General features: G+C 47.7%; 1 protein-coding gene across 3 annotated transcripts; it reads right to left on the minus strand.

Annotated features, from left to right (window-relative positions):
* Positions 1–1682: 1682 nt before the first annotated feature.
* Positions 1683–105216, minus strand: SPRED2 (sprouty related EVH1 domain containing 2). Of its 3 annotated transcripts, none has more exons than XM_084799277.1 (6): positions 104361–105216; positions 29500–29677; positions 20784–20952; positions 16837–16901; positions 7690–7827; positions 1683–4750 (listed from the first exon to the last, which is right to left on the minus strand). In XM_084799277.1, exons 1-6 carry the CDS (start codon positions 104384–104386, stop codon positions 4088–4090), a joined length of 1239 nt encoding a protein of 412 aa, XP_084655403.1. In that variant the 5' UTR covers positions 104387–105216; the 3' UTR covers positions 1683–4087. The 3 variants fall into 3 exon arrangements, with proteins under 3 accessions (XP_084655403.1, XP_084655404.1, XP_084655405.1); XM_084799278.1 differs by lacking the exon at positions 104361–105216 and adding an exon at positions 48290–48437; XM_084799279.1 differs by lacking the exon at positions 104361–105216 and adding an exon at positions 30467–30823.
* Between the last annotated feature and the right edge of the window lie 38963 nt (positions 105217–144179).

The raw sequence follows: 144179 nt of genomic DNA on the forward strand, positions 1-144179 counted from the left end.
GTGTTTTGCTTACAAGTCTGTGTGAAGGTGCCAGATCCCCTGGAATTACAGACATTGTGAGCTGCCATACTCTGGGAACTGAACCTGGTCCTCTGGAAGAGTAGTCAGCGAGATCTCAATCTCTGAGACATCTCTCTAACCCCACAAAAAGAAGTCTCTTTTTTTTTTTTTCTCTTTTTTCCCCTCAAGACAAGGTTTCTCTGTGTAGCCCTGGCTGTCCTGGACTCTCTTTGTAGACCAGGCTGGCCTCGAACTCACAGAGATCTGCCTGCCTCTGCCTCTGAGTGCTGGGACTAACGGCGTGCGCCACCACGACCTGCTAAAGATGGGATCTTCTGTAGCCCAGGCTGGCCTCAAATGACCTTAAATTTCTGGTCCTCCAGCCTCTGCCTCCTGAATGCAGAGATTACAGCAACCATTACATTTTGTGTGCAGAGACGCCAGCATGCCCAACAAAGGATCATTTATTCCCACCACTCACCTGACACCCCCTCCCCTTGCGCCATCCCTGTCAGACTCCCAGTAAGCCTTACACTAATACGCAAAGTGACAGTAGCTCTCTGACTAAGGATAAGGGCATGAGCTGAAGGCCATGAATGGTCATTAACTGCATTTTCCATTCACCACGAGGAAAGTCTACTAGGCAGCTGTCGAGCATGTTTTTCAAAACTTAGATATGTGTTTGAGCACTTGAGTCTCACTATGGCAGCACACACTGGCAGCTGTCTTCCTTGAATTATCAAACTTACTTTACTCATTTAAAAAAATATATATTTATATTTAATATGTATATATTAAAAATATATATTTTTAAAATTAAACAAAATAGGTTTCATTCTATGTAGTGGGATCTCAAACTGGCCAGCCTTGAATTCACAGAGATCCATTTACCTCTGCCTCCCAAATATTGGGATTAAAGATGGGTGCCACCATGCCTGGCACATATGTTATTAAGGTGTTCTGTTTTTGTTTTTTGTTGTTGGGTTCCCCCCCCCTTTGGTTTTCCGAGACAGGGTTTCTCTGTGTAGCCTTGGTTGTCCTCGACTTGCTTTGTACACCAGGCTGGCCTTGAACGTAGGTCTACGGAGAAGCCTCTCTGTAACCCTCAGAAGATCTATTATATTTTCCTCTGGAGACTGCCACTGTAGCTTTCTGGATCCAAAAGATCCATTTGGTTAGATTTAGATTTTTTTTCCCCCTGAGACAGGGTTTCTCTGTGTAGCCTTGGCTGTCCTGGACTTGCTTTGTAGATCAGGCTGACTTCAAACTCATAGTGATCCGCCTGCCTCTGGTGGGATTAAAGGAGTGCGCCACCACACAGGGCCAAAAGATGACCATGGGTGGTCATCTCCTGAGAAGGTGTCCCATCCACACTCCTTCCACCCCATACCCATCCCATACCCATCTGGCTGGGCTTCAGCAGGGATGAACGCCAACAGCTAGGAGGAAGTACCACCTCCATCTGAGGAAGACAGGATAGGAGGGAACGCTGTTCTCTCTGCGGGGGCTGGGGCTGGTAAGGGGAGGGGGGGGGACACGCGGATATCCCCCGTGAATGTGATGTAACCATAGGTGGGAAGGGCCTCACAGAAACAGACACACACCTCATGTTCTCCTTCACAAGAGACCCCATCTCATCCGGTGTGGGGACCCCAGCCAGACAAACACCTCAAAGCCAACAGTTTCATAGGATTGTTTATATTTACATGGTACATTTTAAAGCAACGGCTACATTGGTCATACATATTAGAAACCATAAAAAAAGTTAAGAACTAAAATGTACATCATACACTTGTATATATATATTTTTTTTACAGAGGTAAAAAGGCGTATTATAAAAAAATCAATACAACAGGGGTTTTAGTATACAGGTGAATGAATTATGCTTCAGGCACTTTAATTTGTTAATGTGAGCGAACAGCTTTGGGGTGAGAGAGTCAGGGAAGCTGCTGCGCAGGAAACCTTCTGGTTAGGTTTTTGTTACCGTGGATATAAAAATAAAATCTGAATAATTTCTCTCAAATGATTGACGTCAGTATGGCAAAGCTGACTGGGAAAATACTACACACCGTTCGGCTGCAGTGTGGCCATTTAGACGTATTTACATAAATGTCCCCATGGCTGTCTTTGTGCCCTTTCCCGCTGCCTTCACAAACCAAAAATGACACGCGGAGTGAGGTCCACTAGCATAACTCTTAGGTGGGATGGAATTGGGGGGGGGGCGGGGGGTGGAGGAGGAGGAACAAACAACAGAGGCAACCTACGCCAAGTGACTGGGAAGTGTTCTTACTGAAATAAATAGGGGCACCTGAACTGAGGTCTGAGGAAACACGGGTTAGTGTTGTGCTTCTTGGAGAGGTGAAAGGGCCTGAGGAGAGAGGTCCCTCAGGCTTGGGGGTCAGACAGTCTCTCGACAGCACTGGAGGCTGGCTGGAGGCAGTTTAGAGAGTCTCCTGGCACGGAGACCCCCCCCCACCCCCACCCATCAACAATGATGGCAGAGGCAGCCCCAACCAGTCACCCCAACAAAGGGAAACATCTACCGACGGGTGCATGAACACGCTGATTATCTACAACAGGCTGGCAGGCGAGCAGCAAGCGCTGCCATGAAGCGAAAGCGCAGGGCTAGCATTTTCCCAGTATGATTGACAGACTGGGAAGAGTCCCTTTCCCTGCAGACTGATGTCCTGTGTGCGGGGAAGGAGACGTGGAAGAACACTGGGTGGAGACGAGCCTGTCCCCTATGGTCCCCAGGAAGTTTTGATTGTACTTTGCCAGGTATAGGTAACCACTTTTTCGTCTTTAGTTAAGATTTGGTTATTCCTTGCAACGTTATCTTAAAAAAGTCGTTTCTACTCCCGCCCACCCCACCCCCAACGAATCACAAGCCTTTTTACATGGCTCGGTGACAGGCAGAATCAGTTGGTGACCTACCCTTATCTGTGCACTCCAAGTGGCAAGTGTGGGTGTGGAGTGGCAGGAGAAAAGACACTAAGGCTTCAGAAGGGTTTTTTTTAATATGGCCTTTTTTCCCGCCCCAAGTATAAATGTAGACTTGAGCCCCAAAGTAAAATAAAAACATAAGCCTAAAACAAAATGCAAGCCACTACTCTATTTAAAACGTCCCCTGAATAATACAAAATAGTTGCAGGGGGCGAGGAACATCTACGGTTTTATTCACCACAACTTTAGTGTTTTTCAATGGGAATGTTTCCCCAGAACACTGCTTTGTGTTTGAGTAAATCTATTTGGTTTGCAAAATAATGAGTAAAATTTATCTCACTGACGTTATTCTGATATTGCTAGGATTTCAGAAGTGGCAACACAGTTCTAAAAGATCCTATTTTAGGGGTAAACTGGGAAGGCTCGTACAAACCCAAATCCCCTTGCTAGCCCTGGTCCAGGAGGATGCAAAGCAATTGGAGGAATTTTTCCTGATTCTCACAAGTTGATCTGAAGTTAAGGCTCAATACTCAAGTCATTTTAAAGGTGACTGTTTTGGGGGAGGGAGATCTTCACGGGACCACAGCTGATGTGGGAGATTGGGCTCTAGGGCTTAAAGCACTATTGTTTTGTGGTACAATCCAGCTCACCTCTTCGAGTAACAACATGCTGCTTAAGGTAGAGTTCCATCATTCGGTCACATGTCTGAGGAACCTGTGCTAGTAAGCAACAGGCAAACCCAGCAGGGAGCTCTGGCGCTTGTAGGGGGAAAAAAAAAAACAACTACAAACCCCTCGAATCCAGCAGTAGAAACTGGAAAGGTGGGGGAGGGGCAGGAAATCAACACGTGGATAAAACAGCATGGTTACAGGCTGGTAAAATACGCGGAAGGCTCCTCAGAACACTGCTGGAATACGGGTATGTGGGTATGTGACTGACACGGGGGGGGGGGGGGGGGGGAGGTGCGGCGCAGCGCGGCAGCTTCCCCAGATTTGGAATGATGTCGCAAGGGACCAGGGAGCCTGGCCTCACCCTTTGGAGTCGGAAGGGAGCTGAAGGGGGGGGGGGGGAAGAAGACGGGGAGTATACAAGAGACAATTTCTCTGTGGCTGTGGATGGAGAAGGGGAAAGGAGGGAAACTGAGTCACGCGGCGGCTTTGTGCTTCCCACCGCAGCATCTGCACATCACTCCGCAGTGGTGGCAGGCCCGGAGGGGCAGATAACAGCACATACAAGGAGCCAAGAAAGACAAGGCAATAAGCGCCATCCACCGGAGGCAAAACTTCTCGTCGCTAGTGTCGCACGAGCACGGATCCGTGTAGTCGCCCTCCGGGTCCGACATGCAGTGATACAGCATGCTATCCGCACACCACATACAGCTCACGCGACGGATGCAAGTTCTCACAGCATCGGGAGCATCCTGGCAGTGACCTCTATGGTTTTCTTCGTGGTTGAATATGTCCCTGCAGTACACACACCGGGAGCGCTCCCCTTCCTCCTTGCGCCGCCGGGACTTGCCCCTGGGAGGCTGCGTCTTGATCACACTGCCACTGCCGCGGCTTTTGGGATCCTCGCCGAAGCCAAAATCTGAGGAATCCATATATGGATAGTTGTAGTCATGTTTCGGGATCTCTCCCTTGGCGAAGCGCACGTAGGAGTCTGTATCCTCTGTGTCCAGATATTTGCCGCGCACTGGCGCGTGCCGGTAATCCTCGTAGCCCGTCATCCAGATCTTCTCTCGCGGATTGATGCGCACAATTTCTTCATCCTCCGGAAAAGTGACCTGGGGGTAGGATCTCGGCATCCGCTGTCCAGGGAGAAACCAGACATTGTTATAGCCCGCGGGTAGCACTGACCCGGCTGCCTAAGATCTGCTGGCCTTTCCTTCAAGGCATTCTGACAAGAAGCGGAAACCCTTTTACGGGCAAGTTCCAGATGCTTTTCACATTGTGAGCGAAACCCGGCAGTTTTGCTGTTGTTGTTGGAGTGACCACATACATAAAATGGTCTGCCCACCACGGTTTTGGGCTCAGCTGGTAAATTCTTACCCAGCAAGTAAAGAGCCCGGAGTCAATTAGTCCCGCGGATCCCAGAAAGTAGGCACGGAAATCGAACCTCATAAACCAGACGCAGAGTCCGAATCCCAAAAGTGTGGAGGCCACGCCTGTAATCCCAGCATTTGGGTGGTGGTGGCAGGAGATCATTACATTTTAGGTCATCTGTTGCTACATTGTGCGTTCTCTGGCAGCCTGGCCTACAGAAGACCCCCATCTCAAAAAGGAGTACAGTTTGGAAAGTCCGACACTTCCACACACACAGGAAAAATAGGTTCTACCTCACTTCCAATTCCTCACATCCTGTGTCCCTCAGGTCAGTTGCACCCAGGTTCTGTGCTGATCTGATCTCTAACAGGGGACAACAATTCTTACATTTTCATATAGTGGGCACTCATCTGTACAAATGGCAGCTGCGGGCTGGAGAGGGGGCTCAGAGGTTAAGACTGCTCTTCGAGAGGTCCTAAGTTCAATTCCCAGCAACCACATGGGGCTCACAACCATCTGTAATTTGATATGATGCCTGCAGGCGTGCATGTAGGTAGAGCACTGTATACATAATAAATAATTCCATTGGAGGGGGAACCCCACAAATGGCAGCTGCTTGCTTATTTAGAGACAGGACCTCACTGTGTAGCCGGGCTGTCCTGGAACTCACAGAGATCCTCCTGTCTCTGCCTCTTGAGTGCTGCAATTAAATGGTGTGTGCCACCATGCCTGGAGATTTCTTTCTTTTCTGAAAAAAACATTTTTTTTTCATGGGTTTATGTGCCGAAATGTATATGTGTGCACTCCTGTGTGAGGTGCCCCCAGGAGGACCGAAGAGGGCCTTGGACACTCTGGATCTGCAGTTAAGTATGTGTGAACCATCCTCTACGGGCCATGGGTGTTAGGAAGTAAACTTGGGTCCTTTGTAAGAGAGGTAGGCTCCTATCTACTGAGCCATTTATCTGCTCAGATCTCACCGATGTCTGAAAACAAAGATCAGAGTCAAGTGTGGTGGCATGGCTTCGAGCCTAGCACTTGGGAGGCGGAGGCAGAGGACGGCAGATCTCTGAATTCCAGGACAGCCGGGGTTTTATACAGTGAGACCCCGTCTCAGTTTATTTACTTCGTGGGTATGTGTTCCATAGGCCAAAGAACTGTTCTATGGAGTTGGTTCTCTCCTTTCACCTTTGCGCGGGTTCTTGGGGAATCAAACTCTAGTCTTTAGGTTTTATTACTCAGCAAGTGCCTTTGTCATAAAAGCCACCTCACTGGCCCTTTAAGAAATAGAGCATACAGCCAGGCATTGTGGCACACACGCCTTTAATCCCAGCATTTGGGAGGCAGAGGCAATCGGATTGCTGTGAGTTTGAGGGCAACCTGGTCTACAAAGCGAGTCCAGGACAGCCAAGACTACACAGAGACACTCTGTCTCGAACCCCTCCCCCCAAAAAAAGAGCGCATACATGGCTCATTAGTTGTATCTGGTTGAAAAGATAAACACACAGATGTGAGAAAGGTAAGGTTCCAGATACTAATCAGATTTGAATTCTATGAGCATCCTTGATGGTGAATCTCAAAGGCCAACTTGAAGAGAACCATGAGATAGCCCTGTAAGGAGTAATCTTAAATTAACTGGGATTGGTAGATACACCATGCCCACTGTGGGCGACACCATTCCCTGGGCTGTATAAAAAGGCGAAGGTGAGCCGACCACAAGCATTCTTGCAGGCTGTGGATACAATGTTGACATTACGCTCCCACTGTTGTAACTTGCTCCACTGTGATGGGCTACAACCTCCTGTCTCCCTCTCCCCCTACCCTCTCTAAGGTATCACACAGCAATAACCTCCCAAGTACTGGGATTACAGGCCTGTGCCATCACACCTGGCTTAAAAATGTTACGACAGGGTCTTCTCACTTTTAGCCCAGGCTGGCCTGGAACTCACAATGGACCTCAAGCTAGCTTACACCTCAGCTTCCCAAATTCAGGATTACAGGCATGTGCCACTATGGCCATCTTAAAAAAAAAAAAGACATTTTAATGTCAAAATATGAGGAAGCACATTGTAAAACTATCTTAAAACAGCAACAAGGACAAAACAAAGTCACCCTGCCTGGTGCTTGCTTCTTTTCCTTTCAAGTCAGCTTGGTGGAGGCCCTATAACCCACAGAGGCACCAGATTCAGGCTCATGATTTGGAAACCTGCCCCACAAAACAGCCACTCAGTAAATACTTGTTGGATTATTGATTTCAGGCTTGCAGCTACGTCCCCCTGAGCAGGACTGGGCTTGCAGCCCGCATGCCAGGGCGCAAGCCAAAAGTGCAGCATTCTTTAGCTTTGACTGGGGCCCTGTGCTTCCCACAGCCAGGGGGCCCCTTTGGAGGGAGGAACACAGAGGGAAGCCTAGCAGAATTTCTGCCTAGGACCTCCTTCCTCCAGGCACATCACAGTCAGTTCTATCATGTCCTCATCTGTAAACTGGGGCCCCTGCACATACCCTGCCTCATGGGGTGATTTGCATTAAACCAGGCAGAGCGTATACAGGGAGAGGCAAGGTGCTGTGTGAGGCTACGCTTTGCCAGCGGTTCCACCGTGAGCGAGAGGACAGCTGGGAGACAGAAGGGGCTTGGGGCTGGGGAGAAGGGAGAAGGCTGGTGCAGAGCTGTTGTCATGTTTCCAGAGGGATGAAGCTTCCTGCTCACCTGGTCGGGGTGGTAATGGTCCATGGGGTATGGGTCAAGGGTATAAATCCTCCGGTGCTCACAGGACGTGGGGGAGGAGATTGTCCTTGTATGCTGCTCCCTCTTCTGAGAGGAATTAGAAGAACTGTCTGTGGCTGTCTGTTTGGAGAGAAGCAAGGAACTGTTCAGTAACAAAACAAAACAAAACAAGGCCTGCCAGATGGCTCAGCAGGTAAAAGTGCTTTGACCACTGGATTTCACTTCCTAGAACCTACGGCTCGAGAAACGACTCCCAAACGCTGTCCTCTGATCTCGTTTGCCATGGCATACACGAGCAAGCATAAAATGCGCACACATGTGCACGCGCACACACGCACGCACGCGTGTACACACACACACACACACACAAATGAATAAATAAGTAAAATAAGCAATTATGAAACACGCAAGCTCTAACATGCACCATCCAAACGCCATCTGTTTCCTGGCCTGTGGCATCTTCCTGGACCTTTCAGTCCCTGTTATTTATTTATTTAATTTTATTTTATTTTTCGAGACAGGGTTTCTCTGTGTAACTCATGGTAAAACCATAATGTAAAAATGCATTTTGTCCTACTTCAAAAGTTCCACCGTCCATATCGCTCTCAGGACTACGGTCTTCCAAGCTTTTACTGGAATGGCTCATTAAGCTTTGCTCATAGCATTCAACCACGTGTGTAGTCCAAAGTCTTCCATTCCTCCAAAACACAACATGGTTTCCTACTGCCGTGACAAAATACCGTGACCAATGTAACTGACAAAAGCGGCCACAGATTTCCTTTCACCACGGCTCTAGAGGAAGATACTGGGTGTCACCACCTAACTTTTTTGGATTTGCTGCTATGGCTATGACTACACAGACCTTCAGCTTACACGCGTGACCTACAGTTTGCCCTACCACCTGCCTGGATAGTCAGTCGCTCTTTTATCACATTTGTCTTACTAATATTTCATATAACTTGTTAACACCACAGACAATATTAAAATACAAATTTAAGATAAAGATTAAGCTACTCAAAACAAAAATGAACAGTAACAAGAAATTCTTGGGAAAACACCAAATACTCCCCTTTTATTACAGAGGGGAAGACTTTAACAATTAAAAAAACCTAAGACGTGCTGGGCGGTGCTGGCGCACACCTTTAATCCCAGCACTTGGGAGGCAGAGGCAGGCAGATCTCTGTGAGTTTGAGGCCAGCCTGCTCTACAGAACAAGTTCCAGGACAGCTAGACTTATACAGAGAAACTCTGTCTTGAAACAAAACAAAACAAAGCTGGAGATGGCTCAGTGGATAAGAACATAGTTGGCTCTTCCAGAGGTCCTGAGTTCAATTCCCAGCAACCACCTGGTGCCCTCTTCTGGCCTGCAGGTGCACATGCAGATAGAGCACTCATACACACACACACACATAAAAAAAAAAAACCTGAAAAAAAAAAAACTAACAACAACAACAACAACAAAAACACCCTCAGCCGGGCGTGGTGGTGCACGCCTTTAATCCCAGCACTCGGGAGGCAGAGGCAGGTGGATTGCTGTGAGTTCGAGGCCAGCCTGGTCTACAAAGCGAGTCCAGGACAGCCAAGGCTACACAGAGAAACCCTGTCTCGAAAAACCAAAAAACCCTCAAGACATTCAAGACCAAAAAGAAACACAATTTATAAACAACTTACAAATACTCAAAAGCCCAGACAAACAAAATTTGGCTTTAATGCCTGGGGTGAATGGGAGGGGCCCAAGAAGTCATACCGGGCAACTGCCGTGAATAGCCAGAAAGTCCCAACATGCTTGCAAAAACCCCAGGATGTTACAGGTTCACCTGCAAGGCATGAGGATGGACGAAGTTCTCTAGTCTGGGGAAAACACAGCCAGAAACCAGTTCTGCTGGGGGGGTGGGGGTGGGGAAGAGGTCACATTTCCCGTGTGCAGCTGCTGGCATGACTAAGTGCCCATAAGGGGGATTTGTTAGATTGCGTCACACACTGTGGGCTGGGTAGTGCAGCAGTAGCTGTCTGTACCATATGGTGCTGGCAAGTGTAGAAGTGAGGTATACTTCACAGTAGTCCCTATTGGATGAAGTGTGTCACTTGGGGTGGGGTTTGAGGTTTCAGAAGCCCAAGCCAGGCCCAGTATCTATCTCTCTTCCTGCTGCCTGCCAGTCCAGCACTACAGAACTTTCAGCTCCTCCTCCAGCACCACCACCATGCTTCCTGCCGTGACAATAACAGACTAAACCTCTGAACCTGTAAGCCAGCCCCAATTAAATGTTTTTTTTTCTTTCTTTTTTTCTGTTTAAGAGCTGCTGTGGTTGTTTGCGTGCAGGTGATTCTGCTGGCTTGCCCTCAGGGGCCTAGCAATTACTTATGTCGTCACCTGCTGCCTCCAGGTGCTCCAGGTGTGTGCTGGATCAAAGGACTTGCCAGCCACCCCTGCTCTTTCTGTGCCTGCATTCCCCCCTCCCCCCCCATCCAGGCACCCCTTTTCTTTACCTCTCTGACCCCCCTCTCTCTGCCCTCAGGGCTTGCTCACTGTCTCTACCCCTTCTCCACGGCCTCTTTCCCTTCATAAACCTTATACCACATCGGTTGCATGGCGCAACTCCACAGGAGTATACCTTGGCATGGGCCCCCTCACCGCATCACTTTATTTTGTAACAGTGGACATGGTGTCTCTTCACAGCAACAAAACCCTATATAGTGGATTCTCTGATTGCATGCATTCTACATTTACGGATTTAATCAACTGCATTAAAAAAAAAAAAGTATCAAAGCCCAGTGTGGTGATATATATGTATCTTAATTCTAGCATTCAGGACACAGAGGCAGGCGTATCTCTGAGCTATCAAAGCCAGGCAGGGCTACATAATGAAACCTTGTCCCAACAAAAAAACAAAACAGAAAAACAATGCCTATGTTAATTACGTACAGATACATCTTTCTTGCCACAATTCCCTAAACCATAGTTTAACAAGTATTTATAAAGTATTTACACTGTACTAACTATTACAAGTAATCCAGAGATGCATCAAAACGTACTCACAGATGTGTCCGGGTCACACGGGCAGGAAATATTATGCTATTTCACTAAGGGACAAGAGTACATGGTTCTGAAGCCGGGCGTGGTGGCGCACGCCTTTAATCCCAGCACTCGGGAGGCAGAGGCGGGCGGATCGCTGTGAGTTCGAGGTCAGCCTGGTCTACAAAGGGAGTCCAGGACAGCCAAGGATACACAGAGAAACCCTGTCTCGAAAAACCAAAAGAGTACATGGTTCTGAATTCATGTTGTCAGGGCCTTGTGGATATGTGATGGTACTGTGCAGCAGTGACAGTCACCAAAGACACCCAGGGCTGCAGCAGCACACTCTCTGGGCTGAACAACTCCAACTTCTGTAAACCCAGAGGTGGGGGAGGGGCAGGGAGGAGAGGCACCTGGCGACTGAAACTCAGGTGATCTGTCTCTTCTATTCCCTTAAGCCTTCCTTTCCCTCACACTTGTCCCTCCTTCCTGGAAAAGTGAAGGTTATCTTTCACAGCACTCGCAAGCTGAGAGAGCCCCTGCTTTCCACTCTCCCCACCCTATTTTCAAGAAGAGTTGAAAACAAGTCACCCGTGTCTTAACGGGCCAAAAGCTCTCAACAGGAATTTGCAAGGTTTTGCTAAGATGGCGTCAGTCCCTCTCCTTACGAACAACCCACCCACCTCTTCTTAGCTGGCTCCAAACCCCTTTGCCTCTGAGGGCCGAGCTGCAAGGGTCCAGGAGGCAGTGGAGTGGAGGACAAACAGTTAAAGTGTTGCTAGCCCAAGCTTACATGAGCTTCCTCAAGACCGGCCAGGTGCCACAGTGCAGCAATGCCGTCAGCAGAGCCGGCTGAGCACAAGTGTCTCAGCTCTGAAGCTGAAAGAAGAGACGCCCACTAAAGGGACAGGAAGGATAGGGACAGGAAGTCCCTATCACTAAAGGATAGCCTCTCTGTTGTGAGCAAGCGAGCGCCCCGCCAGGGAGCTATTGTCTTACATTCTTTAGATGGCTCAGTATGTGAAGGTGCTTGCTGCCACAGTTGGATTCCTGGAACGAACCCACATGGTGGAGAAACGGACTCCTGCAAGTTACTGTCTCTGAGCCCCCCCCTCCCCCAAATCTACAAGCATGCGAGCGCACATGCATGTGCGTGCACACACAGAGTCAAAAAAAAAAAAAAACAATCCAAGAATTAGAACAAACAACAAAAACTCATAGACTCGGCAGCAGCTAGTCAGGAATTTTGGTGGGGTCTCTGACAGGAAAGACACGGATAAGCACAGGCCTGGAGAATCGAACAGCCGGGACAGGCTTACGAGGAGTGGGGGCAGGGACAGCAGATGACAATGTTAGCAAACGACAACTATGTGCGCAGGCTGGTGTCCCCTCGTAGGAAGACAGCCTGGTTTGTCATCTGGAGAAGTGAACAGGACAGACTGGCTCCAAGGATAACCCTGACAGTTGGGAAGGTGCTGGAGCAAAGACGGCCGAGGCTCTGTGAGCCCGCAAGTCCACACGACCACTTCACAGGGCAGCTCGGTGGGCGTCCCTTTGTCTAGGACTGTTTCACGTTTATCTGTCTGCTTCTCATGACTACAACAGAACACCAGAGGCCGGTTGACTTTAGTGAGCACTCCTTAACTCATAGCTCTAGAGGCTCAAAATCATAGTGCTGGCACTGGTGAGGGCCCCTTCCTGCAAGGATTATAATGGTGGGAATACGTGAGAGGTCACATGGCAGAGCGGCAGGTGGACAGGCTAGGAGGGAAACAGGCTAAGAACCCCTCCCCCTTTTTTGAGATAGGGTTTCTCTGTGTAGCCTTGGCTGTCCCGGAACTCAATTCTGTAGACCAGGCTGTCCTTGAACTCAAAGTGATCTGCCTGCCTCTGCCTTCCTGAGTGCTGGGATTACAGGCCTGCACCATTGGGCCCGGCTAAGAACTCTTGAAAACCAACCAGGGTCTCACAGGAACAGCATTAATCTCTTCTGCAGGCAGAGTCCTCAGTGACCCAACCCTGCCTACCAGGCCCCATTTCTGGAAGGTTCCGCCAACTCTCAACACTGCCACACTGGGGACTAAGCTGCCAACAGGTGAAACCTCGGGAGACAGACTGGTGTCCCCAGTGCGCCAGCTCAGCAACGCGTGTGCCCTTGAGCACACACACAGTGCCCACAGCATTCTGTGTCCCCTAAGTCCCAAAGACCCACCTCTCTGGGTCCAGAGTCAGAAAAGATGCACGCTTGATTTCTCTGAGGGTTTCCCAAAGGCATGCCCCTCAAAACAGTCATAATTCTCAAGAATCAGAAAAAGGAGTGCTTAGCAGTATTTATAACCTTTCTGATAAGACATCCAATTTGTCATCTGGGGGAAAAAAATCAGAACCCTGCATCCACTCACTCAGGCAGTGGCGGGTTGCTTATTTCTTGGTTCATACTTCAGACTCCTTCACTGTCTTGGGACGGAATGTCTAGCTACAGCAAGCTCGCCAGTAAATGGGAACCTGGCACATCAGCCCCCTTCCACTCCCCACCCCAGCTCCCCACAATCAACAGCCTCAGAATAAAGATGGGCCTTTCCTGGGGAAGGGAGGTGCCGTTACAAACAGGCCTATGTTTGTAAACAGGCAAGTGACCCAATATACCAGGTCTGCACGGAACGCAATCTGTTAAGGGCATCTCAGCATCAGCCTTTCCCTAGAGCAGCCAGCAGTGTGGATCCCCTGCGGCTCAAAGGACAAAAAACACCCAGGTGGGTTCTGGCATCTATCACCTCTTCCCTTCTCTCCCTCCTTAGTCTATAAATCACTTCTGGCAGGTAGCTGGGAAGCAGCTGCGAATTACGATTTTGCTGCAGAGCACAGGAAACCACCTTTAACCTCCCTGCTGTTGTCTGTCTCCCCAAACGTGACAGAAGAACAGATGTAAGCAACGCGCCAACTGTTGAGGGGATCTGCTCGCAGCACCAGAGGAAGCCTGTGCAGAGCTACAGCTACCAGCCGCTCCGAGGAAGGATGGCTGAGTTCACTTCCTGACCGTCCCGCCACTCAATGCTTCATTGGTGCTCGGACCACGATGCTCCACAGCTCACACTCCTGCCTCGGCCTTTGTACCCAGAGCTCCCTAGACAGGATGGATCCCTTCCCAAAATCCTGTGCAAATGTCAGTCAAGTGCTATTCAGCCACCTCTCAGTGTGAGGTGTTTCTTGTCCTGTGTGTAGGCTTCTTATGGGGTCACACTCATTTCTGCAAGCCCTGCCATTGGCCCTGTGATCACTGGCGCCTTGGCTTATATACTGGATAGATAGCCCCATGGCTACAAACTATAAATGCAGAGAAACAAGTTTAACTAATTATCTTCAATATCTCTATCTATATATTTCTATATATCTATATATATGTTTTCCAAGACAGGGTCTCTCTGTGTAGCCTTGGCTCTCCTGGATTCACTTTTGTAGACCAGGCTGGCCTCGAACTCACAGCGATCCGCCTGCCTCTGCCTCCCGAGTGCTGGGATTAAAGGCATGCACCGCCATGCCTGGCTACCCTCAATATTTTAAAATGTGAAATTAAAACAAACCAACAAAAACTAGCTTGCAAAAGGCAGTCTTGGGGGCAACTAGGTAATTATTAAGGAGATATTGGACCCGTCATTATGTAGACGAGACCTTATTTATTTATTTATTTATTTTTGAGACAGGGTTTCTCTGTGTAGCCTTGGCTGTCCTGGACTCCCTTTGTAGACCAGGCTGGCTTCGAACTCACAGCGATCCGCCTGCCTCTGCCTCCCAAGTGCTGGGACTAAAGGCGTGCGCCACCACGCCCGGCGAGGCCTTATATTTAAACACTGTCATTCAACTTTATTTCCTGTTTTATTTTAGGTTTACAAACAAAACTGAGTTAAAGGTATTGAGATTCCCTGTACAGTCTTTGCTTTACACCATGCAGCCTCTCTTACTAGCAGCATTGCTCACCAGACTGTTATTTGTCAAAATAACCTGGTCTACAGTGAGAGTTACAGGCCAGCCTGGTCTACAGTGACAGCCAGTTTTACTTCTACATAGTAAAACCTTTCTCAAACCGAAAGGAAACAAAACAGAACCTCAACTACGAAGTCAGTGAACCCACACCAGCAGGTCAGCCCCCAGATCTCAACTTTCCTTATGGCCAGGGTAGGTGTTAAACATTCTGTGGGTTTGGACAGACGTACAGTGACATATGTCTATAGCGGAGCATAGACTGGCTACCCTAAAATTCACTCTGCTAATGCTCTTTATTATATTTTTTTAAGGGCATGGATGATAACAAAGTTAGGAAATGGGCTGGAGGGACGGCTCAGTGGGCAAGCGTGCCTGCTGCTCTCCCAGAGGATGTAAGTTCTGTGCCCAGTGTCCACATCAGGTGGCTAACAACCATCTAACGACAGCTCCAGGGGACAGGATTCCCCTCTTCTGGCATCCACGGGTGCCCAAAGACAGGCAGTGTCCTCACACGTGCACACAGACAAACATATATACATAAAAATCTACCAAGTAATAAAAAAAGAACATGGGAGCATTTATATTGAACTGGATCAGTTAAAAAAAAAAAAGTCTCTGTATGCATACAAGTCCATGAGCAGTAATGTGTGTGTTGTAAGACACATTGGCACTTTGATGGTAAATGCTCATGGTTGGTCTGTGAGATGACGGTCTGTCAGTGAAATGCTTGCTGTGCAAGCCTAGAGACCCAGGCTCAGTCCCTCAGACCCCACATAAAGGTAGCGGGAGAGAAGAGAACAGCGCACTGTGGCACCTGTGTGTCTACACACACACATATCATGCACAGAAACAAAAGCTTAAAGGTAATATATTGATTATCTATAAGTATGTAGATTAGGCTAGCCCCTGCCTGGGCCTGTGAGGCGCTCTCTTCGATAAAGTTAATGACATGGGACGATCCATCCACCCTATATGTGGGAGCATCATTCCCTGGCGGGGGCCCTGGACCTAATAAAAGGATGAAGTGTAGCCGAGCAGCAGCTTTCCCGACAACCACCCCTCCCCCCTCCATCTCAAGCCCCCGCTACGGCGACTTCCCCATCATGATGGCCTGTAATGGTCTGTGACCAAGCATAAACCGTGAGCCGGCCAGAAGAACCCTTTCTTCCTCAAGTCACGTTCGCTAGGGCACTTCACTTCTGCAGAGTCACAGGAAAAGAACTAACAGGCACAGATCCAGCCAGGTGTGCCAGCGTGATCCAACTGCTGAATCTAGGTGCAGTATTTAAGTAGTCCCTATGCCATTCTTTAAATTTTTCATTAATTAAAAAAAAAAAAAAAAATCCCCAACAGGAAACGAAGTAAGACAACACCCAGAAAGTACAACATGAGGATTAGCTTTCAAGTTCCACTGCTGTGTATGCCTGCTGGGTCACAACAGTGCCTTTCTCTCTGTGGGTCAAGATGCTGGGCCTCCAGATGTGCCCACTGGCTGCTCCAAGCAAAGCGGATGAGCAAGCAACTGCTCCTTAACGGATTCTTCAGAAGCAACGGATTTCCGTGGAGAAGGAAGCAGAGAATCATTTTTGTCCCCGGTTACATCCCATTAACCGAAGTGGTGTCCAGACACTAAGGCCGTTCCCCCTATCCTGACATCAGACCTTTCATGTCACTTGTGGACTCACTTGCTTGGGCTTTGTGGGCATAATGAATGTGGTGTGTGTGTATGTGTATGTGTGTGTGCGTGTGCGTGTGCGTCTCCCCGTCCCCATGTGTCCTTCTGGCTTCCCTTTCAGTGTGTTTGCAGAGCATTGCAATGAGGGTCGCCAGCTGTCCTGGTCTGCCTGGGACTATCCTGGGCAAACCAGAGCAGCCGCCCTGCCTCAGATGTGCCAGGAGCCCTTAGGGCGTGGACTTCGATGGTCTGGGATCGTGAACACTGCTGGGCTGCACAGTGGGCAGAATCACTGCAAGTACGCGCAGGGGGGGTCGAGACCAGACCATGAAAAGCTGGGACGGCGGAGTTTTCTATGACGGCAGCCACACAGCCATTGCAAATGGCACACTGCCAAGTGTCCTTAACGGCCGAGCTCTCTGACACCTAATATGAGAGCCAGAGGACGAAGGGAACTTACTGTAAAAACGTCATCGTCTCCAAGTTCGGCTTCGTTATGGATAGTGGAAGATGAGGTTGTTGAGCCTAAAAAGACAAGAATGTAACGAAATCAACCAAGTTGTCGATAACTGACTTCCATCACTTATGAAGCGTTGAATATGGTGGCAGGCCCCCCTCCCCCACCTCTTTCCTTCAGTGCCGAGGACTGAACTCGGGACCTCTGCGTGCTAGGCGGGTACTCTACCCCAGAGCCACAGCCATAGCCTTTAAAAACACATCTTATCTTTTCCCCTTTCTTCGTTTTGGTAGTGCTAGAGGGATTGACCCTGGGCCTCAGAGGCACCACAGACACTCGACCACTGAACTACTGTTCAGCGTATTATAATAAAACTACATCCCATTCCTTCAGCTCACTGACCACAGACAGCATATGATCACATGGGGAATTAGCGCTTTAACTGATGCTCCCTGAACCTTGCCTGCCGTGGTACCCATGATTCTAACATGTGCACGAGAGGTTGGAGAAGAAACACCGTGGAGGAGGTGAGGAGAGCCTGCTCGCTCCTCTGCTCGCTCACATCAGGCCCAGGCACCCAGTGATCTCAAGGTGCCAGCAGATTGGGGAAACCCAGCCTAGGAGAAGCCGGACTCTGTTTCTGGGATCTTTTTACCTACTGATGAGGAGGAAGTCCTGACCAACTAGCTCACCCCAGTTCTGACACTGCATTCTCCCTGGGAGCCGTGTTGTAAGCAGACACTACCAGAGGCCCAGAGGCCTGGCTTCGCTTTCCTAGGCCAAAAGTAAGGTTTCTGCTAGAAAATCCAGCTAATTCCATCATGAAGTGACCTGGTGGTTCAAGGTCAACTTTCTTGTTTACCTCTTTTATCCAGTCTGCAAATCAGTGCAGCCACCTCTTTCTCCCCCGACTAAGAGGAGCCAGTGATGTGGTGGTTAATTCAATAGCTACCTAAAGAGAAACTGTGTTTGTTTGTTTGTTTTTTGGAGACAGGGTTTCTCTGTGTAGCCCTGGCCGTCCTGGACTGACTTTATAGACCAGGCTGGCCTCGAACTCAGAGATCCTCATGCTCCTACCTCCCTTAGTGCCGGGATTACAAGTGTGCACCACTGCGCCTGGCTGAGAAACTTAAGTCTTTATAAAAACATATAAAATTATGTGTGTGTGAGCCTGTGCATGTGTGTGTAGACAGAGGGAGAGAGAGAGACAGCGCGTGAAAGCGTGCGCATGAGAACAAGAACACCGTGGCATTCGTGTGGTTAGAGGCCAACTCACGCCAACTAGTCCTTTCCTTCCACCCTGTGGGTCCCAGGACTCAAACTCAGGTGTGGCCAGGCTTGGTGGCAAGCTCCTTTACCCATAGACCTATCCCTCTCTAGCTCAAATCTCATTTCTTAAGTAAATGAAACAACTCTGGAGAGCCTTTCTTCCAATTCTGACTTTCGTGTTACCAAGCTTCAGGGTCCTGAGCAAGCGCCTCCCCCGCCCCCCAACCCCCAATACTGATTTGTAAGTGAATTGTGCAGAAGTAAAGAATTTGAATGTTTATGGCCTACAGCTCTTCCAGGCTGAGGTGATGGCGCAAGGCCTGCACAGAGCCTGAGCCCCAGGCGCAAGCCGCCCCTTTGATTTTGAGTGAATAAGCTGCACAGTCCCTAACAGGTAAAGACAGACTGAATTTCCTTCTCACGACATCAGTGTTTCACCGACCTCTTTTCTTAAGACTTATTGCTTTTGTTTTTGTTTTTTTTAAGAGTATGGAGTGTTTTGCCTACATCTATGTTTGTGTACTGTGTTTCTGGGGTCTCTAGAAGCCAGAAGAGGACACCCTGAAAATGGAGTTACACATGGTCCTGAACAACCATGTGGGTGCTGGGAATCTAACCCAGGTACCCTGGAAAAACAACATGTGCTTTTAACCACTGAGCCATCTCTCCAGGCCCGTTTCACTATTTTCTAATCACCATTAGAAATCAGTAAGTAATAAGCTGGAGGGATGGGGGGGGGGGTGGCACACGTTTTCAATCCCAGCACTTGGGAGGCAGAGACAAGTGGATCGCTGTGAGTTCGAGGCCAGCCTGGTCTACAAAGCAAGTACAGAACAGTCAAGGCTACCCAGAGAAACTCTGTCTAAAAAAAAAAAAAAAAAAAAATCAGTAACAAGATCAGGTGTGGCAGTGCACATATTTAATCGTAGCACTCAGGGAGACAGAGGCAGGCTATGAGTTCAAGGCCAGCCTGGTCTACAAAGAATCCATGATAGCCAACCTACACAGAACTTTGTCTCCAAAAAAAAAAAAAAAAAAAAAAACCAAAGAAATCAGTAGTAAAGTGTTTTCTCTCTTAGACAGGTGGATCTCTGTGTACTTGAGGGCAGCCTAGTCTACAGAGCCAGTCCAGGACACCCAGAACTACAAGAGAAGCCCTGTTTCAAAAACAAAACAAAAACAAAAACAAAGAAATAAAACAACAAGGACAAACAAAACAAAAAAACAAAAAAACTTCTAATTTACTTTCCTTAATTCTTGTTTTATTTATTATTAGCACGTTTGTGAGTGAGTAGCACAGCGCTTGCACGTGGAGACCAGAGGACAAGTTACGGAGCTCTTCTCTCTTTCTCCAGCTCTCAGGCTCACACATGAAGTGTTTCAGGCAGGTGAGCCATCTTGGGGGGTGGGGGTATGTGTCACACTTTACACTTTTCTTTTTGGTTTTTTGAGACAAGGTCTGTCTATGTAGTCCTGACTCCTAGCTTTCTTGGAGCTTATTATTTAAAATAGACTGGCCTCAAACTCACACGGCTCCTCCTGTCTCTGCATACTAAGTGCTGGGATTAAAGATGTGGGTCACAAACACCAAGCACTTTATACACTTTATTTTTATTTTTTATTTTTTGGTTCTTCCAGACAAGGTTTCTCTGTGGAGCCTTGGTTGTCCTCAACTCCGTTTGTAGACCAGGCTGGCCTCGAACTCATGAAGATCCACCTGCCTCCTGAGTGCTGAGTGCTGGGATTAAAGGTGTGTACCACCACACCCAGTTTACACTTTAAATAAATTATTCTTGTTGTGTATAGTTCCAGCTTGTTAACCTATGTATTCAAATCACATATATGGCTTAATTTCTTTTAAAATTAAAACTATGTGCACGTGTATGTGTGTGTGTGTGTGTGTGTATGGGTGCTTTGCATATAAATCTGTGTACCACATGTGTGCAGTTCCTATGGAGGCCAGAAGAGGGCGTTGGATCCCTTGGAACTTAGGTTGCTGGTGCTGACTGGCCAACCTTTAGGTGCTGGGAGTGCTGGAAGCCTAACCTGGGTCCTTTGCAAGAGTTGCCTTGACTCTAAGCCACTGAGCCATCTATCCAGTTCTGGTAATGTTCTTTTTATTCATTATTATGTGTATAGTGCTCTGCCTGCATTTATACCTGCAGACCAGAAGAGGGCATCAGATCACATTACCGATGGTTGTGCACTACCTTGTGGTTGCTGGGAACTGAACTCAGAACCTCTGCGAGAGCAGGCAATGCTCTTAACCTCTGAGCCATCTCTCCAGCCCCTGGCTAACATTCTTCTAGTGGAGCCTTTTATGTTACAGACTAGCTGCTTACATGAAATACATCATCTCAAAAAACAGCCACAGCCCTTGTGTTCCATGGTCAGCCTAGGTGAAATGTATGAAACCCACCCACATAGAAACCAGAGCTGCCTGCTTGTTTGCTCCCAGCACGTTCTCAGCCAGCGAGGCCGCTCACTCTGAACCCCTCACTGTTCCCCATGTGCTGCCTCCAACTGCTCACCTGGATGCTCTGAGAGTTCTGGGGTCTTAATGACCTAATGGTCCCAAACCCTCCTACAAACAAGCTATAGGCACAAGATGGCGGACTGTTGGAATGAAAAACCTGCAACATTCCACAGTCCCACTAAGGGTGCAGTGACAAATCCAGTACCTTCTATAAGGTCTTCAATGGCTTTTCTCACGCCCCTGTCAAAGGCTCGTGCATCCGCAGGGCTTTGGAAAGTAAGACCGAACTTCCTATTGTCAACCTTCCAATGGTGAAACGTCGGATTGGCTTTGGTGTAGACCAAGTCCTTTCTGACATAGCATTCCAATACCACCTAAGGATTGAAACACAGGCTGGTTACTTGTGGGACGGCCGTAACAGTACTGTTGTTAGTCCAATCGAGAACCATCACTGATGGCAACTGGCCCAGGCCTTCATGTGTGTGGGCCTCTCCACCTCGAAGAAACAGCGGATTCCCACCTACCATCTCTCTCTGCTGCTTCCTGCACGTGTGCTCTACCTAAGCCCACTGTCCTGGCTGCCTTCCTGCCTTGTGCTCCCTTCCCTCCTGCCCCCAGTGTTGGGGACTTCTGTACCGATGGCTCTTAACTTTCCTCCTGGTCCCAGTGCGTGTCTCCCCACGTCAGGGAATTCAACAAGCTGGGTGTGAATTAATTCCTCCTAGCGTCTTCCTATCTGACAAGGCCAACCCATGTCTACTCATTCTCTCTGGCTCAAAACTTCTGTGGTTGTCTGACTCCTGTTTCTCTGTCCCCTGCACCACTGGGCACCGAGTCCATGTCCCCGTGCCTTCCACTGTGTTCAGCTGCTGCAGCTCTGCCCCCGGCGGTGTCATCACCAACTGTGCATCAGGGTGATGAGCACAATCTCCATGCTCCTAACAACTGAGTCTAAGAAATGGCTCTTGATGTTTGTATCAAACCTAGTGCTGCTTACCTAGGATGGGAACACCACCAAGGGTTATCGGCCAGAACAAGAGTGTGCTCTGAAAACACTCAACAGCATCGCATTCGCTCCCCAGCACGTCTCAAGTTGTGGACTTGCTACATTCACAAGTCCTCAGTCCCTGACTTAATATTCTCTAGTAGTTTCTTATGTATTACACTCTTGGTCTCACATTTAGATGGCAAGATGCATCCTAATGGAACTCTCTTGCTGATAGACACCAGAGTTTAGTTCATATCACAGCAGAGGAGCTTTGCAATCCACAACATCATGTTCTCATTAATAACAATCCTGAGCTATACCTTTTTTTTTTTTTTGGTTTTGTGACACAGGGTCTCTCTGTGTTAGCCTTGGCTGTCCTGGACTTGCTTTGTAGACCAGGTTGGTCTCGAATTCACAGAGTCTCTGCTCCCCGAGCGCTGGGATTAAAGGCTTGTGCCACCATGCCCAGCCCTCCCGAGCTATACTTATTCCTATAGCTTTATTACAAATTCCAAAGTGGTTCTGCTGCGTGTTCATAGCCTTGATCTTAGTTTTGCAAAGCTCTGTCATTACTGCAATGTGAACTTGTGAATGTGGGCTAAGAGAAGGGCAGGAGTAAAGGCTTCCCTAAAGTAGGGTAAATCTAAACGAAAGAATAGTGTACATTTCAAGAATGTATCAAAGCAAAAGAAATAAAGTATAGGCTGGAGAGATGGCTCAGTGGTTAAGAGCACTGCCTGCTCTTCCAAAGGACCCAGGTTCAATTCCCGGCAACCACATGGCCGCTCACAACTATCTGTAACTCCAAGATCTGACACTCTCACACCAATGGACATAAATTACAATTAAATAAAATATTTAAAAATTTAAAAAAAAAAGAAAGAAAGAAGGTATTGCCTACTAAACGCTCTCTGAATTAATAACAGAATCCAAAGTGGCACATGAGAGCAGTACTGAGGGTTAATTCTAGAGCACAGCATCGAAAGAGGGTGGCGGCCCCTTGAAATCCTCCTCATGATTAAGTTAAACTATCATGGCCATTCTCCCCGAAGCATGGCATGAGGACTGAATGTCAGCCAGCCTCACTCCAAAGTGGGTAAGTCTAATCAATCAAGGCTTGAACTAACAAATGCCCCCCATTTTAGAACCCAGACACTTCAATCCGAAGTCTCAAGTTATTATCATTATCATTTACATTACTATTATTATTACTATTATTTATTTATTTATTTTGCCAAAACAAAGAGACTCAGTTTTCCCATACTTCTAGAATGAAAAAAAAAAAAAAGTCTTTGGTTATCACTATTTAACTCTCGCTCCCCTCCCCCCCTTATCTCTGGTTGCCCGGGCTGGCTTTGAACTCTCCATGTAGTTGAGCTAGGGATGGAAGCCATGGTTCTGTGCATGCTAGGTGAGCGCCCTGCCCGCTGCGCCCCAGCTTTGTTCCTCTCCCACTGCTTACCCAGTTTCCCACACTTGTTTCCCACTGCCACGGTGGGCACAGCCCTAGCTTCTTGTGACTTTTTTTTTTTTTTTGACATATACACAGAAGTTTGTGCTTCAGTGTAGCCATTCCTATAAATCCCTTTTGCAACTTGTCTTTTGTTTTTCTTAAAATTATGTCTTGAGAGACAAGTGTGTGTGTGTGTGGGGGGGGGGGGCTCTGGAGAGATGGTTGGTTCAGCTGTTAAGAATAACTGTGGCTCTTTTTTTTTTTTTTGGGTTTTTCCAGACAGGGTTTCTCTGTGTAGCCCTGGCTATCCTGGACCTGCTTTGTAGACCAGGCTGGCCTCGAACTCAAAGCGATCCACCTGCCTCTGCCTCCCGAGTGCTGGGATTACAGGCGTGTGCCGCCACCACCTGGCTATAAAACTGTGGCTCTTGCAGAGGACCCAAGTTCAGTTCCCAGCACTCACATGACGGCTCACAGCCATCTGTGACTCCAGTTCTAGAGGATCTGACATCTTCTTCTAACCTCCACGGGCACCAGGCACACATGTACATGGGCACAAAGAAAAGAAAATAAATATTTTTTAAAAAATCATGTCTTACGGAGTGAGTGAGGGGTGTGTGTGTGTCTGTGTGTCTATGCAGCTCAGTGGAAAGGAATATACTTAATATGCCTAAGACTCTGTGTTTGATTTCTAGGACAAAAAAAAAAAAAAAAAAGAGAGGAAAAACCAAACAACCCAAATGTTTTAGAGACAGGAGGCTCAATGGCTGTGTGATGTTCCTCTGTACAGATGTGAACTTATCCAACCATGGTCCTTACAAATGGCCCCTTTCACAGACAACGCCATCATCCATAGTGTGATACATAAGTGGCTCCCCTGGTTTGGTCTGTGGGCCTCTGAGAGACTCCCCAAAGTCCCAGCCCCTTTCTTGGAGTCTGAAATGAGAGGGCATCAGAGTAGCATGCTTGCCACCTTCACTGTGTGGACATTTCTGCGGTAAGGGAGGAGGTGTTAACAGCCATGCAGCACACCATGGATGATATGGCAGCCTGGTGGCTCCGTGCCACGTAAAGCCATCACCAGGCCACAAAGCGGGGTTCATATACTCAGGAATTCCTGTGGCATGACGGGAGGTACACACAACTGTGTTCTCCCCTCGGCTTCTGTACGTTCAACCTTCTGTGACACGCTGCTTTGGGAACAGCGATAGATAAAGCCTGGCTCGCACAGATGCACAGCTGGGTACACGCTGGTGCCGCCAAGTCTTCCCTCTTCTGACCAGGGGAACAGATGACCCTGTCTCATCCGTGAGCCGAGCTCCCTCACAGGCAGAACTTTTCCTTTCCCTTCTCCTCCCCTCCTTTTTGGGCTAGGTTTCTCATGTAGCCCAGGATGGCCTCAGATTCCCCAGCTGAGGCTGGCCTCCCTGACTCCATGTCTCAAGCGAAGGGATTTTACAGGTATAGATAGCTCTCTCTGTGAGTTATCATTTTTATTAAAAGATCAACCAATAGACCAAGGATGGTTAGTTGGGTATTTGGCAGAGATTTTTTTTTTTTAATGAGCAAACTGAGCTTGCCACCTCAGAGAAAATAACTACAGCCTCCCACCCCTAATAATAAGATTTGAACTTCTAAGTTAAAAAAAAAGTCAGAATTTTGGACAGATTGCCAATAACTAAGCCTTGTTTTGAATTTTATTATTTTACTTCATATGTATATGGGTGTTTTGTCTGCACGTATGTCTGTGTACCACATGTCGGATCCTCTGGGACTGGAGTTATGTGGTGATGAACTGCCATATGGGTTTTGGGAATTGAACCCAGTCCTCTTATGCATTGTGGCATGTGTGACTGCATTTTGTGTGTGTGTGTGTGTGTGTGTGTGTGTGTGTGTGTGTGTGTGTGTGTGTCTGTGTGTGTGTGTACACACTACTAAAGAATCAGACAGGCAGACATGTCTATGGAGCGGGTGTGGCAGGGCATGGCTGTAATCCAGCACTGGCTGTGGTGTATGCACCACATGTTCAAGGCCAGTAAAGGCTACATAAGGAGACCTTGTCTCAAAGAAGAAAAAGGCTGGGGGTGTAACTCAATCCCTGCGCCTTTCTACTTACAAAGAATATAAAACTAAAAAAGTGCTTTTTTTTTTTTTAAATACTGTAGGATAAAATGTGTCGCCATCCGGAAGGCCAGCCTAACCCCAGAAAACCCCATGTTCTCCAGGCAACCAATTCATGATGCTACGGAATCAGGGATGAGTAAGGTATTCACTAGAGGTGAACGATTAAACAGCAGGTTTTTGTGGAAGAGAGCATTTAAAAAAAGTGTGGGCTGGGGATGTGGCTTAGTTTGCAGGATGCCTTCCTATCACCCAACGAGCCCTGGGTCCCCAATATCAAATAAACCGGGCACAGTGACACAAGCTTGTCATCTTGGGAGATGGAGGCAGGAGGATCAGAAGTTCAAGGCCACCCTCACCTAAGCGTTCAGGCTAGCCTGGACTACCTGAGTGCCTGTCTTCAAAAACCAAGCCCATTAAAAAAAAAAAAAAGCGCTACTAGTTGAGTTGATTCCTTCAGTCTAGGAAGAGTATCTACAATTATAAGAAAAGAAGGCCGGGTATGGTGGCATAGACCTGTAATCCCAACAGTTTTTTCCTAATCCCAGTAACTGGGAGGTAGAGGAAGGGATTAGACTTGATCATATAACGACCTTCAGGCTAGCCAGGGCCGCAACGTTTTAGTTTACATATAATTTCCCGGGACAACGTGATTTTCTCCGTTGCCCTAAATGTTTGACTAACTACTTCTGAATGGGTGTCTGCAGGAGCGACATCAGCTTAAACAGGCTCTAATACGTAACTAAAACAAACACACACACGTTAAAACACACACACACACACATACACACACACACACACACACACACACACACCACGTGCTGACTTCCAGAACCTTGTTACTGTGGAACAACTTCAGGCCCCAGCTGAGGCACGGGGGAACTCAATCCAAAGCTGAGCTCGAAAATCACCTCGTGACCACCCCCCCCCCAACACCTCTTAACGGGGCCTCTCTCAACAACCCACCTTCAGGGCTCTTACAGGGGCTCGCTGCCTTGCAGAAGCTGGAAGATCAAAGAGATGCCACTGTATCTGCAAACGGGGGGTGGGAGTAGGGGCAGGAATCAGGACTTCCTGGCGTGAGGCATGAAGACTCGAGGGTAGAAAGACAGAGCACAAGCAGGTGTGTGTGTGTGTGTGTGTGTGTGTGTGTGTGTGTGTGTGTGAGAGAGAGAGAGAGAGAGAGAGACACAAGTACCACGGAAAGTGCAGAGTGGCACACATAAAGCAATCTGGAGGTGGGGCATAAGGAACACCTGGGAGATGGGACGGCATCATCCTGTTCCTCAGAAACAGAGGCCGGTCCACAACACCACGGGAGGCGGACATAGACAAAAGTGCTCCGTGCTGGCTGCCACTCAGGAAGCAGTGCACGGCGTTAGAATGTGGAGACAATGTCCTCCTCTTTCAGACGTGGCATGAATAGGACAGATGTTTTTCGTCTCGGGTCCTTGGACAAAAAGGTAAAGATGTGTGCTTACTATGTACAAGTCACTGGGAAGACTCAAGCTCAGAAATGCAGTTTTAAAAGGAAGGGGCTGGGGCAGACAGTCTCAACAGCTAGTTTAAAACTGGGCGTGGTAGCACATGCCTATAATCGCAGCATTTGGGAGGAGCAGACGGGAGAATCAGGAGTTCAAGGCTCTCCCTGGCTACAAAGCCAGTTTGGGCTACAGGAGAGACCAGCTCAAAAAGCCCGAAATGGGGGACTATTCTAGGTTGACATAATCTACAACAAACCAGAGGAACACCAGGAAAAACAGCTCTCAGTGTTCAGGACTCTTCACGTAAAGATGATCTGCTAGCTCAGACTATAAACGGGGGGATGCAAGCGAAAGCATTTCTACTGAAATGCTATAGAATAAGAGAACCAGTGAAAGGGGGAAAAGGCAAGAAACAAATTATGAAAATACACTAAATATGGCAGGCAAAGAGGAACACCGCTATAACACCAGGACAGCACACATGCAAAGAGGAAAGTGCCAGCAGGAAAATATGCAAAGGGCACTGGCAGATAATTCGGCCACAATGAAAAGAATTAAAACACTTATTTTGTGTGTGTCCGAGCATGGGGGTGTGGGGGACGTGTGCTATGAAACACACATGGAGGTCAGAGAACAATTTTTAAGAATCTGTTCTCTCCTACTGTGTGGGTCCCGGGGACTGAACTCAGGCCGTTAGGCTTGGCTGCCTGTGCTCTTATGCACTGGGCCATTTGGCTGGCTGACTAACCAGTTAATGATTTTTTTTTTTAAACAAGCAGGAAACCACATGAGGCCATTGGTAAGTAATCGAAAGAGATCACTGTTATTCTATCAAATTAGCAGACATTTAAGACATATGACCTCCAATTTTTAAAAGAAAACCTCACACTCTAGTAGCACCTCTATACACTGAAGCTTGTGAAAATCAGGCTATTTTCTAAAAACACAAAATGTGAAAAACACAGTTAAATGTGCCTTCAGAATACTACAGTGGCAAAGGGGGGCGGGGGGAGCACTAAGGAGATGGTCTAACAGCAGAATGTGTCACTAGTGTGAGCACCATGGAAAAGTTAGGGAGACACAATGTTCTTTACAAACTGATAAAAGGCTGGTGAAAATGAAAACACGCACAGCTGTGCAGCGTGACTCTGCTTCAGCGCTGTGGTCTGTGTAATGCTCCATCAGTATGGTCCCCAAGACCAAGAAATGTTTCCGTGAGCGACAGACACCTAACCAAAGGCCTAACCCTGTGCTTAGCTGGGGGTACACCCCAGGAACGTGGTAGTTACTTCACCCTCCCAAATTAATTAATTAAATAACGGGGGGGGGGGGAGGGGGCGCATTGTTGAGAAAGGGTCTCACTACAACAGTCCTAACTGGTCTGGAGTTTGCTGTGTAAATCGGGCTGGCCTTGAACTTACAGAGATCTGCCTGCCTCAGCCTCCCATTCCAGATGCTGGTATGAGAGGTGTGCACCACCATACCTGGCCACTTTATTTTCTTTATAGCATGGTCACACTGCCTGTTCTACGAGAAATTTTACAAGTGAACCAAGTGTGAAGTGGCATTTCAGTCGCTCTATCTGTGATAGTTACAAACTATTCTGTCTTATGTATTTGGTAATTTTCTTCAATCATAAGAAGTGGTTGGGGTGGGGGGCAGGGAAGAAGAGCTTTTCTACACTCTGCACACACAGAAACCTGTCCAGGGTCTCAAACAGAACATCAACACAGTGTGGAGCCACCTGCACTTTCCCTGGGAGATCCTATGCAATCCATCACATTTGCAGTGACCGTTGATTTCTGCATATATACTTCCAAATACACTGGAAAGTAAACTGTGTTTAGTAAATCAACGTCGAGGAGACTTAGGACTGGGGGGCGCGTAGCATTCGACAGAGAAAGTGCTTGATCTAGCTTTGAAAGGCCCTGGGTCCAACCCTAAGCAAGAGAGTAGGGAGGAAGGAGAGAGAGACCAACTTGGACTGGAGGGCGTGGCTCAGGGTTGAGGTGCATGCTTAGTACGTATGAGGTCCTAGGTACGCCTGGAAGAAGAATAAACTGGATTGGACAGTTATCTTCCTCCCTATCAGAACCTGTGACGTAACTGGCCACCCAAGTTCCCCGTCGAGGCTACATGGTGTCCTGGCTCTTGGTGTAAGAAATCATTTTCCCACTTATTTGTCTATAAGCATGCACAATTACTCATAGAGGTGTCACGCTACTGGTTTAGGTTTCGTTGTCGTTGTCATTCTCTTTTTACCAAAGACATTTCGCTAATTATTTATGAAATAAGAGCTGTATGTGTTTGTGTTGTGTATGTTTACTTTTTTTGGTGTGGAAACCCGAGGAGGACATCGGGTACTCTGCTTTACCACTCTTCATCTTATTCCTCCTAGATGGGGTGTCACACAGAACTTGGAGCTCCAAGGCTGCGTCGGCAAGCCCCGGTGATCCGCCAGCCTCCCTCTCAGCACTGGGGTTAAAAGGCCTCCTGCATGGCCACCATGTTTTATGTGGGTACTGGGATCCTAATCCAGGCTGTCATGTTTGCACAGCAAACACTCATAGACTCTGGGGCCATCTCCCCAGCCCCTAGCTCTGGTATCTTTCTGACAAAGATGTATTTAGAAGGAACCAATGTAAGGTGCTACTCTCTCAAATACCCGTGACAGTGGCATACCTTGATTAATCAAAGATGGACCCAAGATATGCAAAATACCCTTGTCCGCAGGCACTCTCGATGGTATGTGGCTAAGAGACTGTACCGGAAAGGGAAGGCTATATTGAAAATATCCAACGGAAGAGGGCTGTAGCTTATGAACGGAAACCAGTCATTGCTATTTTCAACTCCCAGGATGTGTGTCAGTCATTACCAGTTTGTCTTTCTGTCGTTCACCATGGATGAGAAAGCCGCTCCGTCCATTGCCTTCAGGGTGCATGACCTTACACACGCCAACGCGACTGATCCCGCCTCCTTCCTGTGGGAACCATCCCCCGCTGGAGTCATCTCTGGTCATAACCACAGCCTTGACACGCACAATATAGCTGTCACTAAAAAGACAACAAGAAGGAACGTGACGATGGTCCTAGTAGCTGAAGAAGAGCAGGCTTCCCAGGGCCAGGCAGCCGCCAGCCAACACTTCCCTTGATTTGTCTGCAGAAACACGCGTGACAAGAACCCAGAATGGGAGGCCACCCTGACAGGAGAATACAACATGCAATGCAATTTAAAAGCCCACCTTAGAAGAGATACCCACTAGCTAACACATTCTTACTTGCGAGCCTTTGAAGATACACAGGGCATTAATAGCCCCCCAGCTTCTGGGTGTTAAGTATTAACCAAATGAATAAGCCAATCTCGGGGATTTGACATCTGGATTCAAAAGTCAAGCCTATTAACTTAAAAGGATTGTTACGACCTGAGCCCTTTAAACTTAAGTTTACAACAAATGACCAAGCTTTAACATTTTATGAAGCTAAGGATCCTATTTAGCAAACAACATAATAATCCACTTCTAAATCACAAAGTCCCCATGCACCACTTACGGAAGTAGGAAAAGACTTCAACTCTACTCTACACACCTGTGGCCTCTGCTTATGATTTCCCCCTTTTCAGGCTAAATGTACAGTTTTTTGCCCTAAGCTATCATGCACCGTTGCCCAAAATCCCTTTTCCTCCAAGGACCAACTTTAGCTTCTTTTCATTTTTTTTGTTGGCTCAAGGGGGAAATTAAATTTTCACTTGATGTTTTCTTTCTTTGCATATAGTTCATTTTTTCCCCTCTTAAAACACATATTCCCACCTTCTGGACTATGTCAGGCAGGAGGGCTGTGTCTCACCTCAGCACTCAGGGACAGGCTCCACAATCTCTAAGAGACATTCTGTCCCCTGCATGTCTGCCCACCTCACCCATACTAAAGAAGCCAGCGTCGTCACCCAGACTTTGTGATCTGCTCCTGTGATGTCATTGCCTCCCCACACTTAGGCGATGTCTTGTCTTCACAAAAGTCCCTTTTGCTTTCTGCACCTAGACTCGGTGGAAGGGACACATGTGGCCACTCCTGCAGCCAAACGCATCTCTGCCATGGACCATCGAAGCAGGATACCTGCTTGTCTTCAGTCCCTCCTTTTATTCTAGAGTCAAGGTCTGACCCTGTAGCCTGGCTTGGCCTTGAGCTTGAGATCCTTCTACCTCAGTCTCAGAGTGATGACATCACAGGTGTGCGTCACTAAACCACTCCCTACCTGCCTACAGTTTTCTTCAACTCTGGGTTCCACACCCACCCCTCAACCCCATGAAGATGGTCCCAGTCAGGCAAATCGTCCCATCCCTCTGCATATATCCTATTTACGTCACCAACGAATGCCCCTGAGGTATTTTTCTGATAACCTCTTCATCTTGGTTTCTGGGACTCTTTCTCTTCCAATGTCTTTGTACCCAACCACAGCTATCCAAGCCCAGGCCACCAAGTCAGCCCATGAGTGTCCCACCGATACGGGCACTACCTCCAAACCTCACGTTTTCCTTCTTCTTCTAGATAGGCTCACGAAGCCTAGGTTGCTCTGAAACTCAATCCGTAGATGAGGCCGAATCTCCTGACTCCACATCCTCCTCCGTTCTGGTGTTACAGACGGGTATGAGCAATGACCAGCATAGAATTGCAAGCACCCCACTCTCCAACCATCACTTCCTGCCTTCACAGTTCCCCCCTCCAGGCTCCAGCATTCACCTTTCCACTAGGGCCAGGAGTCTACTGCTGACTGCCTCCTCCTGCCCTGCCCTGCCCTCCTCTGTACCCAACTCTCCACTTCCACACAGGCGGCTGCATTCAGTCAAAGGGACACCACGTCGCACCGTGCTCACAGCACTTACTCTGAGCCGCAGCCACTGACCAATGGGTCCAACGGGCCATTCTGCTACATTTGCCCTCTACCCAAGATGACTTAGCCTCCCGCCTCTGCGGTGATGCACGTCTTTTAGTCTCACTGAGAAAACCAACACCGCCAGCCGAGACCTGTCACCGTCTATCACTCCTGCCTACAGCCTCTCCTGTCCCACTGGCTGAACCACTCTCCGTTCCTCCACCTCAGCAATGCTCTAGGCCAACAATGGCCGTCTTCACATTTCTATCCGGCCTCCTACCTACCGAGACCCAGACCAATGACAACCGTGGATGATGGAATGCCTCTGTTAAGGTGTCTCAGCCACCTCAAGCAACACACGTCAGGTGGAAGTCTTTCAAATCTCCTCACACTGCTGGCTTTGTTACCTATTTGCCCACCAGGATAAAAGTCAGTGAGGGTGGGGACTTTGCCACTTTTGTTCACCACTGCTTCCCCGCCTAGGCCACCAATAAATAGGTTGTAGGATCAATGGACTGAAAATCGTAATATGAATAGGTTTCTTAAAAATTGAAACTAACAAAGTCTCTGTATGAATACTCATTTGCTTACAAACCACAATAGCCTAAACTGCGATGTGATTATAGATTTTTGCAAAGAGCAGCACTGGGAATTGAATATAAAGCTCTGTACATGCCAGGCAACTGCTCAGCTACTGAGCTGTATCCCACTCCGTTTTGCTTAACTACATTTGTTTATGTGTGTGCAAGGGTGTGTGCAAGGGTGTGTGTGTGTGTGTGTGTGTGTGTGTGTGTGTGAAGGTCAGAACCAGCTATGGGAGCTGGTGGTTCTCTCCTTCCACCTAGTGGGTCCTGGGAATTAAACTCAGGTCAGGCTTGGTGGCAAGCACTTTCACCCTCTCTACTGTCTCAATGACCCATCCAGTTCTTTGTATATTATTTTTATTTTGAGGCAGGGTCTTACTAGGTTGCCTAAGCACACAAACTTGCCCAGGCAATCCAGCTGCACAGAGTAACAACAGCTAGGACCCTCCCAATTGGCTGGGATCGCAGGCCTGAGTTCTAACAGCTGGGACTTCCTTTTCATTAATAGGTAAGCTTACTGAGGTGTCGCAGGCTACATGGTGAAGATCACACTTGTGCCTCTACCCCTAGAGCCTGCTCACCTCGAGACTTAATGAGCCCGGTCTGCGGGAACCTAGAGGTTAAGAACGCTGGGTGTGGGCTGCTAAGATGGCGCAGCAAGTAGACTTGTCGCCAAAGCTGGCAACCTGAGTTCCATTTCTGGCATCCACGTGATGAAGGAAGAGAGTGGTTTCCCTCAAGTTGTTTTGGTTCCCACACATGTGCCGTGACACATGGCCCGAACAAATGTAGTAGTAGTAGTGACAACAACAGCAACAAACCTACTGGTTGCCATGTGTTTAGGTTACATGTATGTAAGCAATTCTGGAGCATTCCCCACATTTTCCCCTCATATGACGTTAGTTCTAGAAACAATAAAAATTCCTAGGATTTGTGATTTTATGGCACACACTACACTTTGTCAAACACTGTATATATAAGGGCATTAGGAGCTCAGTGCCACAGGCAATGGCTGAGGTAGGCATTGAGGCTCTCCACACTTTGGTCAAAGCATACTTTTACTTTCTGATGTTTCAGTTGTGCCTCCTTCATTTGAGGGGGATTAAGCAGATCTGAAAAAGGGAGAGCTATATTAAGTGTGTCAGTGCCATAAGCTAATTCCATATAAGTACACATTTATTAAAGATTAAAACAAAACAAAACACCTTAATTCCAGCACTTGGGAGGCAGAGGCAGGCAGATTGCGGTTGAGTTCGAGGTCAGCCTGATCTATAGAGTGAGTCTGGAACAGCCAAGGCTACACAGAGAGACCCTGTCTTGAAAAACCAAAAACATGGGCCAGGCGTGGTGGCGCACGCCTTTAATCCCAGCACTTGGGAGGCAGAGGCAGGCGGATCGCTGTGAGTTTGAGGCCAGCCTGGTCTACAAAGCGAGTCCAGGACAGCCAAGGCTACACAGAGAGACCCTGTCTCGAAAAACCAAAAAAAATAAAAAAAAAGAAAAGAAAAACCAAAAACAAAACCAACCAAACAACCCCACAAACAAACAAACAAACAAACAAAAAATCCGAAACAAAACAAAAAAAACCCCCTTTCTCCCAGGCTACAAGAGCTTTGACTGTGTGGCCTTAGTACTTTAAGGCCTCGATCCTCCCAACTTGATTACTCCTAACCAGTGCCTTCCCCAGGCACAGATTTCCTTCACAGGAGGGGATGTAGGGGTTTAAAACCAGACATGGGCATGCATGATGTCGTCTGGGTATCCAGCTGTGTGGCTACGAGCCAACCACTTCCTATCTGTGACCCACTGAAGTTCTTCAAGCACGCCACACACTGCCCGGCGTCACACACTGCCCGGCGCAGAACTAGCAAATGGTGTAGAGGAAAACTCCCCGCCCCGTCTCCTTCCCTGAGTTGTATAACTAAACATCTGCAGGTATAGGAGTTATCTAGGAAAAGGAAGCCCAAGGACAGGCTCATTTAAAAAGTTTCTACACCTACACACGGGCACTACTGGTAGCTGGTATGCCTTTGAAACATTTCTAATCATCCTACCTCTATCCAACAAAACAAAACAAAACAACACCCCCCTCGCCCGCCCCACCCCACCCCAGCCCCAGCCCAAAGCTGGCCGGCAGTTATTGCAGCATACACAGAAACAGACCGGTAAACTTTGGATGTGGCCCCAACATCAACTCAATGAAGCCCATGTAAGAATGAACCCAACAGCCAGTGTCATTTCCAGCATGCTAGGCTGCCACTACTTGAGCCAAGCTGGATGGACTGACTTGGGGGGGGGGCTTTCCTTTTAAATGTGGTGTCCTTAAGGAAAAGCTTTATGGTCTCAGCATGTTGACTAATTTGTCCCATCATCACTCAAAAGGCATGTAAGCTCCTATAGCAGGATCCAAACGCACAGAAAGCAATTTCAAAATTCCTGTGACTTTTTTTTTTTTTTTAAATTCAGACTCAAAGCAGGCCACATCACAGAAGTAAACAAAGGCGATGCAGGAAGCAGGAAGCAGGAAGCTCCTTGTCCTGTGGAGGATGTGCTCCTGGCCAGGCTGGCTAGGACCGGCCCACCTCCTCAGTTGCTGAGGACTTTTCTTTGCAAACAGAAGACAGGGTCTACCTGTGATGAAGGCATGTGTCAAGAGCCACAGTGGCTCGAGAAGCTGTGGTTCACTGCTTTGGCTGGAAGACAGGTTTTCATCGCAAAGTTGCGTCTGTAAACCTCCTGCCCTCTGAAGAATATGCGCGCAGAGTGAGTGTGGGCCTCGCCAGCTGCCAGGCACCTGAGGGGACAGCATTGGAGTCCGGCCTCAGCAGCAGTCAGGGTCATAAAACCCAGGATGGATGGCGCTGCAGGCAACACCTGCAGAGGGAAGGGTGCCGCCTGCCATCTGTGACCCTCTGCTCCCCACCCTCCCCCCCCCTTTTCCTTAAGGGATGGAGCCAATTTCATACCACCATAAATCCGTTCCCAACACACCCCACGGCAGGCCAGCCCTGATGGGATCACACAGCTCCTGTATCTATCTTGCTAAACCATTAGGTTCACTTCCTTCTAGCCTCCTCCCCACTCCGCCAGACCTAGAGAGGGATTAGCCAGCCCCTCCTGCCAACTGCCAGACGCTTCCTGAGCCAAAACACCAAGCAGCTTCTCTTGGAGCCAGGCACACTCCCTTTGCCCCCACAGGTTTATAAAGGCACTTAGATTTCACCAAATTGCCCATACATGTGCGCGTTTATGATGTATGCCCAGTGAGTTCTGTAAAATTAATTAAGATGCTGTGGCAAAGTCAAATATGTTGAGTAGGAGACATACTGGTCATAGACCACTGATGTTGCTTTCCGAAGTGTTTGTCCTAAGTGTTACTTACTTAAGATTTCACAAAAGATGGATGCCCTGGTTTAAAGGTAAATCATATATTCTGAACTCAACGGGTTTTCTGCATGGCAGTTACAGAGTATTCTGGTCTGCACAAGCTATGCAAGGGAGAATGTCTGCTCTGCCTGTCTAAATGTATAGGAAATAGGGCTTCTAGGTTAATTACTTACAAGGACACTACTTGCCTGGTTAGTTAGCTCATTATGGAAAACAGTGTGAAGAAAAACCTTCGGGTGGACAGAAGATTTAGTTGCAGAGATGTCATTTCTGGCATGGGGCAAGTCTGAAAGGGCAGTCAGTCTCCCAGAAAAGTGGGCTAAAATCACCTCAGAAAAAGGCTTGCCCGCAGATATTTCTGATCATTGGAGCTGACTACAAAATGAAACAAGAGTCACCTATGAAAGTGCCCTTCCCTAGTATCTGGGAGTAAAAGATCTGTGCCTTTGAACTGGCCCAGTCTTTTGGCTAGAACTGGGTGCCACTGCACAGAGCCATTCTGAGAAAAAGCAGGCTCCATGCCCACATCACCATGTCCCTTCGTCTCTAAACCACTCACGGCAGCAGTGCCACGCAGAGCTTTTGACTCGCCATCCCAGGGATTCCAACACAGCGTTGACCATTTTTAATTGCAGTATCTATTCAGGAATTTTTTTTTTAATTGTACGAGGTAAGTTTTCAGACATGGAACCCACAAACATAAAATGGTATCTAAAAACTGTGCCAAGACTTTCACGCAGGCGATTAGGCCAAGAGGTATCACTTACGTTGTAAGAACCCCAGCCCTTCTCGGGTGCAGGTAAGAGTTCCATCCTTTGCTCAGAATTGGCCAAGAATCTATGAATCTAAACCACAGAAAGCACTTAATAAAAGCCGGGCATGGTGGTGCATGCCTGTAATCCCAGCACTTTGGGAGGCAGAGGGCAGGCGGATCTCTGTGAGTTCGAGGCCAGCCTGGTCTACAAAGCAAGTCCAGGACAGCCAAGGCTACACAGAGAAACCCTGTCTCAAAACAAAAGAAAACATAATGAAACTCCATTGTAGCCTTGAACCAATAACCTAGAAACAGTGACCTATGTGTTCGATTTACACTTGGAGGGTGAGGTCAGTGTATGGCGATCTTGACACACAAGCATACACACTTGCAGAGACAAACAGGCAGTGTAAGCTTCCTTGGAGCACGTGGGCAGCGTCCTGCATGTGCAGCACTCGCCAGTGCAGCACTGGAGCTTCCCTCCCCTCCAGTATCCAGGATGGACAGCACAACCGATATCTGAGTAAACGGAATTGGGTAGTCAAACTCAACTATGAATCCTTCCTAGCAAGTCAAAGTTCGTTAGAGCATCAGGCTGGACTGTCCAGGCTTTTTATTACTATTTGTCCAGGCGGATGATGATGATGATGATGATGATGATGATGATGATGATGATGATTTTCCGAGACGGGATTCCTCTGTGTAGCCCTGGCTGTCCTGGATTCTATTTGTAGACCAGGCTGGCCTCGAACTCACAGAGATCCACTTGTCTCTGCTTCCCTGAGTGCTGGAATTATAGGCATGTGCCACCATGCCTGACTCTACTGAAATTCTAATAGGAAACCATTTTTAAAAGGAGCTGCAAACTCCTGTCTTACAGACTAGCAATCCTGATGAGAAACTAGATGCCTACCACAGTGCTGCTGGGCACACTCACACGGCTGTACTGTGCAGTATATCACAATTTGCCGTAAATACGTTTTTCCAATTTGACCTTACACCTTCAGGGCACAGCGAAGCCACAGCTTGAAGGGCACTGCATGTACCTGCAAGTGTACCACTAACCAGTGTGGTCTTTCCCTTATCTCTCTACTGCTGCGTGCTGTGGCTGGAAGTGAATCCAGGGATTTTACAGAGACTGAAGAGGCCCGGGGGGAAAGTTGGCAACCAGGGACCTCAGGTAAGTGCTAAGTCAGGCTCCTAACAGCCCTTAGTCAGGGCGCCAGTTCACAGGCATCACACATGGAAAGTGTGTGCTGCTGTGAACTCACACTCGGTGCTCTCTCATGAACTGCTAGCCTGGGTTCCTTTGCAGCAGTTTACAGTGTTGTGTTGGTTACTTAACTCCACTGTACTGCACTTAACATGAGTGTTTTTTTCCTTTTTGGTTTTTCAAGGCAGGGTTTCTCTCTATAGCTTTGGTTGTCCTCCACTCCCTTTGTAGACCAGGCTGGCCTTGAACTCACGGCGATCTGCCTGCCTCAGCCTCCTGAGTGCTGGGACTATAGGCGTGTGCCACCACGCCCGGCTCTTAACACGAATGTTGAATGTATCTGCTGTACCTTGGTCTGCCATGCTGTCGCAAACTGTAGCACACCCTGGCCAGAAGAAAACAACGGTGAAAAACCTGGTCTGGAGGGGAAGGGCTACCAAACCTACACCTTCACTGGGCAATCGGTGGTGGTGCACACCTTTAATCCCAGCACACAGGAGGCAGAGGCAGGCAGGATACTCTCAAACCAGCCTGGTTTATAAAAGTAGTTCCAGGACAGCCAGGACTACACAGAGAAACCCTGCGTTGATGGGAAATGAAAAGGATTTGGCACCTGGAAAATTCGGGTAACGTTAGAAGCGTTGCCTATGGCAGGTGACTTACAATGCTCTTGGGTGTCTGTGGCTTTCCTGAGCACCCTCTGGATGTTAAGTTATCAGGGAGGAAAAACCCTGATTGAGTGATTTTTTACGATTTCCTTGTTTCTACTGCTTTATTTTAGAAGGCCTGGTGCTTTCCTGAATACGCTGTACACGCGGCTACCAGGGCAGGGAGGCCCTTCTCCTGAAAATCTAAAGAGACTCTTTGCTTTAATAATCTTCACAGCTGAAAGTTTATCTTTCTACCCTGGGGCCCCAGGAAGCAGAGACCCTGGGCATATAGGCCTCTTCACCCCTAAGTGGCCCTGGACAGGCAAGGGTGAACCCCTGTCCTGTAACAGCCACACATCTCAGCTGAGGACAGCACCTGTAATTATTGAGTTTGAAAACACTGGCCTGGGATGCCCTCGAGTCCATCAGAGTCAAAAGGACCTGCAAACCACAATTAAAAAAGAAAAAAAGAAAAGAAAAAAGAAAACATAATTCAATGGAAATCAAAAATTTAAAAAAAAAAAGGGAGGGGGTAATTCTTTTTAGAAACTGAGTAGTAATTAATTCTCCATCCCACCCAAGGTGGGACTTACAGGTCTGAGACAAAGTCACCCAGCATGGTGCTCTACCCCTCCCCCAAATGGGTTGCCCAGGCCACTGGCCAGTTCCTCTAGGACCACAAACACGACCTGTGTCTGCAGTGCCTGCCATGATGTTAAATCCACAGCATCATTATACAACCTTTAAAAAATGTTAACACAGGTGTTTTTGGGAAATGGCAGAAACACTTCATTCTAATAGTTTGTTAATATTCGATACACCGAATTAGAAGGAGGCCAGACTTTTTGTCCAGAAACCACTAGAACATAACAACTTTGACATTGGCAGTTTTGGAAATAAGATTTTATTTAAGTTAAAAAAAAAAAAAAGATGCGTCTAATTCTTACAGACTAAGTATGTGCCCTACCGGGCTGTGTTTCAGAAAGACTACATGAAAACAGTAAGGACAAGACAGCTGTGAGAGGTTAAAGGGTCAAAGCTGAACTGAGGTTTCGGGCTCAGCCTTTGTCTCTGTGCTCCGCCCAGCCTGGGGTCAGCGGTCAGCAGCCTTCAATTATCCAAGATCTAAGAGATTTCCATCTTAAGATAAACAAACTGACCAGCCCTGAGAAAACTCTCTCTTCCTTTTTTACCTCAAATCCCTCATGCTCCCAGGCTTCCCCTCACTCTTGCCCAAACCGTACTGGTGGTCCTGTTTAAACCTCAAGGCCAGTTAATAGAGACGCTGAATCACGGAATGGGATGGACTCCCACATTAAAAGTAAGCCAGCAATTACACACACACACACACACACACACACACACACACACACACACACACACACACACACACGAGCTGGAGAGATGGCTTGGTGGTTGAGAGTGTCATCCGTTCTTCCAGAGCTCCTGAGTTCAGTTCCCAGCACCCACATGGTGGGCCATAACCATGTATGATGAGATTCGGTGCCCTCTTCTGGTGTGAATATAATTTATATATGTAACAAATAAATAATCTTAAAAAAAAAAAAAAAGCACAGATGGCATAGGGAGTTGCTTACAGTTAATAGTCTTGGCCAAGGGCTGCAAACCCATGGCCTCTGAACTTTGGCGTCTCCTTCTCTACTTTGATTTTTATTGGGTGAAAGCAAAGGAAGCAGAGTATCAGCAAAAAGCCATCGACAGTGGCTGATGAGTGTGAAATTCAGGTCTCCACATTGTCAACAGTGCCCTGAAAAGTCTGGCTACTTCCGTCCAGTAAGCCGGTGAATTTCTTTTTCCTGCTACCCTGCCCCTCTCCCACGGTCAAAAGGTCAGGAAATTACTTTACCAAATTCAAAACCTACAAAATCTGTTTACAGGCCAGTCCTTCTTAAGATCTGCTCCAAACAAAAAGGTGATAATTTAGCCCACAGGAAGGAAAGAGAGGCAGGGCCCACAAGCCGCAGTCAGGGTTTTTACGAGCCTCACTTTATATTCTAGACAGATCCACCCATGGGGTGTCCTTTTGGGTGGCAAGAGTTAGTGATTCATTTATGTCCTTTTCACCCAGGGTTCTGTCACCTCCTTTACTAGGGAAGAAAAGATAAGCAACAAATGAAACTTGATCAAGGTATCTGCTCTTGGGAAAGGGGGTGGGGTGGAAGGAAGGGGGTGGGGGATGGGAGTGCCTCCACTCCCCAGCAGACACTGGCTAGGAGGCAGCCCAGAGGCAGCTAGCTCTCTAGTCATGTGGCTGAAGAGACATTAAGCAAGTTGGTTACATGTTCCTTTTAAGCTAGAAAGGACGGGATGGGGGTGGGGCATCTGAGTAGCACCCCTCACTCAGGTGGGGGGGGGGGGAGGGGGGCATCTGAGTAGCATCCCTCACATCGGTGGAAAGGGACTGTTTAATGTTACTGACCCTGGGGGACAGATGGGGGGGGGTCCCCACCGCTGCCCACACTGTTTACACACAGAGGGCTCCATGCTGTGGGGAAGAGCCATCGGATTGCTGCTGTTAGGATTGTTAAGATTTATTGGCGTAGGTAACAGCTGTGAAGGAATTTTTAGTGAAGAGGACTTGCTAACAGTTTAACTCCAGGGCAGCAGCAGCTGGAGGGTGGGGCAGGCCCATCCTGGCCAGTTCTCCTGAACAGAGGTCATTCCACTTGGGATTTACGAGTATAACTAGACCGATCCTGTAACACACCCCCCTCCTCACAACTGGGTGTGATGCTCTAACTCTACTCCTGAGCCACAGCCTTCACATATGCAAGACAGAGGGCAGAAGCCAAAGGGCTCTTGAGGTCTCTTTTTCAACTTCTGGAATTAAAAAAAAAAATTAGCAAACACAAGCCACTGAACATCCTGAAGAAGCAGAAAACTTTGACTAGTACTAAATGCAGCAGAGTACCTTTAACAGAAAAAGACCAGACACCACCAAGACCCATGACCACAGCAAAGGCTCAGCCCCTCTACTCCATCAGTCACTATTTAGTTTATAAAATTCCCAGAGCAAGGAAGTCTTAAAAGAGGAAGAAAAATGGGCCTGGAAATGTAGCCCAGTAGACAAGTGTTTGCCTAGAATGTACAAAGCCTGAGTTCAATCCCCAGTGTATGTATGCACATGTGTGTACACACACGCACGAGCGCACATGAACACACACACACACACACACAGAGCATGAAAACTGGTTTAGAAATAAATATGCGCACTGATGAAAGCATGTAATGGGAGTCAGAGATAGGAAGTTCTTTTTTATTTATTTTTATTTTATGCGCATGAGTGTTTTGCCTGTATGTACGCCTGTGTCAGAGTGTCATATGTTGGAGTTACAGACAGTTGTGAGCTGAGCTACCATGCTTGCAGGTACTGGGAATTGAACTTGGGTCCTATGGGAAAGCAGTCAGTACTCTTAACCACTGAGCCATCTCTCTAGCAATGGTGCCGTTCTAGATAGAGAGGCTGAGCTCTCACACTACCGTCCTAGCAGTTCCCATTTTTTTGTTTGTTTAGATGTTTTGTTTTTGTTTTGAAACAGGGTTTCTCTGTGTAGCCTTGGCTGTCCTGAAACTCTTTATAGACCAGGCTGGCCTTGAACTCACAGAGATCTGCCTGCCTCTGCCACCTCAAGGGTTGTGATTACAGGAGTGCACCACTGGGCCCGGCTCACTCTTCCGTTTTTAAAAAAAGATTAAAATTGTTATTTAAACTTAAATATGAGCTGGACGTGATGGTGCATTCCTTTAATCCCAACACTCAGGAGGCAGAGGCAGGCAGATCTCGCTGAAGTTTGAGGCCACCTACAAAGAGAGTTCTAGAACAGCCACAGCTGTCACACAGAGATACCCTGTCCCAGAAAAACCAAAACCAAAACCGAAACCAATTATTTATGGATGTATGTGAAGGAATGTTTGGCAGTCAGGACAGCCTGAGTCAGCTCTTCCCCTTCTATCATGTGGACTCCAGGAATGAGAAACTTGGGTCATCAGGCCTGGCAGCCGGTCCTTGTAGACAGCCATCTCTCTGGCCTTCATCCTGGCTCTCTGGGACATCACAATTCCTAAGGCACCACAAGTAAGCCACCTGTCTCCAGTGGTTTCCTCCAGTGGTAAGTCTACAAGGAAGTTCTGTAAACTGAAAAGACCAGATTAAACGCAACACCATGTTACGAAGGCACATCCTGTATGGCTGCATACAGTCAGCGTTAGCAGCTGGGTGCGGTGCCGGGGGGTGGGGGGGTGGGGGGTGGGGGGGTGGGGGGGTGGGTGGGTGGGTGGGGGTGGGGGGGTGCACACACGCCTGTAATCCCAGCACTGGGGAGGCAGAGGCAGAGGCAGGCAGATCGCTGTGAGTTCGAGGCCAGCCTGGTCTACAAAGTGAGCCCAGAACAGCCAAGACTACACAGAGAGACCCTATCTCCAAAAACAAAACAAAACAAAACAAAACAAAACAAAACAAAACAAAACAAAAAACTATTTCAAACACATTTTCATTTCAGTATTCACAAGAAGCCAACAGGTGACAATAATCTAAGTGTCTGTTTATTCCGTCCAGAATACACACAATGGATTATTATTCAGTCTTTATAAAGAAGGAATCAACATGGGCTGAACTTTTGAGAAAGCTAAGCAAAATAATCCAGCCAAGGAAAGGAAAACGATGGGTTGTGGCGGTGGCAGCGGTGCACGCCTTTAATCCCAGCACTCAGGAGGCAGAGGCAGGACCTCTGAGTTTGAGGCCAGCCTGGTGTACAGAGTGAGCTCCAGGACAGCCAGGTCTACACAGAGAAACCCTGTCTCCAAAAAAAAAAAAAAAAAGACAAACCACTACTCTATTCACTCTATATTGTTATCTAGAAGCCATGGAAACAGAAAGTATAACAGTGGTTGCCCTGGGATGGGAGGGAGGCGGAGGGAAAGCTAAGCGCCACACGTGAGGTTTCAGTTTTACAAAGTGAAAGTAGCCTAGAGCCTTAGAATGCACGTAGTCACTGTCCCTGCCTGCGCTGTACACTAAAAAGCACGGTAAACTGTAAGCACGGGGCGGAGAAGCATGTGCGTGTATGGGGGAGGGTTGTTCAGGTCACAGTGCAGATGTGGATATCAAAGGGCAATGCCCACTGGCTGGTTCGCTCTCCACTGTGGGTCCGCAGGAGCTGAGGCAAAGTGCCTTTACTTGCTGAGCCATCTCATTGGCCCCGAATTTTGGTTTTTGTCAAAAATGAAACGAAGGTACCTTGAGAAGTGAGGGAGCCACTTGACTTGAGTTCAGAAAGTGTGGGTTGCACTGAGGCTTGTTCCCAAAGTCTGTAAGGAGTGAACATCACCAGTGACAAAGGAGACAACCAGCGCATGCGCAGAACCCTCTCCAGGAGCTACTTACAAGGCTGTGGACCCCAAGGCTACCCTTTGCAAGCAAGGAGGGTCACACACAACTTGAACTTGTCAAGTATTGGCCTTACTGACAGAAAAATGGCTTTTCTTATATAAAATCATCTCAAACATCAGATGCCTTAAACAGAACACTGTGCCCCCACTGTGAGCACTACAACTTCTAAGCTCAGAGACAACAGCATTCTTAATTTTCTTTTTTTTTTTTTAACTTATTTTTATTTTATGGATGTGTGAGAGCACCTGCATGTATGCACCACATGTGTGCCTAGTGTCTAGGGAGAGGGCCGGATCCCAGAGAGCTGGAGTTACAGAAGGTTGTGAGTCCCCGAGGGGGTGCTGGGAACCGAACCTGGGTCATCTGCAAGAGCTGCCAGTGCTCTAAACCACTGTGCCACCTCCCCAGCCTTGACAACAGCGTTCTTAACGAACACGTAACAGTGTACAATACAATCAACAGCTGGGCGTGGTGGCGCACTCCTTTAATCCCAGGACTCGGGAGGCAGAGGCAGGTGGATCGACCTGAGTTCGAGGCCAGCCAGGACAGCCAAGGCTACACAGAGAAACCCTGTCTCAAAAAACCAATAAATAAATAAATAAATAAATAAATAAATAAATAAACAAATAATCAATCAACAGACACCACCACCCCCAGGACATTTTTATGACCAGACCCTTTTTATGTCATCTGATCTCAGTTTTTTAAAGGTTACTAAAAGCAATTATAGGAGTTTTCTAACGCTTCTATTTTTTTTCCCCCATGGGAGTTAGCCATGTTTTTAATATTACTCGGGGGGGGGGGGGGGGGGATAGGGATGGGGACGGGGGAAGACTGGCTTGATTTTTCTTTGGAACGAGTTCCTGCCAGATTTTGCACACTGCAGCTCTTTGGCGCTGTGGTGAGAAGGCACACACACATGCCCACCCACAGACGCTAACTCTGCTCATCGCCCTCCCCAAGCAGCCTCCATGACACACGCTGTCTGTGCTCATCTAACGGAATGCAGGAGCCCCCAGTCCAGCACAGCACCCCTGGGGCCAGAGCAAGGCAGGAAACTGAGGGAGCAAGTGTTTAAAAGGAGAGGGGAAGAGATGGAGGGAGAGGAGAGAGGGGAAAAGGGAGGGGGAGGGTGGGAGCGGGAAGGGGGGGTCCATTCTTTACAACTGCGTGATTTAACTGTGAGCGGAAACTGAAGCTAGCGTCCTGCTGAAGTTCCCCATGCCACTCTCAGAAGAGGTGGCAAGAGGTTCCACTTAATAATCCAAGCCAAGAGCTCCTTCACAGAGAGCGGAGGAAGCACTGGCACTTACAACTCAACTGGAAACGTGCGAGGTTCCCAACACTGTCCCACGCTCACCCCAAGACAATCTAGTTGTTAAAGGGACAAACTGCTAGCAAACTTAAACCTGAAAGAAAGCCCAGGAAAAAGAATAGGCCACAGTGGCTAGGTAAGAGTGGGCATGCGGCCCATTTGCGCTTTCCTCAGGGCGGGGCTTGTGTCTTCAGGAATCCACGCCACCCCCGTGCTGTGCTTGCCTCCGGCTTCTCTGAGCTACACAGAAAACTGACGATTTCCAAATAACGGCACAGATTTGCCTACAAGTGTGTGCGCAGGGCACACGCTCCAGAAGCGGGACATGTGTGCCACAACATAGGCAATGCATAGGTAAAAAGCCTCTGGTGGGAGCCAGGCATGTTCTCAGCATACATACATACATGTGACCAGCAAGGGAGCAGACTGCAGACTCCAGAAACAGGGCCCTGTAAAGCACGTGAGTATTTTTAAATGTTGGCAGCTGGTCTATAGTGATTTTAAATTAGCTTGTTTTTATGAAATAGTTACTGAATTCATATAGCCGTTAAGTGTGAATATAACTTTAATAGATCCTAAGAGGAGGGGAGTCTCCCAACCAGCCAAGACTGGGAAGCTGACTGTCCAGCTAAGATACCTTGGGCACTATGACATCTTAGAATAAATGCTCTCTCCCTGACTGCCACCTCCGAAGAAACAGAGTGGGAAAAGAACATCTTTTGTCCACAGTTACATCGCTTGACTTGGCTTATAAAACAGGGCCACCACCTGGTGGTGGTAGCGGCAGCGCACACCTTTAATCCCAGCACTTGGGAGGCAGAGGCAGGTGGATCACTGTGAGTTCGAGGCCAGTCTGGTCTACACAGAGAGTTCCAGGCAACCAAGGCTACACAGAGAAACCCTGTCTCGAAAAACAACAAAACAAAAAACAGGGCCACCAAAACCACCATCAAGTGGCTCTTGGAGTGGAACATTCTTTCAGCGACCAGAGTTAGGACTCGGCTGAGCCAGGGTGCCAAGTGCTTACACACGTAACTGCCCAGCACACGCCTGTTAACACGAGTGACAAGTTCAGTCAGTATCCACTGGCTACTTCTCACCTGAAGTCTGAGACCTCTGGTAGCAGCTGTAGCTCTCTCAGGCCATGGCCACGCTGGGCCGATGGCTCAGTGCTCAGCAGAGATGGTACCTCAGGCAGCAGCAGCCACACACAGCAGAAATCTGGAAGAACTGGACAGCACCTGGGCTTGTCCCAGTGAGACAAAGAAGGGAAAACCAGGACATTTCCATAGAAAATGCCAACAAGTCAAGAGATTTAAAGGAAGTGCTTGAACTCATTTTTTTCAGCCTAGAGGATGTGTGTGTATGTGTGTGTGTGTGTGTGTGTGTGTGTGTGTGTGTGAGAGAGAGAGAGAGAGAGAGAGAGAGAGAGAGAGAGAGAGAGAATGTGACATAATTGAACCTTATGTTTCCATGAACTCAGAGAAGATGAGCCATCCTTCTGTCAAGATAGAAAAAAAACCCAATTCTGTTATTATTAATCATTATAGTTAATTATAGCAAGACTTGACTCCCAAGTCTCATTAGGTAGCTTTGACTGGCCTAGAACTTGGCCACGCAGACCAGGCAGACCTTGGACTCCCAGAGATCTGCCTGCCTCTGCCTATCTTGTTTTTCAAGAGAGATAGAGTTCTTATACTGTAGCCCAGGCTGGCCTGGGTTTTATAATACTCCTCCTAGCTCAGCCCCCTGAATGCTGAAATTACAGGCAAGGGCCACTGTGCTGGACGAGCTTTTGACAAAGTACACCCCAAATTGAGTATGGCTTTCACCAACACTCTGGGGGACCTCATTTACTCTAACGGTACCAAAAATACGAATTCTAGCCAAATTAACAAGTTTAAAGCAGCTCTTCTGGCTTCGAAACAAAATCTCAATGAGAAGGAGAAGGGCTCCCATTTTGAATCCGAAATACTTTTAATATCAGCAAGTGCTATTATTGAATGTGTACTATATATACATAAACGCACATATGCACACAAAAATAAGCACTACAGATGTGGGCAGGGAAATTTTTAGCCAGACCCCCACATATTCCAAACACTATTCTTCCTCATTATCGTCTTTGACCATAATTAGCAAGTTACGGCATAACAGGTGGCTTTCATTTATAGAATGTAAAATTAATGAAATTTAAAGGCAGTCTGTCTTGAAAAACAAGCTGGCTATTCTGAAAAAAAGATAAAGAAAGAAAGAAAGAAAGAAAGAGGAAGGAAGGAAGGAAGGAAGGAAGAGAAAAAAGAGCACACTTTAATCTGCAAACCAATCTACAAACAGAACATACCAATAAACTCCTTCCAAAATTTCTGAATGTGCTGAAACAAATAAATGAAATGTATTTACCAAGAGCTTAAAATTCACAGACCTCAAGAAAACAAGGCATTACTATGGGTTCCACAACAAAGCCTGCCTCGCTCTCCAGCTTGCTAACTCCAGATCTTTTTGATGCTCTCCAAGTGACAGGAGGATTTACACAGCAGAGGGGAGCGTGCTGCCGATGCCTCCTCTTAGGCAAATGCATGGGCAGCAGGATTACAGGTCCTGACCCAACCAGCATGGACAGAGCGGCCAGCAAGGCAGACACAGAACAGATAGATATAAACTAAGCACAGCACGTGTCCCAAACAAGTAGGACTTAAAAAGTGTCCTTAAAAAATACGAGGAGACACCGAACAGTCTGTCAACACACACAGGAATGTTTAATATACTCAAATAAACAAGGCATGTGCCTTCACTAGCCGGGCATTGTTTAAATTTAGTGAGTGAAGAAAGAGAGAGGGTCAGACAAGCAGCCACAGTCTCCCAATTCTATGGGATGACCCTTCAGGTCATGTGGAAGCTATAATTAAATGTGGCTACCAAATCCCCGCCCCTTCCTCTCTCTTCTACCTTGGAAAAGTTAATGCACCGACTTCAGTTCGAGCAAACTGTGATCTGCAAAAATAAACATAGCCACCTAGGAGGGGAATAAAGCTTCCTTGCAGTCGGGGGTGGGGTGGGGTGGGGGAATCCGATACTAAGAGATATTCATAATTGAACTGTTAACACCAGATAATACCCTTCAAATGCCCCCTCTGCTTATTCATTGTTTCAACACTCTAAGCTACTGGTCTAGAAGGGTGGTTGGTCCCTGCAAGCTGTTCCGAAGCAGCATCTTTAAAACTTATTAATATAAAACGACGAGTTAAAGCCATTTGGAGCTGAATCTCTAAGGAGATTCAGAAAGGGCGAATAGAAACTCTATGTCCGCCGGAAGATCGGTGGCTATCTATTTCTGCGTGTGAGTGAACACACCGACACGCACCCCCACAGGCTCTTGAGAATCATTCTTCTCCCTGAAGACCGTGTTACAGGCAAATGGGGAAAGGTTAAACACGGAAGGAGGACGGGGAGAAACTACAGCCCCAGGACACGGTCGGCACATACCTGCCCGGAGATGCCATTTCCTCTACATCCTGGAGTCCAGGGGCTGGCTCTTAGCATCGTCGCTACTATAAAGCTTCCGATAAAAATGGATCCTCTCTCTGACCTGAGAACCAGCTGGCTGCTGGAGAAGTACTTTCCCCCATATATGATTCAGTCTCCTTGACAAATATACTGCATTGTACCGGATGAGTCATCGGAGGGTTAGAGTCCGCATTTTATAGGCCTGTTGTGTCATTACCCACATTCAACATCCTGCTTCTCCAAAGTGGAAACTGGGAGCCTGACAGCTGACAGATGCTTTTTCAATTAAAATATTGTTTTTTTTTAAAAAAAAAAATTCCTGTAAGTCACAATGATCAATCATTGACAAAATTCTGAAATGCACACTGAAGCTGAGTTCATACACGGCTCAGTACCTGAGAATTCGGTCTGTAGACCCACAAGTGTGAGCTGTTCATCGTCCTGCCAAACCAAGAAACAGCCACTTTGCTCAGATCAAGAACCAAGAAGGACCTGTCCCTCAGAAGCTTTTGGTTGAGCCAGGCTAGCCTCAGGAAGGACCCTGCTGACTTCCTGCATTGTCTCTGTAACAAGCTGCCACTCGCTAGCTACTCAGTCCAGGCTGACTTCAGCCTCGCCATCCTCCTGCCTCAGCTTCCCTAAATGCTAGTTTTGCAGGTGCTCGTGGCCCCGTCCAGCTTGATTCAATTACAGGAATTATAAGACACGTACACCTAAAAATAGTTTTGGAGGTGGGCATAGCAACATACTCTAGTGCTCCTCCAGCCCTCGGGGAGCTGATGCAAGGGCTTGAGGCCCGGGCTGTACCCTGAGACCTTCCTTTTCTCAAAAGTAAGTAAGTAAATAATACTATGGGGGAGCTGGGGATGTGCCTCTGTTGGGGGTACTTGCACAGATAGCATGCACAAGCCCTGGGGTTCGGTTCCCCACACTGCACAAACCTGGGTGTGGTGGCACACTCCTCAGCACTTGGAGGGTAGAGACCGAGTATGGGGGGGGAGTCCAAGGTGACCCTCAGCTGCATAGAGAGCTTGAGGTCAGCCTGGGATACATGAGACCTTGTCTCAGAAATTAAAATTACTGAAGTATGTTAGGGGTGACACGAAACGATACATGAGATTTGTTATAAATATTTTCAGTCATCGCGCCCCCCCCCAATCAGTAGTGCAAAGCTGAAGAACCACTACCCACCACAAAACCTGGATTAAACTACTGTATCTGATAGCTTTCTCTCTTTTGAGTTATCCTTGAAAGTTTGCACGGAATGTTTACACACTTCCCCCGCCCCCCCCCCCCAAGTCCCTAGGATGCAATGTGAACCAGAACAAGGCACATTTTTACTCGGGCAGGAAGCTTCCATGCATGTGAATGGACGGGGGTGGGGTGTGGGGAGGTGGGGGGGCGTTAAAAGGGGGGACTGGGAGGGACGACGGCAGGGTGTGGGGAGGTGGGGGGGCATTAAAAGGGGGGACTGGGAGGGACGACGGCAGGGTGGGGGAGGACATCTGCAGCCTGACACTCGGTGGGTGTGGGAGTTGAAGCTGAGTAAGTCCTCCAGCTGGTGACCCACATGTCCTTAGGGCACTGTGAAGGCTCCATCGATGCCTGGAATGAATGCCGGGTACTGCCCCCTCTTCCTCAGGCTGGCTGATGAGAGCTGGCTTGTGCTCTGAAGCCTTGGTTCATGAGCTCAGTGTTAGCGCCACCGTGAAGGAGAAGCGCCCACTCCCAGCTCCCTTGTACGGCTTTGGCAATGTTCCCTGAGAACTTATGTAAGTTACATCCTTGTCCCTTATACCAACAAAGCCCTATGTAAGGTGGCAGTTGCTGGCTCAACTTACTTCACACTCCAATCATCTGGAGAACGGGGCTTTGATCTCATAGCCGAGGGGCGGGGGGGGGGGGGATCCAATGGTTCTGTTTAGCAGGCAAGTAAAGCCACCAAATCTCCATGTGGATGCACTATGAAAATAGGACAAGCCAACTCCAGGAACAGAGGTCCCACTAAGGTCGAGATCCTCTGCAGTGTCCCTCCCTCAGGCCCTGAAACTGACAGCCACCTCAGCCAATCGTCAACTCCCAAGTTTCAAAAGCTGTTGTCTAATGGACTGTAAACTGGCCACAACCAGGTAGGCCAGCCCCATGGCATGTCAAGTCTCACTAACCCAGGATGTCTTGGATGGAGTGTGGGACCAAAACGAGGACTCCTAAGGACAGCAAACTGGACAGCAAGTCACTCCATCACAACTCTGGACTTTATATACACTGGCCCTAATGCAACAGGGAGTCACACGGAGGTGAGAGATACCTCTTTAGCATAAGGAGTCTCTATTAGGCATTAAAGAAAAAGAAACCTACAGCTCATTAGAGTGTTTTATAAGTTAGAAGCTAGGAATGCAGCTTGGCTAGAAGAGTGCCTGCCTAGCATACACAGAGCCCAGCAATGTGTAAACTAAATCCAGCAACACATCTATAATCCCAGCACTGGAGAAGTGGGAGGCACAAAGATCAGCAGTTCAAGATCATCCTTGGTTACATAGTAAGGCTGAGGCTAGCCTGGGCTACATAAGACACTGGACCTTAAAAAAGAAAGAAGAGAGAGAGACTTTTGTAAGTCAGAATTCACTAATTAAAAATACAAAAATAGGGGTAGGATCTACTGCACATTTGAGGATCTTAGTTCAGCACCTAGAATCCATGTTAAAAAGCCAGGTGTGGTGGCACATGGTGGCACATATCTTTAATCCCAGCACTCGGGAGGTAGAGGCAGGAGAATCTCTGAGTTTGAGGCTAGCCCGGTCTACAAAGCGAGTTCCAGGACAGCCAGGATTGTTACACAAAAAAACCCTGTCTCAAAAAACCACACACACCCTCTGTCTCTGTCTCTAAACAAACCTAACAGTAAATATATGTATCCACAGAGAGAAAGAATTAGCTTGAGTAAAATGTAACTTTTTTTCTCTTTCCCTCTAAGACAAGGTTCCTCTGTGTAGCCCTGGCTGTCCTGGAACTCACTCTGTAGACCAGGTTGGCCTTGAACTCACAGAGATCCGCCTGCTTCTGTCTCCCTGAGTACTGGGATTAAAGGTTTGTGACACTGAGCCCAGCCAATTCAGTGTGTGTGTGTGTGTGTGTGTGTGTGTGTGTGTGTGTGTGTGTGTGTATGTGTGTGTGTGTATGGATGTAAACACCTGTTGCCTGCAGAGGAAGGTGTTGGAGCCTCGAACACTGGAGCTATGTGAGCTACTACGTGAGGATTAGGCACCAACCCTCTGTCTTCTGCAAGAGCCACAAGTGCTCTTAACTGTGGAGCCGTCTCTCCAGATCCCAGTTTCTACAAAAAGAAAAGCCACCCAAACTTTGTTTGGGCCATCTTTAATGGGTATTTCTGCTGGAGGAATGTTCTTGCTAACCACCACCATTAGTCAGGAGTCAACTCTGAACGTGCAATTATGCAGTCTCACTGGAGCATTTAGAGTGGCCTCTGGTCCTATCTAAGACAGCTGAGAGTCCCAAACCTGGGAGGAGGAAGAGAAGGAGGAAGAGGAGGAGGAGGAGGAGGAGGAGGAGGAAGAGGAGGAGGAAGAGGAGGAGGAGGAGGAGGATGGGCTGGCAGCTGCGGTGGTCTAGATGAGAAATGCTCTCTACTCGCCTGGTTCTTTTGAAAATTTGGTTCCTAGTTGAGGCTGCTGCTTGGGGACATTATAAAAAAGGGAAGTGTGATGTCAACTTCCAGCTCTGGATGCCTGTTGCCATGCCTACCTTGCCATGATGGGCTAACCCTGGAACCAAAGGCCAAAACCAACTCTCGTGTACTACCAGAATCCTTGAGAAGTCCAGGCCAGTGCTGGTGTTTCTAACGAGAGCGGACTGGCCCAACAGTGGCCATTCTAAGGTGCAGGTGTTCTCTCTGCTTTCAGAGTACTAGATCTGAAACCATGGAAGTCAGTTGGGGTGTTTCTGGACTCTGGGCCCCTTGACAAGCTCATTTTCTAGCATGGGCAGCAAGAAGGCAAACAAGCCAAGAGAAACGCAGCAAACTGGCCCCCACCCCCTGGTTTCTTATACTTTTGGAATAGACCTGTTTGGTTGGTTGGTTGGTTTTTGTTTTGTTTTGTTTTTGTTTTTTGTTTTTTGAGACAGGGTTTTTCTTTATAGTTTTGGCTGTCCTGGAACTCACACTGTGGACCAGACTGGCCTTGGAACTAGTCTGTAGAACTTTGTAGCCCAGATCTGTCTGCCTCTTACTCCCCAGTGCTAGGATTAAAGGTGTGTGCTAACACCATCTGTTTTTTTTTTTTTTTAAAGATATGTGGCTGAGTGTTGAACCTGCATGTGTGTCTATGTACCACGTGCGTGCAGTGCCAGGAGGCCATAGAGGGTGCTGCCTCCCTTGGGACTGGAGTTACAGGTGGTTGTGAGCCGCTGTGTTGGCGCTAGGGACTTAAGCTGGGTCATTTGCAAGGGCTCTAAGCTGCTGAGCCGTCTCTCCAGCCTCACACAGACTCAGTTTAAGGTTCTTGCCATTTCTGAATTTGTCAAGTTTTTTTTTTCTTCCTTTTAAGCAGTTATACGCATTCTGTTGTTAAAAGCCAAATGCAAGCCAATGTCAAGATCCAAAAGCTATCATGGACAGCAATGCCCTGTAAGTGACACTCTGTAAGAACAAAATAAACTTGGAACCCAGGTGCCTTGGCTCAAAATCAAGGCTTACTTTGTCTTCTCTAAGCCTTGGTTTCCTTACTGTAAGATAAGCGTATACTATGGATAACCAAAAGTCCATCCTTTTTTGGATAAAACGTTATGTTTACTTAAGCATCATTCCTAGCTGAGTGTGGTGGCATAGCTGTAATCCCAAGACTCTGGAGACTGAGGCAGGATTATCAGGAGTTTAAGGTCACCCTTGGCTCACTCAAGTGTGAGGTCAGCCTGGGTTACATGAGACCCTGCCTCAAAAAAGGGGGAGTGGGCTGGGAGAATAAACAAACCCAAAACTAAATAAAAATCAAACCTTATTTTCATCTCGAGTATGAAAAAAACCAAACTCCATAAAGTGTTTTATTCTGTAGTTCACAAATATATAAAACAGCATTTTGCTGAGTGTATATATTTATTAAAGGAAAGAGCCACATAGGAAAAAAATTACTTTCGAGGGAGGGGGGTGGCAGGGCTAGGCACAGTTGGCAATAAACTATTGTAGCAGTTACTGCACACTGAAACCACAGTGCTTCGTTATCTGTGTAAAATGTTATAGGAGCCAAGCCAGGCGTATTTACCTCAGTTAGGGGACAAATAGAGATCAGGAAACAAAAATCGGCTCCTCTTGCCAAAATATGTAGCAGCTGAAGAATTCCTGACTTCAAAACTGTTGGGAATAGGCTAAGTGTGTCCACTACCATTAAGGCTTAGCATAGGGTCTGGACATAGAGAGAAAATGTTCTTAGTTCACATATACAGCAGTGATGAGGATGCTCGCAGAGTGTATGAATTCCACTCTCAGGGGTGGGGAAACTGGAGCCATCACACTCAACTGAAAAAAAAAATGTATGTATATGTATGTATGTACCATATTCCAGAGGTGCAAAGCCAGACGTAAGCAGCTATGCCAGAAGTGATCCTCTTAGCTAAGACTTTAGTCTGATGACTCCTGGTGAGCAGCAGTGTGTGTGTGTCTGTGTGTGTGTCTGTGTGTGTGTGTGTGTGTGTGTGTGTCTGTGTGTGTGTATTTTTTTTCTCTGTAAGACTGCCTGTCAGCAAAAATTAAAAAAAAAAAAAATGCTGGGCAGTGGTGTTGCCAGCACCCAGGAAGCAGAGGCAGGTGGATCTCTGAATTTGAGGATAGCTTGGTCTGCAGGGTGAGCTCCAGGACAACCAGGGCAATATACAAAGAAGCCATTGGTCCCTTATTGCTAAACATTCCAATTTGGAACCAAATAATCAAATGTTATTTCTGGTCCTCTACACCTCATGAGCCAGGACCCGTAGTGTATAACGGGAAGAGCCTACTCTGCCTTACAGTAGGATTGCTCCTGCACCCTGACCTGACTGCTCAGAGAAAGTCCCCTTCCCACTGCAGGGCTTAGTCCACCAGCTATATAGTGTGCAAGGCCACAGCCATGCCTCCTTTCCCCAAGCACATCTGTGCGCTATGTAGAAACCACACAGGATCCCTGGAACATGAAGCCAAGAGGTGAAAAGATGATCAGAAAGGAGCCCTCAAGGAAACTGAGCAAACAGAAATGAACGATGCTTTCTAGGAGGCCGAGTGGCCATGTGTAGCATTAATAAAGCCGCCCGTGGCCATAGGAAGTTAGGGCCGTACAACGCTGTTGCCGCCAGCAAAAAAGGGGCCTCGTAAAGGAGACGGGTGCCAAGCCAGGGAAATGAAAAGCAGGCCTCAAGTGAAGGCCCCGAGACATCCCTGCATCCAATCGTGATGCACATTTTCTTTGGCAGGAAAACTTGTTTATTTGGGGGGGAGGATGACTCCACACAATAACGGATAGTGCAGGTGAAAGGGACCCCTGGGACCAGGCTCTGGGAGGGAAAACCTGAACAGAAGCCATTCTCCTGCCTTCACTTGTGTTCCCTTGAAAACAAAGACTTGGCCAGCTGCTAGGGCACAGAAGAAGCCTGGGGTGAGTGAGGAAAGCTGTGTCTCTGGTGGACACATGCTGCTTTCCCGGCACTTAGCAACATCTTTGGAAAGTCAATCCAGCCAGGATAGCCCAGGGGGTAGGGGGTGGGGGTGGGGGGTGGGGGGTTGGAGGGGTTGGGGCAGGGATGACAGCTAGAGAGGGTATAGACTTCCTGAGAGGTAAGTTTAGTATCCTGTGGTGCTGACCTATGTCTAACCGGTTCTCTGGGGTTAATCACTGCAAGAGCCTGGCTTAGCCACCACCAGAAAGCCTACGCTCACCAGATGTACAGAGACTATTGTCCCGAACAGCCGTTCTGTTTCCTTTCGTGAGACCCTAGGATGTGAAGAAGACCTTTTCGGGAGGCAGCCCAGAAAGGCAAAGGGAACCCACACTTAGCCCATGTCCACTCTGTGAGGTGATAGATAGCATCTTGCTCATCAATTCTGTTTCTGGTCAGTATGGAGCAGACATGGGCTGGCGCTGGTGCATCGATGCCCTCTACAGGGTCTGTGGCACAGCACAGTATACAGACCGGCCCTGAGGGGCGGGGGAGAAGTAAAACGAATACCAAAAGCTCGGGACAAGTCACTCTGGAAAACCACAGGGGAGCCAAGGGAGAACCAATTTCCCCCCTTTAAAGCTAGGACAGGCATATGGAGGGCCATACAGGGCCAAGCACGAATCCCTGGGGACCTGGGCTAACGAAAACCAAACCTGTATCTAGGGCTAGAATGTCAAGTTAAGGGGATGGGGCAGGCTCACAGCCTGGAAAGGCATATATAAAAGTACCGAGGGGATGAGTGTCCCCATGTATGTGGTAGCTGATCTCAAACCACACTGATCACGGATGCCATTCCGATCAGACCAGCTCACTCTGTGCTTTCACTTCCCCAGAGCGCGGGAGTCTAGGAAGAGGGCTGCAATACAAGTCTAGGAACAGGGCTGGCAAAATGGCTCACTGAGTAAAGGGGCTTGTTGCCAAGTCTTATGACCTGAGTTTGAGCCTCAGGACTCACCAAGTGGAAGCAGAGAAGTTTTCCTCTGGCTCCCACACATGTTCCCCCCTTTAAAAGGATGGCATGCACACTTCTATCCTGGCACAGGGGCGGCAGAGGCAGGCAGATCTCTGAATTTGAGGCCAGCCTGGTCTATAGAGCAAGCTCCAGGCCAGCCAGGGCTACGAGGTGACAGCCTGTCTCAAAACATTTTTTTTTTAAAATCTGTGCCGTGCCCCCCCCCCATCCCCACACCTCCCAACCCTTGAGATCGTTCAGCATAAAACTTGGTATCTAAGACTCAGGCAGTTTCGTAAGAGAATGAACCTGCCATCAGGAAAGCCATCTTTGTCAAATGACTAGTTAGATATTTGGTCAATCTCTCCTGGGAACTCTCGGCCATGCTCCTTAATAATTTATCGGTGTAAACAACACAAAACTCATGGGATTGGAAAGCCTGCAAGCTTGTCCTATGCGCTGCAAGTCGCCACGGTGGGGCTTTGTCACTGGTTGTACGTGACATGGGTATAGGCGAGGGAGGGGACACCCGTGAAGTGTTGGGGGGCAGAGATGAAGCATGTGAGAGCGGAGATGGGCAGAGCACAAACCTGAGAGGTGTGTTCCAACTTGACACTAGGTGGTGCACCCCAGCAAGCCCCAGCGTAGGGAGGGCTCTCCAATTTGAAGACAGCCTGAGTTCCTAGGGGAGCCTGATTCAAAAACAGGTTGGTGTGATGTGCTAGTCCAGGCCTTTTTGTTCCAGTACTCAAGAGGCAGAGGCAAATGGACGGCATCTCTGCGTTCAAACCCCACCCCTTTAAGAACCAAAACAAGTGGCTGACAAGATGGCTCACGGCAGGTCAAGGCCCCTGCCATCAAGTTGGACCACCCGATTTTGATCTTTGGGACCCACGTGGTAGAAGAAGAGAAAGCAACTCCTTGTAAGTTCTCTTCTGTCCTCCACACATGGCCACCCTCACTCCCTACCTATAAATAAGCAACAAACAAACAGAAACACACAACCAAGGAAACTTGTTGAGGCTGAAGCTCACGGGTAGATGGCGGGGGTAGGGGTGGGGGGGGGGGTGAGGGGGGGGAAGAGGGAGCATGTGTGAGGTTCTGTGGATTCCCAGCACAAGCAAGAAGGGTAAGGTAAGTGAGGAGGGAGGAACGGAGCTCGCTCAATGTGGTAGTCAAGATGGGTGCCTGTCAGGGGCCTCACACACAACTAACTAACTTGCAGATTCAACACACAAAGAGAGCATGAGAACGAGAGGCGAGGAGAAGGTAGTCACCGGCCGGCGTCTTGCCACACCGGATAATGTGGCAAGCTCACCTTCCACCACGGGGGCCCTAAATGTCAGCCTGCTACTTCATCTGCGCTCCATCACTGGCTGTCCCAGCACCACAGGGAGTGCGACCGCGTATTCAGCTGCTGCGGCTAGGCTTCAAGAGCCGCCACCGACAGGGCGATTTTTCACCCTGTGTATAAACTCTGTACAAAAAGGGCTGATGTGCCCGGCATGGTGGCGCAATGCCTTTTTAATCCCAGCACTCAGGAGGCAGAGGCAGGCGGAGTGAGTTTGAGGCCAGCCTGGTCTACACAGAGAAACCTTGTCTCGAAAAACAAAAAAACAAACAAGAAAAAAGAAAAAGAAAAAGAAAAAGAAAAAGAAAAACAAACAAAGGCTGATGCTGCTGGGAGAGTAAGCCTCTCTCACCTGATCAGCACGAACTCAGAAGCTACCCACTGCGGCACTTACTCAAGGGCTGAAGGCAGAGAGGCGGTTCACCCACTCTCTTCGCTTAGCTGCCATTTACAAAAGACAGCTCTCGAGTTTTCACTAACATAAACGCCAAGTACTAAGCAATAACAGAGGGAGGACCGGCAGCAACCGTGGGCTCCACTGACTCAGGCTAAGACTCAGGCGCTGGAGCATGAATGAACGCACCACAAAAAGTGTTTTGTGCTTGACTGAATCTGCCTTTCAGAACACTTCTGAGCAAGGTTTCCACTCCCAGATGTCCTTTGTTGCCCCGAAATCCTCTCTGCCTTTCTTTCTCTGAGGAGGGAGGAAGGCTTCCTCGGGGTTTCATTTGTTTGTGTCCTGTGAGCTCTGCTGCTAAGAATGAACCCAGAGGGACAAGTCTCAACATTTGAACATTCCAAGCTACCAGGGTGGGACCCATTTTGCTGCCACTCAGAAGCTGGAAGCAAACACACACACACACACACACACACACACACACACACACACACACACACACACACTATCAACTCGGTGGACCGGACGCCAACAGATAAGCCGCCAGACAGTCGGCGGGCAAAGGGAGCCCTCTGCAACAGCAGTTAACCACACTGCGGGGCTCAGCTCTGTGGCCTCCCTGTTGCAGAGGGTTAATCTCCAGATGCCGTTGCCTCAGTTTGTGTTTCAGGGTGAGGAAGGGAAAAGCCCGAGGGCTTCCAAACAGAATGAGTATTTATCCTCTGTGGCCGGGCAAGGCACTATGGGAGGAATAGGAGTCACATTCCATTGGTTAATCCCAGCCCTGCTGGGGTCACAGTGGAGCAGATTCTGGGGTGTTTTAGCAAGCAGTGGTCAGAACTTATAACACACATTGAACTGGGACAGAATAAAACCACCAATTTATCTGACAACCTAAACACAGATGGATTCTTTTAGCTGATTGCTCTCTGATTCATAAGTCAAAGTGTGACAGGCGGGTTCTACCGCAGCATCCTTTCTCCCACCCGTCAAGACCCTAGGAGCCATCTTTAAGTTTTTGGGTGGGCAGGGATGTAGCTTACTTCAGGTGGAAAGCATCTGATCAGCAAGCAAGGAGCTCTGGGAATGGTCGTCCCCAGCAGGGCATCAACCCAGCTGTGGCGGCAGGGGCCTGTGGTCCCAGCCCTTGAAGTAGAAGTGGGAGGGCTTACGAAAACACCACCTCCCCCAAAACAGCATCCTTTTCTAAGTCTTTGAACCTTGACTTTAAAAAGTTGATTATTTTATGTGTCATGAGTTGTTTTGCTTGCATGCGTATCTATGCGCCATGTGAGTGTATAGAGCGGAGGTCGGAAGAGGTCATTTGATCTCCTGGAACTGGAGTTAACTGATGGCTGTGACCCACGACGTGTGCACTGGGGATTGAACCTGCATCCTCTGGAAGAGCAGCCAATGCGCTTAACCACTGAGCCATCTCTCCAACCCTTGAACCTTGATTTTTTTTTTTAAACCTCTCTGATCTTTCTATACCGGAACACCAACAACCCAGTCATTTTTTTCACACATGCACATACTATATGACTATAAGGATAATACCATGATTTCGCTTAGTGATCACTTATTTTTTGTGGCGCTGGAGACATGAGACCCAGGGCCTTTGCAGGTTGAAGGTAAGCGCTCCATCAGTGACCCCCCAGTCCCATGTTATCAAGGAGCATTTGAGTTTTCCCATCCCCTTTTTGCAAGATCCATCATGAGGTGAGTAACATTAGGGATGTCTTTAAATATCAAGCTGTATGCTTCCTGCTGCTAACCACCTGGCTGCGACACAGAACGAACGGGAAGAGAGAAAAACCACCGCAGCTGCAAATCCATCCTCACCCAAGCTCTGGGCTAGAAACTGTCAGAGACACTCAACAGAACTTGGAGGAAGGACTGGGAGTTCGGTCACAGGGTGCCTGGGTCTCCATCCCTGGCTTCACCTGACAAACCCGCCTCACCCCACCTCGCCCTGACCCTTATTCAATCTGGAGTTATCCCGGCATCTGCCACTTGAAAAAGTTCTGTCTGGATGTGCTGGGGACACAGACCAGTTATCTGAGCACTTGATAGGGAACTTTAGGAGTCTAGGTTACACATGCAGACCCTGTACAACAACAACAATGGAACAAATAAACCTTACGAAGAAAGACACTGTAAGGAGCCTGGAGCTGTCCGTCAGTGGGTCATCATGCCATAGTTTCTCTATGCCCCAAAATGGGGAAACTAAGAAATCCGTGAGAATTTAAGGGGACACACAGGCAGACAGAGTGTATCTGGCATATCAGGTGTCAGCTAACCTTTATAATGACAACTCTATATGATGCCATGTGGTGTATCCCAGTGAAATCAAAATTAGAGTTGTAGCAGGCAGTACTAGGCCATGCTGGCCTTGAGCTTTTTTCTGCTTCTCCTGTCTCCTAAGTACTGAGACTACAGGATTATGCTTTTATGCCTGATTTATGGAGTGTTGGGGGTCGGAGGAACCTAGGGCTTCCTGCGTGTTAGGCAGGCACTCTACCTTCAAGGTACATACATATGCTGAATTGAAAGTGAGTCTTTCCTCTGGCATCCTTATGGGATCTGGAACTTACCAGAAGCACCTGCCTTCAGGCAGAAGCACTGCCTTTCCTCTAGAATGTCGGTTCTCAACTTGTGGGTTCTGGGCATTTTGGGGGTGTGTGTCTAATGACCCTTTCACAGATATCAAAAATCAGATCTGCTGCATAGCAGATATTTACATGACGATTTGTAACAGTAGCGAAATTACAGTTATGAAGCTACAGTGAAAATAATGTTATGGTCAGGGGGTTACCACAACATGAAGAACTTTATGAAAGGCTCTCAGTGTTAGGAAGGTTGAGAACCACTGCTCTAGAAGCTAGCAAGGACCCTCCAGAAGGGCTCAGGTAGGCAGGAGACCTGCATCAATTGGGCCAGGTGCCAGACACCTCTTTCCAGATGTGCACACCCACCGTCGCTTGTGTGTACACCATTACAGTCTTTACCCCAGGGTCAAAGTCAAATGACTGAAACAAGGTGTGTGTGTGTGTGTGTGTGTGTGTGTGTGTGTGTGTGTGTGTGTGTGTGTGTGTGTTGTGAGGCAATTTTAGGCCAACTGACATGTTATTTGTCTCCTTAAGCATAGTGATACAGTTTTACTTGGGGTCACTATCTCTTAGCGATACACAGGAAGTATTTACGCATGAAATATCTGGGCATCACTTTAAAATGGTTACCCACTCCCAAGACCACATATTCATCACATAGGCCCACTGGGGTGAACTTCCCTGGATGACCCAAAGATGACAGCGGCATTAGTCACGACACTACAGAAGTCAACTAGGTATGTAACAGCACCAGCACCAGACTTTTCTCCCATCAACAAAGGCATTGCTTCTTTATTTTGGCTGCACGTGGGGGCAGCACGTGAGGTTTCTGCTGTTCTTTTAGGTGGTATGTAGTTTGGGGTGCAGCCTGGCTCCCAGCCTTTTCAAAGCTCCTGGGTAATTCTGATGTACTGCAAGGTTTAGGAATTAGTGCTGTGAGAACCTGCCAGGGTTTCAGGAAGCGGTGGCTGGTGTAAGGACACTTGGGGTTGCACAGTGGCCTTCCTGAGGCTGGGGTCCCAGGGCTGAGACCTGGGCTGGCTCCCCTGAATTATTGATGCCGTGAGGAATGACTAGAGCTTGCTACAAACTAGGGAGTTGGTGGACTGATTAAAAGCCAGAAGCCAGACTTGCTTTACACACATATGCCATGGCCCCACACCCCGCTTGCCTATACGGACATTACGTGTCAATGTGAGTCTGGTGCAGGGACAGATAAGGTCCTGTTTTAACTGGCTGAAGGGCTGTAAACACCCAATTTGCTACGGCAGCCTTAGAGCTTGCCTTATCCACGTGGAACAGAGCCAGCAATCCCCTCGGTCAAGCAAGCTTCACATCACAAGGGACCCTGAGTTTCTGTAGGTGACATATTTTGAGGGATAGCTGTGAGCCTCTGCCCACTTTCTTGTGGTTAAGTCTAGCGCCGTCAAGCTGGGCGTGGTGGCGCCCACCTTTAAACCATGTCCAGCTTTTTTGTTTGTTTGTTTGATTTTTAATTCTTTAAAAAGAGATTCTCTAGGATAATGGGCACGGAGTGTGCTCCCAGATTCCCCAACTTTAAGACCTAGGTAACACTGCTTTCTTTTATACTCCCCTTAAAGAGTTCCAAAAGGGCTCTGAAAGTATTTCCAGCAAATGCCTTTAAGATCCTAGTGGGGGCCGGGTGTGGTGGCACACGCCTTTAATCCCAGCACTCCGGAGGCAGAGGAAGGTGGGTTGCTGTGAGTTCAAGGCCAGCTTGGTCTACAAAGTGAGTCCAGGACAGCCAAGGCTACACAGAGAAACCCTGTCTCAAAAAACCAAAAACAAAAAACAAACAAAAAGGTCCTAGTGGGAATGAAGTCTGCCCAGATGAGAGCCCAACGCTGAACGATAACTCTAGTTTTTATTTTAGTTTATTTTACTTTTGGTTTTCAAGACAAGGTTTCTCTGTGTAGCCTTGGATGTCCTGGATTTCCTTTGTAGACCAGGCTGGCCTTGAACTCAGACAGATCGACCTGCCTCTGCCTCCTGAATGCTGGGATTAAAGGTGTGCGCCACCATGCCTGGCTGAATGATAACTCTCAAGCACAAAGGTCCAGGTCCAGGTCCATAGGCGCAGGAGCATGCTCTGACTGTGTTTCCTTTAAACAGAAACACATTCGAACTATAATGCAACATTTTATCACTGTGACTCACGGTAAGAGCATCATTATGAAGGCCAGCTGTCACTTACCTGATATGCCTAATATACTCTGTCCGCCTGTGTCCCCTTTAATTCTCACCGATTTCTTAGTTTCCCCCATTCTGAGGGATGGAGAACCTGGCACTCAGAGAATAGGATGCCAAGCTAAAGAGAAGTAGAAGCTTTGACTCCAGGCGAGCAGCTGTAGGGCACCCCAGAACTCACATCACCCCTTTCCAGACAGCCCTGAGCCATGACGAGCCAGGCACGGTGGCGCATACTTGTGATCACTTGGAGGGCAGAGGCGGAGGGACTGCTATGAGTTCGAGGCCAGCCTAAACCACATACTGAGACTGTCTCAAAAAACAAAAAACTCAAAACAAAACAAAAGGCAAATAAAAATAGCAACTTTTTCCGAAAAGGCATAACAGAAAGAACTGTCTGCCCTCAGCCCTGATGGTGCGGGGGCCCCGAAGCTAATCATATTCCAGTCTGCACCCCCAGCAGACACCTTGACACAAAACAAATGGTGGTACAAACCAAATGAGGCCCAATTCACCCCAGGGCAACCCATTTGGTCCTCCTCAGCTACTGGTAGGTGCTCCATCTACAAACAGGGAAATAGTAGCTGCTACCTGGGTGTCTTGGGAGTTTGTTCTGTTAATTAACTTTGCACAGAGCTTGTGTACACCAAGCATTCAGCATATGCCTACTCCCGTGTAAATTGTTTTTTTTTTTAACGGTTCAATATAAAACAGAAAACAGAGTAGACCAAAAAAAAATGCAATGAGTCCAGGGCTACCGTACTATTGGCTGTCCAATTACACACATCCTTCCGGGGCCCTCTGGGCCAACATGGAACTTTTCACCGAGGCTGGGAATTATCTGGGACTTTAGTCAGCAAGCAGGACTTCCCCTTGGCCCTAAAATGCAAGCAGACCAAGGGGAAGAGCCGAGTGAGTGTGCTGCTGGACTTCCCAAAGCAGGAGTTTCCCAGGCTTCACATCCACCTTGTGTTTTCCCAGTGCACACTCACCCTCGAGAACCCACTCCAAAGGCTGCACGCACGCACGCGCACACACACATGCACACGCCGGCTTTTGCAAGCACGACACCACAGGCACAGGAGACAGGACACGGGATGGGATGGGAGACAGCACCACAGGATGGGACGGAACACCGACCACACACGACCTCCTCTGCCACACCGTCTCCAGAGTTCAGCAGAACACTCAGTTTCTGACACAAGCTGCCAACAGTGAAAGGATTAAAGGCGACCAGCCACTGGAGTCTGACCTGGGGGCAGGAGAGCAGGAAGTGTGCTGCATCTGAAAAAAAAGGGCTTCCAGGAAGGAGGCTGACTAAGAAAAAACCCGAACAAATAAAAAACCGAACAAATAACAAACAACACAAAACCGTGTGTGTGTGTGTGTGTGTGTGTGTGTGTGTGTGTGTGTGTATGTGTGTGTGTGTGTGTGTGTGTGTGTGTGTGTGTACACACACATGCGTTAAGTTATTAACTGTCTGCCTACAGGAATCACTATCCGTACCACTGCCCTAAGGAAGTCTAGGGTTAGAGCTGGGCCACCACCCAGCTAGGCTGACAGGGAAAAAGCCTAAGACTGCTTGTGAACACACCACAGAACATTAACAGTACAGAAATGGAACTCAAGCCACACACACAATTTGAATTTTTTCCATAGGCTTGACATAACTCAATACATCTAAAATAACCTTGTTGCCACAAGTAATCAAGATAAAGCAATTACTAATGAGATACTTGGCACTTTTTTGTAATAAGGCCTCAAAATCCAATATGGTTTCTGTACTGGCTCCACCTGTCAGCCCACTCTGGCTTGTTTTAAGGCCTCAGAACCCAAATGACCAGTGGTTACAGTACTGGACAGTGGTCTGGGGACAGTCACTCCCAGTGGTGACCCTGGATCTCTAGGCAGGAGGAGGTGGTGCCATGTGGAGGCGGCATTTGAAAAATGTAGCAGCCCAGCTCCACTTAAGAAGGCCTCAATAAAAGGCAGCTGGCCTCCTTCCAAGTTCTACGGTGGCACCAGCTGCCACCTACACAGCCAGGTCACCTTAGCCTCTGTAACTCAGTCAAGGAAGCGTACACTTTAAAGTACTCACTGGCGTGCCAGTTTGGGATTTCTAAGTAGAAAGAGTGGGGGGGGGGGACTCCCAGGGCCTACGAGCTAAAAACCTCCACACCTACTAAACCCAGCTTGGTTATTTGTCCCCCAGCCCTAAACTTGACCAAACTGTGGCTTTCTTTCCACGCTGCAGCCCTTCTAGCTTCCTGTCTGTGAAGGCAGATGCCCTGCTCACAGCCCAGAGCCCCTGGTAGTCCGACAAGATCTTGGAAAAGCAGAGCTGTTTCAGCTGGTATTGTCCTGTGGTATTCATGGGGGCTGGAACCTTTCTCCCATTGGGTCCTTTGAAGTCACTGCTTTCCTATCTCTGGAATTCTGGCCCCAAAGAAGCCACCTTTAACCTGGGAGGTGGTGGGCAGAACATGTTCATCAAAACACTAAACGGGCTGGAAAGAATGGCTTCTCAGGCAAGGGCACGCACCATCAAGCTTGATCTCCAGGATCCACACGGTGGAAGGAAAGAACCAACTTCTCACTTTACCTTTGACCTCTATACACATGCATATAACACGCACACACACTCACATGCACACCACCCCTCACAGCAAACAAACAAACAAACAAACACACTACAAGCACTGAAGCTACCTGGGTCTCATCTGGCCTAGCATTGAGCCTTCATTTTTATCCCTGGTAGTCTCAACTGAAAACTTCTCAAAGGCTGACACACCAGGATGGAAAAATTTCCCTTATCATCTGGAGAAAATAATTTCGGGCTGAGCTGATAAACATGTACAGGAAACACTTCTATAGAGGTCTTGATCCACTGAAGATTAATACCCACGGAACAGGAGACCAGCAGCCTCAAACTCCAGAGGAAATAGGCAAGTTATAAAAACAGGAAGAGCAGGAAGTTTATTTTTGGATGAATATTTGTTCTAGTGACGCTCTTGATGCTGACAAAAACCTTGATCTGCAGGTCATCCGCTGCAGCTGAGCAGCTGCTCTCTGGGTTTCTACAAAGCGGCCCCTCCTAAGATTTCAGAGGCTTTTTGGAAAGGGCTTCGCCCCACTCCTGCACATCTGCCTCACTGCCACTGGCTCAGGTCTCCTTTCTCTGGGAACCCCGTGTAGACCCATGGGATCTCTAGCTCAGCCAGAACCTCGCCCACCCCACCCCACCCCTAGTGGCTCCATCAGACCTGTCAATGAATTGCTACGGCTGGTTTTCGCCCAGTGTTGCAGTGTGACATCCTCAGCTGCCCTCAGTAGACTGACAGCCCCTAGTCCCACTGGGTCTTCTATCCATCCCTTTCCATCATAAACCTTCGCTGCTTCCCCCACCATGCCGGTGGAATAAAGACAAATCGTGCCAGAAGTCAGCACAGTCACGCCCGACCACCGGACACTACTCACCTTGACCTACAGAGCCAGCTATGTGATTTGCAAAGCCTAAGGCAAAAGTGAGGCACGGGTCACAAAGGAAGAAGCGCTTACCTCGCATGCGCAAGGATCAGAGTTTGAGGCCCGTCTCAAAACGGTAAGAATTCTAAGACCACGAAAGAGCATTAAACCAGGTGCAAGGCTGACCGCGTTAGCACAGGGTACACCTGGACCCTCCCCGGAGCCTCCCACCTCATTAGACCGAGAGTCCCACTCTCGGGCTCTCTAAGCTACTGCTTGGCCATTTCTGTGCCCTCTCCTCCGCCTGCCAGAAAAGGACCAGGCACATAGTAGGCTTGTTGTGATTCCTGCTGAGTGGTCGGGAGGAATTCTGCTCTCCATTTCTCACACTTGTAGAGTCTCCTGTAACCCTGGCAGGTAACCCATGAAAGGGAAAATCTGAATCGACCTGACATTTTCCTTTTACTTAGGAAGAAAGGCCTCGTCCCCTGGAGCAGTGGAGATCTTGAAAGGAAACTCCTCCCATCAGCCACTAGGATGAAGCCAGTTGCCAGACTGCCCTGCTGACTCTGGTAGCAGCTTCATAGGTGGCCAGGACAGCTCGGTGGGGCGGAGGGAAGGGGATGAGCAGTCAGCACTGCGCTCTGCCCTTCCTTCTCTGTGACAGCCTGCTGACCCCAAGGGGAACAGCTTGAGTTAATGATGGATTTCCTTGCCTCAGCCATTAAAAGCAGGACAAGTGCCTGCAAACGTCAGTAAACTCTCATCTTCTTGGCAATGGGGGGAGCTTTGCTGGGAAAATGCCTGTTCAGAGCAGAGGCGGTGAGGGAGGAGGCAGGGAGCCCAGGTGAGCATCATCCCCCCCCCCCCCTTAAATGCAGACATCTGCCTCACTAGCACCATCAGTCTACAGGTGTAGCTTGAACTCTATGCACTGGCTGGCCTTGAACTTGAAGTGAGCTTTCTGCTTTCCAAGTACCAGGACTACAGGTGTGGTCCCCACACATGACTTGCCTCATTATTTGAGAGAAAGAAAAACACTGGAGGTTCCAAACAGCTTCCGAACTATGCGGGCAAAGTTGATTTTTCCAGCAATTCACGGAATACGGATGGTGCCCATGTCAGATGGTGAGGGGCAGTATTATATATCTGAAAGCAGGGTGCCCCTTCGTCTTCACCATGCCGACGTCAACAGGCGCCCTGCCACAGAACAGCAGCTGACACTGAAGGAGTCAAGACAGTGACTAGGCCAGAGGCAGTGATTTTCTCCGTCTTCTCTCAAGGCACGTGTGCATTCCACACTTGTCTATCTGCTTCCACCCTGACTTCAGAGTCTCCCGTTCAAAATCAAGCCATCAAGAGCCACGCTGCTAAGCTAGCAAGCTGGTACTGGTCAATGTCGCTCAACTTTATTCTTGTCACATGGCTCCCATTTCACAGAAGGGAAAGCAGGGGCCTTGCCTGGCCTGTCACCTGGAGGAGACGGGTTTCTGGCTCCAGCCCACGGCTTTGGAGTGTTTTCTCCTCGGCAGAGATGGCCATTGCTCTACGGCCTGGAGCAGTGCCTGCCAGAGGCACTGCGTTTCCATGGAGCGGTGGCTCACGCCTGCAGTCCCAGCACTCCGGAGGCGGAAGCAGAAGCAGGTGGATCTAGTAGCCAGCCTAGTCTACAAAGGGAGTCCAGGACAGGTGGGGCTCTGTGTAACAGAGAAACCCTGTCTCCAAAACAAAAGAAAACAAAACAAAACAAAACAAAAAAACCCAAAGAATTGCAAGGCCAGAGGCTCCATTGCTGGCTTTTGCACAACATAAAGGTAGACCCACCCAGTTCCCAGTTTGCAAAATGCAGAGCTTTGAGAGGTTAAACACGTTCAGTTTTAGGGCCTTGAAAGTGAAAAACAGCACGAAAAATTTAAAACATGTCATAAATGCTTCTAAGTGGATTCTGAAACTGACAGAATCTCATGGAGGGCTTAGGCGACTGTGTACATATTAAATTGAGAAGAGGAAAACACTGCAGTACTTGGTTAAAACAAATTCAGAAATATCTAAATACGTATGTATTTCCCGTCTAGATGTAAGCTATCAAACTAAAAATGACTATACAGACATATGCTTCCCCCATACCAAAAAGCAAGTATCTAGGCACCATTAGCCATGACTCACCCGTGAGGCTCGTGCCTCGTAGGTAATGCATTACAGCTGCTAAGATCCAACCGAGCGTTTCAATCACTTTAAAGCTTACGAAACTCAATCTGAGGCCTCGGGGTAGAGATTGCGTGTCTCCCATTAGCGGCAGGGCCAAAGACATTATCGTTGTCCAACAGATGACGGTGAGGCAATGCCACCCTGTGGGCTGGGCTACTTCACCTAGCCTACTGCCTGGCTCCCAGCTTCTTTCTACTCAGTCCTGGGCCCTGTAAAATAAATGGCCAAGGTCCACAGGCTTACAGCCCCATGTCTGGTGACTCCTTGGGCCTCCAAGAGTACAGAAGGGAGGCCACAAACCACGTCTGCTCTATTTGGGCTTTCGTGAAGAAGGCAGATGGTGGTCCCTAAACTGAAAGGCTTATTAGCAGGGCTGTTATAACTTTTGGTCTTCTCTGAACACTATACCAGTATAGAAGTGAAAGCCAATTTTCTCTAGTGCGCACGCACCTCCCCCCCCCAACAAACTCCCACTGGACCCATTGAACATCTTTTAGACACAGAAAGCAAGAATCACCGCCTGAGTATACGGTCCCTTTCTAGACAGTCCTATGCTGGAATCTGGCAGTGTTTCTCAGTCTACCCCATCCCCAGTGCTCCCTGGCTTAGGGGGGTAAATTGCCCTCCTGCCCAGTCACACGGGCCACCAATTTAGCCAACATCTATCTATAGGCAAAGCACAGCACCAGCCACACCATTCAGCGGGTTCAGCAGACGGGGTGAGGGGATTCATTCTGCACTTTGCTGGGCTAGTGGAAGGCGCAGCGGACACCATAGCTCTGGGTCTCCAGGTTCGCCAGCTTGTCCACACAGCATAGAGACAGTCCTCTGCCCCTGGCTCTGCCCTAGTTAAGGGGATTTACCTGGCCAGACCCCAGAATAATCTTGCTGTTCCCAACCCAGTATAAAGATGCAGTACAGCATCCCTACTCTTTCCTCTTTCTCCACTTCCTTCCCCTCCCTCTCTCCTCCCCCACCCTCCAAAACAACCCTATAGCTGCCTTAATTCTTGTGGTTTTTTCCTTTTTTTGTTGTTGTTTTTTGCCCCCCAAAACAGGGCCTCTTTATGAAGTGTACAATGGTGTGCGAGAGAGAGAGAGAGAGAGAGAGAGAGAGAGAGAGAGAGCGCGAGCGCGCGCATTTGGCATATTTTGAGAGGAATGTAGATTTTTCTGGACTTTAGAAGAGGGTCCCAACTTTGGCTTTGCTTTAAATGGAACAGCATCCACAACAAAGTACCCATGAGTCAGTCCTGTCAGATACGGATACCTAAGGGAAAAAAACGGGGGCGTGGGGGGCCAGGGGGCGGGGGGGGGGGGGGGGACGACAAGACGGCTGGGCACTGCCTCTGGGCCTGTCAGCCTGAGCCCAATCTCCTGACATCCACATACACTCTGTGGCGTGTGGCGGCCTGCTCTCTGCCTTGCCCCACCCCATGCATTTAAAAAAAAATTTTTTTTTTAAAAAGTTGATTCCAGGCCTTCACCTCCCCACTAAGGAATGCAGTGCCCTCCCATTGTTTCATTAATGTGAAAAAAACAGGCAGTTAACCAGACTCTGGCACTGTCCCCAGCAAGGTACAAGTCCAGACAGTCGCTGATGGTATTTCTTCCTGATACAAAAATGAAATTGCTCTAACTTGAACCAGGGAGATCTTTGCCACACAAGGATTTTGAAGAAACTAGCAAATCTGCAGTGAGAGTAAAACTTTATTTTACGACACTTTTAAATCCTGTTAGACAAACCAAGTTTGTTAAAGAAATGATGGGTCAAGAGACAGGCCACAAATGTATGGCCCAATGATACAACGTTTGGTTAGCATTCCCGGTGTGTGTGTGTGTGTGTGTGTGTGTGTGTCTGTCTGTCTGGATCAGAGTCTCAGGACAGCTAAAATCAAATGAAAAGGAAAGCAACCAGACAATCAATCAAACAGGTAAGCAAAAGGAGTAAGCCCGGTGGGATACCCCTAATAACAAAACTGAAAGGCCTAGAAATGTCAGTCCAAACAGCCAGTACTCGGCCCCAGCATGCATGAGGCCCTGGGGGGGGGGGGGGTGGTGTTTGGGGGAATTAATTAATTAATTAATTTTTGGTCAAAAAAGAAAACTCAAACCTCAGTATACCCCAAAATCAGAAACTTTTTGAGCACTGATAGGATGCCACAAGTGGGATGTTCTAAAAAAATAAAATTATCATTGTTGCTGTTTGTTTGAGAATGGATACAGGTTGATCACAAACTTTTTTTTTTAAACATTTGAAATTTTGTTTGTGTGTATGTCACAGTGCATGTGTTGAGGTCCAGAAGTCACTGGTGGGGTCTAGCCCTCAGCTTATTTTTTATTTGTTCGTTTGTTTTTGTTGTTTTTTTGAGACAGGGTTTCTCTGTGTAGCCTTGGCTATCCTAGACTTGCTTTGTAGGCCAGGCTGGCCTCGAACTCCTATCAGTCTGCCTGCCTCTGCCTCCCGAGTGCTGGGATTAAAGGCATGGGCCACCACGCTTGGCTTCAGCTGACTATTTTAGACAGGGTCTCACATAGCACAGACAGGCTTGAACTTGCTATGTAACAATTCCTATGTAACTAAAGATGATCTTGATTTTCAGATCCTCCTGCCTCCATCTCTCAAGTGTTGTGAGTTGGACCATGACATCAGGTTTATGCAATCCCAGAGATCAAAACTAGGGCCTCGTACATTCTATCAAACATTCTGTCAAACAAATTATATGCTTAGCCTCACCTCTCTACATCTACAATTTTAAGCCGATGACAAGCAAACCATTTCTGGGATGGGATCAGCAGCTGCTGCAGGGGATGAAACATAGCTACACTCTGTTGCCTGGAGCAGCCTGAGGACCTCTTTTTAAAAAAAATTTTAATTGCTGGGTGTTGGTGGCGGCGGCGGCGGCGGCGGCGGCGGACGCCTTTAATCCCAGCACTCAGATCACTGTGAGTTCGAGGCCAGCCTGGTCTACAAAGCGAGTCCAGGACAGCCAAGGTTATACAGAGAAACTTTGTCTTGGAAAAAAAAAATTTTTTTTAATTTAGTTTTTAAAATTATTTTTCTTTTTTACATATACATTTATATTATCACACTATTACACATATATACAATAAACTACCTACAGCAAGAAGAACCATAAATCAGGAATTACATAAACATTACATTCATAGTGTTTTGGCTATCTGTATTTGGCAACCTTGACGAAAATTCTGAATGTAAATCCCTATCTATCATGTTTCATCTCCATCAACTTAAAACATCTATCTAGACCTAAAAACATCTTAACCCCCAAACAACTAGGCTTAATTGTAAAACTAAACTATCTGGTCTTCAATCCCATCAGAGACTTGAGAAGGAATAAAATTAGGTAAGGTCTTCAAAAACCTCAGAGACCTACAGAATGTGGCATTTAAAGATTCTTTGACAATAAGCCAGGTTAACTCCTGGCAACACCCAGCCTACCTCAAAGAAGACGATGATCATCAACGAGCCTCCTTATGGAGGTGGCTTCAAATGTGTCAAAGCAGCACTGGGCACAATGTCCTCGTTTCAGCCACAGACAGAAATCTACCTAAAAATGGGCAAGCTTGGATGCAGACAGAGTCGACGGCCAAACTCTGTCAAGACAGGGTCAGCAAGTCCTCAACAGTTCCTGCCTCCCAAATATGTCTGTCAGATATATTGGGCCAGAAAGCTAAAGATGATGCTCCAACGTTAGAGATTTTTAGGTGGCTGTTCAGGCAGCAAACTGCCATTTTCTTATTTTGGAAGCTGCTAACCTGCACTTCCTGTCTACTCAGGTTGCGGACTTCTATGCATCCCGAGGTACCATGAACGTCTTACCCTTCTGCCTCCAACTCCTGAGTGCTGGTGTTACAGGTGCGCACCAGCATGCCTGCTTACCGTAGGAAAGTATCTTGCATACGTCAGCCTTCAGGCTACGTGCCTATCATGTATTTGAAACAACGTAATTCTGGGTTTAGATTTGGGTGCCATCCCCAAGACCACATTATATATGTTGAAAAACTTTCCCAAACCGTAAGCATTTCCGGTCACAAGCATCTGTGGTAACAGGGATTTATTGTGGAGATCTTGGGTAAGCAAAGCTGAGGGTAGATTACCAGCTTCCTGTCACCATGCTTGGATTCCTCCCCGCCCCTAAGGTCTTCCATCTAGAAGCCTCATGCAAGAATGCAAGATTACAAACCTACAGAAACGTCTGGTGGTCTGGACAGAAGAGCTTCAGGGAGAATGATTCACCGTTCTCAGTAAAATAAAGGAAAAGGCGAAAGGCTTCCAGAAACAGCAAAGGCTCCACCTGGACCCCGCCACAAGCCCATGTTACAAAGCTAGAATTATATAACCAGAGACAGGGTAGCTGTGCAGCCAGCCACAAGGTCCTCCTGTCAAGGCCAAAGCTCTTCCTAGCCAGCACACAATGGAGTGAGTGGAGCAGCAGTGAACACAGCCCCGTCGGCTCTGTGGCCTGGCCCTGGCCCTAACGACACAGCCGTTCACAAAGATGACCAGAACCAAATGTTGGGGCTCTGTAAAGATGTAAGTGGTGCTCAACAGATCCAGACCGCCTGAGTTCAAATCCATCCTCTGCCATGAGCTGTGTGATCCCGAACCAATAGCTCAGTCCTTTTATGATTCTGCAAATGAGGTGCCTCCCAGGCTTACTTCTGTGAGCTGATCAAGCCAAAGGCAGCGCGGGCCTTCTGTGGGCACGACTTAACATTCTGCACAGGTCTCCTCTATTCTCTCTAAAAGAAAGCATTAATTTTATTATGACAAAAGTTAGCATCATCCCAACTAGAGCTGGTCACTTCCGGTAGCTTGGCCCTTTTTGCTAAGTGCCACAATCTCATCTCAAGTGTGCGTACTGTACACAAGCATGTAAACACATGCATGCGTGTGCACACGCCCACCCACCCACTCTCTAACACCACACTCTGATGACAGAGGCCACCGCTAATACCATAGTCCTACATAGTTACTACAGACATCTTTGGGGGGGGGGCATGTGGTTCGACAGTTTCTCTGTGTTAGCCTTGGCTGTCCTAGACTCCCTTTGTAGACCAGGCTGGCCTCGAACTCACAGTGACCCGCCTGCCTCTGCCTCCCGAGTGCTGGGATTAAAGGCGAGCGCCACCACGTCCTGCTTGCTATACACATCTTAGGTAAAATGCGGATCCTGTATCTTCTTTTCACCCAGTATTGTATTTCTGCGTCATTACCAATTCCCTGTGGAGCTGGAGATGACTCAGCTGTTAAGGACACATACTGCTCTTGGAAAGGGCCCAAGTTTGATTCCTAGCACCCAGTTCCAGCGGCTCACAGCAACTGTTAGCTCCAGCTCCAGGGGATCCAATGCTGTCCTCTAACCTCTGTTCAGAATACGCATAGGCATTAACCCACAGAGACTTACAGATGACTAAAACTTTAAACACAATCCTTAAAAACACACACCCCAGCAGGTCGAGGTGACACACACCTTCAATCTCACGACTCAGAAGGCAGCACGTGGATCTCTGCATGTTCAAGGCCAGCCTGGGCTACCTAGTAAGTCATACATAGGTCAGCCAGGGCTACAGAGTGAGACCTCGTCTAAAACAAAAAAAGCAAAACACAACACCACAGCGCAGTACACCACAGCAGTTCCTTGGGGGTATACTGAGTATCCTACTAGGCTCTTATCAACAGTTTCCCCCTCACAAAAATTTAAACACCGCTGCTCAAAAATGTGTTTTCATCCGATTTTATCTTTACGTTTCTAGAAGAATTTCTTGTGATAAAGAAGTGGGAAGGAGCCGGGCGTGGTGGCACCTGCCTTTAATCCCAGCACTCGGGAGGCAGAGGCAGGCGGATCGCTGTGAGTTCGAGGCCAGCCTGGTCTACAAAGCGAGTCCAGGACAGCCAAGGCTACACAGAGAAACCCTGTCTCAAAAAACCAAACAAACAAAAAAAGAAGTGGGAAGGAGTACAAACAACAAAAGTGCCCCCCCTCCCGAAAGAGAACGCTCAATTCTACTTCCAACAACTGTGCATGAAAAATATTTCTTACCCAAGCTAGAATCATGTCACAGTATTTTTCCATTTGACAGTAAATTGAAAAAAAAATAATAACAACAACAACAACAACAACAACAACAAAACACTGCTATGTTTCATTTACATTCATTTTATAATTTGCGGGTCAGCTATTTTGTTTTTCTCTTTTAATCAGTTAGTCTGCTACTAAAAATAATTAATTAATTAATTAAAAAGATTGTGAGGGCCTGGAAGAAAGCGCAGCAGGTAAAGCCACTAGCCACACAAGCCAAACAACCCAACGTCTATTTCTGGAACTCGCTCTATAAAGCCAGGTGCAGTCGTGTACATCCGTAATCCTAGCCCTTTCCCTGTGAGATGGGAGGTAGAGATGAGACTTGCCTGCAGCCTGGGAGCTTGCAGACCAGCTAGCCTGAAGGACCCAGCACAGCACAGGGCAGCACCAGGAAAAAACAAGAGAGATCTTGCCTTGACAAGGTGGAGAGAGCAAGAACTCGCTCCTCAGTCAGAGGTGTCCTCCCAGTTCCACACGCACACCGCAGACTCCGCGCCTGCGCTCACAGCACGCAAACAAAACACAGAAGAGGAACTGTTGGTTTTTTTTTTATTAGTTGTCAAATGTCTCTTTTGTTATTAACTCTTTATGCATCGTACCTGAAATGCACCTATTCTTTGCACATTATTTTAAGTTCCTCTGTAATGTTGTACAAAGCTAAGCTTGGAGACTCAGTGATTCCCCTGTCAGCAACCCCCCCACCCCCGATATTTTTACGTGAGGACAATTCTGCTTCCTTCCAAGCTGAGTCAAAATATCCACCCTGTAAGTGGGAAAAGGAGGGGGGGGGAGGGTCTCCATTAGAAGGAAGTCCTGAGCTCACAGTACAATGGACTGTGTTGAAATCAGGAAAACTGTCTTCAGTTAAATCCCTGGGACACAGACTGGAGGTGGGTGGGCGCGAGACCTTCTCCGGGGAATGGAGCCACTCATTAAAAAGCTGTGCCCGACAGCCAGGGACAGTCTCAAGTTCTCCTCCTCCCAAGTGTCGCTTAGTAGATTTCTGGGCACTGAGTGGAGAGGAAGAGGAATGTGAGCTTACGCCAGCTCAGAGCAGGGAGGAGCCACGCCTGGCCATTCAGACCTCTCTGAGTTGGACTCCAGCGGCAGCAGGCAAGATGCCCCAAGTTCAAACGGGATCCTTCCCTGACTCCTTCTCAAAAGGCAAAGATCACAGAACTAGTAATTTTTCTTACAGAGTGTGGACTAGAAACAAAGTAGCACATTACAAAAGCCACCTTTAAGTTAAAGGTATTTTACATTTATACAGTTGTGTTTTGTGTATGTGGAGGTCGGGGACAACTTGCAGGGATCTTTCCTGCCTTCCACCTTTCTCTGAGGTCCTCCTCTCAGGTCATCGGGGCCTTCATCAGCTGACCCACCTCACCAGCCCTCAAGCACGTTTAGAACCCTTGCCACAGAGAAATGCTACCATGGAAAACTGCCAAGTAAGCCAACCCTTTACTTCTTTTCTCCCCAAATCCCAAGCTGAAAGGCGCAATTTTACCCAATACCTATTTGCTGACCAATCACTCAACCTTTTGATTAGTAGTTATCAGAAAGAGGCTTTACTGGTGCCACCCAGTCTACCGTTCCCTTTTTCAAGCATTTTTTAGAATATACCAAATATCCTCTCCCAATAGGGGAAGATGCAAATAAAGCCTCGTCATTTGCGAGCAGGAGACAGGAGGGTCCTGGGCGGCTTTCTTTTTGAAAGGATGTCTCAAACCATGCCCTCAAAGGCACCTGGTCTGCATACTGTGTTAAATGTCTGTGTGACTGGCACTGGAGTTGGTTTAGTTACACCAGCATCTCCCCAAACATGATCTGACAGGTGGCCTTGCGGGGCAATGGGACAATCCCAACTGCATGATATTAATCTTAGTGACCGCTGCCGCACATGCGCACATCACTGACGGTCGCATGATATGGAGCTCAGGGCCACGTTCTTTCTAAAGCTTTCCTTCATCTAGTCATGCCTCTTGTCTCCTACTGGCCCACTCATTTTTTGAGCCTGTGTACCTTATCACTAAGACAGGGATGAAATTATTCAAGTAGAAAAAAAAATGTGAGAAGTGTTTGAGGACAAGCAACAAACGGTGGAAGTTGTGAGAAAACTGATCAACAAACAACCAGGAAGGGACTGGAAAGATGGCTCAAGGGTCAAGAACACTGGCTGCTCTTGCAGAGGACCCAGGCTCCATCCCCAGCACCCACAGGATGGCTCACAACCATCTGTACCTCCAGTTCCAGACAACTCAATACTCTCATCTAGCTGCCACTGTGGGAACACTCCATGCACATGGTACACAGGCACACATGTAGGCAAAACACCCACCCATAGGAATTAAAAATAAATACCCAGCTGGGCGTGGTGGCACACGCCTGTAATCCCAGCACTCGGGAGGCAGAGGCAGGTGAATCACTGTGAGTTCAAAGGCCAGCCTGGTCTACAAATCGAGTCCGGGACAGCCAAGGCTACACAGAGAAACCCTGTCTCAAAAAAAAAAAAAAAAAAAAAAAAAAAAAAAAAAAAAAAAAAAAAAAAACCAGCCAAACGAATTTTTTAAAAATTATTTATTTTTGTGTATGAGTGTTCTATTTGAATGTACACCTGCCTCCCCAAAGAGGGCATCAGATCACTTTATAGAGGGTTGTGAACCATCAGGTGGTTGCTGGAAATTGAACTCAGGACCTCTGGAAGAGCAGACAACGCTCTTAACCACAGAGCCATCTCTTCAGCCCCCAAGCCAATTTTTTAATTTAAAAAAAAAATCAATAAATAAGGCTGCTTCCAGGGAAAAAAAAGCCTTTCCTGTGACTTATGTACTTAAAGATGAGACATGGCGCTCATAGGAACATTTCTTAGTTTTGCTTCTGTTTTTCCTAAAGTGCACCGAATGCTAGCCACGGGGATTAATCCCAGTGCTTGGGAGGCTCTAGCAGGTTTGAGGCTAGCCTGGACTACACAGTAAGACCCTGTCTCAAAATACCAAAAAAATATATAAATAAATAAATAAAATAAAAATGCAGCAGCAAATGATTAAAACTCTCATTTCCCCTTAGGCAGCCTCTGCTAGAAACTGACCAGCAAGAGCAAACAGAGCTCTGTAGCCAAACAATTGCTCAGAGGAGGGTGCAGGTGCGGCAGGCTTTCGGCTTCCCTCAAGGCTTGCGGGTGCTCTGCAGGGGGCCGCCGCCTGACGGAAAGCTAGGGGCAGTTATGAATGGACCACAATAAGGCTTAATGGCCCTTCCCTTTCATAGCGGGCCTCAATTAAACGCAAAAGCTGAGAACTGCTTCTGGGCTCCTTCAGTAGGGAAGCACCGACTTTTCTTCTCAAGCCGGCTTCTCACTCAATCAACCTTCTCGTAGCCCCTTGGGGAAGTTAAAGACCTCCCCCTCCCCACTGCCAGCCCTGGCCTCAGAGAGCAGCGCTTGAAGACCTCCCCCACTGCTCTGTCTGCCTTCTTTCTGCCCTGAGATCATCCCTAGAGGCCCCAGCAGATCTTCTCCCACTGACACAGAGAGACTCAAAGATGCTCGACAGAGTGAGCTGGATGAATTCAGGCACCAGCTAAAAGCAGGAAGAAAAAGAAGAACTTTAAAAACACAGGCTGCATTTTCACAATACCTTGCTTCTGCTCCGTCCTTTTCTCGGGAGACTCTTGTACAGTGATGGGCTTTGATACTGTCTTTCGGATAGGGTACTGTGTAGTCTGGCGAGCTTCAAACTCACTCAACCACACAGGCAAAGCTTGCCTTGACCTCCTATTCCTGCCTCCACTTCCCTAGAGCCACCACGTCTGCTTTATGCAGTGCTGTTAGCCAAACTCGCTGCTTTATGGATACTAGGCAAGAAATTAAGCCACACCCTGAGCCAAAACCACGGTGACGATCGACTGTGTCCTGAAATCGGGAGAATGGGAGACTGTACAGGCTGAGGCTGGTTGGCCCCAGTAACAAAGTTAAAGTGTACAGGGATGTCCAGGGGTTCCAGTAACTTCTCTCCATCATCGCTCTGCTCCTTCAAGTACTCAGGTCATGTACTCCTACCCGGCTGTCCCCCTGCGGTGAGTCAGCGTGCTCTCCAAATGTCAACTGTTGGGCATTTAATTCCCAAATTCTCTCGTGCTAGTGTATCTGAAGGTAGCGACTAGATGTGGTGCTGTGGGAAAGGGGCCCCAGGCTGCATGCGAGATTTATAAGAGCAGGAGAGACCTGAGCTAGCAATCCTGTCTTGACGTGCGGTGCTCTGCACTGACTTGCAGCAAGTAAAAAAACATCCTTCCCAGACTCGGCCACCCAATCCTGAACCTTTCGGCCTTCAGACCTATGAATAACAAACCTTTATTCTTTGATCAGAGCGAAGAAAAAAAAAAGGGGGGGAGCCCCAAACACCCTGGTGAGACCTCTTATCACTCTATCCAGCCCTGAGTCAGAGTGACCTGGAATGCCCCGCATCTTTGCTCCAGCCACCACATACACTTTTCTCTCTAGAGTTGAACCCAGCACTGATCGCTCAAGTCCTCGCCCTCCCTTTGAGCAGAACACCCCAGCCTCACCCTTCGCTTGGGTAGAGGATAGACACCAGCATCCTACAGCGTGGAGATTGGTAGCCTCTACCATCAGACTCTCCCAGCCTTCTCAGCTGCACCCCAAACGTCTCTCTCAGCCCTCCCTCCCTCCTCCTCCTTCGCTATCTCTCAGGAGTTCCCCACTGGCCTTTGACCTCAACTTCATCTCATACAGCAACACTCAGCTCACTTCTAACAAGTCCTTTATCCTCCCTCACCGGGCACTGACTTCCATTAGCAGGTAGAGTGAGTCTACAGCAACTACTTCACAGGCTGTTGGGGGGGGGGAAGGTGGGGGGGGAAGGCGGAGTAGAGGTTAGGGTGCCAGGCTCTGGGGCAGTGTCTGGCACATAGTGATGAACTCAGATGTTTTTACAGGTACAGCTGGAAGCCCTGCTGTGGCCATGTCACACCCCAATAAAAACTCTCAATGGCTTCCTGAAGTTTCAGAGTTAATTAGCTCAGTGCTCAGGGTCGTTTTCCCCATTTGTCCCAACCCACACCCCCCCCCAAACTTTATCTCTTCAAATTATTCCTTTCCCTTTCAAGTAACCATTTGCTCTGGGGGGTGGGGGTAGGGGGAGGGGTGGAGCCCACTCTAGCTTAGAGGCTAAAACCCTGAGATGTGAAGTCAGATTGCCTTGGGGGTCAAAATGTTCCAGAACTTAGTTGTTTTTTTTTTTCCTCCTCAAGGGGGGGGGGTAAGAGTTACTAAGAGGATTAATTAAAATGGGATGACGTGAGTGGGTCCTCAGGCAACTAATTGGTACACGCTAAACACTCAGTGCGAATTGCTCCCCTGCCAGCCCAGAGGTTCTGAGCTTTCCAACACCTGGGTCTATAGCCAATGCCCAGAGCACCCCTCTCTGTTCGCCTAACCCTGCTGTCCTTTAAGGTGAAGGAAGGAGGTGCCCCTTTATCCACACCATGCCTGAAGATACTCTTGCCCCCGACACCCCCCCACCCCCAACCCTGCTTCCCCTCGGTGCATTTCAGTGTTTTCACTCCAAACAAGGAGCCCTTTTCCTCTTTCACTTTCCTGAGGGCTCTGACTAAATCTGTCTTGCCTGAACGGTTCTTGCATTCTTACTTGGAAGAAGATGCTGGCACATGGGGCCTGTATACCTGACTGCTGCCAGCTGTGGACATACTCGAATCTGATGCATCTTTGTGCTTTGCATGGGCCCACATCTGGCAGAAACCCCGTAAGCATCAGCCGAGTGAAAACACAAGTTTCTGGAGCAAAGGCAAGAGGCAGTTCCAAGTTTTTAAACACCGGAGAACCAGTACTACCACGCAGCTGAGCCTCCGGACAGAGACAGATCTGTGCAGGGCCGCACTGGAGAAGTAAAGAATTTTGTATTCCAAAGACACGCTGAAGCCAAACTACACAAAGCTGAAGTGAAGTCAGCCTTCTCCTGTCTGTTCTAAGCCAGAGGCACGGCTGCCTTTCCAGGGCCAAGGGTGGTGGCTTTTAAACAAACAAGTCCCAAGCCTCTAGTGCAAACAGCCCTTGGTCCTGAGGAGAGACTCTTGCACACCATGTACTTGAGAAATTAGATCTGAGCCCGGGGAGGCTTATTCTGAAGTCCTATCCAAGCGTGCATGCTTAGCAGCCTTGGTAGCAAGCACAGCTGAATTGCTAATCGCTTACGCCCCACAGCCCACTAAAGATAGCTTGAGGAGGTCTGCTGTGTGCCAGAGTCTTCTTTTAAATACGAATACAGGAACTGTTCAGGCAAGAACATTTTAGTCACAGCCCTCAGGAAAGCAAACGAGGAAAAAGACGTGACTTTGCTCTCCCTGTTTTGAACGGAAACACACCGGGAGGCGCCATGCCATGATCTGGCTTCAGGCTGAGATGGTGTGAACACCCTGGAAATGACCAGAGCCCATGGTGTGAACACCCTGGAAATGACCCAAGCCTAGCAGAACAAGTTGCTGAGCCAAGACAGCAACGAGTAATGACTCTGGTCTCATAACATCCATGAACAATGCCAATTTTTCTCACTAGCAACTGGAGTGGACTGTGACTTGGGATCAGTCTCCTTTTGACTAAACCCTACTAATTACCTATGGCGAGAGTCACTTCTGCTCTATTGGGAGGCTTTTTGCTTAGTGTTATTTCCTTATGCCTCCAGCTTTTCCCTCAGCTGCCTAAACCAAGATGAACTAGCCAGTCTTTGCATCAAATTCCTACGGCGGCGTGCTTTGCACAGCACTTGGGGAGAGGCCGATTTACTTGCAAGGCAAACTGGTACCTTAAAGTCACAGAGAAGCTTTTCTAATTACCAACTTCCTACAAAAAGAAGCAACATGTCAGCCAGACCTCTGTAAACACACTGCCCTTCCCAAAGCATGGCAGAGCTGAGCTCGCCCAGGCACTGCAGGTAAGTGAGGGAAGGCGTAGACTCGTTTCCTGTGGAGCCACAGACTCTCAGACTCCCGCACCAAGCACAGCTGTGACGCTTGCTGATGGTCGGCTCCACCCTACCGCACAGGCCCCTTGGCAATTCTCCTTTTTGTCTTCTTAAACAGTTCCAGAGAGGACTCTAGCTAACTCTAGCGGAGCACTCGCCCAGCATGCACAAGAATCGAACTATTGAGTAAACTGCAAAGCAGAAATGGATCTTCCTACACCCGGAGCATCTCTCATCTCACTCTGCCGAAGAACTTCAGCGCGGCCTCCCTTGTGCAACACTGAGCCTGGTAACATTCACTCACACCCCAAAACCAAAATGCATCCCCCCACCACCACACCCCCACAGCTTTAGGCTGCCCTGAGTCCAAGTTCTAAGAGGCCCTGCAGAAAAGCACTGCAGTACTGCAGCAACTACAGGCAAACAGAGCAACCCTCCTCGGGGAAAGGATTCATTCAGGTTAGGCTTCTTTGGGAGTACCAAGAAAAACCTCAAAACACTGAAGACAAATTCAAGCGTGGAATTCCCGAAACAGGGCTCCAAGGGCATTGGTGAGAGCAGAGACCAAGCAGTTGTTAGGGGCAGAACCCACAGAGCAAGCCCCCCCCCCACCCTCCCCAGACCTCCTCCTCCTGACCCTGTGACGCAGATAAGCCTGGCTGAGGAAGGCCTACACATCAGATCACCTGCTGCCACTGATGGGTACAACTGTGCTGAGTAGACCGCTAACCATACATCACAGGACACCGTACTCCAGACGCTGCTGCAAGGTTCGATCTGCTGGGTAAAGAACACAAGGCCCTGCCTGGGGTGGTTTCCTAGCATGCATGTGTGTGTACACACACACACACACACACACACACACACACACACACACACACCATATCCATGAAAATGTCCATGCTAACAAAGTGCCCTTTGATTTAATTTGTTATTTGTGTTTTTGGTTTGGTTTGGTTTGGTTTTGGTTTTTCGAGACAGGGTTTCCCTGTGTAGCTTTGGCTTTCCTGGACTCGCTTTGTAGACCAGGCTGCCCTTGAACTCCCAGAGATCCACCTGCCTCTGCCTCCTGAGTGCTGGGATTAAAGGCGTGCGCCACCTCGCCTGGCTTGATTTGTTCTATTTTGACCTGAGGATCCAACCCAGGACTTTAGCACACATGTTGTTTTAAGAAGTGTGCAGGCAAGCCAGCCATGGTTATGTTAAAATCTGTGGTTAAATACACTCACAAGGCGAAATATATTAAATTCATTTGTGGGGCTACAGAGATAGCTCAGCAGTTAAAAGCCAGTACTGCTTTAGCAGAGGATCTGAGCCTGGTTCTCAGCAACTCACAACTATTTCCTAACTCCAGCTCCAGGAGATCTGACGCCCTCTTCCGGACTCCACTGGTACCTGCACTCTTGTGCACATACCCAGCATACACACACACACACACACACACACACACACACACACACATATGTATATATATATATACACCCATATATACACAAATTAAAATTAAAATGCATAGCAACCAGATACAGACACAAATTTATCTATGACCAAACTGAGTTGTTTTTAAAATTCTTCCTAAAAATATATTTTATTAATTTATTCATATTACATCTCAATTATTATCCCATCCCTTGTATCCTCCCCTTCTTCCCTCCCTCCCATTTTCTCCTTCCCTATGCCTGTGACTGAGGGGGACCTCCTCCCCCTGAATATGCTTTAATGAGCCAGGCCTGGTGGCGCATGCCTTTAGTCCCAGCACTCGGGAGACAGAGGCAGGCAAATCACTGTGAGTTCGAGGCCAGCCTGGTCTACAAAGCAAGTCCAGGACAGCCAAGGCTAACACAGAGAGACTCTGTCTCAGAAAACCAAAAACCAAAACAAACAAACAAAAAAAATCTTTTGAGTTTTCTCATATAGTGGAGTTTCATTCATATTGCACCCCATTCATTCATTCATCCACTCATTCATTCATCAGCCACTTCCTGGGACCCAGGCACACAACACAGCGATAACTAAAACAGGCAGGCACTTGGCCCTCCGTGAGGGTCTCTGATAGCCGGAGCCCTCGGGTTCTGAAGTTAGGGACACAAAGTCAGAAAGGGGTCCCCTAACACACAAACATAGGCTGCAGGGGTAGGCGTGAGACTGAGGAGTCAGGAGGGTCTCTTGGGTCTGGAAGCCTGCATGCAATGAATGCATAAGGTGGCTTTATTTCAAAACAACAAGCACATGTCCCGTTCTTACTAGTAATGGTGGCTCTGGCACGTCAGGCACCGCCTGCCCCAGTACAAACAGATCTCCCCTTCTGCCAAATGACGTTCTCCACAGGCCACAGTGGACTAGCCTCCCTTAGCTCTAGGCACCTGTTTCCCACCACACTGCCTGTAACTCACGACACCCCCCCCCCCGCCCCGCCCCGCCCCGCCCTGTCACTACACCTGGTATGTTTGCTCGCTGTTACACATCCCAGTGAAGGTGGCTCTGCTAAAAGACAGCCTGCTAATATCCCCTCCTTGTGTGCAGAGCGCTAATAATCACATCAGCTCATTTTTTTTTCAGGAGAGAAAAACTAAGGCTTGCTCGTAGTTTTCCTAACTTGCCCTCCTGGGTCACGCGTGAATAACAAAATGGTGGAATCGGAGCTCCCCCCCCCCCAACACCCCCAATACTCTTTTCCAGCTTGATGGAGAGAAACATGGAGGAGACACATGCACGCTGGTGGAAGAGGTTGACATCCAGACAGTTATAGTGATGTCCTTCAGAGTGGCAGATAATGGGGGGGGGGGGGCAGTGGTGAGGCACCATCTTGCTTTCCCTCCGGGACCTACACTGTGACCTGAGTGAGTGTTCTGAGCTAAAATGCTCAACGCTGCTTCCTTTTCCCCGCTTCAGACACTTGCTACAAACGCAAAGCGACTGTGAATGAGTGTCCAAATGAGCAGGACGAAAACTCCTTCAATTAAGTCCAACACACCTGAACCTAATGGAGTCCACGCCCCCCCCCCCAGATTAATCATCGCCCGCAGGGCTCCGGGTAACACAAAGGCTATTTTGTGGGAGTGCCGCGGCCACGCAGCCTCCTTTTCTGTGATTACACCTTATTGTATAACAACGTTCAGACATTTGGTTTGAGCCAGCATAGTAATTGCAGTTCTCACTTTGAACTAATTTAAGCATCTGAGTTCCTCCGAGTCCTCACGCGGATCCATCCTCCACCACCCACCAGGAGCACGGCTGCCTGAGAAGACCGAGGCTTCTGCTTAAGTGACTGTCCCTTATATGCCAGGTGCCCTCGGTCACTCAGAGGGCCCTGCAAGCTGACCCTCACAGCAGTCAGGAGCAATATAGTGAAATGCTAAGGAAAGGAAAAGGACGCAGGGCTTGAGAGATAGATGGCTCAGAGGTTAAGAGAACTTTGTTGCTCTTGCAGAGGACCCGGGTTCAGTTCCAAGCATTTCCACGTCACAATTTTTAACTCGGGTTCCAGACTTAACTCCAGTGCCCTCTTCTGGCTCCTGAGGCCCCAGGACACACACTATACAGACATATATACAAGCAAAACAAGCATGCAGATAAAAACAACCAGCACCTTCTACCTGTGCAACCAACAGTCTTAATTTGCAAGGTATGACCATGTGACGTGATGATGTACAAAAGGTTTATCTCCAAGACTGCAAAGGGTTCTTAGAAAGGCAGGGACAGCTAGGTAGTAGTGGCGCACGCCTTTAATCCCTGCACTTGGGAGGCAGAGGCAGCAGGCGGATCGCTGTGGGTTCAAGGCCAGCCTGCCAGCCTGGTCTACAAAGCGAGTCCAGGACAGTCAAGGCTACACAGAGAAACCCTGTCTCAAGAAACAAACAAACAAAACAAAACAAAACAAAAAAAGAAGGACAGGGACAATATCCCACTGCACCTGAGTTCACCTAACATTTTTTATATCAGGGTAGAGGGGGGGGTGGGGGGGGTGTCAAGGGGAGAGGCTGGTGACAGGTAACAACACACAGGTCACTTTCCATCCGGTTGGTAGCTCATAGGGACACGTCACGATTAATTCCAAGCTTTTCTTCTCCTTTTACTGGGAGCTAACCTGCTCCACTTGCTTGGCCTGCTAAAGAGAAGAGAACTACCATTTCCTTAAGAGGAAGGATGCCCTAGTCCTGAAAGCTTGGGAATTAGGCAGGGCCAACTAGCTTCTGGTCTCATAGCTTAATGCTACATGAAGCAATGGAAAATCTCACCGCTTTCTCAACTAGGACATTTAGCTCCTTTACTCTTGGCTCAATAACTTTTGTTGCCCTTTCAAAGCAGAGTCTCATGCAGCTCAGGCTAGCCTCGAGTTTATTATATAGGAGGCTGACCTCGAACTCCTAATGCCTGGGAGTAATAGTCTATGCCACCATGCCTGGCTCACAGTATCTTCTCAACCAGAAACCTGAGGTGGTTGTGTGCCTGTTCTGAGGTGGGGTGGGGTGTGCTTAGCGCCAAAGACTGAATTCAAGGGTAAGATAAATAACAGAAAGTTCAGCAAGACAATTCTCACAACCACTCACAGTGTCCTTATCTACTAGACGTTTGGTAGGACAAGGCTCCCACCCATTGCCACCTGGCCAGATTTGAGACATACTGCATGACATGCCATTCCCCTCAGCACGGGCTCGGCAGAAGGCACTTCTGATCTGAAGCCAGTCTTGGCTGAGACAGTGCACAGCAAACAACACCCATCCACCCATCTCTCCTTGCTTTGCAAACCCAAATTTTGGTCTTGAGTGGCTTAAATCAAAAGACTAATCAAAACCAAGTATGGGGGCTCACAACTGTACTTTCAGAACTTGGCAGACGTGAGGCAGGAAGATAACTTCGATTTCAAGGCCAGCCCCAGCTATGGCTTAAGACCCTGCCTCAAAAAGGAAAGAGCTTGTCACAAAGCCCCACCCCTTCCTAAGGATGTATGGACAGTTAACAGTTGCTAGGGAGGAGAAAGACATTTTCCTGAGTTGTGTAGCTCTGGTAAATTGCTCGTGGTTCTGTAACCCTAAGTTAAATGTACTGGCTCAGGCCAGGGGTGGTGATACACACCTTTAATACCAGCACTTGAGAGGCAGAAGCAGATCTCCGTGAGTTCTAGCCTACCTAGAGCCACATAGTGAAACCAATAAACCAATCAACTGTATTATTCTCACTGGATGAGTAACACTGTCTTTTTACATGTGGAAATACGACCTGTCTCCGCTTCACCTCGTGGGAAAAGAGCACAGGAAGGCAAGCAGACAGACAGCCTCCCTGGAGCTCGGCTTTGAGGACAATGCTCCCTTGGGCTCTCAGAGCGTCTCCATCAGGAGAGAATAGGACGTTCTAGGCACTTCAACTTTCCAGGGTGAACAGCAATGTAGGGGAAGCTATGAGGAACCAGAGGACTAAAAGGGGCAGGAAAAAAAAAAAAAGAATGTCAAAATGATCCTAAGGGCCCGGGTGAGTGCACTTGCTTCACAAACACTCAGAACCAGAGTTCTGATTCCCAGCACCCCCACTGGGCACAGCCACGTGCGTGTGCGCACTTGTTGATGAACGGAGGCAGAAGGGGCAGGAGGATCCTGGGGTCTTGATGGCCACAAGTTCCAGGTTCAGTGTCACCCTGTGTCAGCCTATAGGGAGAATGATAAAGGACATCCAATGTTCTAATCAGTCCGTACTCTGTTCAGTTCTCTTGTCCTCATTTCTTTCCTCAAGTCCCCTTGGCACCCTGTGTGGTCATAAATCTTTAGCAGACAGGCCAGGCATGGCGGCTCGAACCTGTAACCCCCAGACTTTGGAGGCTGAGTCAAGAGTCTGCCAAACAACAGAAAGCCAGTCTGGAGCCAGGTGCGGATGGCTCAAACCCATCATCTAGCACTTCAAGGTCATCCATGGCTAAGTTCAGAGAGAGGGGCCAGCCTGGGCTACCTGAGATCCTGTCTCAAGCAACAATGGAGGAAGCACAGGTCTGTGAGAATGGAAGAGCCCGTAGGTACCCGTTCTCTCTGGGTAGGGTTCTCAGTGTAGGATACACAGCTGCCATCTGGGTGGGGGGAGGGGGTCCCTAGACAGATGTAAGCGTGTTTGCTTTATATGACTGCACTGTGGGGGGAAAAACCCCCATTTGTTAACTCATAGGTTAGTTCTTAAGTTTTCAGCTTTCTTGTTATTGCCACCAACGGCTGTCTTTCTTAATTGTTAATTTTCCATGTACTGGGCACATTCTTTCATTGAACCCTACAGCCATCCTTTGAGGACTCAGGAGAAGCTTTGACAGCAGCTGCAAGGCGGCCTGGCTCTCCTTCCCATCTTCCCTACCACTAAAGACACTCCCGCTGCACACGGTGGAGGTCCAGTCAGGGAAAATGCCCAACGTGACATGGCTACCCAGTTATGTCTGACACATTCTTCTAAGCAGCGCTCCCACATGAGGCCATGAAAAATGGCGCTTCTGCCTCTGTGTGTTAACGGGCCACCCATGCACGGGTCATGAGAATTAACTGTCAGGGAGGAGGTTGGAAAATCAAGCTGCAGCGGAGGACAGCGGCGACGGATAGGAATGTTGGCCGAACAGCTCATTTCCTTGCCTTAATTGGCACCCATCGTGGTGTTAATTGGCTTGGAGTTAAGTACTTTCACACAAACCTGGGGAAGCTGACCTTTGGAGCCGCTGTGACTTGGTGGGTAAATATGTCTTTATGGACTTCATAAAATGCAGTCTGTGTAAACACACACTCGAGAACTGTTAAGAGCACTGGGTGGCAGGAGTGTGGCACAAAGGTGGCCTCGAAGATTAGCGAGTGCTCGGTTGTTAGATGTTTAAGAAAATGAACGTGGGGATATAGTTTCAGTTGAGGAGGTAGACCTCAAACTGGCCTGCAGGTGGGGGGGGGCGGTGTCACATCAGAAATGAAGATCAGCGCTGGGGACACAGCTTAGGCGGTAGTATTGCTCAGCAAGAATAAAGCTTGGGGCTCCATCCAGCACCACATAAAACGGGGCACTGGTGTGTATACTGGGGAGCCAGAAAGATCAGGAAGAGTTCAAGGCTAGCCTGGGCTACATGAACCCCACCACCAAGCACATTGCAGCACACACCTGTAGCCCCAGTACTCTGAAGCAGAAGAAAAAGGACTGAGTTTAAAGCCCACCCTGGACCACACAGTAAGCACAGTAGCCCACCCTGGGCTACACATAGAAACTCTTGTCTCAAAAAACCAGGAGAAAGATGCTGAGTGACCGGGGGCACATGCCTTTATCCCAGCACCAGGAGGCAGAGGCAGAGGGACCTCTGAGTTCAGGGCTAGCCTAGTCTACACAGTGAGTTTCTCTAGGGCAGCCAGGGATACAAAGACTTCTTCCTCAGAGGCCCAAGCCCCCATCAAGATAGCCCTGTCAGGCTGCTATAGGATAGAAACTTACAGCCTGGCCAACTCTGGAGCCCTCCCTTTAACTATGAGATTTGTGACTCTGGGCATTTCTGGCCAATTGCAAAGTTCATCTACGACAAACTTCTCCGAAGGAGGCCAGAGTAAAGGTGGGGAAGGCAGGCAGGACAGAGGGACACTAGCGACCGGGCAAGGATGAACCGAGAGCGAGAAACCAGTGAACAGGAACGAGAACGGGAGCCCGGAAGAGTACAAGTGGCCTCTGTAGCTTAGTCTGTCCTTGAACCTCTCCTTCAGAGAAGGCCGGCTCCTTCCCATCGCTGGGATTATACGTGTAAGCCGGCCAGGACTAACTAAGATTCCATTTCCTGGAGCAGAAGAGATTCTGAATCCCCATCGGGCCACTGGTTCACGCTGTCCTCCCTAAATGTCCCTCTCTACACATGAAGAGTACCTGCCGCACAAGGTGACGGCCTGCGTTCCATGCCTGGAAGCCAGGCAAATAGCTGGACAGGACAGCATACATGTGCAAACCCAGCACTCCTCCAAGAGAGGAGGTAGAGACAGGAAACCCTAAAGTAGCTACACGAGTCCTCGCAGAAAGAAAAAAAGAAAAAGGAAGGAAGAAAGGGGCAGAAGAGGGGGTAAAGAGAAAAAGAGGAGAGGAAAGAGAAGGATGCTGGCACAGCACAGCGGCACAGGTCTGTAACCCTAGCACCTGAAAAGTTTAGACAGGAGAAATACTTTTAGGTCAGCCTTTTTAGGGGTACACGAGCTTCCTTGCCCGCAGCCCCCCCTCCGAGACAGAGTTTCTCTGTGTAGCCTTGGCTGTCCTGGACTCACTTGAGAGCCTGTTTTTAAAAATAATAAATAGCCAGGCATGGTGGCACACACCTTTAATCCCAGCACTCAGGGGAGAAGGGGCAGAGGCAGGCGGATCGCTGTGAGTTCGAGGCCAGCCTGATCTGCAAAGTGAGTCCAGGACAGCCAAGGCTACACAGAGAAACCCTGTCTCAAAAAAACAAAAAAAAAAATTTTTTTAATACATAAAATTAAAATAATAAATAAATAAAACAGTAAGAAAAAAATGTTCTTCCACGACCAATAATACAGCAATGCCACCTTCTTTCCTTTTGCCATAACAACAACTGGCATGAGGTTGTTACAACAATATGCCGAAGCTACTACCCACCCTAGCCTGGCATCCTCTGCTCTTCACCCTGGAGACCAGCGTATCAGCTACTCCTTCCTGCTGTCTATGACCACAGGGCCTTGGCAGTGAACATCAAAAACACAACTGGCACAGAAGGCTTGGGCTGGGTAGAAAGAGAAAACCATAGGTAGCCACTGAAATGTTCCTTCCGTAGCCCAGAGGCAAGATCCTGGGAACTTTATTTCAACTGTCTGCAGGCTCAGCTTCTCTCTCCCAGGATGGCCATCTGGAGGCCCCTTGCCTCCACTCCCAAACTTCCTGTACCCACCCCCACCCCCCTGCCAAGCCACAGGCGACACACACAGGAAGAGCATTTGGAAGCTCACTCACAGCATGTGACCAGGGCTAGCAATCTGTTCGTGTCGATGGTTCAACATCTACGTGGGCCACATGGATCTGAACGGATGCTGTCTCTGCCTTCTTCCTGTCTCCCGAGGCTTGGACAACTCAGAGTTAACGAAGGTCACAAATGTTTCATATAAAACCCCAAACAGGACGGGACACAAGACCCGACGATAGCTCTCTGACATAGCTCAGACCACACCTGCCACTTCTCCAACCAGAGCATCTTAGGCAAGGGCTCGATCACTGAACTATACTCCCTACCAAAAAGTTTGTATCCTTTTTTAAACACTCATTTATTTGTGTGTGTATGTGTGTGTGTGTGTGTGTATGTGTGTGTGTGTGTGTGTGTGTGTGTCCCTGCAGGAGTTTACATGCGCTACATGCTTGCATGAGACCAAAGAGGCCAGAAGAGGGGATAAGATCCCCTGGAACTGGAGAAACGGGCAGATAAGCCATCTTGTGGGCGCTGAGAACTGAACCTGGGTTCTCTGCAAAAACAATGAACACTCATAACTGCTCAGCTCTCTCTTTAGTTCCTAGGGTTTGTTTTGTTTGGCTGTTTGTTTGTTTGTAGCAGTGAGGTTTCTTTATTAAGACCTGCCTCTAAAAGAGAGTCCTGCGTTGTTACTGTCTTAAGGATGTGCACTAGCCTGCCCAGGACCACACAGCAAGTTAGAGGCAAAGAAGAAGTGGGAATCTACATGTCCTGAACATCTCAATCTCTCTCCCTCTCCCCCCCCCCCTCTCTCTCTCTCTCTCACACACTCACACACACACACACACACACACACACACACACACACACACACACACAGCATCTTTCTTGTTCAATGACTACAGGGGTGGGGAGATGGACAGAGCTGAAAGATGCAAGAATTCCCTCCCAATACCTTCTGCTTGAACCAGAAGACTAGCTACTGGCTCGCTGTCAACACCAGGTTCCCCCGGGCTCGACCTCTCCTCCTTTGAAGACCTTCCCTTGTCCATCTCAGGTCTGACGGCTGGCCGCTAACGTTCTAACTACATGGACCGTGATGAAGAATTCCAAGGACACCCCTCACCCCTCCACGGACCACAGTTGTATTTCCTAATGACTCTCGAGCTGAGAAAAATATAAGACAAATACCCACTATCACTTTGGCAGTATCTAATAAGGCTGTGTTTTATAGTAGCGAGAAGAACACCGCTATGTGCACTGAAAAAGATACACATATATGTGGGTGATGCTGCAGGCTCAGTCCACAAGCAACACTTAGATTACATAAGGGGTCCCAGCCACTAGCTGGGAACCAGTGGGCAATTCAAGACTTGCGGATTAGGGCTGGTCAGATGGCTCCCTGGGTAAAGTCCCACGGCCTGAGTTTGATCGCTGGGACCCACATAGTTAAAATAAGAGGTGAACTCCCAAAAGCTGCCCTCTAACCTCTTCACCCACACTGTGGCACACTCATGCCCACACAGGCACACACAAAAGCAAAAGCCATTGGAAAGACCCACAGGAGCTGGAGAGAGCAATTAACAGAAAGAACCGCTCTTACTCAGTTCCCAGCACCCAAGTCAGGCTGTTCACAACTCCAGCTCAATGGGATATGATGCCCTCTTCTGGCCTCCTCAGGAACTGGCACTCACATGCACATACCCACCCACACATATATACATAGTTTTTTTAAAAACACACTCTTTAAAGAATAGTTTTAAAAGAGACTTCCTGGGAATGGACCTCAGGCCCTATTCACAACCCCCTAAGAGAAAAACATGGCAGACTAAGAAAGCACAGGGTCCCATCTCCCCATGGGAAAACTACAGGCTTGAGTATTTTTAGTACTTCTTTTGGGGGGATACAAAGACTTTCTCACTTATTTTAGCCTTGTGGTCTATTCTTAGATCTCCAGCAGCCAGGACCAAGTATAAACTCTCCCTATTCCAATTCATATTCCAGTCTCTTCCCATTTCTCACCAGGAATCATCTCAGAAGATTAAGAACTGACAAGTGACAGATAATTTACATTTTAACCCTGTTCGGATTTAGGTAAATGGTTTAATATGCATGCTAATATTCCAGTATTATTCCAATTAAGGAAACTATTATGTTAAAGTGTTTAATCAGGAGAATTTGGGAGAACTGCAGACGCCTAAAATTAGCCTCTAATAGTCTTTGACAGTCACCCCATTTAAGCGCTTGGCTATAAGCAACTCTCGCTTAAGATTTCTGCTTAGGCCCACAGGAATTCCTGATAAGACCTAACAGCAATTCATTTCCTAACAAGATTGCTGTCTAAAAGAATAAACTAAAAGGGCCACGGATTTAAATACAATCAAAGCCCCAAGCAGTCACATGCCAGGAGATTTAAACATCGTCATCTTGATCCCCAGGAACAACAATGCTATTCCCATCAGAAACAACACAAGCACTTCCTTTTTCTCTGACCTTCTCTGCTTAATTGTTTCCTGTGATTTCTTCTAGGGTTGGGCGTGCATGCTTCCCAGGGCCAGCAGGCTTTCCGTGCATGACTGATTTCTCTAGAAGGTGCTGAGTGCCAGCTGCCTGTTGAGATAGTTCACAGTTGGGGGACTTCACACACCCAAGTGATGGATTTCTTGGGGGTACAACTTTTTGTGGTTCTGTTTTGTTTCTCGTAAGTGGGAGGGGGCTGGGTTGTTTTTTGTTTTTGTTTGTTTTTAACTGAGCTTCTTTGTGTAGCCCTGGATGTCCTGAAACTCACTCTGTAGACCAGGCTGGCCTTGAACTCAGCAATCCTTTTACTCTGCCTCCCGAGTGTTGGAATTAAAGGCATGTGCCACCATGCCTGGCTTGATTATTATTTCTTCTTCTTCTTCCTTTCTTTCTTTCTTTTTTTTTTTTTTTTTTTTTTTTTGGTTTTTAGAGACAAGGTTTCTTTGTGTAGCCTTGGCTGTCCTGGACTTGCACTGTAGACCAGGCTGGCCTCGAACTCACAGGGATCCACCTGCCTCTGCCTCCCATGTGCTGGGATCAAAGGTGTGTGTCACCACCGCCTGGTGATATTTTTGCCTGGTGATTTTTTTTTCCCCCAATCAAGACAAGGTTTCTCTATGTAGCCTTGGCTGGCCTGGAACTCACAGAGATCCACCTGCCTCTGCCTCCTGAGTGCTAGGATTAAAAGCATGTGTCACCACAGCCAGTGAACTTGTTTTTTTGTTTTTGTTTTTAATGTCAGAAGAAAACACAGTTTTCCTCAATTCATTCCCATCTAAGCTCGAACAGGAAGTTCTGCCAGGGATAGGAAAAGATGTTTTTGGTATTCTCTCTAAGGGCAGAAACACTGCCTTGTCCAACGAGCTCAACAAATGAATTACTAGTACCAAGTATGTTTCATCACGCCTTAGGTCTGGACTCATATACATAAAATAAAAACTCAAACAATCCTCCCCAAAATACACATCATCTCAAACTCTACTGAGTCAGGATCCCATCCTGATACAAGTCCAGTCTAAGAGTCCCTTTGAAAGCTACTGTTCCTAATCATCTGGTCCAGGTGAAGCCTGCCCTGTCGGCTACTTTGTTCACACACACTTTCCATCTGGGATAAGGCAGGCAGCTTGTTCTCTTTCCAAGTAAGTTCTTACGCTGCTCATATTGCAGGCATTATGTGGAATGTATTATTAAGTGAATGCAAGTCAATATATTTACAATTTTTTTTTAATACAAGAACATCAGGTCCTGTGAGCTATAACACACAACGGGCTTCTACAGAGGTGGAATCTAAAGTCAAGAACCTGGGTTAAAGTAACAGATTCTGGGTCTGGAGAAATGGGTCAGTAGTTAAGAGCCACACGGTGGCTCACAGACATCGGTAACTCCAATTCCAGGAGCTCTGACACCTTCTGACTTTCTTAGCATCAGGTACTCCTGTGGTGCACATACGTACATGTAGGCAAAAAACGCTTAGGTAAAATAAAACTTTTTATAACTGAAAAAATAAGCCAGGCAGTGCTGTCACACACCTTTAATCCCAGCACTTGAGAGGCAGAGACAGATGGATCTCTGAGTTAGAGGCTAGCCTGGTCTACAGAGTGACTTCCGGGACAGCCAAGGCTACTCGGAGAAACCCTGTGTCAAAATCCAAAGCTAATAATAATAACAACAACAACCAAAGCCCTGTTAGGCCTGGTAGATCCTAACAACAACAACCACCACCACAGCCCTGTTAGGCCTGGTAGATTCTACCTACAATCCCGACACTCAGGGAGCTGAGGCAGGATGTGAACCATCAGTTTGAGGCCAGCCTAGGCTACAGAATGCGACCTTATTTAAAACAAAACAAAGATAAATCCTGCTGTGATCAAACAAGATTTAAAAAATGTTAAATTTATTATTAGCATTGTTATCTTGTGTGTGGTGCTATAGATTAAAATTAGAGTCGGCTCACTGGGCATGGTGGCGCACTCAGGAGACAAGGGCAGGTGGAATCTCTGAGAGTTCGAGGCCAGCCTGGCCTGCAGATCTAGCTCCAGGACAGCCAGGGCTATCCTCAGAGAAACCCTGTTTCAGAAAACAAAACAAAACAAAAACTAGAGTAGCCTTGCACATGTGAGGCTCACAGTCTACTAATGAACTATATATATATCCTCAGCCCCTCAGGCAAGATGTTAACTTTTCAAAAATCTTTTCCTCATATGGATGTTGGAGGGTAAGACATATCCCACCCACAGCCAACTAGGCGCATACACTTACATACAGCAACACAACCACCACATGCCTTAAAAACCACACACGGGGCTTGGGCTTGTCTGACAGATCCTTAAAAAAAAAAAAAAAAAAAAAAAAAACCAGCATGAAGTTTCGGCTACACATTCCGGGAAGCCCAACCAAGTCAGCAGGTGAGAAAAGAGAAAACAACCACAGCTATCAGTCAGCCGAGAAGACAACTGCTCTCCTACCCTTAAGGCACTAGAAAGCGTCTAACCTTAGAATCTAAGTTCCCTAAGGGTAAGGACTGAGTCACAGCTCTGACAAGTGGGTGGATTAGAGGCAGGTGTTAGGTGCTCCCGTATCCAGTGACAGGCACTTGCTGAGCTGGTCGCTGGGTCCTCTGGCTGCACCCCGTGTTGCTTATTTCCTGCAACACAATAATCCACGCATGGTTTTGCAACTGGGACCTGAGAATCAGCGTCGTATAAATATAAATCTACTACACACGATATCGACACTTGTTCTCTTGTGCTCCCTGGCTTCCCCCGTGGAACAAACCAACCAACCAAACAAGTAAGAAAGGACAGCAAGACCCTCAAAGCTGGCAAGTAAACAGAAGAGCCCAGTTCTGAAACCCAGTGCGTGTGGCCTGGGGGAAGACGGACTAGACTTCATCTTTAAGCAATGGGTAACTAACTATATTAAGACTGTTTACACGCAGAGCTTCAAACAGTCTGCACCAAATTGCTGAAATGTCTGCTAAATTAAACTGGCCCAGTACCACACTTGTTTCCTTGGTTGGAAATATACAAATGAAATACCAACATGACATGCAAGGAGACAAAAACTCATCCTAAGCCAGTGACATCAGGGCAACCCTGCGCCCTGGGCCTCACGCATCCCCTCCAAGCCCCACTGCCATTTCAGAACCAATTTGAAAGCCAGCAGTAGTAAGATTTTTTTTTTTTAAGGCCACACAGATGAGAAGGACAGGCTGCCAAGGGTGACAACAGGGAGAGAGGTGTACATGCAGGCAGGAGCACTGTATACATAACAAATAAATCTTTAAAAATTAAATAAATAAAATAAAAACACATGGGGGAGCCAGGCAGTGGTGGCGCACTCCTTTCATCCCAGCACTCAGGAGGCAGAGGCCAGTTGGATCTCTATGAGGTCAAGGTCAGCCCTGTCTATATAGTTCCAGGCCAGCCAGGGATAGTAAGTGAGACCTTACTTTTAAAAAACAAAGCAAGCCAACAAACAAAAATAAGGTTGGGAATCTAGCTTGGGGTAGGGGAGGTGGGGGGGGGGCGAATACAGTGCTTGCCTCGAATGCACAGGGCCTTGAGTTTGATCCCCATAACTGGGTGTGTGATAATTCAATGTCACCCTTGGCTACATGGTGAATTCTAGGCCAGTCTGAGCTAATGAGACCCTGTGCCAAAAAAGAAAAAAGGAAAAAGAGAGAAAGAAAGAAGACATTTCAAAACCTTTTTAGTGTACAAGAACAAAGTGGATTATCATTAAATGTTTATGTGGTTGAAATGATTTTTTTTTAATGAAAAAAAAAAAACAAAACAAAAACGATTAACTTCCCTTAGTATGTCTGCAGAAAGCCTGCTGCTATGCACTGTCAGGCCATGGATAGAAGAGTCAACGAATTCTTCAGCCATCACGGGCGGACTTTCCCCATGCACCTGCAGTCCCTGGGGAACACAAATCTAAGCCCAGCCAGGATTATCTGTGCCACTGGGGCTGGAGGTGAGAACCAGGGCTATGCAACCACAGAAAGACATTAGAGGAATAAATCATGAGAACAGACAGAAAAGGATGTTATTACCTGATGAATAAGGGAAAAGACAGCTGACATTTAGCCTGGCACCTTTTTATGCATTTATGAATGGATCCATGGGGGAATAGAATTATGAACAAAATGGCCAGGTCTGAAAAGGATTACTATCACATACACGGAGGGGAAGAGCCAGGACGTGTGTCTCAGAAGCTGCCTGTGCCCTGCTGTTCTAATACCTTCGATCAAAAGAATTTAATATAGCCAAGTGTGGTGGCGCACGCCTTTAACCGCAGCATTCAGGAGTCAGAGGCAATTAGATTTCTATGAATTTGAGGCCAGCCTGGTCTACATAGTGTTCCAGGATACCTAGGGCCTCATAGTGAGACTCCATTTCAAAATACAAAACAAAAAAACAGAAGTACTAAATGCTAGGATAAAGTCAAGCTTATTTCTTCACCTCTACCCATTAAGCACAAATAAAGAAAACTGTGTTTTCCGTCAGCTACTTGACTTAGCACATTGGAGGCACACTTTGATAGTCGTGTGTACAAAAGGCTACCTCAATGTGCTCTCTTTTTTTGTTTTGGTTTTTTGGAGACAGAGTTTCTCTGTGGAGCTTTGGCTGTCCTAGACTCGCTTTGTAGACCAGGCTGGTCTCAAACTCACTTTGATGCACCTGCCTCTGCCTCCCGAGTGCTGGGATTAAAGGCGTGAGCCACCACATACGGCTCCCAAATGTGTTCTTAATAAAGATCAATTAAGAAGGGGATATGACAGTCGATGGTGGCAAACACCCAGCACTCCAGAGGCAGAAGCAGACAGATCTCTGTGAGTTAGAGGCCAGCCTGGTCTACACAGAGTGAGATCTAGACCAGCCAGAGCTAAAACAGAGAGAAATCCTGTCTCAAAGAACAAAGAAAAGAAAACACAAACAGAAGGAGGAAGAGGAGGAAGAGGAAAGAAAGAAAGAATAGGAAAAAGAAAGAAAACAAAGGGAACTAAGTGGTCATAAAACAGTTGCTCTTGCAGGGTGCAGTGGCACACACCTTTAATCCCAGCACTCAGGGAGACAGAGCCAGGCAGATCACTGTGAGATTGAGGCCAGCCTGGTCTACAAAGTAAGTCCAGGACAGCCAAGGCTAAAAACAAAAAACAGCCAGGTGTAGTGGCGCACGCCTTTAATCCCAGCACTCTGGAGGCAGAGGCAGGCAGATCGCTGTGAGTTTGAGGCCAGCCTGGTCTACCAAGCGAGTCTGGGGCAGCCAAGGCTACACAGAGAAACCCTGTCTTGGGGGGAGGGGGGGAAGAAAAAACAAAAACAAAAAAGAAAAACCAAAAACCAAAACAAAAGAAAACAAAGCAAAACCAGTTGCCTTTAATTGGGTGTTGGAGTATGTTTAGTCAATATCAAGTAATTTATTAATCCTACCCTGTTTCCCCCCCCTCCCTGACATGGGATATCTGTCAGGCTATTTAAGTATGTGCCTACTCAGGGCAAGCAGGCAGAAAACACACCTTGTCCCCACCCTCACTCATGCAAATCACATCAGGTTAGACACACACATACACACATACACACACACACACACACACACACACACACACACACACACACACACACACGATAACCCCTGCACACATCTCCACGACACACTGTAAGGGTTTCCTCAGAATACAGAGAGTTGCTCAGGGACAGGCTTAGGACTATCCTAAGTTCACCAAGTACCACAGTTGGAATTACTGCATTAGGCCACGGGAACCGAACAGCAAGTGGTGGTCGGGAGGAGGGGCAGAAGGGGGTTCCGTGGAAAAAAACAAAAGGACGAGAGGATGGTGTGGTGGGTGATGTTTAATGAACAAAGGGCATTATGTGTCTTTTATATAATATGCACATTATGTAATTGTGAAAGAATACATTTGAAACACATCCGCTTTGGCACACAGGGTACTGTGTGCATCCACGAAAAACTGTTGAGTAGAAGCTCTAGAAAGTGGTCCCCCAAATCACCAATGTCTTATCTTCAAGGTCTTAAAGTCAGTCTAATTTCTCTCAGAGACAAGGAGCCAAAACAAACAGCCGCACATATCGAAACTTCCTGCTCTGCCTCCATTAGCCCGCCTCCATCCCAAGGATCTGCTGTGAAGAGTGTGTGTTTGTGTTCAGCCAGAAACGTCGGACCTATGCCAGTACCGGAGTGCATCAGCACAGCTGTCTCCAACATCAAGTGAGGAGACTCCACCAGAACCCTGCAGCTACTGCAAACTGTTAACACTGTGGTTTCCACAGACTTCCCTGCAGGGACAGAAACACAGACCCCGTCTTACTACGCCAGGGATGTACTTCTAAAGCTGGAAAATGAGCTGATAAAGTGACAGGATGCCACAATGCCACACAGTCCAGGCTCCTTCAGATACAGAGGCAGGAAGGCTGCTGGAGCTCAGTGCCAGCCTGGGCAAACTGTGAGACTCCCTAACCCTCAGCTCTAAAAAAAAAAAAAAAAAAAAAAAAAAAAAAATCAACCAATCAAACAACAGTGAACTTGTACTTCCCAAGTCTGACCTCAACTACTATAGTCAGAATGATGCTGAGCCACACATGACCACTTCTAGACAGTCCTGTACTCAGTCCCACGAAACACAGAACCCTGTGTGCACCCTTAGAGCAGGTAAGCCGCTCAGAAGGTAGCTCATTACGGTCTAGGTTAAAGAAGTACCACACTGTTAGTACTACATGCTTCTCAAAAACAAACATTCTGGGTTTGGTTTTTTTGTTTTTGTTTTTGTTTTTGGTGTGTGTGTGTGTGTGTGTGTGTGTGTGTGTGTGTGTGCGCGCGCGCGCACTTGGGCATATGTACCACATGAATGTCTGGTGCTCAGAGTTCGGAAAAAGCGTATCAGATTCCCTGGTGCCGGAATTACAGTTAGCTGTGAGCTGCCATGTTGGAACTGATCTAACCACTGAGCCACCTCTCCAGTTTCCAGGCTCTGTTCTTCATTGCTATGTATGCCAGGCTGACACACAAACATCTGGGGATCTCTCTGTGTAGGCCTCCCACCTGTCATCAGGAGCAATGAGGTTCCCAGTGAATACTACTGTGTCCTGCTTTCTATGGAGTCTGGGAATTGGTTCTAACCCCAGGCCCAAAATAGCATGTTGAAATAATCATGTACCTATTACTTCCTCCACTACACACTTATTAAGCAAATGCAATGCCCTCAATGGTATTGGGACAATAGCAGAAAACCAAACAGTGGGGATTAGTAAGCAATAACCCTGAATCCAAAAAGCCCGATGCACAATCTAGCCTGGGAGAGAAGCCCAGCTGCGTGGTAAGAGCTGCCTGGTACAACAGGAGGAAGAGGACTACAGCCACAGGAGGTGAGATGGAGAATGTCAGGGAAAATCTGCCAGGAGGATGGCTCAGAGCTGGCTGGAAGGATGGGTAGCATTCACCTAAACTCAATGTAATCTAACCCTCATGAGTTCAAGGCCATCCTCAGCTACGCAGCAAGCTCACTGTCAGCCTGTGTTACATCCTATCTCAAAACCCACAAAAGCAGCAAGAGGAAGCAAGTTGTTAAGGCAAAACAGTTGTAGGTTTTCCTGCCACTTTACCTACAGGTTTTACTGGCTAAGGCAGCAGGAAAGCAGGTGGGACTCACTACAGCCACAAAGGAGGTAGCGTTTCCTAACGAATGGGGCCAAGGTTCCAACTTTACACAACATCAAGGGTAAGGGTTCTACTTGTAATGATTTCCTGGCCCTGGGACTCAAACCTGTGAGCTGGAAAAACAAAAGACCCTGCTTACACAGAAGGGAAGCACTGTCGTTTGAAAAGCCAACGCAGGCCGGGTTGTGGCGGTACATGCCTGGACTCCCAGCAGCAGGAGAGAAGAAGCTGGAGGATCAGCCAGGTGAGCCATGGCTACATAATGAGACCCTGTCACAAACAAACAAACGCAAGCGAAGTCAGCTGGGCTTGGTGGTCCATTTCTGCTCACGATCTCCAATAGTCAAGGGGTCAAGACAGGAAGCTTTAAAGTTCAAATCCACCTGGACTACAGAGTGAGTTCAAGGACAAGTCAGAACACTTTAGTAAGGCTCTGTTTCAAAATTTAAGAATTTCTGAAAAATAATTAAAAGGAAAGAAAAGGCTGGGGCTGGGTTAAGAGCATTTGCTGCTCTTCCAGAGGACTGGAGTTTGGGTCCCAGCATCACATTAGGCAGCTCACAAGTGCCTTTAACTCCAAATCTAGGGGATCCGATGCTCTTAGACTTCACAAGCACTACACTCACGTGCACAAATGCATACCAAAACTAACGGTACATAAATGAAAATAACACTGGTTTTTTTTGGTCAGGCATAGTATTGTGTAACTATTACCCCAGCACTCAGAAGGTAGAGACAGGAGGATCAGGGAGGCAGCAAAGCCAGCCTTGCCTGCACATGGATTTTGAGGCTAGCCTGAGTTTGTGACACTCTGTCTCAAGAAAACAAAACTCAAGGCCCTGTTGGGGCCAGTGGATGTCTCAGTGGGTAAAGTACTTGTTATGCAAACCTGATGGCCTGAGCTTGGTCCCCAGAATCCACATAAAGATGAAAGGAGAAAACCAACCACAAAGTTGACCTTTGACCTCCACAGGAGCAGCATGGCGCACACACACACACACCCCTCCCCCCCCCCCCCCCAGCCTGCATGAGGCCAGGTTCACAATAGGGCTGGCTACCACCCTTAACAGACATTAGCTGAAAGCAAAGGGTTCTTTCCTGGGCTTGGCTGTTGAGTGAATTCCCCACTTCTTCAGTGACTAAACAGGTGCTCTTGGGCAAACTACTTAAACTCTCCTCAGTTTCCTCAAATATAAATGGAGATGATGATAATACCACAGTGTGGTCTAAATATTTTATTGTTACAGTAATCACACTGAGTTAACTCCAAAGGCCGGTGTGAGGAAACAAACCAATCCCCAGCATTCAGGAAGCTGAGACAGCAGCATCCCTAAGTTAAAGTCCAGGCTGGTCGACACAGAAAGTTCCAAGCTAGCCAGGGGATTCACGGTGAAGGCCTGTCTCAAAGACAAAATCATAAGCATAACCCCTAGATGGCCAATTCAACAGTAGTGGGGACATCAGGCTTTCTAATCCTCTGAAACTAAGCTGGGCATGGTGGCACACAACGGTAAGCCCAGCACTCAGGGAGGCAGAAGCAGGAGGATGTCTGTGAGTTCGAAGCCAGCCTAGCCTACAAAAGTGAGTCCAGGCTACACAGAGAAACCCTGTCTCAAAAAGCCCCTAATCCTCTACTATCAGCAGAGGTTTTTTTGTTTTTTTGTTTTTTTAAACTTTGGAGTCAGGGTCTTTCTCTTTGCTCAACCTGGCCCAGAACTAGGTAGGACAGACTGGCTTCAAACTCATGGCAATCCTCCTGCATCAGTCTCCTGCTTTTGGGATATCAAGCGTGAGCCACCAACTTGAGCTTCAGTAAGGCTTCCTACAGTAGTAAAACCGACCTCTCTCTCCAAGTCTGGAATGGGGGGAGGTGTTCACTTAAGGCAGGTGTCCTTAGGCTTAGGCTAGCAAACGTGGAAAGATGCAAAGGTTGACAAGGTGCTGCTGATCAATGGCACATGCCAGACCTGCACTCCAGGCGTAAGGTGCCACGTAACCTAAAGCACAGTGGGCAAAGTTCTCCAAGAACCCCACCACAGCACAGGTACTCTCCACTGCTCCGAAGTGCAGGCACCAACAAGGACCAAGAAAAAGAACTGTTTATGGCCAAGTTCCAAGAGGGGAAAAGCCTAACAGATATTTCTTCCCCTCCGTATTTCAGCATTAAAACTCCCAACTCGCGCCCTCCCCGCCACCGCCCTTTGCGATTTCAATGACAGGTATAGTAAGGCAAAATAAAATGTCTAAAATAGATCAACCCATGCTGTGGGACTTGCACAGCAGGTGGGACCTTCTCCAGGGACAGGTGTCTTGACAGATTAGGGTTACTGCACTCAAAGCTCCCAGGGGACACACTGAAGGAAATTCCCTTTCCAGAACATCAACTTCCTTCCACCCAAGCTAGACAATGGACGCCAAAGGATAAAGGGCAATTTAAAAACAAAGAAGGGCTGGGCTGCAGCTCAGTAGTAGAGGACTTTGCTTGTTTGGATGTGCTGAGGCCCGAGTGTGAACTCCAGCACCAAAGAAAAAACAAAGACAAAAAAAGTGAGATTTCTTACAGTGGCGCACAGCATTCTGCCACCTGCTATAAGAGCCCTTTAAGCCTCCCAGTGGCCCAGTCCTGAGTCACTTCCCCTCTCTCTGCACTCTAGAGTGCCAGTGCTGGAGGAGGGGGGGGGGGCGGGTAGTCAACACAAAAGCAGCAAAAGACCCAAGGTTTGGGAGCTGGTCTCCAGCCAGCCACTCCAGGCCTCCTTCCTCTCAGCCTCCCCGAGACTGCTGACCCGTTCTGGAGTCCAAGCGGGCGCTGCTACCTTGGCTAATGGCACTACTGAATGAAAGGAGCCGAGGCAAGCTCAGGATTTATGAATGTGCAGGGGAGGAGAGATATCATGTGACAATAAAGGAGAACGTCTTATTCACAAAAAAAAAAAAAAAGTGGTGAGTGGCGAGCACAGACAGCTACGGAGCAGCGGTCACAGTACGGGGACCGCTTAGACACCGCCACCTCCACCCCTGCCCCCGCCCTGTACTAGACGGGGCAGACCGGCGGCCCCGCCCCCAACGCCCCAAAGGGAAACACCTAGAACCCAAGAGCGGAGACCAAACCCAACACGCGACTAAGGCGGGAGGCAGCTAACCACTTTGCCCGGAGACCGTGACAGGCCCAGGTCTCCCCAAGGGGCAGCCCAGAAGCACCTCCGACTAAGCACCGAGAGCTTTGTTCCCCTCCGGCCGGGCACACGCACGGGCACGCGCCCTCCCTCACATACACGCCAGGAGCGCGCTTCCCCGCACGCTCTCTCCCGCCCTCGCTGCACACGCTTCGGATCCGCCTCCGGAGCTGCCCCGACACCGCGGGGCGCGTGTGCCGGCCCACACGAGCGCGTGCACACACTCACTCGCACCGGGATTCTGCGGGCTGCTCCCGCGCTCCGGCTCCTGCGCGGACCCGGGTGCACGGACCCCGTGCCGAGCCCAACCGGCCCTCCCCCCCCACCAGCTCCTCCGTGTTTTTATGAATGAAAATGTGGTATGCAAATGAGAGCGATTCAAGAAAACGAAATGGCGGAGCCCGGGCCCCAGAGGGCTCCGGAGAGGACTGTGGAGCGGACAGCAGTGCCGAGAGTCACAAAGTCACCAAGCACAGAGACCCATCGACCCCGCGATGCCCCGAGTGGAGGGCATCAGAGCTTCCGCTCAAGCAGCTCGAGAACTGCCCCGAGGTCATTCGCGCGCCCTTGGCCCCAGCCGCGACCTGGACTCGCAGACCTCAAGCGGTTCCAGCCGCCTCCCCCAAGCTAGCCGAAGAGCCTCACGCGCAGCCCCGACAGCTCAACCAGCGGCTGCACCGCACGCCAAGTTCCCCCGACTAGTCTCTGCCTGCGTCCTTGGCGGCGACCCCCCCCCCACGCCACCCCACCAGGCACCCGCGTCCCACCCGCGGCGAACTTACTCGTCCGGGTGTGTTTCTTCGGTCATTTTCTTGTTCACCTAGACGCCTGTCCCGCGGCGGGCAGCCTGGCTCCCTTCATCTTCCTGTGCGCTCACCCCCCTTCTTCACATCTCCGACATCTCCTGATTTGGTGGTGGAGTGGGGGAGCTAGAGATGAAGGGGGCGCCGAGGCAGACAGGGAAACCGGCGCCCCGAGCGCAGAGAGAGGTCTGGGAAGGAGCGCACGGAGCAGGAGATGCTGCCGGCCAATCGCGCACAGCCCCCGGGCTCCGAGTGGGTGCAGGGGCGAGATTTGGTAAGGGGACCCGGAGGGGAAGAGAGAGAGAAAAAAAAAAAAAACAACCAAGCACGCTCAGGGCGGCGGACCGGCGGCTGAGCTGGGGCCGGGCCGGGGTCGCCCCCCGGGGACCGGGCCAATCAGGGTTCCAGGTAGCACTCCGCGGCCGGGGGAGGTGCGCCTGGGAGGCGGTGCAGGGCGCCCCGTCCGAGCCCCATCTCGCCACTCCACCGATTTACTCCATATTGGATTCTCAGCGCCGCCAACAGGAGGAGGAAGTAGGGCGGAAGCGATGACGTCTTCCCAGCGGCCAGAGGTGGTGGAGTGCAAAAAAGCTTCCTACTTGCGATACCCCCCAAAAAGAGAGAGAGAGTAAAACACACACACACACATACACACACTCACAAAACACTTTGTCCCGCCTACTGAGTGTGCCTCGCTTCCACTCCCCCTCCCACTGCTTCCAGTCCGGGAGGAGCCTAGGAACGGCGTGGTTGGCGCTGCGTTTGTCCGGCTCCGAATCCTTGTCTCCGGGGCTCCGGGTTTTAGGAAGCCCAAGAGGGAGGCGGCGGGAGGATAAGAACACATCTGGCTCCCGTTTTGTCCCCTCCCTCCTTCCAAACCTTTGGATTAAAAGTCAAGTGGGGAGGGAGGGGGGAGGGTGGCGGAGGCGGAGGTGGGGAGGAGTTTAGATGCAGCCACAGTGTTGGGGCTGGGAGAAACCCTGAGGGGTGCGAGGTCTGGGGAGGAGGCCTTGCAGGTGGTCTCCGCTGGCCTCAACATCCCAACTCTGATAGAAACCTAGCAAAGAGAGGGATTTGGACTTTGCCAGTGTCCCAAATAGCAGAGGAGGTTCAGTTTCATGAGAATCCTGCGATCTTTTTTTTTTTTCCCCTTTTGTGTTTTTCTAGCCTAATTTTCAAGGTGGCTTCAAACTCGCTGTGTAACCGAGGCTGCTGTTGAAACTAACTTTTGATCCTCCTGCCTCAGCCTTCCAAATGATAAGATTATTTGCTGTGTAACACCATGCTCCCCTAGAGCGGACATTTTTTTTTAAGTCATAATTTGTACACAGAAAACAAAGGGAACATCGGACACAGCCAAGAAACTTTTGCATTGCAGGCAGAAATGAAGTTTAAAGGGAACACCAAAGTATATTAAATTATCCAGTAGTCTATCCTGTTGGGGAATAATGACTCTTGTCTGAGCTCTTGAAGTCCGTAGTTCACTGGGCTACAGATTACTGGCTCCTGATGGGCTTTGGCAAGAGAGAGACCGGGAACTCCTCATTACTGCACCCAGCCCGGGGGCGGGGGGGGGGGGGGGGAGGGGGAGGGCGGGAGGGGTTGTGCACATGCACACAAGAGGATGTTGGATCTCCTGGAACTGGAATTGTAGATGGTTTAGCCTTCACCTGGGTGCTAGGAATTAAACCAAGGTCCTCTGAAAGATCAGCCACTCCTCTTAGCCCTGAGCCATCTCTTCCTACCGCTCTTTAAATTATTTTTCCTGTAATGGCTTGAGACCTGCCTGAGGTTTTCTGAGAGGACCCACCATGAGCCATCTGGAAAATGAGCATGACTGCTCCCAGGATTTCCCCTTGTGCATTTGCCTGGGATCTGAATTTGTGGTATTGGAATCCTTTACAATTTTTTTTTCACTTTGCACTGTATCCCGCCAGTTACAGTGTCACTGGATATTTCCTGAAGTCCTGTCAAGGGAACAAGGGACACAGTCTCGGTTCCTTTTTGCCCCTCAAGACTAATGGACATTTCTGTTTTTCTGAATATGCCATGAGAGAGATTCCACAGATATTTTAATTAAATAGGAGTTACTAAACGAACTAGGAGATGAAATGTTTTCCTCAAAAATAGAAAGCCGACAGACTGTGGACTGGATGATCCCACTCTTAGAAGGCTGAGTTAGGAGAACTGATACAAGTTCAAGTCCTGCCTTGCCTACACAAGGAGTCCTAGCCTGGACAGAGCTAGTAAGCAAGACCCAATATCAAACAAAAACCACAAAAAGAAAAGCAGCCAGGCATGGTGGCTCATGTCTGTAACTCTAGCATTATGGAAGCAAAAAGGTAGCTGGATCTGGGCAAGTTTGAGGCTAGCCTGGTCTACATAATGAGAGTTTGAGGCTAGCCTGGTCTATAAAACGAGTTCAGGTCAACCAGGCTATATGGTGAGACCCTGTATCATAGGTAGTAGTAGTCGTAGTAGTAATACAAACAAACAGCAATAACTAAAACAAAATGCTTATGCAAAAGTAAAAGAGACTCTCTTAGAGGTATATGCATAGTGAGAAGTCCACAAAAGTTTGAAAACTAAGAGTTTCTCCTTTGAGTCAGGTAGACACTAGGGGCCTTATGCTTTTCATAACCATGATCTTTGTGGACACATATTGAGGTTCGACGCTTGGTTCTGAGGGCTGGTGACATGTTGGTGTGAGGACACCCACCAGACCCCTCAAACACCTGCATTTTGGTTTTCTCTTAGAAGACCTGAGACCAGCTGGGCACATGGTGGTACACTCCTTTAATCCCAGCACTTGGGAGGCAGAGGCAGGTGGATTGATGCGAGTTCGAGGCCAGCCAGGTCTACAGAGTGAGTCCAGGACAGCCAAAGTCACACAGAGAAACTCTGTCTCGGAAAAAACCAACCAACCAAACAAACAAGACCTGATACCTTGAAATGGGGTGTCTATTAATTCTTTAGTGTTCACAAGGCTAACGAAGTAAACCTTGCCTCTCTTTTGTTGTTGTTTTTTTTTTTTGGGGGGGGGGTTGGTTTTTGTTTGTTTTGTTTTGGAGGCCAGGAAGAATAGGAGACCTGCTGGGTATGGTGGTGGGCACTGTGAATCCTGGTATCTGGAGGCAGAGGCAGGCGGATCTACGAGTTCAAGGCCATACTGGTCTACAGAGGGAGTTCTAGGAGAGCCAGGGCTAAACAGTAAGACCTTGGCTTAAAAAGAAGTCGGGGGTAGGGGGGTGGGGTGGGGGGTGGCGGACCCTAGGGTGGGAGCTGTGGAGATGCTCAGTGGTTAGGAGTACTGGTTATTCTTCCAGAGGACCCAGGTTTGATTCCCAGCACCCACATGTCTGCTCGCAACTTTCTATAACTCCAGTTCCAAAGATCAGACATCCTCTTCTGGCCTCCAAGGGTACCAGGCACCCAAGTAGCGCATAATTGTACACTCAGGCAAAGTACCCATGCACATAAAAGAAAATAAAAATTAAACAAACAAACACACACAGTCAAGGCATTCAGGGTTAGGGAGATAGGTTAGTGTGCTGCTTGCCTTGCCATTTGAGGACCTATGTTTCACCTTAGCATCCACGTTTGGTGGCCTACATTTCTAATCCCGATGCTGGAGAGGTGGAGAAAGACAAATTCCACAGGGCTCACTAGTCACTCCTGTGGCCTAACTGGCAAGTCCCAAATCCCAGTAAACCATTGTCTTAAAAAGCAAGATGGAAGGCTCCCAAGTTACAGTACCCAAGATTTAATCTTTTGGTTTTTTGTTTGTTTGTTTGTTTGTTTGTTTGTTTTTGAGACAGGGTCTCTCTGTGTTAACCTTGGCTGTCCTGGACTTGCTTTGTAGACCAGGCTAGCCTCGAACTCACATCGATCCACCTGCCTCTGCCTCCCGAGTGCTGGGATTAAAGGCGTGCACCACCACGCCCGGCTCCAAGATTTAATCTTAATATGAGTGCCCCCCCCATCCCTGGTATTTACACCTATATGGGCATACAGTGAATGCTAAATTTGCTGTCACCAGAGCTTATGACTATGAGAGCTCCAGGAATGCACACTACCTGGAAGGGCATGGAGCTGAGCTGGGCGCACTCAGGAGGCAGAGGCAGGCGTATCGCTGTGAGTTCGAGGCCAGCCTGGTCTACAAAGTAAGTCCAGGACAGCCAAGGCTACACAGAGAAACCTTGTCTCAAAAAACAAACTAACAAATAACAATAAAACAAAACAAGACTTGTGCTGAAATTTCTGTTAAAGAGTTTATACATAGAGACTTCAAGAGAACCAAGCTAAATATTGGCTTTCTGATGAGCATTCTTTTTTTTTAATAGTTTATTTAATTTTATTTTATGCATTGGTGTAAGGACATCAGATCCCTTGGAACTGGAGTTAAAGACAGTTGTGAGCTGCCGTGTGGGTGCTGGGAATTGAACCTGCGTCCTTTGGAAGGGCAGACCATGCTCTTAACCACTGAGCCATTTCTCCAGCCCCTTCTTGCAAACATTCTTAACTTACATGTGGAGACTAAAGACACGGACTAGCTGATGATTAGCTCTCAAATCTAGACATGAAGAGTAGGGGGTTTTGTGGCAGGGTCTGGATATCCTGCACAGCCCTATGCTGGAAAAATGGCTCCTTAGCCACCATCACCGTGTCTTATGAGCCACTTGGATCACACCCATCTATTTCTAGAATTTGTTGTAACATCCCAGGATCTATTTGTATTTCTGCTGACTTATTCCATAGATGTCTTAATATTTTTCTCATTCTCCATCACTCCTAAAAACTATAATAAAATCATGTTCCTCTTCCACCCCACCCCCCCCAAAAAAGAATCGGAGACATTTGAAAATAAGTATTAGTTTGCTCAGATTTTAGATTTCAAGTTAGAAGCATCATCGCCATCAATCTGGAAGTACTGGGCACGGTGGCATCATTTGTATTACCAGTACTTGAGAGACTGAGACAAGATAGTCATTGTCAGTTGGGGTAAATGGTTCCAGGCTAGCGTAGGCTAGAGATCCTGCCTCGAAAAACAATATAAATAAAATAAAATAAAACACACAACTCCAGAGTTTTTTTAATGCAAAAGTTTCTTGGCACACTCTCTCTTGCTTGTATCTCGGGAGGCAGGAGGGTCAGGAGTTCAAGGTCACTGAGTTCCAGGACAGCCTGAGCTACTTGAGACTCTGGTCTTTTAAAATAAAGTGTTGACTCAGTAAGCTCTCAGAACTTCAAAAGTGCTATCGATCTGCTCACAACTTCACAGAAACCCAGCGCAGCAGCCTGCCTTTTAACTCAGCGGGCTGGGTGCTGGGCGCCCCAGGAGGGGAGGGATGCGGAAGACTGTGGGAAAGCCCGGAGCACCCCTCGGCGGCGGCGGCGGCGGCGGTGGGCTGATCCTGCTTTTCCGACCCAGGATCTGGCTGGCCGCCTAGCGAAGCGGGCATTTAGGTCTCCCCTGCAGCCCGCTCTCCACTCCTGGGCGGGCTGCGGGCAGAGCAGGCCACAAGCCTCGGCCCCGGGGCTGTCCTCGCCTAACCCGACTCTGCCCCTTTGGTATTTCTCAATGACCGGCGCTTGAGAACACTTCCGATGCGGGGGAGGGGTGCCACCCGCCCGGGTTTATCAGTTCCTTCCGGCCGCACCCGGGCTGCTGCAGCGCCTGCATCACTACGCTCAGGCAAGCAGCCGCCGCGGGTACCCGCTGTGCCAAGGGAGCCCAGGACAGTGCAGACTTAGTGAGAGATGGCCACGGCCCCTGCAGGATGAATGGCTCAGACCCATTGCACAATCTCCGGTATTATTAGCCAAGGGCGGTGGTGCAGGGCTCATCCCCAAGGCGGCACACTCCCGGATCGGTTTTCCCTTTCGGCTGCACAGCCAGGATTTTATTAAATAGAGACGAAAGGCCCCTGCCCCGCCTCCCCTCTACGAGGGTTCAGGTATTATGAATGAAAAGCCAACCCAGCTGCTTCTGAGGTCGCCACTTCAGGTAGGATGGCTCGACGTGAGCTCCCAGGCTCACCAGAGGCTCTGGTGTGCATTTGCTGGGGAGAGACAGAAGGCAGGAAGTAATCAACCAAGCGGAGAAGGAAGTATTCTTTGTGTAAAAATGTAACCGCCAGGGTTTGCCCCAAGTTTCAGTTTACAACTGTACAAGCCTCAGCCAATTTAAGAATGGGTTATGCAAAGGGTCTTTTCTGCTCGCGGCTGCTCACCTTCTAACTGGCTGCTGCTGGACAGGAAGAGAAGTTTCTAACAAGTTACTACTCCATTCTAGCCCCACCCCCACAGACTCGAGGAAAGCTGGGGGGAAGCCATTAGGGCGCAGTCCGCTTTTCTGAACCAGAGGCAAGAGGATTGCAAATTGATAAGCATTTATAAGTCAGGCTGGGCATGCGGCCAGGCAGAGTGCATGTAGAACACTAAGGAGCACACTAAGTGCCAGTGTTAGTGTGCATGAAGCCGTAGGTTCGATTCCCTAACCCCTCATTAATCTGGCCATGAAGTTGCATGTTAATTTTAACCTCAAGGTCATTCTCACAGTTTTAGGGCCACAGGAGCCCTTGAGGTTCTCACAGAGAAAACAAACAACAACAAAAACAAAAAACAAACAAAACAAATGAGGATTAATTCAGAAACTGAAGCTAGAATTGTATCCATAGTATCCAAAGATAAATGAATTCTCTCTCTCTCTCTCTCTCTCTCTCTCTCTCTCTCTCTCTCTCTCTCTCTTCTCTCTCTCTCTCTCTCTCCCTCCCCCTCTCTCTCCTTTTTTGGCTGGCCTGGAACTCAGTCTATCTCTCCCTCCTAAATGCTAGGATTAAAGGCACGAGCCACCACAAGGGCAGAGAAGAAATCACCTAACGTTTAGAACCTAATTTTTGAGCCGGGCGTGGTGGCGCATGCCTTTAATGCCTTTAATCCAGCACTGGGGAGGCAGAGGCAGGTGGATCACTGTGAGTTCGAGGCCAGCCTGGTCCAGGACAGCCAGGTCTACACAGAGAAACCCTGTCTTGAGAAAAAAAAAATAGAACCTAATCCTCCTTCTTTCTTCCACTTCTTTCTTTCTGTCTGTGTTTGTTTTTCTTTTCTTCTTCCTTCCTTTTTACTTTTTTTTTTTTAATTAAAAATTTTTTTTGTTGATTTTTTTTTTTCAGACAGGGTTTCTCTGTGTAGAACTCACTCTATAGACCAGGCTGGCCTTGAATGCCTGCCTCTGCCTCCTAAGTGCTGGGGTTAAAAGTATTCACCACCACCACCACTCGGTCACCTAAAACTTTGTGGCAGGTAGAGCTTGGATGTTAGCGGAGACTGAACAGAGTCTAGCATTGGAGGCCAGCATTCTACCTCCAAGCAAGTTTTCCTCCTCCACACAGCGAAACCTTTAACAAACCAACCCAGGAGCTTGATTTGTAGCTCTGGCTGACCATCTGAAACTCACCATCCTTCTGCCTCAGCCCCCAGATGCTTACCACCGTTCCCAGCTGCAGCGTCGTTTCCTTAAAGCCATAGTTTTTTCCACAGATGGCGTTTCAGTGTGTGGGAGGCAACAGTCAAGGCAGTTAGTTTTCATTAATTCTTAAGCTTCGAGTTACTCTATGAAGCCACGGGGATACTGGGGAAAATGAACCCAGGTTCCTGCCTTCTAGGGGTTGGATTGTATGTGCCAGGCGTATAAAGAAGGGGCTAGGATTGCGGCTCTGGCTGGTGTTTGTGTATGTGGGGGGTGAGCCATAGCGTAAGCTGAAGTCAGAGAAAGGGTTGCTCCAGAGGAAGGGAGGTCTGAGTCTAGACTTGAGGATGGTGTGGCGACAGGGTTGTGCACGGCTAACTGGAAGAGGAGGTAAAGCAAGCGAGGAGTCAGATGAACACTAAGGCCCTGGGTGCTAGAGGCAGGGAAGCAGGGCAACATCGTCGAGACTGACCAGAGAGGTCACAAGGTTCAAGCTAAAGGGTTGGCTTTATTTTGAAGTCATGAACCTTCTTTAGCCAATTCCCAGCTAATCTTTGTTGGGTCCGAGGTCCTTGCCACTGGGATTCTAGTTATGCAAATGTGGGGCAAGTGGCAGCCATTGTTCTGGGATTAGTGAATAAAACCCAAGTCACAGACTGACAGCTCCTGCGCCTGATAAGACTCTCAGACAAGTTTTTGGTTTTGACTGCCTTTCAAAAAAACTTTTTTTTTTCCTAAGTAAAACTGAGCTTAAAACCCAGAATATTTTGTATAAAACTTGAGATCGTAGGTTCCTCCTGGATGAAAAAAATAATAATAGGAAGAAAGGATTTGGCAACCATGAGTGCCAAACCCTAGTTGGTAAAACTTGTGGCTCTGTCTCCTGGCCCCAGGATGCATTTGAACTGTTTGACCCTTAGAATAAAAGAATATTTTGTGACTAGATCTGAACTCCCATTCCTGACTCCAGGTAGCTAGAGATTGTTACTGAGTAAAGCAGCTTGCATGGAAAGAAAGACACTGGCCCCCCATCCCCTTCCCCCAGAAGTATGCATTATGGGTGGGCAGGCTGCACAGTGCATTCAAGCAGGCTTGGTCACAGCCCAGTGACAAAGAACACAGAGGCTCCTAAAATAACAGCTAATGCCCAACCCAGTTCAGGCTCTGTTCCTAAGATAACCTGGCTGTCTGCCACTCAGCAGGGGGTTCAAGTGACTGGTTGAAAAAAATGTCACCAAATTGGGTCCTGCTTGTACCCCACACGTTTTCAGAGCAGAATACACAAGTCATGTACCTCCACATTTTAAGCAAGGAACACAGGTCTCAGATTTTGGAATTCTAAGAGATTTGATTATTCCAAACAGAGCTGATGGTCTGAGGTGAGCAAAACTAGTTTGAGACACATTTTCCTCCAACACCGGAAATACTAACGCATGACAAAGCACTGTGGCAGTGGCCATGAAGACAGATGATGAATTCCCAAAACACATATACAATAGACATGGCTTGTCTTTGTGGCCTTTGAGCTGCAGGACGAAGGACAGAGGGTAGCAGAAGCCAGAGATGGAGGTGGGTGGGGCAGAGTTCATGGGGGTACGCATGATACAGCACCTCAAGTCATTCCTGCCCTATGCCCGGGTGAGCCTTTTAGGATGTAATAGTTAATAAATACATCATTCTCTTGACTTGAGCTAGTTTGAGCTCTGTCACTAGCAGACAAAAAAGTTCATGAAAAGAGAAAACCATTCTTTAAATAGTGAAGAGTGGAAGAAATGAAGGCATGGACTGGAAGGCGGATGGTATTTACTACTATTATTAGTAGCAATATTTTTGGATTCTCACCATTTATTTGTAAGAAATATTCCATATTCACAATTTTATTTTTCTTTTAATATTCAATTGGCTATTTATATTGGTTTTTCAAGACAGGGTTTCTCTGTGTAGCCTTGCCTGTCCTGGACTCGCTTTGTAGACCAGGCTGGCCTTGAACTCACAGTGATCTGCCCACTTCTGCCTCCCTGAATACTGGGATTACAGGCATGCACCATAGTGCTGTATTTATTTATTTTTGAGCAAAGGCCTGAGTACATATCTTTGGCTCATCTGGAGCTCACTATGTAGACCAGGCTGGCCTCCTCCAACTCAAAGAGATCTGCCTACCTCTGCTAGGATTAAAGCTAGGATTAAAACTATCATGCCTAGATAGTTATTTATATTTATTTATTTATTATTAAATAATTAAATCTGGCTCATAATGGCTCATGGGCCAGATAAGACCCTCAAAGAAGTTTTGGATTGGTTTTAATTTTTTTAACCTAAGTTTAAAGTTTAAACTTACTTTAAACTAAATTTAAAGCCAGAATATTTTATATAAAACTCAAAATTTTGGTTCCTCCCGGGGAAAAAAATGGAAGGACTTTACAACAATGACTGACAATTCCTCGCTATTGTATGTATGTGCATATGTGATATGTGTGAGTTTGTGGTGTATATATGTATGTTTCTGCATGTGATGTATATGTGTGTGCTGTGCACATGTGTGAATTTGTATGTGTGTGTGTGTGATGTGCATAAGTGTGTGTGTGTGTGTGTGTGATATGCATGTGTATAAGTGTGTGTGTGTGTATGTATGATGTGCATGTGTGAGTTTGTGTGTGATGTGCTTGTGTATGCGTACATATTTGTGGTATACATGTGTATGAGTTTGGGCTGGGCATGGTGGCACACGCCTTTAATCCCAACACTCGAGCGGCAGAGGCAGGCAGATCGCTGTGAGTTCAATGCCAGCCTGGTCAACAAAGTGAGTGCAAGACAGCCAAGGCTAACACAGAGAGACCCTGTCTCGAAAAAATAACAAAAACAAAAAACATGTGTGTGAGTTTGCATATTTGTTTTTAGGTTTTTCGAGACAGGGTTTATCTGTGTAGCCTTGGCTATTCTGGACTCGCTTTGTAGACCAGGCTGGCCTTGAATTCACAGCAATTCGCCTGCCTCTGCCTCCCAAGTGCTGGGATTAAAGATGTGTGCTACTACCCCCGGCCTGAGTTTGTATGTTTGATGTGCATATTGTGAGTTTGTGTATGTGTGTGAGATGTGAACACATAGGTGTGTATTTGAGTATGTTAAATGCATGTGTGTGCACTTGTGCATGTGAGTTTGTTGGTGAGCATGAGAGATGTGCCTGTGTGTGTATGTGTGTGCCCATGTATGTGATGTGCATGCGTGTGTGTTTGGGAACGTATGCACACATGTGGAGGTCAGATAGCATGCAGGAGTCTGCTGGTTCTCTCCGTTTTCTCTGGTCAGAAGTCCTCTGAGATGACAGCGTGGCATCTCAGTCACAACGGCTCCTCTGACTCACCCATCCTGTGAAGGGCCCCACAGATAGCATAGAGTTCACACTGGCTATTAACTCTGCCTGTGACCTTGTGAGCCTTGGCCTGCGCCTTGGAAGCTTGTAGAGCACCTTTTAGTGTATGACCAGGGTCTACTAGGATATACCATTTGTATGTGGAGGCTAGGCCTTCAGCCTCCTGGACAAGTTCAAAAGCAGAAGCTTCTTTGGCAGGTGTGTGTGTGTGTGTGTGTGTGTGTGTGTGTGTGTGTGTGTGTGATTTGAGACAGGGTCTTACTCTGCAGCCCTGGCTGGCCTGGATGAAATTCACTATGTAGACCAAGGTGGCCCTTAACTCACAGATTCACTGTGTCTGCTTCTCACGTCTCTCACGTGCTGAGACTAAAGGCATGTGGCACCACACCAGCCCTTGTTCGGTTTTGAGACAAGCCTCCAGCGGCCCAGGCTGCCCTCCGGTCACAGTGAGCACCCTCTTGTCCAGCTTTCCATTTGCCAAGATCACAAGCATGCAGCACATGCTTAGACCAAACGTGCTTCTCACACGCAATGCTGGGGATGCAACACTCGGCCCTTACTGTGCTCGGCAATGCTTTACTGCTGAGCGTCATCCTCCTCTCACTGAAATATCACCTGAGCGCACACGCACATGCACTAAGTAAAGACGAAATGACGGTACAGCAGGGGTGGGCCCTGGGTCAGGTCCCCTCTGCTGTATAACAAGCCGCCGGAAGTACAGTAGCTTAAAATGGGAAGCAGGACTCTCTGACCTGCCTGCTTATTAGCTCTGCTGTGGAGCCGGCTCAGCAGGGAGCAGGCAGCCCAGGACAGCCTCCCTCACGGATGTGATGGGGAGACTGATGGGCCGGAGCTGGGTCCATGCTCTGTGTAATCTGTTATCCTCCACAGGCCAGCACGGATCAGATCACATGGTGGTGGCAGGGTTCCCAGATCAGCAACAAGGCCAACCCCATTGTACATGCATTTTTTTTTAAAAGGCTCTGTTTAAATCACATTTGCTAATACTCCATTAGCCAAAAAACTCAAGTGGCCAACCTGGAGTTAGAGTCAGGTAAATTTCTCCTTGAAGAAGGAAAGTCATATCACTATGAGAGGTATATAAAACAAGAGGGATTTGTAAGTGTTTTGTTTGTTTGTTTTGTTTTATTTTGTTTTACAATCTTCTTTATAGCAACAGTGAGCATTTTAGCTAGGCATGGTGGTACTTGGGAGGTAGAAGCAGAAGGTCAGATGTTAAAGGCCACTTGCTCTTAGCTATATAACAAGACCAGGGCAGCCTGTGAGCTATGCGGGACTTTATCTCCTCTTAAAGGTGGCGGTGGTGGTGTTGGGGGGGGGGGGTGTGGGTAGCACAAAAAGCTCCCTGGGAAAAGGAAATAGATTGTGAGGGTGGACGGGAGCAGGTGGTATTTGGAAGAGGAGGGACCAGGTGGAGGCTGGGGAGGGAGAAAATACTGGAGATTTTATCTCCAGACAAACAAAATATACACATAAAATGAAACAAAAAAAGGGGGCAATGAGTTGCTATGCTTCTCTCTCTCTCTCTCTCCAGGGGTTTCTCTGTGTAGTCCTAGCTGTCCTGGGCTCACTTTGTAGACTAGGCTAGCTTCAAACTAACAGTGATCTGCCTGCCTCCGCCTCCTAAGAGCTGGGATTAAAGACATGTGCCACGACTCCAGACCACCTTAAATTTTTAAAAAATTACATTTATTTGTTGTGTGAATACCTGCATGTTCAAATGCTTCTAGAGGTCAGAAGACAGCTCAAAGAAGTCCGATCTCTCCTTCCACCACACTGGCCCCAGAGATTGAACTCGGGCTGTCAGGCTTGGCAGCACCTTTATCCACCGAGCTATCGCCACAGCCCTACTTCTTAAAACAGATGTTTCCAAAGGCACCAGGACAATCAACATGTTTGCAAACCAAAGCAAGTTTAAGAAAACAGTAATAAAATCTAATTGTTTAAAGTTACTCTTGAGGCTGGTAAGATGGCTCAGTGGTTAAGAGCACTTGCTCTTGCAGAGGATCCAGGATTGGTTAGAAGCACTCATGATGGCTCACAACCCAGTTCCAGAGGGTCTGATGCCACCTTCTGGCCTCAGTGGGAACTGCACATATATGGTGCACATAATATGCAGGCAAAATACTCATAAAATAAAAATAGATATTTTTACTTTTGAGACAAGGTCTCACTATGTAGACCAGGCTGGCCTTGAATTCAAAGAGATCTTCCTGCTTCTGCCTCCTGAGTTCTGGGATTAAAGGAATATGCCACCACATCCTTTTAAAAAAAATCATAAAGTTGGGCTGGAGAGATGGCTCAGCCGTTAAGAGCACTGCCTGCTCCTCCAGAGGTCCTGAGTTCAATTCCCAGCAACCACATGGTGGCTTATAGCCATTGATAATGTGATCTGATGCCCTCTTCTGGCCTGCAGGTGTACATGCAGGCAGAACACTGTATACATAATAATAAATAAATCTTTAAAAAAAATCATAAAGTTAGCTAAGCATGGTGGCACACACATAAAATCCCAGCACTCAGGAGGCAGAGGTAGGCGGATTGCTGTAAGTTCGAGGCTGGCCTGATCTACCAAGGGAGTCCAGGACAGCCAAGGCTAACACAGAGAGACCCTGTCTCCAAAAAAAAAAAAAAAAAAAAGTGCATTATAACCAACCAACCAAGAGTTGGGTGTGGTGTTTTTTGCCTGTAGTCCCGGCCCTAGGGAGGCAGGGCAGAGCAGGAAGATCCTTAGGATTGCAAGGTCAGCCTGATGCACAGCCGAGTCCCAAGCTAGCCATCAAAGGGAGAACTTGTCTTTACAAAAAGAAAAAGAGTGTATCCCGGCGCTTGGGATATTGCTCAGCTGGTACAGCACTGATCTAAGACTTGGGAAGCCCTGCATTTGATGCCCAACATTGCATGACATGGCTCCCGTGGCAGATGCCTGCAATCCCAGCGCTCAGGAAATGGAGGAGGCCCGGAATTTCAAGGTTGTCTCCAGGGAACTGGCTCATCTCATAAGGGCTCTTGCTGCCGGGTCTTGATTTTGATTCGTGGAACCCACAACTTGGCTCCCTCAAGTTGTCCTCTGTCCTCCACATGAGGTCTGTGACATGTTCTACCCCATCCCCTGCCCCCTCCCCACACACTAACTAATACTGTGGTAATAAGAAGACTTTCAAGGTAAGCCTTGGCTCGTAGACGTTCAGGGCCAACTTGGGCTACATGAGACTCTGCCATATAGACAGAAAGGCAGTTGATAGATAGGTAGATAGAAGATAGATAATATATAGGTAGATAAATGATAGATATAGATAGATTGATAGATCGAAAATAGATGATAGAGGGATCTTGTCCCGTGACATCAGAGTAGGTTTGCTGAATAATTTTTCAGTGTTCCTATCCCAATGACAGCTAACTAGCTGGTCAGTTCCTATGAACTGATCAGTAGTCTAGTCACAGAGCACTGAAGTTCAAAGGACATTAAGGAACCACCTGTTTTAAGGTGAAATAGCAGACCAGATAAGCCTAGGTGACTCACTTTAGACCACACAGATAGTTAAGGGGCAAATGCAGAACTGTCAAAAATCAGGAACTCAAAGTCCAAATTCTCTAACCAAGGTGCCTTCGTTGCAGTAGGGCAGGGTGCACCCTGGCTTCCCGCTGTGCTAGGGGAAGGAAGGCTTACGTTATGGCTTATCAGGGTTGTAACTCATTCATAAAGCCATGAGCAGAGAGTTTCTGCTTTCCCTCTGTAAAGATGGACTCAGAGCAGGCTCACCACACCTGTAATCCAAACACTCCCAAGGCTAAACCAGGAGGATGTGGGTGAGTCACAGGCCAGCAACCCAAGATACAGAAGATGCTATCTCAAAAAAGAAAACCAAGCCGGGCAGTGGTGGCGCACACCTTTAATCCCAGCACTTAGGAGGCAGAGGCAGGTGGATCACTGTGAGTTCGAGGCCAGCCTGGTGTACAGAGCGAGTTCCAGGACAGCCAGGGCTACATCCATGTAGAAACCCTGCCTCAAACAGTACCAACCAACCGACCAACCAACCAGAAATTAAAACCAAAAACAAAACTGAAATAAACAATGACAAAAAGGATGGCATGAGGATGGTAGACACAGACACTTTGGCTTATCTTACTGCCTGGGGTAAGAATCAGTTTGTTCTTTAAGTGTGGCTGGCTTTTTCTCTTCCTTCTTTCCTTTCTTCCTTCCTTCCTTCCTTCCTTCCTTCCTTCCTTCCTTCCTCCTTTTCTTTTGTAGTAAGCTCTTATGAATCCCAGGCTAGCCTCAAACTCTGTAGGCAAGGATGACCTTGAACTTCTGATCCTCCTGCCTCCACCTCTTAACCGCTGATATTAGAAATGTGGGGCTATTAAGTCCAGTTATATGTGGCGAGAGGCTGAAACACAGGGTTTCTAGCTTGCTGGGCAAGCACTCTACCAAACGAGCTGTATCCCTGCCATTTGTTTTTGAGACAGGCTTTTTTTGTTTTCCTCTGTAGCTCAGGCTGACCTAGAATTCACTGTGTTCCCAAACTCCCAACCCATCTTGTCTCAGCTTCCCAAATGCTAGGATCACAGGTATAGGTCATGATGTCGTCTGTCTGTAAGCTAGTTGTAGCCCAAAGCTTTGTTATTTTCAGCCTAACTGAATGACACTATTGTAATTCTTTTGTATGCCCAAGACAGCAGTATCTCCCTGCACTGTTTTAAGTCTAGATGGTCCCCGGGCAGGTTCATGGGCTCCATTTGCCACCTTGCCAAAAGAAATCTAGCAAGCAACCAGTTCTTTGTTTAGACATACTGTTAAAAAAAGAATTTCTTATATTTGTTTATTGGTGTGTGTGTGTGTGTGTGTGTGTGTGTGTGTGTGTGTGTGTGTGTGTGTAGTATGTAAGTGCCCAAGGGAGCCAGAAGAGGGTGTTGGGTCCTGTCTTAGTCACTGTTCTAGTGCTGTGAAGAGACATCATGACCAAGGCAACTCGTATAAAAGGAGGCATTTAATTAGGGGCTTGCTGACAGTTTCAGGGGTTTAGTCCACTATCCTCATGGCGGGGAGCAGTAGGCAGACACGGTGCTGGAGAAGTTGAGAGCTGCATTGTGATCTGTAAGCTGAGAGAGAGAGAGAAACTGGGCCTGCCGTGGGCCTTTAAAAACTTCAAAGCCCACCCCCACTTCCTCCAACAAAGCCACACCTCCTAATCATTTTAATTCTTTCAAATACTGCCACTTCCTGGTGTCCCAGCATTCAAATACATGAGCCTATGGGGCCATTTGTACTCAGGCCACCACAGAACCCCCAGGAGCCATCTCTCCAGCCCCCCAGACACACCGTTTTGAGGTGTTACTTGCTGACATTTGTAGGCAGAGGAAAATATACTGTTAGCCAGGCATGATGGTTTACCTTTATAACCCCGTACTCCGGAGGCTGATGTAGGACCGTATCGAGTTCAAGGGCAACCTGGGCTACATGGCAAAACACACAGGTAGACAAAAAGGTAAGTGGTGTAGTACATGTGTGTAGTTCTAGTATCAAGGACGCAGAGGCCCAAGGATCAGGAGTTTAAGATCATCTTTGGCTACCTGCCAGAGCTACATGTCTCAGTAAACAAACAAACAAATAGATGAAATGAAATTAAGCCTTTTCTTTCTTTCTTTCTTTCTTTCTTTTTTTTTTGTTTCAAGACAGGGTGTCTCTGTGTAGCCTTGGCTGTCCTAGACTTGCTTTTGTAGATCAGGCTGGCCTCGAACTCACAGCGATCCGCCTACCGCTGCCTCCGGAGTGCTGGGATCAAAGGCATGTGCCCCCATGCCCAGCCAGGCCTTTTCTATTAGATAAACAGTTAAAGGAAAGGTCAAAGTACAGAGAAGAAAATAATGCCAATAACACCTAAACATAACTCTGGTAATGCACATATTTTGCTTTATGGATTTTTTCTATTTAGATAGTACATATATTTATTTTTTTGTTTATGTGTGTTTCTGTTTCTGTAAGTCTGTGCCTGGTTCAGAGGTCAGGAGAGGGCTTTGGAGTTACGGACAGTTGTGAGCCACTATGTGGTGTTGGGAATTGAACTTGAGTCCTTTGAAAGGCAGCCCCTGCTCTTAACTGTTGTGCCATCTCTTTGGCCCCTAGAAAGTACATATATTTAATAATATAGACTGTATCCTAACAGGGTGGGGCCATATTAAACATTAAAAACCAAATGCGAATACGTGTTTCTTCAGATTCCTAAATGTCTTATGCACGGTTCCAGCCAACCTCTAGGACTGGATGCCATTCTCTTTTTGATTTTTTGAGACCCTATAGCCCATGATGGGCTGAAATTCACTGTGTAGCCCAGGCTAGTCTCAAACTTTGCCTTAGCCTCCAAGTTCTGCCATTATAGGTATGTACCATCACATGTGGCTTTGTTTGTTTGTTTGTGCTTTTTCTGGTCTTACTGTTACTTGTATAGAGCCCTTTAAAAAAAGCAAAATAGTTTCATATAACTTTTTTTTTTCTTTTCTTGAGATAGGCTCTCAAGTCCCAGGCTGGCCCTGCTGTGTAGCTGACTTGAACTTCTTTTTTTCTTTTCTTTTTTCCTTTTTTTTTTTTTTTCTTCAAGACAGGGTCTCTCTGTGCAGCCTTGACTGTCCTGGACTCGCTCTGTAGACCAAGCTGGCCTCAAACCCGACTTGAACATCCAGTCTTCTTGCCTCTATCTCCTAAATGCTGGAATTACAGGTGTGTGTCACTGTACCCAGACTATACGGTTAGGCGAATTAAACCCAGAACTCCATGCATGCCAGGCACAAACCCAGCTGCTCGCAGCCTCAGCCCCGTCCTCTACTCACCTGCACCCTCACGGTAGCTCACCTACAGCTCCATCTTGGCATCTCTAACAAATGCTGAGCTTTTTTTCTTAGCTAGCTTTCTTTGCCAATTAAACTATAAATTCCTAAGTCAAGCAAAGAAAGAAAATTACCAAATTAGGTTTTATGTCCACATATTTATGATCGATCGGAATGCTCAATGTATGCAGATTACTTAAAAAAAAAATGTTTACAGAGTGAACCAGAAATGTGCTTATACTGTTTTTTGTTTCGCAATGACAACATATCCTGTAGGTAAATTGATGCTGTCGCCTCTGCTGAAATTCTCCTGTCAAACTGATGAGGCTCACACTGAGATTAAGATCCCAGAAGGAGCCGGGCGTGGTGGCGCACGCCTTTAATCCCAGCACTCGGGAGGCAGAGGCAGGCGGATCGCTGTGAGTTGTGAGTTCGAGGCCAGCCTGGTCTACAAAGTGAGTCCAGGATGGCCAAGGCTCCACAGAGAAACCCTGTCTCGAAAAACCAAAAAAAAAAAAAAAAAAAAAAAAAAAAAGATCCCAGAAGGAGGAGGAGCTGGACTTGGGTCACAGTGACGAAAGATGGCAGCCACCACAGACTCATACAATTTATGAAAACCAAATCTACAGCCTTAAAAATAGAATGTAGGCTTAAATATTCAGCAGCACCCTCTTCTGTAAGATTCGTAACAAAAGTCAGGGTGAGCAGTGTGAGCAGTTCAAGCGGGGTGGTGAGTGCAAGAGCCACAGCATCGCTGAGTGCTGGAAAAACAGCGGGATCCCCAGCATCAAAGTCGTCCTCTGGGAGCTCCCGCCACAGCCGCCAGGACAGCGACACCAATTAGTCACCCGGGCCCTGGTCTCTCCTGCCTGATCCAACCCAAGGCTTCATTTTCCACAGTAGTGAATTTTCTAGACACATCTTGTAGACCTCCAAGTACTGGAGAGGGAGTTCCGACTCTGTTCTGATATTAACTTCTTGTCCTTTTGAAATACCCACGCTGTGCTGTGCGACATCTTCCAACCAGTGTAACCGCTGTCTGTCTGGTTGAACTTCTGGGATTGAGAAGGTGTGCTGACATCGGTTTCCTTTGGGAGTGGTGGGCACGGCTAATGCAACTAACTGTGAATAGACTTTGTCACATAATCACCTGCTGCTGACACATACATGGCCTGGGTCTGCTATTGCTCCCCCCCCCCCCCCCCCCCCCCCGCCATCCTGCCACAGAATGGTAGCGGCTGTGGGACCACTGCTGGGCTTGGGAGGGGGGCACCTTGGCTGCACCCCTACTTTCTTAAATCTTAAGTAATGCCCCATTCAAGCCATCATCCCCCACTCTTCCACTCCCACCTTTGGCCAAAGCTCAGGCCTCTGAAATTGGCCCTGGGTAAGGAACGCAGGGTTTCCCACCTCCCCACCTTTATCAAGGGGTGCTGCTTTCACCCTCGTCCTCAACTCCCTTGTGTCCATTACTACCCAACGCTTGTGGTGCTCAGAAGCCATCAGATGAGGTTGGGAGAACCTCCCCTCCCCTCACTTAGCTCTGGATCACACTTTTTCACTTGTCACGAGCCTGGAAAGGGAGCAATGGGTCCTCAGCCCTGCGGCCACCATCAGCTTATGTGCTTTGAGCTCAGGTCTCCAGGGGAACAGAGCAGTCACTGGGCGCCGACTCAGGCTGGCCAGCGCTTCAGGGTCCTTGGTGAGGACACCTAGGGAAAGGCCACGTGGAGCGTCCTAAGCACACACAGTTCTGTGTAGGTTCTTTTTCTCATAATCCTATTGGTTTGTTGTTGTTGGTTTTTTTTTTGTTTTTTGTTTTTGTTTTTCTGAGACAGGGTTTCTCTGTGTGTAGCCTTGGCTGTCCTGGACTTGTTTGTAGACCAAGCTGGCCTTGAACTCACAACGATCCACCTGCCTCTGCCTCCCAAGTGCTGGGATCAAAGGCGTGCGCCACCACTGCCCGGTTCATAATTGCTTTGATAGTACACATTTAAGAGGTTTGAGTGGGGCTCTTGTGTCACCCTGGCCACCCAGCGGGTCTGGAGTCTCACAGCTGGAACACGAGCATTGCTGCTCAGATGGCTCCGCAGGAATCCGGAGGAGCTGCGCATCACTGGGCTTGCACATCGGTGGGCCATGTGCTCAGGACCACTAAATGTTGGAATGTGGATGCATACCTGAATGAAGGCAATTTGCAGTGTTGAGGAAAAAAAAAATCACAAATGACACAAAGGGTTTTATCTGTGGCTGCATTGTATCTGCTTCATTATCAGAAATGTCAAGCAGATAGCCCGGCAGACTTTTGATCAGAGGCCCCAGGGTTCAAGTCTATTTGGGGACCTTTGAGGTCAGCCTGGGCTGGCTGCCTAACAAAAACCCTATTTCAAAATAAATAACACAAATATTTCAGTGGTTCTGGGAGTGAGGGTTCTGCTTCTAGACTTCCCTTTTACTTCTCAACTTAAATTTTAATTTTGAAGTTTCATCCAATTCCAAACAGCTGATAGAGAAATAGGAGCATTCCTTGGAGATCCTGATCTGTCTGTCTTTTTTGACAGGGTTTCTCTGTGTAGTCCTGGCTGGCCTGGCCTTGCTTTGTAGACCAGGCTGGCCTTGAGCTCACATAGATCTATCTGCCTCTGCCTCCGGAGTGCTGGGAGACTGAAGGTGTGCACCACCACCACGCCAGGCCTGGTTATTTCAATATACCTGACGTTTTTGGTGAACTGCTTTAAAATTTTCAGGTAGGGAGCCAGATCTCCATACTTGCTGTCATGTTAGCTATATAATCTCGCTCTAGGCTGGTCTAGAATTCACTATGTAGCCTAGGATGGCTCAGAACTTGAGGTGTTCCTCATTCCTTCTAAGTGTCTAGCTCTGTTTTTCCCCTTTTCTCTCTCTTCCCTCTTCTCTCTCTCTCTCTCTCTCTCTCTCTCTCTCTCTCTCTCTCTCTCCTCTCTCTCCTCTCTCTCCTCTCTCTCCTGATGTACCACAGACCACTTGGCTTCACTTGACACAAGGTACTCTTTGTTCAGGCCCCGTCATCTGATTGCCCAATCTGCAGACTTTCTTTACCCCTTGATTTGTCATTTAGCACAGCTGTCTGCTTCCCACTTTGGGGGATTTACAGAAGTTACTCTGGTTCTTTTTCTGTCTTTTGGCCCAAATTTTTCACTCTATTTTTTGTAGTGCTGGGAAAAAAAAAGCCAGGGCTGGATGTTTGCTAGGTAGCCCTCTATCACAAGGCCACATCTCCAGCCCTTACCTTTTTGAGAAAGGGTATTTATTACTTTGTAGGCTAAACTGGCATTGAACTTGTGACTCTCCAGCTTCACCTTCTGAGTGCTGGCTCTAGGGTGAGCACCACCAAGCTCAGTTTAGCAAACTCTTAAAGAAAAAGAGGGTAAAAATTTCCATTCTACGTGCCATGTGGTCTATGTGTCAACCACTCAATCAAAGCAACTACAGGCAATATTTAAATACATGTATGTGGCTGTATTTCAACAAAATTTTATTTATAAAGTATGTGGCTAAATTGGCCTAGGAGCTATAGTATATATATATTTTAAGACAGGGTCTTACTCTGGGCCAGGCTGACCTAGAAGTCACTCTGTAGCCCAGAGTAGCCTTGAACTTATAAGGATCCTCCTGCCTCAGCTTCTCAAGCTGTGAAGTTACAAATGTGAACCACAAGGTTTGGCATTTTTGTTCTTTGAAATAGGGACACATATATTCCATGCTGGCCTCAAACTCACTGCGCAGCCGAGGATGACCTTGAACTTCTGATCCTCCTGCCTCCACCCCCCCCCCCCACTGCTGAGATTCCAGGTATGTGCCACTGAGCTCAGCCTTGTCTGAATTAATAATAAGAATAAATACTCAGCTGGGCGTGGTGGCGCATGCCTATAATCCCAGCACTCGGGAGGCAGAGGCAGGTGGATCGCTGTGAGTTCGAGGCCAGCCTGGTCTACAAAGCGGGTCCAGGACAGCCAAGGCTACACAGAGAAACCCTGTCTCGAAAACCCAACCCCCCCCCAAAAAAAAGAATAAATACTCAAAGGGCTGGAGAGATGGCTCAGCGGTTAAGAGCACTGCCTGTGCTTCCAGAGGTCCTGAGTTCAATTCCCAGCAACCACATAGTAGCTCACAGCCATCTATAATGAGATCTGGTACCCTCTTCTGGCAGATAGGCACAAACGCAGGCAGAGCACTGTGTACATTAAAAAGAAGAAGAAGAAAAGAAGGAGAAGGAGGAGGAGGAGGAGGAAGAGGAGGAGGAGGAGAAGAAGAAGAAGAAGAAGAAGAAGAAATACTCAATAAATATTTGCTCTCCTAAGATAGGAACTACTTGGATGTCCATCTTACACAAAGGAGGCTGAAGTCCAGAGCTCGACCAGCATGGACGGCACCATCTGGTGAGTGGTTAAATCCAAGCTCCAAGTCCATGTGGTCTGCCCCGCAGGGTGGACACAGAGAAGCTGCTCTCAGGGGAACTGGGAGAGGCCATTGTAGCTGGGCCTTGAGAAATGTAGAAGCCACTGGAAGATAGGAAGAGGGAGAAGCTCTAAGCCACGGCTACCAGACGTGAGAAACAGATGCTACAAACGTGGCATCGTGAGCCCAGTGTGGGGAGGAAGGAAGCAGGCTTCCCTAGCGAATACATTCACTTTCCAGTATCTGGTCTGGCCTGGACATAGGGCGTGAGCCAGCCAACAGTGGCTATGGGACCGAAGAAAGTGCGGAGCCCTTCCATGACATGTGCTCGTTTGGGTTTTAACTTGGTGGCAGATGGGCTACCAAAGTGTTTTGAGCATGGGAGCGAATGACCACATTTGCATTTTAGGTCAATTTGTAAAAATTACATTTTATTTTAGAACGAGATGTCCATGCATATTGTGCAATCGTCGTTGAAAGCTGAAAAGATCTTCCTCCTGGCAGCTTTTCATTTTTATTTTTTAAATTTTATTTGAGACAAGAGTCTCGCTATGTAGCTCTGGCTGTCCTGGAACTCAGTATGTAGACCTGGCTGGCCTCGAACTCACAGAGATCCAACTACCTCTACACTTCCAGAGTGCTAGGATTACAGATGTACACCACTATGCCTGGCCCAGCTTTCAACCATCATTTCCTGTCTCAGGGGAAGAAGTCACTGTTTTCAGGTAGAAAGCCACATTTTGCCAAGTGTGACAGCACAAGCCTGCAATCTCAGTATTTGGGAGGTTGAGGCAGGAGGATCAAGAATTGAAGGTCATCTTCAGATATATAGAGAGTTTGAGGCCAGCCTGAGCTGCTGAGATCCATAGATAGATAGATAGATAGATAGATAGATAGATAGATAGATAGATAGATAGAATTTTACTAGATTGGGTTGGGCTGGCTGAGTGTCTTAACTCATTACTGGCCATCTGCATATCTGACCTATAACAGTCCTCTTCACTCACTGACTACTGACTCTTGTCTCTGACTCTTCCCTTAGTACCCTGGCCCTGAAGACAGAACTTTAATGTCTTGCTCCAGTGGACCGCTTTGTTCTGGCAGCTTCATTCCCTTCCCAAACAGTGATCTTATTCTCTAATGTGACATTAATTGGTCAGGGGATGTGGCTGGGCACAATCCTAGGTATTGAAAAATGGTTAATGGGCCCCTAAAATACTTTACTCAAAAAAATAATTTTTAAAATTTAAAATTTAAATTAAGAGGTCCCCTAGGAGATGGACCTCAGAGTATATCTGTGGGGTTATCTTTATTTTTTTTATTTTTTATTTTTTTGAGACAGTATTTCCTCTGTATAACCTTGGCTGTCCTAGACTTGTTTTGTAGACCAGGCTGCTCTCAAACTCACAGTGATCCACTTGCCTCTGCCACCCTAGTGTTGGGATTACAAGTGTGCGCCACCATGCCCAACTTGTAATCATTTTTATTTTTTAAAAAGTTTATTTTCATTTATGTGTGTGTAAGTGAATGCTGTGAGGTGTGTGTATGTGTGTGGGGGATATGTGTCCTTGAAAGCCAGGAGCATGTTGGCTCACTGGAACTGAAGTCGCAGGCAGTTGTAAACTACCTGATGTGGGTGCTGGGAACTGAATTCAGATGATCCACACCATCTTATCAGAGAAATGTATCATATGTTAGAATGTATTATATGTGGGATATGAGTGGCAATGAGAAAAGATCAAGCTGGGTGCGGTGAAACATGCCTGTAATTTGAGAACTCAGGAGGCAGAGACAGAGGAATAGTGAGTCTGAGGCCAGCCTGGGCTACATAGTGAGGACAAGACCTAGCAAGCCCCCTGTCTCAAAAACAAAGGTTAAACAAAACAGACTGAAAAGCACTGTCTTGCTTGGTGTGGCAGTCCACACCTGTAACGCCAGTACTCAGGAGGCTGAGGCAGGAGGATCGCCATGAATTTAAGGCAAGTCTCACTATGGAGGGAGACCCTATCCCAAAAACACCGAGAAAGAGGACAAAGCACTACAGCTTTATACTTGATCTTAGCACAGAGTCTGAGAAGAGATGAGCGTCTGCCCTTTTGAAAGGCATCTCTTCAGGAAACTCTACTTGCCCTCTGTGTTACCCTGTTGCCTTGGGCACCTCAAACCCTGTCTGCCTGCCTTCCTGTGACCGTGGGCTGATCACATGGTCCCTTTTTTGTGCTTTTGGCCACTCTAAACTCCACCTGCCTTTCCAGGAGCCCACACCCACAGTGCTGATAGAGCCCGCCCCCTCCTCCTTCATAGGGTATCCATACTGTATCCTCATTAGGATGCGTGCCTTTTGCACAAAGCCATCCCTATAGAGAGAATACTGGGAGGAATACTTTGGACTGATGAGAAAGCTAAGACTGTCCATAAGGCTATAGGAAAAAGATAAGTCTAGAACAGTTATTATAATTATTATGAAAAGCAAGACTAAGAAAAAACCAGTCCACAAAATGGAAGCAGTACATCATTTTACAATAACTTTGAATATTAATAACCTCAATGCCCATCACAAGACACAAGCATGTCTTTTAATTAATAGTTTAATAAATTATATATTTAATATAATAAATTAATTATAAATTATATAATATCAAACTATATGTTATATAATCTATACAATAAACTAACACATGATAAATAATAATTAATAAATCTTTTAATTAACCTGAACACTCAGAAGGTAGAGGTAGACAAATCTCTGTGACTTGAAGATCAGCCTGGTCTATATAGGATGCTCCAAGTCAAGAGATCTACCTAGTCATTAAAACAAACACACACACATAAACACACATACACACACAGGCTAGCTGATTGTCTTAGCTAGGGTTACTTTTTTTTTTTTTCAAGACAGTATTTCTCTGTGCTGCCTTAGCTGTCCTAGACTTGCTTTGTAGACCAGACTGGCCGTGAATTCACAACAGTCCACCTGCCTCTGCCTCCCGAGTGCTGGGATTAAAGGCATGTGCCATCACACCTGGCCTGGCTTCATTCCCAGTTTGAAATAACACTGGGGTCCTGCTTATTGGCTTGGTCCCAATGGCTTTTTCAGCCTGCTTTCCCCCCCCCCCTTTAAGATTTGTTTATTATTTTGTATACAGTGCTCTGCCTGCATGTACACCTGCAGGCCAGAAGAGGGCATCAGATCACGCATCAGATGACTTTATCAGTGGCTCTGAGCCACCATGTGGTTGCTGGGAACTGAACTCAGGACCTCTGGAAGAGCAGTCAGTGCTCTTAACCTCTGAGCCACCTCTCCAGCCCCTCAGCCTGCTTTCTGATAGAACTCAGGACCACTAGCCCAGGGATGGAACCCCCCCACAGTGGGCTGGGCCTTCCCACATCAATCACTAACTAAGAAAATGCCCTACAGGCTTGCATATAGCCTGATCTTATGGAGGCATTTACTTTATAGAGGTTCGCTTCTCTCAAATGATTTTAGCTTGTGTCAAGTTGACATAAAATTATGCAGCACAACTGACCCCTTGTCGACTTGACATGCAAACACATCATCCCCATTAAGCCACAACCTACCCTTTCTCACTCATCCCCAATATCTCACATTAAAAACATTAATAACTTTAAAAAGTCCCACAGTCTTTACACATTAGAAGTTTAGTCTTTAAAGGTTGTGGTGGTGCACGTCTTTAATCCCAGCACTCTGGAGGCAGAGACAATAGAAATCTCTGTGAGTTCAAGACCAGCCTGATCTACAAAGCAAGTCGCAGGACAGCAAGGGCTACACAGAGAAACCCTGTCTCGGGGGAAAAAAAAGAAGAAGAAGAAGAAGAAAAGAAAGAAAAAGAACGAACGAACCACGGCATGGTCACAATCTGAACAAAGCAAAACTAAACCCCAACAGTGTAAATAACTCAGTATCAAATTATCTGGGATCCACTCACCATCTCTGGGGGCCTCCAGGGGCTTGGTCACTTCTGCTCTGCCCTCCGCAGCACACACAGTTTGTCTTCTAGCCTCAGACTGGCTCCACTCCACCTCTGCTGCCACTCTTGCTGGTCATCCATGGTACTGGCATCTCCAACTGCTGTGTCCCTTGCTGCAGTCGGGCTGCACTTCCATGAACAGCCTCCCCAGGGCTCTCTTCATGGTGCCAAGCCTCAGCCTCTCTGCATGATTTCCTCAGTTCTGGCCCTTCAACTGCCGTTGAGGCCGCTCCTCCACCAAGGCCATTTCCTGGCCTCTCACAGTGCCGAGCCTCAGCTGCTCTCCCTGACCCCTTCATGACTTCAAAACCAGCACCACCTGGGTGACTCTTATACTAACAAGTTGAGCTGTCAGGGCAAGGTACAGCCTTGGCCACGTCTGGAACAAAGCTTCTGCGTGCTGACGCTCAGAAAACACTTCCCAACAGGTGAACCTCAGCAACGCCGGCCTCTTCTCAGACGCCACTGACTTCTTTGCTCCAGGTGACCAACATCAATTGTTCCAGCAAATCAAAGGTTTTACCATAGTGGTTCTGGTCTCTTGTTAACCATGGCTGACTCTTCAGCTACATCCATCTGACCGGACACTGCAGATTCTTCACACAGAAGAACAGTCTTTACTCTCCTCTCAAACGTCACAAGCCAGGCCTCCATCTTCTGCACTGCTCTCAGCATTCTCATCTTCCAAGCTCCTACAGAACAGCCCACTGAGCTCTCAACACTTAATGGCCCTTCAAGCCCAAAGTCCCAAAGTCCTTCCACAATCCTCTCTAAGACATGGTCAGATGCGTTACAGCAATGCCCTACTACCCTGGTACCAACTTGTCTTAGTTAGGGTTACTATTGCTTCATTGAAACACCGTGACTAAAAGCAATATGGGGAGAAAAGAGCCTATTTTACTCACTGTTCCCCGTAACAGCTCATTATCAAAAGCAGTGAGGACAGGAACTCAAGCAAGGTAGGAACCTGGAGGCAGGAGCTAATGTAGAGGCCACAGAATACGGTTGCTTACTGGCTTGGTCCTCATGGCTTGCTCAGCCTGTCGTCTTATAGAACCCAGAACCACCAGCTTAGGGATGGCACCACCCACAATAGGCCCCATGTGTGGTCCGTTTACAGAAACTTCCACAGGTTCCTGAGCCATTGCTCATGTCATGGGGTGGATGGAGCTCAGCCTCTGACTGTAGGCTCAGTTTTCTTAACCAATATATTTTATTAACAACTTAGTGACCGAGCATAAGTCACTTATAACCTGACTAACCAAAATAGTAGGAAAAGGAGATTAAAGAATACAACAATGAAACCGTAAGGATATCAGTTCCGAGGAACGATGCTCCTGGCACAATCTGCAGGATTTCTTCTGCTGGAAATTAGAGTAACCAGAACCCAGAATCTCAGCAGGAACCGGAGCCCCGAAGCCTTCCCTTGAACGGTTTTCTCTAGGAGTGTCTCGAAGTGCAGTGATGAACAGCCAAAACTATCCCAAGTCTCCAAAAACCCCGCCTCCAGTTCTGGGCTCATTTATATATCTCCTCTCAGAGTCTGTTCACAGGATCCTTTCAGCTGGCAACAATCAAGCTCCCGCACGAGGTGGTCAGGCCTTCTAGTGGATTAACCTCACCTGTTCTCTCATAAGACCATTCTGATCCCACACTTGGAATCCTAAAAAACAGGTTTATCTCTGCAAGTTTTTCCCTGCAAGAAACACATTGTACCTTCAAGTGTGGGCACTATTTCACAGTAAAAGAATGGACAAATTATTCCAAGCAAATAAGACTTGGAAACAAACAGGAGTTCCAGGACACCCAGGGTTATACAGAGAAACTCTGTCTTGAAAAAAAGAAAGAAGCCAGGTGTGGTGGCGCACGCCTTTAATCCCAGCACTTGGGAGGCAGAGGCAGGAGGATCGCTGTGAGTTCGAGACCAGGCTGGTCTACAAAGCGAGTCCAGGACAGTCAAGATAACATAAGAGAAACCCTGTCTCAAAAAAAACAAAAAAAACCCAAAAACAAAAAACAAAAAACAAACAAACAAAAAAAAAAAAAAAAAAAAAAGAAAGAAAGAAAAAGAAAAGGAAGGAAGAAAAAAGCGGAAAAAGAAAAATCAGAAAGAACTCAAATAAAGAACTTAATGATGCACCTTAAGCATATGGTGTAGGTAAACACCCCCCCCCACACACACAAGCATGCACACATGCGCACACACAAATAGCAATGATAGAACTTTAAAAATTAAAGCATTAGAAAGGATATCCTGATTGGCTGTACAATACTGTCCCTGGAAGTCATTGCCAGGTGTTGGTACTTCCTTTCCTCATCAGTTCTTGATCAGGGAGACTCTAACGCAGTCTCAGGTACAGACTGAGCTCTCTTCCTGCATATTCTGTGTTTTTAGGAACCCTGGGCTGGCCTCAAACTTGTTATATAACAAAGGATGACCTTGAATGTCCGACTCATTTGCCTCCATCTCCGAAACGCAGGAACTACAGGCTCACGCCACGCGTTTGGTTCTAGGATTCTTGTCTTGACTGTCCCTCAGCATCACATCTCAGTGAGAGAGAAACTAAGGATGCTCTGGCTGGCTCTCCCCTTAGGGACAATGTCTCCTGGGTTCCCACATACCAGAGATCTTCCTTTGGATCTCTCTGAGTTTCTTCTCCTGTTACTATGATTTAAAAACAAACAAACAAACAAAAAACCAAGAACTAACAGACACGCTAAGAGGCCCATGTTCCACGTGGCATGTGTTCTGTTCTTTGTACCTGATTGTGGGAATTATGGTCTTTCTATGCTGAGTTGACTCTTCCCAACAGTTACAGCATGGGCAGCCTGTCTCCCAACAGTATCCATGCAGGAGTTTTCGAACAGCTAAACACAGACTTAAACGTACGCTTCATACTCTACCCCAAAGATAAGCATGGTTTCTTATAGGCGACATAAGCTACTAGGAATGAGAGACGAGGTTAGGTGTGGTAGCCTACACTTGTAATCAAAGCACTCTAGAGGCTGAGACAGGAGGATTATACAAGTTTGAGACAACCTTGGGCTGCCTATCAAGGCTCCTTACAACTATACAGTAAGACTCTGTCTTAGCTGGGTGTGGTGATCTATGCCCATAATACTAATACTTGGGAGGCAGAGGCAGGCTTGTTGAAAGTTTAAGGTCAGTCTGGTTTAAATACCAAGTTCCAGGGAAGTCAGGGCTACATAATGAGCCCCTATCTTTAAAAAAAAAAATCTTGTCTCCAAAACTTTAAATAAATATTTTAAATAAAAAGGAAAGAGGTCATTACTTTTTTTTTTTTTCTGAGACAGAGTTTCTCTGTGTAACAGTCCTGGCTATCCTGGACTTGCTTTTGTAGATCAGGCTGGCCTCGAACTCACATCGATCCGCCTGCCTATGCCACCTGAGTGCTGGGATTAAAGGCATACAAGGTGATTACCTCTTTTAAAACAGTTTTAACCTTCATTTTCATTTTATTCCTATGGGTGTCTGGCTGCTTGTGTGTACACTATGTGTGTGCAGAGCCGGAGGAGTCCAGAAGAGGGCATTGGATCCTCTAGGACTGTAGTTAGAGAGGTGCTGAGAATCAAACCTGGGTCCTCTGCTAGAGCAACCAATGCTCTTAACTGCTAAGCTATCTCTCCAACCCCGAAATATACATCTTAATATTCTTCTTTTTCATCTATGTATTTAGTTGTTTTAAGACAAGACCTTAGCTGGGTATGGTGGCGCACACCTTTAATCCCAGCACTCGGGAGGCAGAGGCAGGCGGATTGATGTGAGTTCGAGGCCAGCCTGGTCTACAAAGCAAGTCCAGAATAGCCAAGGCTTCATAGAGAAACCCTGACTTGAAAAACCAAACCAAACCAAGCCAACCAAACAAATAAAAAACCCCGAAAGACAAGACCTTATATAGCCCAGGCCAGACACAAACTTGCTATGTAGCCGAGAGTGACCTTGGCCTTCGTTTCTGCTCTCCCCCGACCATGGGGCTGGGATCACAGGCGTGTGCCACCACTTCAGTCTTATGTGGTACTGGTGCTTGAACACAGCTCTCTATTATGCTAGGCAGCCAGTACAGCCAAATCAGTGAGCCCCACATTCAGCAAGAGACCCTGTCCCCAAAATAGATGGGCTGGAGAGATAGCTCAGTGAGTAAGAGCATGCTGTGCAAAGAGTTTGGATCCTAGCACTGATGGAAGAAGTGGGGCGTGGCTGTAAGTGACTATAATCTAGTGCTATGGGGACAGAGACAGGAGGATCAATGGGGCTTGCTTGCAGGCCAGCAATCTAGCTCCAGGTTCCATAATAAACCCTGTCTCTAGAGAGTAAGGCTGAAGTGAGAGACCCCAGCATCCTTCTCTGGTCCCTAATACCCCTCCTCTCTTTCGCTCCCTCTCTTATCCACCCCTCCTAAGACACACACAGAGATACATACACATACAGACTCACACACACAAAGTCTCTATTTTTTCTCTTTCTACACACACACATTGTAATAAAGGATATTAGATAATAATGTGACATGGGCCAGGCGGTGGTGGCGCATGCCTTTAATTCCAGCACTCGGGAGGCAGAGGCAGGTGGATCGCTGTGAGTTCGAGGCCAGCCTGGTCTACAAAGTGAGTCCAGGACAGCCAAGGCTACAGAGAGACCTTGTCTCAAAAAAACCAAAATAATAATAATAATAATAATAATAATAATAATAATAATAATACAGCAGCAACATGAATCAGATAAATACATAAATGTCTGAAGATGAAACAATGAGTGAGTAAAGGAGATTTAGTAAATGAGTTGAAGAAGTTTACTGTACAAAATGAACCACATCTGACCACGTTACTTAGCAACCAATAAAAACGCAGTTTTTTTGTTTTGTTTTGTTTTTTGGTTTTTCAAGACAGGGTTTCTCTGTGCATCCTTGGCTGTCCTGGACTCACTTTGTAGACCAGGCTGGCCTCGAACTCACAGCGATCCACCTGCCTCTGCCTCCCAAGTGCTGGGATTAAAAAAACCGCAGTTTTGCCGCGTGGTGGTGGCAGTAGTGCATGCCTTTAATCCCAGCACTTGGGAGGCAGAGGCAGGTGGATCGCTGTGAGTTCGAGGCCAGCCTGGTCTACAAAGTGAGTCCAGGACAGACAAGGAATACACAGAGAAACCCTGTCTCAAAAAAACCAAAAACAAAACAAAAAACAACAACCAAAAAAAAAAATCAATGCTTTTTTTTGCAGTTAAAAATGCAAGAGAGGTTAAGGGCTACAACTCAGCTGGGAGCAGTTCTAGTGCAGCCTGGGCTACTGAATAAGACCACACTGAATAAAACAAAACAAAACAAAACAACGAGAAAGCTCCACAAAACTTAGTACAAGTTTCTCCCTTTGACCTCCCCTGTCATCTTGATCCTCAGCCCCTAGGCAGGCCGATGAGGATGGGAGCTGGTGGTGGAGTGAGCCCCATCAAAGAGAGGTAGAGCTGCCTGAGACCTCAGCCCACACCCTGGAGCCGGAGAGGGTGTGCGCCAGTGTGGCTTATTGCTGGCATGTTTGCTTAAGGAGGTCACACAGTCTCTTTCCTTTTCATCTGGTGCCACGCCTCCAGGGAAGACGTGCTTGTCACATCTACTTTCCCCAAGTTAAACGCCTTCTCATTCACTGTAGAGTTGTACTCCTGACACTCGAAGCAAAACAGATGGTCCTCCCTCCCCATAAGCAGGCAGCCATCTGGTGAGGGGGCATTTGGCTCAGGCTTGGGGAAGGAAGCAAGCCACCCAAGAATTCTACCTTCTGCTCAAAATGCCATCATCCGTGATCATAGCTAATGTTTATTGAGCACTTACTATGTGCCAGGCCCTGTTCTAAGTGCATCACATGTAATTCACTCACCATGGTCTCATAGACATAGGACTATTAATAGCAACACTTTAGAGATGTGGGAATCTAGGCATAGAAAGGTTAGCTGCTGGCTTGGGGTGTAGTTGGTTCAGTGGCACAGTGCTTGCCTACCACACCAGAGACTCTGAGTTTAAGTCACAGCACAAGAAGGATTGCTTAGCCGGGCTCAAGCAGAGGCAGGATGACTGCCAATATTTCACAGCCATCCTGGTTTACACAAGTGAGTCCCAAGCAGCTAGGACTACCTAGTGAGACCCATCTTCAGAGCATCAAAACAAATGAAACAAACAGAAAGATTAAGTTGTGTTCTCTCTATGTTAACGAGGGGCAAACGCAGGGTCTGAGCTCAGGCAGCCTTTCTCTGGGGCTCAGAACCAGACTCGCCACATTGAATGTTGCTGTATAATCTCTCTGTGTGTCTGTGTGTCTGTCTGTCTGTCTCTCTCTCTTTCTGCATTTGCTCACACACAGCCACCTACGTTATCTGCATTGAGCAGCTGATAGGAAAATCTATTCACCAAGTCATTCACCGTACTGTGTAAGTGCGACTCTTAGATGACTTCCTGCCCACTTGACAGCCGGTCATCCAGAGTCTGGAAGTTTGACATTGGGAAGACGCATTCATCTATGGGTTTACTCTTTCTCCAGGTACCAACTGGTGTCTGGCATGTGCTTCTTTACATTTTATTTGCTTTTCATAGACATAAACTCTCTCATAGACAAAAATGCCCATTTGCAGATGAATATAAAAGGGAAATACCCTAAGGCAGCTATGATGGTGCGTGGAACCCCAGTGCTTGGGAGCAGCAGACAGTGTTACCCCAGTGGTAAGGATCAGGGCTTGGGCCCTTGAAGTCCTAGCGAGCTAGGCTTGAAGCACTGGTCCTCAACAGGCTGATTAAAGAGATAAATAATGACAAGCAGAGAGAGGGCGCAGTCACATTGGGAGGTCAGGTCAGGCCCTGCCAAAGTCTATCTTTGAGATCTGAACACGAGGTTTCAGTTTAAGTCAAGTGCAAGATGTATGCGTAGCTAAGCAATATTCTGATTAAGTATTGTCACGTCCGCAACTGACGCATCATCATCATCATCATCTCAGCTTCAGTATCTCCTGCGAGGTGATCTGACAAGTGACCAGAACTGTGTAGAGAAAGTGTCCCAACCCTTATGTTCACCAGGGTCCAGCCTTTTCCTTCTCCCACTATGAGATCCACAACAAGTCACAGCAAGATGATGGGAGAGGGGCCAACCTGGTCTACATAGCACAGTTGAAGCCAGCCTGAGCTATGTGGGACACTGTCTCAGAAATAACAACAAAAAACCCAAATCCCCATACGGTTATACATAACCAAAACATGTAAGTGTAAGGAGGTATGAAGTTGGGCTAGGGGCATGGCTGAGTCGGTGGAGTGCTTTCCTGGTGCGCACAAAGCCCTGGGTTGAATTTCCAGCAATGTATAAACTGAGCACGGTGAAACAGGCCTGTAGCCTCACACTTAAGAGATGGGCATAAGAACCAGGCATTCAAGATCATCCTCAGATATATAGTGAGTTTAAGGTCAGCCTGGGTAAATGAAATTCTATCTCAAGACAACAACAACAAAGACAAAATCCAGCAACAATAAGAATTAAAATTTAACCAAATTTTGTTTTTTATTTGTAGGAAAAATACTTTATTTCTTAAATTAAGCCTTCTAATTTTTACTTTTACAAATTTGAATACAGCATTGTCCAGGATACCCCCCTCCACCCCTGCTGCAAATATTATAGATTATTGCTTTGTTTTTGTTTTCATTTTTGTTTTTCGAGACAGGGTTTCTCTGTGTAGCCTTGGCTGTCCTGGACTCGCTTTGTAGACCAGGCTGGCCTCGAACTCACAGAGATCTGCCTGCCTCTGCCTCCCGAGTGCTGGGATTAAAGGCGTGAGCCACCACCGCCTGACAAGACTATTGCTATTGTTCTCGGTTGTCCCCCAGAGATTGACGGTAAGTCCCTACTGCCAAGGACACCATGCACTTCAGCCACAGGGTCCAGAGACCCCTGATCGGGATCTGACCTGAATGTCCCCTCCCTGAGGACTGCCTTTCAGGGTACTAGGAGGTGGCGTGCAAGATTCCAAAAGAGGGAGGCAACCTATAATTCTAGCCAGCTATGACACCTATGAAACACAATAATGCCCAACATTGCATGATCGCCTTAAGGGTGCAATAGTGGCAGGTGTGCCTTGGTGTAACCCCATTGCATGATTACCCTAAGGGTGCAATAGTGGCAGGTGTGCCTTGGTGTAACCCCATTGCATGATTGCCCTAAGGGTACAATAGTGGCAGGTGTACGTTGGTGTAACCAACAGCTCTCTAATTGGACTAATTTAAAACCTGCTCAACAGGAATAAAACTATGCCTAGTACTGAAAACCTAACCAACTACCTAGGGCTAGTGAAATCATGGATTTTATACAACCTACAACTTCCACTTTACTAAACCAGCACAAACTTTACCTACATCCTAAGTATTTGTCCTTCTACCCAGAGGTAGGTGTGGCCCTCACCTCTCATAAAGGAAACATGTCTTTGTAAAGATGGAGACCATTTCAGAAAACCACAACCAATAAAAATGCAAAGTTGAGCCGGGCGTGGTGACACGTGCCTTTGATCCCAGCACTAGGGAGGCAGAGGCAGGTGGATTGCTGTGAATTTTAGGCTAGCCTGGTCTACAAAGTAACTCCAGAACAGCCAAGGCTACACAGAGAAACCCTGTCTCGAAAAACCAAAAAACAAAACAAAACAAAAACAAAAACAAAAAAAACCACAGTCGTGGAGCTGAGTCCCAATGGCTATATCTACAAACAACTAAGGCTCAGAGAGCGTTGCAGAAGGGGTAGTGGTGAAAGGTTGTAAGAGCTGGAATTTCAGGGAGTTTGCCGTTATGACCGTGTCTCCTAGCAATGTTAGAATCTACACCCAGAAGTCTCAGCAACGTGACTGCCAAAAACAAGCTGAACACAACAACAATAGACATGCCAAAGTGGACAGGTGAAAGATCATGAGGCTTCAACCCCACACAAAGAGCTACAGACAACTAAGGGATGCTGAGGGTGGGAGAGACAGTCTTCCTCAGGGAAAAGCGCATCAATTGGTTAGCCAATACCAGATGGTCAGCTCTGAAAACAAGCATACATGGAACATTATACAGACCGAGGAGTTTATATTTAGGAATATATATGTATCTACATATACATATATGCATGTAACAACAAATGGCCATGGAATTGAGACAGAGAGCAAGGAGAGATAAAAGAGAAGGGGAAAATGATGTAATTATAGTATAATCTCAAAAATAAAAGAAATAATTAAAAAAAAAAACCTGAATAACTGGCTGGAGATGTGGCCCAGTCAGTAAGAGTGCAGGCTGCTCTTGCAGAGGTCCCAGGTTAAAATTCCCTTGGGCCCTCATGCTGACTCAAAACTGTCTCTAACTCTAGTTCTAGAGGATCTGACAGCCTCTTCCGGCCTCCAGAGGCGCTGCACACATGTGGTAACACATACAAACACTGCAGGTAAAACAGTCACACATGTAATAGCGAAAACCATTTGAGTAACTATGCAGCAAGTATCACATCTCCCAGTATGAGTATATAAAAATATAACAGGAACAGTAACTATTTCCTAATTTTCAACTTGCATCCAGTCTCATTGTGCTATGGTATTTTCAAGAGAACCTAGGTTCAGTGTACAGGTAAAAACATCAACCTAGGGATACAAGAAAAATTCCACAGTAAGCAATGCTGCAGTGGTCACTTACAGTGAAGCTTCTGAGAGAGGCTTGGGCCCAAATGGCTGTAGGCAAACCAGTGACCAGGAACTAGCACTGCCAGAAAGCACATCACTCTTGAAATGCTGCAGATTTCATTGGCAGCTCTAGAGTCATTCATGTCAGCCAGCAAAACGGTTTCTTTGAGAAAGGAGCTCACGTAGCCAGGCTGACCTTGAACTCTCAACCCTCTTTCACCTCTCAAGTTCTGAGCTCACAGGCCTGCAGGGTCACACCCAGACTGAACCACGTCCGTGACACCACAGCATGCAGCCTTCAGAATCCCACCGTGCCTGCCAGAGCTTCTCCGCCTTCGCGGTTTCCCTCCCTGGTACAGGCTGTCCATGTGAGGGGTCTACCTCTGGCTGTTCTGAAATGCAAATGGCCTGGTTGATAAGCACAGGGTGACTGGGCATTTCTAGTGGATGACCACCTATCTGACCAGAGACTTCCACTGTAAGACTCTCAGTTGGGAGAGTCTATTCTGGGAAGTTTATTGGTCCGACTGGATGGGGTCCACCTGCACCCGAAGGAGAGGTGACCCTGAGTAACAAAAGCACTTGAGTTTTATACTTTTTCAAAGGTGGATTTGTAACAATCCTATTGGCTACTTAACATGACCTTTAATTCTATTGGGTGGTTCTAAAGCTATGCCTCAGCCCAGAGGTAACAACCATCTTGGGGTGGGGGCGAGTGAGGTAAGTTCCTGTTTGTGCAAGCTAAGACTGTCAGCTCTGCGGGGTGGGAATTCCTCAGGGCCTGTCCTCTTTCTGTCCCTGGTTCAAAACAGAGTTAGGTTGCACCTCCCACCGCATAACTGACTCTCTCTGGAGGACCCTCCAGAAGCTGCACCTCCACCAGCTGCTCGTTCTTTATCCCACCCATAGACCATCTTCCACGCCATGTCTCTTCAGAGGCTGGCATGTGTTGTTTTATAGAGCTGTCCTCAGGCTCCTCGGAATAAGGATTATCTTCTACGTTTGTTGTGTAGTAGTTTTGTCTTAAGATTCAAACCTTCCATCTTGGAGGGACCTTCCTTAAGACACAGAATATAAAAGGAGGTGAGAGAACAGGATAGATCGTCCACTGCAGGTGAAATGTTCCATTCTGTAGGGAGTCTCAGGAAGTAAACAACTCAGCGGTCTCAGGAAATCCCTGAAATTGGCCAGACTCTCTAGGTTCCTCCCTCCCCAGCCATGTACAAGGAGAAAGAACTGCAGAGAGACACAGAGAGCTTAGATAAGCTAAGCTGCCTGGAAGAAGCCAGTCAAGCTGCTGGAGAGGGGCACTTTCCATACTCTGGGATGTCTTGAAATTTGTATAAGTGTGTTGCAGGTTTCTGGCTTTTGTGAGCTGTCACTCATGCTGGGGGTGGGCTTTGGTGATGACAACTGTCTTTGAGTTGTGTCTGCTCCCGTAAGTAACCCCTCACCCATATTCCTGTAAGTAACCCCAATAAAACTCATTGGTTCACCAAATTGGACTTTGGTGGTACTTTGGTCTGTTGTGGCTCCCTGTTTTGGGTGACTAGACATTTGTTCACATCATCCAGGAACAGTATCGTCACGTGATATCTCTTACATATGGAGAAAATGGGGGCTCTTAGAGTCCAAGTTTGGCCTTTGCAGGAGACCTGGAACACTTGTGGCTGGCTAGGATAGCAAAGGAGCTTTTTGGAGCGGAGGGATGTTAAGGACAGCACCATCAGGGCTGGAGAGGCAGATTGGTGATCTAGAGGATCTGGGTTCAATTCCCAGTACCCACAACTGCCTGTAACCCCAGTTCCAGTGATATGATGCCTACTCCTGGCTTCTGTGGCTATTGTAAACACATGATGCACAGACATACAATATATGTAAAATAAACACAACTTAAAAAAAAAAAGGATAGGTACCCTGGTTTTATGCAGCCCTAGGTCTAGATAGACATTTGGTTAATTCAGTAATAAATAATCACCTGGACAGGCCTGCCTCTCAGGGGCTTTTGTGTCCCCAAGAAAGGAAGATGGGTGCTTACTAATGTCCCCTGGATCTGCTATTTATTTATTTATTTTTACTCATTTAGTATTTTTGAGACAGGGCCTTTTGTTGCTGAGGCTGACCTCAAACTTGCTGTATAGCTAAGGGCGGCTTTGGATTGCTCCCTTCCGGTGCTACCTCTCAAATGCTGGGGTTACAGATGTGTGCCTCCACCCCTAGATGTGGGATTGCAATTAGTACTCAGGCCATTAGAACCTTCTACCCCCCCCCCCCCCCCATGCAGAGGCCCTTATGGCAGATGAAGACAGAACAGCTCACTAAGGCCCAGTTAGAACTTTAAAAATGTTTGTCTCCTGCAGCTGCAAGGGCCCTGAATGATGCAGTTTGCGCTCTTTCCTCTCAAGCCTAAGGCTGCTGCACACCAGCAGGCTGGTCTGTTTCCTGGATTAACTTTACCTGCAGCACATTTCATTTCACTTTAGTCTTTTTTAAAACAAGATTTATTTATTTATTTATTTATTTATTTATTTATTTATTTATTTATGTATGTATACAGTGCTCTGCCTGTATGCCAGAGCCAGAAGGGGACACCAGCAACCATGTGGTTGCTGGGAATTGAACTCAGGACCTTTGAAAGAGCAGCCAATGCTCTTAACCTCTGAGCCATCTCTCCAGCCGAAAATTTATTTATTTTAATTTATGTGTATGAGTGTTTACCTGTATGCACACGGTACCATGGAGTTTGAAGAGGACATTGGATCTAATGGAACTGGAGTTACAGATGGTTGTGAGCTGCAGTGTGTGTGTGTGTGTGTGTGTGTGTGTGTGTGTGCGTGTGTGTGTGCTGGGAATCGAACCTGGGTCTTCAGTAAGAGTAGGCAATGCTATAACCATTGGGCTGTCTCTTCAGGCCCTCACTTTAGCCTGAAACCTCTCTGTCCAGGCTTACCAGCTTTGGCTTTTATCAGAGGCCCAGGGAAGGCTTGAAGTGGCTGGCACGAGCCCTGTAATGTATACACCTACGCATGTATGAGCCGAAGTCATTGTCCACGTGGAAGCAGCAGCAGGGAGGCCCGTGTGGAAGGAGAAAAGACCAGAAAGGGTTCCGCTGTGTAGTTGCCATAACATTGACCTAACACTTCTTTCATAAGATGATCTGTCGACTCTGGTCCTAGCATGGAGAAGCTTTTGAAGGCATCCCACAAAATAGTTCTTAGCAGGATATTGCTCATTATATTAGCTCTGTAATTTTATTTTCTACATGATGGTTGACCTTGAAGCTAGGCTCGGGGGGGCGGGGGGTGCGATAGCGAAGATTAAGTGGAGTTTGATGTTTTGTGATAGCCCTTCCTTAGTGATGTTACCATAGCTTCCTATCGTCTAAAACACATGATCCAGCCAGGCATAGTGTGTAATTATACGTGTGTACTCCCAGCACCCAGGAGGCCAAGGCAGGAGGAGCGCCACCTTCAGGCCAGCCTGGACTACGTATTAAGACCCCTGTCTCAAAAAACAAACAAACAAACAAACAAAAACAAAAACCCAGCAACAAAACCCCCATGGCATGAAATGCTGGACCACCTTCCATCTTGCCATTCACTTCCCACATTTGCTCGTAAGTGTTGAGTGCCTCCTGTCGGGACCTTCATTGCAGATTGGGATGACACAACAGTGAGTAGACAGCAAGAAACTCACCACCAGACAGCCATAGCGGCTCATGTGTGTCCCAGAATTTGGGAGCTGAGACAGGAACTGTTATTAAGTTCAGAGTTATCTTGGGCTATAGTGAGTGTCAGGGTTACATGTGAAACCATGACACACACATACATACACACACACACACACACACACACACACACACACACACAGGCTGGTGTTGGGAACCACCAGCAGATACATATCTTATTTCCTACTTATTCTGATAACTATGGGAAAATGTTGAGTCACTTATGGATGTCATTCCTTCAGATGGACATCCTGTGTTCCTAGGCTGCTTGCATAC

The sequence above is a fragment of the Acomys minous genome, assembly GCF_964271855.1.
Source record: "Acomys minous genome assembly, chromosome: 10".
Taxonomy (NCBI): domain Eukaryota; kingdom Metazoa; phylum Chordata; class Mammalia; order Rodentia; family Muridae; genus Acomys; species Acomys minous.

What these genes read in the sequence shown, in the direction of transcription:
- SPRED2 (XM_084799277.1), bottom strand. Translation starts at nt 104,386, where the DNA reads ATGACCGAAGAAACACACCCGGACGA. An exon ending in GAAGAAACACACCCGGACGA is followed by an intron (nt 29,678 to 104,360) that starts GTAAGTTCGCCG and finishes TTGTCTTTTTAG; the next exon opens with TGACAGCTATATTGTGCGTG. An exon ending in GAGACGATGACGTTTTTACA is followed by an intron (nt 7,828 to 16,836) that starts GTAAGTTCCCTT and finishes CTCTCCAAACAG; the next exon opens with ACAGCCACAGACAGTTCTTC.